The 138,566-nt window shown below is 33.0% G+C and overlaps 2 protein-coding genes and 1 long non-coding RNA gene across 10 annotated transcripts; 1 reads left to right on the top strand and 2 right to left on the bottom strand.

Annotated features, from left to right (window-relative positions):
* Positions 1 to 10,396: 10,396 nt before the first annotated feature.
* Positions 10,397 to 18,861, bottom strand: LOC132748128 (uncharacterized). 2 transcript variants are annotated; one of them, XM_060737676.1, is made up of 2 exons: positions 18,669 to 18,861; positions 10,397 to 14,630 (listed from the first exon to the last, which is right to left on the bottom strand). In XM_060737676.1, exon 2 carries the CDS (start codon positions 14,528 to 14,530, stop codon positions 12,893 to 12,895), a length of 1,638 nt encoding a protein of 545 aa, XP_060593659.1. In that variant the 5' UTR covers positions 14,531 to 14,630; positions 18,669 to 18,861; the 3' UTR covers positions 10,397 to 12,892. The 2 variants fall into 2 exon arrangements, with proteins under 2 accessions (XP_060593659.1, XP_060593660.1); XM_060737677.1 differs by having other exon boundaries at positions 10,407 to 14,630; positions 18,669 to 18,832.
* Positions 18,862 to 22,222: 3,361 nt separating this feature from the next.
* On the bottom strand, positions 22,223 to 23,272 carry LOC132748126 (uncharacterized). The gene is made up of 3 exons (XR_009628222.1): positions 23,064 to 23,272; positions 22,783 to 22,851; positions 22,223 to 22,481 (listed from the first exon to the last, which is right to left on the bottom strand). It is a non-coding gene; the product is annotated as an uncharacterized LOC132748126 (long non-coding RNA).
* A 12,532-nt stretch (positions 23,273 to 35,804) lies between these two features.
* Positions 35,805 to 114,454, top strand: LOC132748127 (D-glucuronyl C5-epimerase-like). 7 transcript variants are annotated; one of them, XM_060737669.1, is made up of 8 exons: positions 35,805 to 36,145; positions 57,091 to 57,241; positions 91,200 to 91,274; positions 103,187 to 103,339; positions 105,953 to 106,172; positions 110,686 to 110,857; positions 111,791 to 112,027; positions 112,985 to 114,454. In XM_060737669.1, the coding sequence occupies exons 4-8, from the start codon at positions 103,200 to 103,202 to the stop codon at positions 114,004 to 114,006; spliced, it is 1,791 nt and encodes a 596-aa protein (XP_060593652.1). In that variant the 5' UTR covers positions 35,805 to 36,145; positions 57,091 to 57,241; positions 91,200 to 91,274; positions 103,187 to 103,199; the 3' UTR covers positions 114,007 to 114,454. The 7 variants fall into 7 exon arrangements, with proteins under 7 accessions (XP_060593652.1, XP_060593653.1, XP_060593654.1 ...); XM_060737670.1 differs by lacking the exons at positions 35,805 to 36,145; positions 57,091 to 57,241 and adding an exon at positions 57,290 to 57,663; XM_060737671.1 differs by lacking the exons at positions 35,805 to 36,145; positions 57,091 to 57,241 and adding an exon at positions 67,672 to 67,920.
* Positions 114,455 to 138,566: the final 24,112 nt, after the last annotated feature.

Below are 138,566 nucleotides of genomic sequence, written 5' to 3'. Positions count from 1 at the left end.
GTGCTGTCACTTATCTAAATTTCCCCGAGAACTTCTTAAAGCCATCCAAGCTTATATGTGTCTCCAAGTACTCCCTTGTGTCTGAAAAAACAGCAACAAACAACAACAAACTATCAAGGATAATTTAATGAAATAGACCAAGTGATACATATTTATCTAGAAAATTAACATTTAAATTCTCATTTCTTCAATTCAACAAGGATGCATCCGTTATTCATTGAAGAGGGGAAAAAGCACGTGTCACTAAATTGATATATCATAATTTACCTTATTATGTATGACAAAAATCTTGAAACAAAGTTAAAATTTTGTACTTGTACAACTAGTCAAAATAATTTATTTTGTCCTAATTACAAAACATTACTTCTTTAAAAATAATAATTTCCAAACATCTTTAAATTGTACTTGTATTAACAAATAAAACCATTAAAAACTTGTTAAAATTGTGCTATTGTATAGTCAAATAATAGTGGTGTGTTACAATTTAATGAGCAATCTTATCATACGAGTGTCCTGGTGGGCAAATAAGTACATAAACTTTTCATGTTTTGACATTGTAGTAAATAAGTCACAAGTACAGTTGGCATAATCTAACAATGGTTTCCTAATATTGTCATACATAGAACATTCCATTATTACATGCATTTCATTTTCAATACCATTTAGACAAAGTGGACATATCCTTTCATGTTCAGGTAAATATTCATATCGACCAGTTTCAAGACGGATACGTGCAACTCCGCAACGGAATTTAGCCAAAGCTGACCTGTTAGAAACAGGAATTAATAAACAACAATATTTCTCTGAAACATACTCTTTTTTGAAATGCCTGTATGTACGAAGTTTATTTCTCCCGGCACCATTGCTACTGTTTTCCCTGGAAATATCCGCTGTCCACTGAGCAATATGAACATCAAACAAGGCTTTAGTTAAATCATCAGCCATAGTTTTGCGATTAAACGGGAAATGAACATATTGATAAACATCAAGTCCTAATGACAATAAAGTGTTTTTAACAATATAGCACCAGTTTTTACAATTTTTTCCCTTTTTGTTAAAAGCCCAGTTGAAAATTTTCTTATTCATTCTACTTTCTCTAAGACAAAGTGTTCTGTGCCAGTGGTTACCCACTGCATTCCATTGTTCAACAATAATTGGATTCCAACCCGTTTCACCATATACAGCAGCATTTGGTGTGTATTTACCCGTGCCTAGAAAATACCCCATAGCTCTGTTATGAATACTATTTATACAAATATAAGATTTGGTACCCCAAAAAGAAGCTCCATGTGATATAACAGGTACAACACACGTATAATACAATTTCGTATAAACATGCAAACCCCCTGAATTTTTAAATTTTGCTATAAGGAGACCAAGAGCACGACTTGCCCTTTGAGCTACATGTTTAGCCGTGATATTGTAATCCAAATATTCGTTCAACAATAGACCCAAATACATGTATTGGTTGACAGTTTCTAACGCAGACTCACCACATGTAAATTTGAAATTGGTGTAGAAGGGTTTTTAAAATGACTAACATTACTTTTTTCAACATTTATAGTCATACTATTTACAGTACACCAATTAGACAATAAATTCAGCATACATTGAAGGTTTTCTTCGTTTTCAGCTATCAATACAATGTCATCGGCATAGTGAAGAATTGCAACAATATCTTCATTAATGGCAATGCCTTTGTTACTATTTTTAGTAACAAAGCTAAGTCATTAATATAGATATTAAACAATACAGATGACAGTGAACATCCTTGTCTTACTCCGGAATTTACTGAAAACCAGTCAGTTGTTAAATTGTTTACCCTGACACAAGATGACAGCATTTAACATTTTTGTTGAAATACCTTTATTTTCTAACCTTTTCCATAGCACGTTTCTATTAACTGAATCAAATGCTTTTCGAAAATCAATGAAAGCACAAAAGGTGGATAATTTACATTTCTTGCGTGTGTTACACTAGACACATGGTCAATAGTACTACGATTTCTTCGAAATCCATTTTGCTCTTCTATTAAAGTATCAACATTACTGGTCCATTTTACAATTCGTTCATTAAGAATGCTGGTATATAACTTATACATAGTACAAGCAAGGGAAATACCTCTATAAGACAAAGGTTGGCGCTTGTCTTTAGTCCCAGATTTTGGAATTGGGATAATAATATTTTTCGACCAAGTTGAAGGTACTTTTCATGTTTCAAAACAGACATTAAAAAAACTATGCAGAATCAATGAGGCTGTGTCATTTTTTAAAACCTCCACAGGAATAAGATCAATACCTGAAGCTTTGTTTAACTTAGCTTTTTCAATAACTTTAACAATTTCGTTTATGCTTATATAATTATCAAGCTCCTGGACATATACATGTTTCGTTGGTACATGAATTGTTTCATCATCAACAGAATTATAAATGTTCAAAAGATTGCAAACATCATCTTTCCATTTTAATAAAACAGTTTTGACATCAAATGAAGTACTTGTTATTTCCTTTGTAAAGAGAGTAACAGGTAGAAGATGACAGACAGAATGTCTAAAATGTTTACCATCGACGGATTTTCCATAAGTTTATATTTTCTTCTTTTTTTTCTGTTGTTTATTCTTTTGACCTGCTATGCCTAAATACATTTACTTCTCAAATTTGCTTAAACGAGAAATAAGGAAAAAATAATTTATATTTTATACAGAATGTTGTAAGAATAAAGATTCACAAAAGTTTTAAAATGTGTCAGTCTTGCAAATATTTAAATACTCAAAACTTTAACAGCTAACACGATTGTTTGGCCCTGTGACCTACTTTTTAATCTAAGATGACACGTATTCTAACTCGCCCGAGGAACTACTAGGACAAACATCCTGAGGAAGTTAAAGTTGAGGCTCAGATGTGATAACTAGAGAATTAAGTAACTTAATGTGGATGGACGCTAAACATTGAACGATGTGACATTATGTGTCAGGTGTGCTAGTAAAAAGAAAACACACACGCAGGCCCACGCACACACACACGCACGTGCACGCACATACACACACATTTATGAAATAAATCCAAAGTTCATCTACAGGCTTCTTGGTTGGAGGTGTAGGAAAAACAACTAATACCACAGACTGTGCATTATCCCTGACAACATTCAAACCACATGACAAAAGTGACGACATTAAAACCAATTCTACTTCATAATGATTGCAAAAATTCAAACCAATATATATATATATTATTTCAGGATATTTTTTCTTTTAGTATTTATTTTCTTAACTGTTTCAACTCATGTGTGTTTTACGATCGTACTATTTGACTCCTAAGTGCCTAACGTCCGCTTCGAAATACTTGAATCCGTAACTATCTATATTTTTCTTCTTTAACTATATTTTTTGTTGCACAGACCATTTGAAACTTTTGTCAAACTTATATTATTTAGTAATATTTACGGGATCTATTTTGATTTTAGCCGAGACAAATTAGCCTTAATAATCAAGCTGTTTTACCCATTTAACTGTTTGTTTTTTTGTTGTTGTTTTTTCGTTCTGTCAAACTGGAAAAAGACATCGCCCGTCCAAAACTATCTTTCAAGATGTCTCTTTGAGAAGTCTAATAAGTTGGACTAGGCAAATATCAATCTTAGCTATTATTCATTATAACCTGGGACTTATTTGGATTTGAAAGTAGTTCTAAACAAAAGCAGAATGTGTAAGCTGATGATATGTAACGAGTGTATTTTTTACATCAAAAAGAAAAATGATGTCTATTTCGGTAAACTTTTTAATTTATAATAAACACATGTCTGACAATCATTATTGATCTAAAGTGCACACTGTGTCAACCGGGAGACGTTTTGTTCTTCTGGTTTCTACAGCAATAATAATTTATAAGTATTATAGATATGTGTTCGCTACAAATGGAAAAGTAACCTTGTAAGGGAAATGATACATTACTGTCAAACTGTTTATATTTCAACACTTTCCAAAGCTTCTTCTGTCTGTTTCACTACCAGATTTACCTCCAACGTCAGCCATGATGGATGTACTTGATGAAAACTAATACATAAGACAGAAAATATCATAATACATAAGTCATTAGTCATAAGACAAAAGTCTTACGACGAAATGGCACATATGGGCTTCCGTACTAAACTGATGTAAATTTCTCTCATCATATCATATACATGTTCGCACAGCAACAGGTTTAAAAATAACTGTTCATTGAAACATGATATTTACACTTCCTCTTAGGCCGCGCCTGCACCTTTCCAAGTCTTGAATGCAAGTATCATATTATCTTGTCTTGCATAATGAGACACCCTACCTGAATGATTCTTGTTTGTTTTTTGTTTCATTTTACGCCTTTCCCCAAAAGTATTTCCGTCATATAGGCGGTTAGTTTCCTAACCATCGTTCCTGGGAGTTACACCAGTAATAGACTACCTTCCTCCGTGCAAAGCTACCAAAGCATCGCCCGGCGATCGAACCAAAGACAGAGAGGTAACTGGATTAGAAGTAATCGACTCTAACCCCTCGACCGCGGAGGCGGTTTTGAATGTTTTTTTAAGTATAGGTTAGTGCCTGCCTGCCTATTATTAAACATTAACCTATTTAATGATCAACATTATTTTTTTTCAACCAAAAACAAGGCATTGTCTACACCTTGTCAAGTTTCTAACATGTCACATTTATATAAGCTAAATAAATGGCACTTTCAACATATAATCAGGCACATTTTTTACTGAAATGTTACAGAATTTATACCCTTATCTACAGTAAGACTATCGTGTTTCTATAAAATATAGTAAAACGATGCAACATGAAATATTAGCATAAAAAATATTATATGGTAGTAGATATCTTTTGATACGACGGACATCGGTTTCTATGATTACCTACTTCTAATAATTTAAAATGACATCCCGCCCGTGATTTGCACCAGTGCCCTGTGATGTTTGGTTTCCTGTTGGGCTCCTTGTCGGTGGTCTGTGTTGCAGGGTTTTGTTGTTGGGATGCGTTCATTGAATGCCGCCCTTCCTTGATGATCTTGTTTAATTATATTTCGTGCCGGTTGGAGGCCGTATAAAGTCGCCCGTGCATATATAATCAAGGATGTTATTGTTTCGATCCCTGAAGATCATTTAGCACGACATTATTGTTGTGTGTACAAGTCATGTGGTATTTTAGTTACTTCTAAATGATCTTGACCTTTTTCAACTTGGGTGGTTCCGTCATTCGTACTTTAATACTGTATAACAACCCTTAGCATATTATGTTGCTTGTTTTATTTATTTTTCTTTTGACGTCTCGCCTATGATATGCAGGCTTCATGCCTTTAGATCCCCTTTCAGAAGTCTATTTTTTTAGTTCCGTCCATTGTTTTTTTGGTTAAGAGCACACGCATTTATTAATTGGGAGACATACGCTGCTTATCATGACATGGAATGGCGCTAACGTATCACATTGAAAGTTACATGATAATCGCCGATTACTGTACATGAACACATCTGCGTATATTTCTTAATTTAAAGATGTCAGATTATTTAAAGACTAATTAACAACTTAAAGTAAAATAAGTTAGGCATGCATGTATTTGTCATGTCATTTGTTACGTCTTATGAAAGATTGTCATTTGTTACGTCTTATGACAGATTGTCATTTGTTACGTCTTATGATAGATTGCCATTTGTTACGTCTTATGATAGATTGTCATTTGTTACGTCTTATGACAGATTGCCATTTGTTACGTCTTATGACAGATTGTCATTTGTTACATCTTATGAAAGATTGCCATTTGTTACATCTTATGATAGATTGCCATTTGTTACGTCTTATGATAGATTGCCATTTGTTACGTCTTATGATAGATTGCCATTTGTTACGTCTAATGATAGATTGCCATTTGTTACGTCTTATGATAGATTGCCATTTGTTATGTCTTATGATAGATTGCCATTTGTTACGTCTTATGACAGATTGTCATGTGTTACATCTTATGAAAGATTGCCATTTGTTACATCTTATGATAGATTGTCATGTGTTACGTCTTGTGATAGATTGCCATTTGTTACGTCTTATGGCAGATTGTCATTTGTTACATCTTATGAAAGATTGCCATTTGTAACATCTTATGAAAGATTGCCATTTGTTACATCTTATGATAGATTGTCATGTGTGACGTCTTATGATAGATTGTCATGTGATACGTCTTATGATAGATTGTCATTTGTTACGTCTTATGACAGATTGCCATTTGTTACGTCTTATGATAGATTGCCATTTGTTACATCTTATGATAGATTGCCATTTGTTACGTCTAATGATAGATTGCCATTTGTTACGTCTTATGATAGATTGCCATTTGTTATGTCTTATGATAGATTGCCATTTGTTACTTCTTATGAAAGATTGCCATTTGTTACGTCTCATGACAGATGTTAAAAATGATAATTTTCCATTTTGTAAAATAGAATAAGTTTATGCTATTGACTATGTTTTAAGCTTCCTTTTAGATTAGTTCGAACTACTTTCTCTATTTTGGTACAATTGTCAAATAAGACATCACCATATTCGATGATAAGTCTGATGAAGGACAGGTAGATGATCTCAAGGGCTTTTGCTCACTAGTTATGTTACAGTTATGTAATGCAGTTTCTCTTCCATAATTATTGGTGAAAATACGTTGTATTAAATATGGTGGAAACTATGATGAAAGTTATGTCAACCAATTTCATCAATATATAAATATATTAATAATTCAAATTCTCATCGTCCAAAATCAAAGCCACGACTCTTCTTTAAAACACATATAAACAACATACTTTTATATTTTTATCCGAGCAAAGAAAAACCAGTACTTATAAGAATAAGACCATAATGAAGACCGACATGATGATGGTATTCGCTCATCAATGACCTTGACCTTGAAGGTCAAATTAATGAATTTTACTTCATTGCTTGAAATTTGCTCTTTTTGGCTAAAATGTTGATATTTTTAAACGGATTGACTTTATACTTGAGCACAACTTCCTTCAGGACGATGTCTTGAAAAATGATCCAACTCAAATTGACCTTGACCTTGAAATACCTTGTCCTTGATAGTCAAATTATTGTAATAGAGCATGCAATAACAACATCGTTTCTTAAAAATCATTACCTGTGTGCATATGTGACCAAATCTAGAGGCCTACATTATTTTTTGCTCTTGCTTTGATTACAAATATCAAATATAAATGATAATTTTAGTTGGGTTTTATGTTGATGTTGTTGTTGTTGTTGTTATAGTTACTTCATTCCAATGTTAAGATAACCACTTTACAATAAACTAGGCAAGGACATATTAAATTGATAAACACAGATAACATTTTCCAAATCAATTTATTACACAATTATATATAAATACATTATATATAGATATATAAACACGACAATTAATGGTTAAAGAATGACCTGATAACCGCCTTTAAAGTAGCAGGCTCGGTTTGATTTAGACCACGTTCATGGATGTCAGTGGTAAGTGTAACTTATGTCCTCTAGTACCGAATTAAGTAGAACTCAAACATAATACATGAACGATCAAGAAACATTGGCTAATTCATCCATACGGCGGAGATTATCAACCTTTAATGGAACAGCGGCGGAATGCTCCCGAGCTGTAAGAGATTATGAAGTCTGCATACTACAGGCAGTTGAAAAAAATATCTAATGAAAAATCAGGCAACATGTATAGCAGGAAAATGTTTGCAGGCAGCAGTTACATTACCATAGCTAGCCACATAGCTGCAACAGATTTTATCCATTCGACCGGTGTGAACCAAGTTTCAGCATGGACGTCGTCATGGTATGGTTTGCATTGTTCATCCATAAAATTTAGTCAAATTGTTTATTGGCATAAATATATTACATGACCATCGTCAAGTTTTATGATTTGCGGTTTATATTTAACATAAACATTGTATATACATATACATTCATTAATTTTGTAAATAAACACATGTAAAAAATATACATAATTTTTACAGAAAATTATGATGATAGATTTAACATAGTCACATAATTACAAGGAATAAGTTCAAATAACAGAAAAAAATGTTTAAATTATTAGAATCAATCAGTACATTTTTTGTAATTTTCCCTAAAATGATACATATGTCGTCAAGAATGAAAGATAGAAAAGCCCATTTGAAGACCCATAAAATTGAAAAATGCTATCATTTTAATTTCCAACACAATACTCATTTGTCATATGCTTAAACTATCTTTTGCTGATTTTATTATGTTGGCATTTGGTATAATCACAGTGAATTGGTATTTTGTATGGAAGTCAAAATACTACTTTGTTTACATTTTGTTTCATTTACGACACAGTATTGCATGTTCAGCCCTACTTCGTCAATTGATTAACATCTAAAATGCTCTTAAGCCATTATTAAAACTTTATAAAACACATGTAGGACATTTCTAAAAAATAAAGAAATATGGATTTGGGAGAAATAATGTGCCTACAAGAAAAGTCTATGGATACTACACGTGTACACAGTTTGATGACGAGATAACATATTTATTGCAAAATGCTTTAAGTTGCTCTTTCCTTTTTCGATTTTAACTTTAATTAATCATCGCACTATATTGAATACAATATGTAGCATTTCATCACATTGATTTAGAAAACAATTTGGACCAAAAAAAAATGATAAATGCAATTTGATTATTGAGCTAAAGTTAAGTTGCTCTTCCCTTTTCGATTTCAACTTTTTAAGATAATTATTACACTAAATTGAATACAATATGTAGCATTTCATAAGTTTGATTCAGAAAAGAATTTGAACAGAAAATGATAATTTTCAATTTGATAATTAAGCATAATATGAAGGCTAAATACAAGGCATATTTGCTGCAACACAGATTAGCTATTGCTATAATTTTATATGTAATTATTTCTGAACAGCATTAATTTACTTAAAATATGATAGATGACTTTAATGATGTCAACTGTACTTACAAGTTACAAAAAAACTACAAATAAAATGTTTAGCAAATACAAAAATGTTGAAAACAAGACCGCTATGTTCACACAAATATCGACAAGTATCATTTACATTGGCACAAATATATGAGGCCGTGGGTACAATCATCCTTTGCTTTTGGCAGCAACATTTATTTTGTTCTCCATAAAAGTTTAGTTATGTAAACTCTTATAGCAATTATAATTTTTTCATGAAACTAAGATTTGTCATTAGATCGATAATTTCACCGAAATGACTGCTTTTTTAAATTGTATGATATAAACATAGATTTTATATTTGCTTGTCTTTTCTGCAGACATTTGTCTATGTATTGCAAGCTTTTTATGCTCTCACTTTTAACATAATTTTTTTTACACACGCAAACATTATATCACATTAATAAAGCACTCAACGATTGACTTTTGTATCATATCTATGGCTTTTCTTGTTTCAATTAATAGTTTCTATTACAGTCCGATTAATTAGGTATTGTAAAGCTATTTATTTTATGCTTTTCAGTGGATTACTGATTTATCCGTGAAAATTATATTTGATAATTTCACAGTGAAAATTATCAAAATATAATTTCACTTTTTTCAATGACGAAACTACTTTTTTAAGATTATCCCCATGTGGTACCTCAATTTTATTTTTACTGACAATTCTGACAATGTCAGGCTGTTAAAAGAAATAGCAAAGCTGAAATAGATAAATAACTTAAAAGTCAAAAGTAATAAAGAGAGAAAGCTTACTTTTATTCATTTATATTCCAATCACCAAATTTCGTCTCTAAATTTTTTGTTTCGTTTTTACAGTCTGAAAAATACATTTCTTCCCCATGCAAAACTGCTCTTGATGACATTTGGGCATATTAAAGTATCCTACGAGCAATAACTGCCGTATGCTTTATGAAAAATTGAAAAGCATTGACAACCATCACTCGTAGAATAAGTAAAACAACCCAGCGGCAGCGTTCCTTAGCAAGCTTCCGAGTTTTCCATTTTCCAAGCTCCTTTTCTGAATGTTTTCACATCTGTCAACACTTATTTTTTGTCTGTTACAATCCTCAAATAAGTTTTCTTTCTTTTAAAAAGGTGTATGACTAACAAATCCAAATTATATCCCTCTGAATCTTACACAATTATTTTCCTCCCATGAAATACACAAATTTAAAAAATGGCTGCCGCTTACAATTTACAAAGCCATGTCTAATATAAATTCGCAGTAAGTAACAGAAATATGGATGGATGGTTGGACTTTTTCTCCTACAAGAATTGTTTATTTTTATTATTAAAACAAGCGATCATTCATATTTTTTAATAAAATGAATAAATATCACCGTCATTTAACCTTGATTGGCGGACTTATTTTTCAGCTCAAGACTTTTTGTTTTTAATGTGAAATTCCGTCTAAATGGGGCTCTCAATGGGGGAAACAAATTTTAATATTAACGTTAAAATTATGGAAATTTCGTTTTAACTTGTTTTTAAGCATAAAATAAAAAGAAAATTTGTCTGTTTGTTATGTAAGATGTAATTTTATTTCATCTCGTGAACTTTAAAAACAGTATTCTCACTCGTGGCTACGCCACTCGTGAGAATACTGTTTTTAAAGCCAACTCGATGAAATAAAATTTCATCTTACACACAAACAAACAAATATCCTCTATATCTTCTAAGAATTAAAGCTGTCTTTAATGCTTAAGAAATATGTACAGGTACATCGCTCTCTTTTCTGATCTCCTATTTGTAACACACGAAAATGATAAACTGTTATCTTCAGCAATATTGTATTAAGCTCTCGACTAGATATGAAGAGTTTGAGATCGTATTTTCAACGTGTGTTGTTGTATTTCGAAGGTTTTTCTTTCAAGCAGTAATGGCCACAGGACAACTTCTCTATATTTCACTACTGTGCTCTGTATAGCTATAATATTTCTATTGCCTCCATTTTATTTATTCATCTTATGATAATTAGCTTATTAATTACTTTATTTTATTTTGTATTACGTTGCTGGGCCTGAATTCAGTCACATTTATAATAACGCATGTCAACAAGAAATGAAAATCTTTTTTATTTTCTCCCCCTAGTCCTCATTTTCTATGATTGTGTGCCAGCTACATAGTTATAGTTATATTTGGATATTATAAAACATTGCAAAGCGTAAGTTACCATGATAAATGTATGTTTTTGTGTGGAATTATCGTTTCACGTCTTAAATCGAGAGCTATTGTTTTTCTTCTCTGTGTCCTTATTTTTTATATTTTTTGCCAACCATATAATAACAGTCTCCTTCTCTTCCAACGCCATATCCTCCATAGTGCGTAACTAATGTATATCCGAGACAACAAATTTACAAATATATCTAAAGAAAATAATTATGATAATTGAATACATGTATATCAATTCTAAATACTTTCACATGTCAATGTTTAAGACAGTTTGCCTGTATAACTATAAATAATTGTTTATCATATTATGACCCTGTATAAAAATTAATCATATAGGGACTTTACAAGTTCGACCAAAAGGGGAAACTAAAACATAGGGTCATGATGGACCTGGATCACTCACCTTACATTGCTAGAAAAGAACACAATTAAAAAAAAGATTCGTAAAGGGCCAAAGGGGGGTGCTGCATACAAAATATCTAAACTCTGGGTATTGTACTTTCTGAATGCTGCAAGCCACGGGATGAACTAAAATATTTAAAGAAAACTTTACTTGAGAAAATTGTGCATGTACTAAAATTTCAAGAAAAGTAAAACTATTAAATACTCAAGCAATAAATTACATATTATGCGCAGTTAATGACTTATTTTGCAGTATTTATCATCTTATTTCTCCTAGGTTGTAAGTTCCGTTTGCAATGTGTTAATTACTTTCTGAGTTGCTAAGAAAACCACTGATGTGTTCGGATCATTTAAGGAAAATCCTTTTTGATACTAAGCAATTTTAGCTGTAGCTTGCGATCATCAACGTTGTAACGCTCGAAGTCTTTTAGAAGTCTAATGATATCCATTTTAGCGATAGTGGATTTTGATTTTGAAAGCCCGGACATAAGAACTTTAGACACATTTCTTGCCGTTTTCTTATTCTTAATACATTTCCATTGTTTTATTTTTTCTATAAATGCTTCTTTGGTGTTCTTTCCTTTTAAAATAAACTTGTTTGTTAAATGTCCATCTTCAGTAAGAAACTTTTCTTTTGTTAATTTAGAGATGACTTCAGATGTATTCTCTTTAATCTTTTTCTGGATCTCTTCTGCTAAAGGAACTTTTAATAATCCAGAATTATCACCAAATTCAATAAATTCTGCATTCTTCCTGGTGTCTCGACACGCGAGGACAAATATGATATCCCGCCCCTCTTTGAAATATTCCTTGAATGTTTTCTTTGTCATATTTTCCAAAACACTTTTCACTTCATTTCCGTGTGTTGTTGGTTTAGCAGCAGCTTTGGTGAGCTCCTTCCAGTACTGATCGAAAATACCAGTACTTCTTCCTAGAGTTATCTCTCTATAAATGTAATCAGCAGCATTTCTTATCTGAGAGCAAACCGCTCGAATAGATTCTCCATTGAATTTTGCTTTTACGTGAACAAGGTATATAGCACTCTTGTCGAAAATCATTATGTCGCATAGCTCGATACCATTCACCAGTTTTTTATCACATGTTATTATTTTCGTGTCAGATGAATCAGGTAAGATCATGTTCAGTAATGTATGGGCTGAATTGTAGCTGTCTTCTTCAAGTCTACACTCCAAAAGCTTGTACAGGCTCGCAGCTTTCTTGCATGAACTCATCGTTTGAAACCGTTCAAAGTCATAAACTGGGTCGGTTTTGTCTTCCATAAGCTTTGTGAGTTCTTGTAAATTTTCACCTTTGCAGACTTTTTAATAATGACTTTTCCACTTTGGTACCATTGTTTCGGTCTTGAATTGTTGTAATTGGAACTTTTGTTCATCTTTCTTTTTATCTTTTTTCTTCTCCCCTTTTTTGCAAAGATGTTTCCATGGAAGAAGCAAAGGTAGATCACTTTGGCAGTGATGCTTCAATATTTCAACAAAGTCCCTTTCAATGCAATAAAGGTATTCAGCTTTCATCTCAATCCACTCTCCATGATTATATATATACGTTCCGATGCCTCCTACAATAAAACGTCTGAAGATGCATTCCTTCAGGGCTGCCTTTATATTTCTAAATTCAATTATGACATTGTCTAACCATTCGGGTTGAAACTTTGGTGTATACTCTTTTTTTAACGCGCGCATGACATCATCAAGTTTTGGAAAGACATTCCATTTCTTTATTGTTTTGTAGTGTTTCTTTTTCGATCCCGAAGCTGATTTATCCAAACATCGAAGACTGAACTCATCTGCCTTTGACCATACGCTTTTCTTCTTATGCATTAAATATATTGTTGAATTTTTGCCATCCATACTGTCTTGAAGAGTTTTGTTCAGTTTTTTATTTAAATTTTCGCGAACCCCTTTTTTAGTGACTTGTGAAACAAAATCATACATTTGAAACAATGGGTTATCTTTTTCTTCTTCTTTCTTATCATTAATCAAGTACGTCGGCTTTTCGTTTGAGATTATTTTGGAAAAATGCTCAAGCAAACGTCCGAGTTGAGATAACTTTAGCTTACGCTGAATTTTCAACTTGTTTTTACCAACTTGAAATTTGGTCGGTATATGTTTTCCTGTTTTAGTCACGAATGCATCTATTTTAGACGAGTATAAAGATGAGTTGTCACGGATTTGTCTGGTTCGATTCTTTACCAATATCCCAAGAAAATCCCATGTTGTAAATGTTATTTCACGTCCAGGTCTTGCCAACTTTGAAATCGAGGATATATGCCCATCTATTAGATCATAATGAAACTTCGTACACGGAAAACTAAGAACCCGCCTCTCAACATGTTTGGCAAAATTCATCTCTGCAAACGGTTTTACAACTCGCCATGCGAAACCGGTAGATAATGCGTATATTTCAGGTGTAAAAAACTTTCCCTTTTTTACATTTCTGTAGAAAAAAAGCATGTAACTTTTAGTAACCTCTTTATCTTGACGAAGCTTTTGTTTACATTCCTTGGTAACAATTTCTGAAAAGGCTTTAGAAAATTTAGAACTTATATGGTTTTCAACTAAATATAGATGAACTTCGAAATTGACCCGTTTCTGCTTCAGCATATCCATTACTTGCGATTGAAGGAAAAGCTGTTTAAACTTGTATCCATGTCCTTGTGTAGCTTTGACAGTTTCTGACGGTATTGATAAGTTTGGATCGGTTCTAGCAATTTTTGAATTTGGAGCATTTGTTTTGAATGAAGACTTTCGTTTTCTTCCGTTAGTGATCTCATCTATAATACCCTCAGCATTTTCTAAATCATCCTGATTTTGAATATGTTCATTTTTCTTAAAACCGCTGGTATTGATTTTAATGATGTTTATGTAATCCAAGGTTTTGTCGAGATAATCAAGTTGCTTCATATTGCTCGTCATCGGTGCTAATCTCGTCTGTCGATCCATGTAGTTGCGACAGATTTACCATGGATGTTTGCCTTTGACTGATGCTTATGTGTTTAATAATTAATACCAAGGTCAACGTTTACATCTTTGATATAACAAGCTGTAAATATAATATAATATACTAAGTGAACATGCAAATTTACATAGTTGGTCGAAATAAAATGCTTAATAAACAAAGACTACTGAGTAGTTCCTTTCTTATTATCGCCAAAGTAATGTGATTTCCCCTTAGATCAGTCATAAAAAATAGCATGAATTTAATTGGAAAAGTGTAAAATATAAAACTTCAGAAGATGAGGATCGTGCTTGTCCCAGGTAGCTCAACAAAGAGTCATTTCAGGAGAAACTTGTAATCGCACAGTGACTGGAAGTGTAGAAATGAACCAAATGGCAATTACTAAAAGCCATGGTTTATCATTGTTTTGAAGAATCCTTCTTTTTCTGAATGCTATATATGTCTATATAAATAAAACGAACATAGAACTGGGGTCACATTTATGGTCCTGTCCGTTTTATTATGCAACGCTTGACAAGGACCACAAGGTGATGCTGCAGGACAATTCTTAACCTTACACAAACTTAAGACAATGCAGCATTTCAACGTACATGTTATCGATCGGAACATCCTTGGCTATTTTCATTAATAACCTCCAAGTTAATACTGATTGAAAGTAGTTATACCAGAATAAAAAAACAGAGAGTTAAATCTTCGATAATGTAAAACGAATATTTGGCATCCAAACGAAAATAAAGTCTGTACAAATATGATTGAAAATGTGTCGGACAACCATTTGTGATTTGAATATACCCACTGATGTCAAATTTTTCACAAATCCAACTAAATGTCAGCAGGTTGGCATTTTGTACTTTCGCTTTCTACAACCATAATAATAAATATATAAATAATGTATTGTCTGCTTTGTTTCTATGAATTAACTTATTTTAGGTGGACTTTTACATGATATATTGGAAAAAAACTTGTCGGCAACTCCCAGCATGTTTACATGCGTAAGTTAGACCGAAATACCGTATCCGATCTGTGTATTGCGATTGATATGTTAAATTACAGAGAATCATCAACTTTTGATTGGCATTTTATTATTTTATCATCAAACAAAACAAGTTTAACGTTTTAAATGTGTGTTTCTATATAAGTTTATATAAAGTTAGGGTTACACAAAGTAAAGGTTACACCAGGACGGGCTTGTGTTGAACTCAGGGCCATAATTTGTATAACTTTGGTAAATGAACACACGGTAGTGGTGCATTTCAAATATATAAGCGCTGTGCATGGCAGTTTTTGTGAACATTAATAAAATTGAAACGGTTCAGAGCTGTTGGAAAGAAGTGTTAGCGACCGGATAGCTCAGTCGGTAGAGCCGCAGAACAGTATTCCGAGGGTCCCGGGTTCAAACCCCGGTCAGGCTGCACATATTTCTTACCCTGTGACATTTGCCGCCCGACGGAGGACAGTGACTGCATATAGCTAGAGTTTAATTAGCATTGATCTATAACCTAAGAAATTCGAGGCAGAATTTCAATATAGCGCGGTAGTATGTCAGGGTTCAGAACTGTTCACTTTTTTTTTTGGGGGGGGGGGGGGGGGAGAGAGATGTGTAAGCGACCGGATAGCTCAGTCTGTAGAGCCGCGAAACGGTTATTCCAAAGGTCCCAGGTTCGATTCAACAAAAAATCAGGATGAATATTTTATATCATCCCTGTGACAAAGTTTTTATAAAATATTTTATCTTAAAAAAGTTTATTTGATTCTCATGTGTCATTCTTGTGGATTACACCCGATTTATTTAACACTCTGTGCAGAGGGTCACCTGAAAGTTAAACATTTCTTGAAAGTCTGATTAAAATGTACCATGTAAATTAGGCGATGTTTTTCAAAACTTAAGGATAATGACACACAAGACACGATGACCAGACATCATGTCGTCAAAAATGCTCATCTCTATGCACTGATCTCTATGAGACCTTGTAAACGCGATTGTCAGAAATGTTGTTAATAAATTTTGCCCAACGTATTATATTATACGTTGGATTCGAATTTTCTTTCATTTCAATGCAGAAATAAATCACTCGGTCACATTTATGGCAGAGCGGAGCCATTTTAACTTAGGGCCAAAAATCATATGTCTTTTTAAAATGTTCACTAGGCAATGCTAAAGTCTCAAAGCCATGTACACTGATCTCTATGAGACCTTGTAAAACGCGATGTCAGGAAACGATCAGGGTTGGGTCTGGATGATGTGTTCCAACACTTCCTGATCTACCAATAATCTGCTGGATTTGAAGTATTGGAGAATCCACCATATTCTCCATATCCTGCTCCTATTCCCGAAAATCAAAGCGGAAGAAATTCGATAGCATTCAGGAGTTTCGCCGCGCCACCAGGACACCATTAGATCATAGGCCCCCGATAATGTTTGTTGTATGTATGTATGTATATATATACAATAAATATGTTTAAAACTAAAGAATCATATTCACGTTGAGGGGTACATGGCCACATTGTGTATATACTATGGTGGCCGATAGCGCCCATTTTAAAGCCGCTAGAAATTTTACCGTCAGTTATATTAAATGTCGCGGGGCAACTTTTAAATCCGCGATAGTTTGTGTATAAAATGTCGCCCCTTATAGAATTCCCGAGTTTTCCTATCACACTTCTGTCGTAAAAAGTCGAGATTTAAGAAGGAAACTGCGACAAGTTCTGTGTTAATAGCAGAATAAAGCTAGCCGATTACGGCCATTATAATCCGTGATATTTTGTTTTGATGCATACCTAGTAAAAAGTCGAGTTTGAGCATTCAGCATTGTGATGCGCAAAAAGTCGCGACTAAAAAAGTCGCGGATTCTTTACAAAAGCCGTGACTTTTTTAGCCGCAACTTTTATAAAATGTGGTTGTTAAAGAACAAAAATTCGGGGGCCTATAATTTTTCCCCTCGACATTTTGTAGAATTTCTTAACAACAATTGCAAAAAATGTCGCGGATTTCTTTCCGTTTCTCGACTTGTTATAGACAAAATGAGGGATAAAAAAGTAGAGTCAAACCCATGGACGCTACCGGCCACTCAAGTCAAAAATGTTCCTTGCTGTTTCCAACAACTGTTATAAGATATCGAGGTTATTACGTTCCCCGCGACATTTTGTACGATTTCGACAAAAAAAAATAATCGCGGATTTGTAAGATGCCCGCGACATTTTATGATCAAACGATAAAATATTTCGCTGGTTTGAAAATAAACCGCAACCGCCACAATAATATACAGCAGAATTAGTGGAAAGTGTGACTTGACTTCTGGGTGCCTTCTGGGTGCCCTACTTTGTGTGTGTCGGGGCTGCGTCCTGTGAATGTTGTCTTTTGCTTTGTTGATCTTTATTCTTGTCTGTTATTAATGCTCATGCGTTGACTCACATTTGAAGCCGGCCAATGTATGATTCATGGTGTTATATAAATCGATGTAACTATTTTTTTTTCATAGTTATATTTGAATGAAAACTGTATGGTCGGATGCAAAAGTGTTGTTTCATGTCTATGAAAAAAAAATATTTTACATCTGTCTATTACTAACATATCTACGATAAAATTCCACGAATATGTGGAACAGCCCTCGTACGTTTGAAGTCTCTGGTGGCAGACAATATGCATGCATACACCAGCAGGAATAGGACTCGCTCGCTCACTCACTCACTCACTCACAAAGCCACTCAGTCACTAAATCACTAATTCTTTCAGTCAATCAATCAAACAATCAATTATTATCAATCAATCACTTACTTATTAATTAACTACATGTGTATATTGTAAAGATAAATCTACTTCAACAGTTGACGATTCTACTGGTCGTTGATTTCGTAAATTCTATCTTTGCGATCGGTAGAAAAAATGCGTAATAAATCTAGTAACAAACATAGCAAAATTTTACAATCATGCGACATTCCCTGTTCATCCAAACACATATTTAAACGCTCCTGATTTTCATTTTCGATTTCTATTTCATTTTTGATCAATAATTACTCATTCAATATTTAATGTCTGTTTAAGATTTAAAATGTCTGTTAAATTTTACAAAATTTGTTTTTACTTAATCAAAAATAAAACTAAAACATAATGTTTCAACTTACTGCTATAAACAAGTTATTTCATTTCCAATTTCGTCAAATACTAAGAAGATTGTCGCTGATATTTATATAATTGATTGCGTTAGAATATGTCCGGAACTATTGCCCATCTTTATATTAATGGCAGCTTCGAATATATCACACCCTAAATATCTAGTGTTCGACATTCATTTTCAGAAAACAGTTTTGGATCACATGATCAGACAATTTTTTTTTTAATCTTAGTTATCAACACGGACTTTAATTGACAACCAATTAAGTCCGCTATAGCATGCAACTAATCAGATATTTATTTTAGGTCATATTTATTTAAGATAAACATCGAGTCATAAGAGGGATTAAAATATGCATTCATATGACAGGCAAAAAGTAGTTTAAAATCTGTAAAAAATATATCGTGTCCGATTATACGTTAGATTCGAATTTTCTTTCATTTCAATGCAGAAATAAATCACTGGGTCACATCACGGCAGAGCAGAGCCATTTTAACTAAGGGCCAAAAATCATGTCTTTTTAAAATGTTCACTAGGCAATGCTACAGTCTCAATGCCATGTACACGTACGTAGTTCACATCAACAACTTTTAACTGTGTTGTCCTAGATACGAGTATAACAAGTGACGACAAGGGTAATACCAGTTTTGACCTAAGTTGTGTGCTGTAGATAATTATTGTAGAGTACCAAAAGGTGATGCTACACTGGGTACTGTTGGTTCTGAGGTGACGACGTTTAAATTATGTTTCCTTAACACTTAGTAAAAGGTCAATGTATCAAAAGTGAACCTTTGCAGGCCTATTTTGACTCATTGGACATGTTTAACAAAAACTTTTTTGAGGTTTATTTGTCTATATGTTTTAAAGTATTTAGGCTGAAGGAATGTAGCTTCAGTTAATGAGATCCACATAGGGTTATGCATATGTCTATTTATACTAAATAACCATCAATTTTGATCTTGTGGACACTATTAATGAGAATAAGAAAGTGATTCAACATGCCAAATATCTTAGGTATAGGCATTGTAGTATTTGAGAAAATTTAAAATTAGTTTTTTTTACAAAATTAAATGAAAGAGTGGCCCCATGGTAGGTGGTAGGACATTTTAATAGTCAAGTGACATGATTTATTCCCTGCGGTCTGGAGACCGCAGGGTATTGGTACGCGTTTAACTTTTGAGGCATGGAGGAGCACGTGACCTGTTTTCGGTACATGGAGGAGCATGTGATATGTAAACCGTATATGATTGGTTAATTGACCTTTTCGAAAACCCAGCTAAATACCGTTAGCCGGTACGTTACGGATTCACCTGTAGGGAATTAGTCCGAATTATACCTAATTGAGAACAAAAAACTATTACGTGATATTTCTAATTTTCTATGATTATTTTACCGTTTAAGGTGGAAAAACTTGAATGATGTGTTTGAAAATTATCAATGTTTCTTTAATATCTATCTCAATTTTACAAACAATAAATTGTTTAAACTGAAAATCTACAAAATTAAAATATTCGTAGTGGCATCTGCCATAATAAATAGAGATATTTTCTGCGTAAACTTGTGTGTTTACTTAATTTATTTTTTGCTCGGAATAATTCATAAAATGGTAGGCCTATTTAATCATTTTCTTAAAAAGAAATAATTGTTTTATGTTCTTCAACGGTCACCAGTTTCCAAATACCTTCTTCTATATTGATCGATTATTGTCAACTATATTCCTGATACAAACGTTAATTTATCCCCCCCCCCCCAAATAATGTTGAAACTAGTTAAATGAAATATCTTTATATCATTAAAATGTTCACCGCAGGAAACCATTTTACTTGTATATTTTGTGGATAGTAACTACGCACTATTGCATACAAGATGTCTAAAACATATTTTAAAGTTCCGTCATAGATCTTTTCTGATGACAGACGTTTACATAATACCCCACACACGAATTGAAAATAAGTGTAGTAATCTAAATGCCGACAGTTCAAACTGTGAATGCGGTTTTTATTCTTAAGACGCAGACAATCAAACTAAGTTTCATTTGTAAACGGACCAGAGACTGCCATTTATCTTTTTCATCGTGTTTATCGTTCTCTTCGTGGTATAAACTATCTAGTACCAGTGACCATACTGATGACGACAAAAATACGAATTCCACTATGTTTAAATTCTTATCAAATTTTCAAGAAGGCTAGACAACGTCTAGATCTTATAGTCTCCTACTTTCAAAATGTTATTGTTATTTACGATATCGATAACGATGATGGAAGAACTGGAGAGGAATATTCAGCTTAGTGATTTTGCCTTTCTTTCATCGTTTTTCTTTATTTCTTCTTCTTTATTCTTTCTTTCAAAAATTATTTTTAGTCGGGCCATTTGCCATCTTAAAGATGTATTTTATTTTCCAAGTATTATCATATTGATGCTAATTATACATGTGTGTAATGTATATTGAACAATATCTATTGACTGCAACAAAATTTATGGGCAAACCCTCTAATGTTGTTAAATCTTATATTGCAACTTTATTATTATTATTATTAATATTATATTATTATTATTATTATTATTATATTTTTCTTGATCAATTGCTTGTGTTATGTATGTATGGGAAATTGTATTTGTTTTGTATTGAAAGAAAAACAATAAAATGCGATTTGACTAGATCTCTTAACTCTAGCACTCTATTTTCAGAGGAGATCTAAATACGCTTTCCTATTCAGACTAAAGACCTCGGAATGGGCCGGTTTTGATCCAGGTGGAAGGCATGATTAACATAAATATTACAATAGACAGCAAGGTGATGCCAGATACCAAATACCATAAGCTAAGGGCAAACATATAGTTGTTTCTGTGGTGAATGTGAATATTTATTGAGAGTTCATTTTTAGGACAATCTTGATGCTTGTGATTTACTGGAAACCATTGAACTGAATTTTACAAAGATTCACCTACAATTTAACAATATTACGACCTACTGTATAAAACTTAAAAAGGTAAGTTAATGCTCATCGTCGGATACCCACGAGGCCAAAAATCATATACCGACGATTGTTAATGCTTAGATTAAAAAAATAAGGTTTAACATTATTAATTTTATCCAATCGAAATATGTTCGACCAACTGTACGTTGTTTTGTTGTTGTTGTTGTTTGTTTGAACTGCAAAATATTTTTAATTAATTTGCCCATCTCAATATACAAGGTCAATCGTTTCGTTTCAATCGTGCAAACACATTTAAAGTGCGAGGGAATTTTTTCTTAAAGTTTACTGGACATGATTTCCAACCCTATCTTTAAAACTTCAAGGTGAATGACCTACTTCAATATTTTCAGAATGATAACGAGTGTTTACCTCCGATAATACAGAGACATAAAAAACTGTTATCTTTGTCTATGGATAATAGAAATAAATATGTAAATTTATTTCATACTATAAACACGTGATATACTTGATTTTAGGTTATACTAACCTGTGAGACACTGGGTTTCTTTATCAGATAAAAAAACATAACACCCACAGTATCCACATACTGCCAGTTTTCAATCACAACCACTTTTCAATCTGTTACCTTTGTTAAAATTATGCCCTTAAAGATGTAAAGGAATAAATATCAACGAGGCTGAGTTCGTTCAATACTTTTAATTGAAATGTCCATTCATTGTATGATCTCAGTATATTACTATATAATATAAAGCTTCCAGTAGATTTAACCCAAGAGGTTAAAGTCACATCACAACTTCACATCAAGCACTTGTTAAAGCACCAATCAATATATAATCAGTATGAAATGTAGATATCAATATGAAGATCAATATGAAGATCAAGCCCTGAAACAAACAAATATAGCAATACTAAATACATGTACATACTGAGATCATTAACACAACACAATATATACAATTTAAGTCATAGCATGATTATAACAAACATCTCACATCAAATAGCCAATATAACAGTCATTAAACCATTACATCAATTAATTACTTCTAAATTAATGACTGAACATTCCAAGTACTGTTTTCTGTATTATATTAAATATTAAATAATTCAATCCAGTGGTCTATTAAATGAATATAGTAAACTTATAAAATAGTAAAACAATAATATGACTTGTACAATTATACATACCAATTGTGGATTGGACTCAATGACACTCATACAAAAATCCTCTCAATCTTGTGATGTTACTGCAACATACTGTAATTAAACATGTGCACAATAGAGAATGACAGTGATTTATATTAATTACTGCAAATAGATATTACTTTAAATATGCTGCCATTATCAGATGCATTGTAAACAAATCATGTACAATATACATGAATATCTTATTTTAATAAACTTTAGACACACAGCTCATTTGTAACTCACTTAAACAAAGTAAGCAACCAATATTAAACTTCACCAACCTCAATCCAAAATCCAAAATCCTATTTAAGAATTAATAACCAATTTATTATTTTAAACAACTGAAAAACATGTCTGCCTTCTACCAAAAACTGATGACAACTCAGAAAACGGCGGGAACAATTACACGCATGATTAACTAATAAAACAGCCAAGGGAAATCACTCCTACAGATTTCAATCAATAAACTACAACTGATTATTTCCCTTTGGTTACAAATCATCACTAGAATTTTTTTATTTTTGACCTTATTTGTCATGTAACCAAACTGTAAGAACATCTTGTATTCACCTTGACTAAATTTATCAGCAGCAATGTCAATTATGGCGATAAAAAAAGAAAATGCTAGCATTTTAGTTCAAAATATGTAAAATGTGTGTTTTCCACTAATCCTTTATTTTCCAAGTTACAAATCGCAATAATTTTCTAAAAATAATTGATTTACAGACTCAGTTTTTTGTCAGTCTGCAGAAATGGATACTAAGTTGGACAACTGTTTCAATATCATGAATTCATAATATATACTGCACTTCAAAAGCTGTAATTTTAATATGTACATATTTTACCATACAGTTTTTAATTGGGAGGTAATACATCAGTAAAGTAACAGTCACTTAACCAAGGAAAAACATTGTCTATGATAACTTTTCAGTAAGCAGTCACTAGAATGGGGTCATATAGACCCTAAGATCCTAAAAATTTCACAAGAACATGCTTTATCTGTTATGCAAATTGAAATGTACATCCATACCCCAATTGTGACAGCTTTACCACTGCAAATAGATATCTAGATTGAAAAATGGCATTATAATTAGGTTAAAATTGTTTATTACCATTTATCTGAAGTTGAGTTTGTCAAAATTTCTCCAAAATACAGAACTAATTATATTTTAACATAGTATGACAATTTTTATGTGGTACAGTTTATATTTTGTTAACTGATTGAAAAGTGGTTGTGAAATTTTGAAGAACTGGAAAATGGGTCAGTAATGATTTGTCCTCGATTCATAGTAATAATTGAAGTGAAATTTTAAAAAGTTGGTGCATTTATTAGCTGAAATGATAATATTCGCAGAATTGAAAGAGAATTTATTTTATATATAATTTCACTGTCAGTTATTGTTGAAAAATCTGTTAGCTGATCGGAAAGAGGCAGTACGGGGATATGTTATCTATAGTATAGGTCGAACTATCATAAACATACTCGTGTTTTACCTTTTTACGAAAGAAAACTCTATTTCTTTCTGAGGCTGAATGTGACTAAATATTATATGAAGATGCATGTACGGAATCGTACGTGCTGTATATACGGAACATATCAGGTACTTGTAAAACTCACACATAAGTACTTTTCACGGTGTAACAAAATTTGGAAATCTTGTAAAAAGAAAAATCCATGACTCCTGTAAATTTTTGGTAAGGCATTCAAATGGGACAGGTTGTTTTTTTAACATCTTAAGTGTTTTTAACAGTATATTTCATCTTTTCATTAGCACTGTCACCGGTATTGACCTTTTCGAAAACCTAGCTAAACACCGTTTTCCGGTACGTTACCGTTTTAGCTCTGGGGAATTACACCAAATGAAGTACATAACACAGTGACGTGATATTTCTATTTTTCTATCATTATTTAACCGTTTAAGGTGAAAAAATTGATGTTTTTGAAAATTATCAATATTCCTTTCATATCCATTGCAAAGTATTCAAAAAAATAGATGATTTATAATGAAAATCAATAAAATTCAAACAGACATAGTGGAATCTTCCATAATAAATAAGGTTATTTTCATAAACTTGTGTATTTACTTTATTTTTTGTATGGAATTATTCATACAATGATATTTAATGTTTTTCTTATAAAGAAATAACTGTTTTATTTCAATTTAAATTGAAAAAAGGTCGAAAACAACGAGTTCGCTATTACACTCCATTAGGTGAATTCCCCAGAGCTATGTACAGAAAGTACCGGAAAACGGCGTTTAGCTAGGTTTGCGAATTCGTGAATCTTTGTTTCATTTTATGACGGATACAACACGGTGAACACCTGAACACTTCATGCATAATTTTCTTCAGCTGTTTAGTCTGTATAATGCAGCATGCCCACTCGATTTCAAATGTAAGGGTGCTTTACCCCCTGTCATTGAAAATTGGGGGTACATTTCAAACCTAGGGGTACACAGAAGTTTAAATGATTTTTTGTTTGTAAGAACAATTTTGTCAAAAAGCTCATGAATGATGTTAATAGCGAGCTCAAAGAGCTGGTACAAAAGGCCTGCTGGCAAAGCGAGGTTTACGGTAACACGAGTACCTGCTAGATAGTGATGGTTTTGAAAACTTTTGTTCGCAGAATTGACACATGACAACTTTTCAAATTACAAGATAATGATAAAAGCGAGGTATACTGATTGAAAAGGGATGTGTAGTCTGGTGTCCTGCGCAGTTTTATAGGAACCATAATAGGACAGGACCCAAAATAAACGGAAGCAGTGTATAAAATACTGAATTACAGTTTTAAAACGGAAAATGTAAAATAAAAATGAATGATTAATTTATACTATTTCTTGGTTAAAGTAAATCAAGCTCGCTTTGAGGCTTTGATTGATTACAATCTTTGTTTAAGTATGTTAAGCAAGCAACACATCTATATATGGAAAATAAGACATTCTCTCAACAAAAAAAAAAAAAAAAAAAAAAAAAAAAAAAAAAAAAAAAAAAATCCCTACCCTCCTAATTTTTTGGACCAATGTTTCCTGAACCAGACATATTTTTTATTTGGCCTTAAAGTAAATCAAGCTCACCTTAAGGCTTTGCCTTTTAAATAGCTGTTGCACTTTAATAGTACACTATCACAGGCACTTAATTTGGCAGACATTACAATCACTGATCTTCTGTTCAGCCCTTAATACTTACTAACCATAACCAAAATTTTGTATATCCGAAATTATGCACATCCATTTCTAAAGGTTTATTATTTATATTACCTTTTCATATGACATTTGTAATGTTCACAATTAAAGATTAATTGTCTAAAAATCAAGTGATTTTCTATCTACCTTAGTCCTACCTACTCAGACCCCTAAGGGACGTACACATGATTAGACTTCAGAGACAGCTATGAGAAACAAGGGAATCCAGTAACCTGTCCCTAGCTCTTATTGAATAAAAACCCCTTTGTTCTTTTACATGCCAAGTTAATTGCACTGATACATGCGAGGATTACCTTGATTTCTTACCAGTACACCTCTAGGTAGGTGGGTTATTACAATACAATCATGTGACATCAAGATTCGGCTAAAATATTTATGAATCAGAATGTAATGACTTTTTAAAATCAGTCATATAATTGAAACTCATTTTAGACTTTTCCTAACAATTGGTAAATTATTATGACACTTAGCAGATATGCAGATTAGAGTAACTATCCCAAACATTCATTCTGACAAGTTTAATTTTCGTGCATGTACTTCCTAACTTCCTACAATTTTTATGCGTACATATATAATTTTGTACGTGAATTACGCACTGTAGTGTGTGAATGGGCATGCTGCTCATTTCTTCAGCATTTTTTCTTAGAATATAGTTCCAGAATGGAATAGATAACCAGATACTATGATATGTTCACCAATGCTGAATTCGTTAAAAAACTGACTTGATAAAGTTATGAGATCAGAAACAAATTATATACTGGAAAATAATTATCAGGTGTTAGACCTTGAGGGGTTACCAGAGATTTCTGATCTCAGGACCCTTATAATGCTGGATGAAGTTAAGTATGTCATGCAAGTGTGTAGTTCTGGCTTCCAAAACTTTATAAGCTGTGAAGGTCAATCTTGTAATCATGTGGTCTAATATTTTGGCATCATGGCAACCAAGTGCTGAATTTTTTTACCTATCAAAACTAATATGAAATTAGGTATTACATATGGTAGAAAGCTCTTATGATTTAATATTAATCATAACATGTGAATTACTGAAGTTTGTCCATCATTGAGGAAAGTTTTCGTGTTCTGTGAAACGCATTCTAAAGTTCTATTGTCAGTCCCTGTATAGGCTTTAATTTAGGCTAATTGATTGTGGTTTTATGTTCGATATTTATCTATTTAAAAAAACAATTATACTATTCTATAATTTGTTCATATTGTTTTTGCTTTTCACCGTTTTATTTATTTAGATCATGCTGTTGTGAAACAAATTTTTGTGGTTTCAGTCCAAATATCCTGGAAATTGGTGAGAAAGGTTGATTTGATTATTTTTAGAGCAGTTTTTAATATGGGTCGCCTGGGGTCGAAAACTAGGTTACACAGCCAAAATATGGAAAAACCTTGTTAAAACTTTAGAGGCTACTGTTTTGGTCCAAATATTCTGAAAATTGGTTAGAAAGGTTGTTTGTACATGTATGATGTCTAACTCAAGTTCAACTATAGTTCATATGTGTTCAAAAACTAGGTAACACAGCCGAAATATGGGAGAACCTTGCTAACACTGTAGAGGATACTGTTTAGGTCCAAATATCCTGGAAATAAGTCAGATGGTTTCTAGGTCATGTTTGAACCTGGGGTCAAAAACTAGGTCACATAACCCAAATTAGGGAAAATATTGTTTGCATTCTAGAGGTAAAATTTTCATCCCAAGTATCCTGAAAATTTGTCAGAAAGTTTTGTTTTGATGATTTTTAGCTTAGTTTTGAACATGCGTCATTCATGGTCACACAGACCAAAATTGGAAAAACTTTGTAATCACTCTAGAGGTTACATTTTTAGGCCTCTCGCTTCTATGGGAAAACAAGCTTGGCGTTTGGTCGTATCGAGGCAACTGACCTGCGCCTTAGTAAATAATGCGTAGCATCATAATTATATTCGTTGTTGCGTTGTGAATTGTTTTGATACAAAATGGACAAAATTTTTCATTGGGTCTGAAAAGAATCTGAAAAGCGTAAATCAAACGTGCAGAGAGACAAAAAATATGATTGAAACGCATTTGTGGTTAAAGATAGCTGGTTAACCAATTCCTACTTCGAAAATACAATAATTCAGACAAACTTTATTATCATGTTTGCAGAATCTCCCCACAAACCGCAAATATGACTTTGGTCCTTTACATAGAAAAATCATAATAAGAAAGGATACTCTTTTTTCGCATCAGATGTTGTCGAAACGTGTCATGCATGTCCAAATACGAGTTTAAGCAAATACCTAGTAAACAAGGACCCATTGCAGGGATTTTTTCCAGGATTTTGGGAACACAACCCATACCCATGGAATTGGGAATTTCAGCGGTGTTTTGTTAAAAATTGGGGAAAAATGCATAACTGAAATTTTGCAGTGATTAAATGGATGCAAACAATTACTGTTTATGATGGCATCTTCAAACATTTAAGCACTATTACAGTGAAGAAGCCCTTATTTGCAAGGATTTTAGAATTTTTATTCAATATATTTTTTTGCAACTTTCAATTTGGAATTTTTTCATGTGGATTGGGAAAATAATATACTATTTTCAATTGGGAATATGACCAAATAATGGCTATATAATAAGCAAAAAAAAAAATCTCTGCATTGGTTAAATAAAGCCATAGTGTGATAAATCTGTTTTTCACTATTTATTTGGGAAAGTGAACTCTAGCTGTTAGTTCAACTTGTCCATGGGCAAGTCGAAAAAAATCAAAAATTCCAGGTAATACTTACTTTGAAATTTTTTCTAATTAAGACAGATAATATTGAGCCGCGTCACGACAAAACCAACATTGTGCGTTTGCGACCAGCATGGATCCAGACCAGCCTGCGCATCCGGGCAGTCTGATCAGGATCCATGCTGTTCGCTTACAAACCCTATTACAAGTAGAGAAAATGATAACGAACAGCATGGATCCTGATCAGACTGCGCAGATGCGCAGGCTGGTCTGGATCCATGCTGGTCACAAACCCATTATGTTGGTTTTGTAATGAAATGGCTCATATACAGATTGAAAAGTCCATTTCAGATACCAGATGAGATAACAGTTAAATTAAGAGTGGATATTACAAATGTATATGCCTATACTCCATATAATCAGAATAGGACAAGTTTGTTTCGTATATAATGCATGATAAAGTTTTGATTACATCAATACATAATGAAACTATTTATAGTCAAGTGTTGTATTACGTTTCTTCCCATTATAGTAAACAAATGATGTAAATAAACACTAAAGTTTTAATTGAAATATTAATTTCCAGAGATTAATTTGAAAAACAAGCAAATATAATAGCAAGGGACAAGATCAATGTTAAAACAATAAGTATGTGTTTAAGTAAGTAGAATAGAATCTTTGTAAATATGATTTGGTTTCCATACAAGACTGTGCCATCCTATTGTCATGGGACGTATCCATATCAAGACCCCGACTTATGGGGGACCTCCTTCACACTAGTATGGCTGTTACAGGTGAAAGGTCATGGAAAGGTCATACCACATTTATTGATAAAGGCTAGATGTATTGTTTTGTGTTTTGTTTTGTTATGTACAGGATTGTATGCATATCAAGATGCACTTTGGAACTTTGTATATACTATATGCTATACTGATACTTAATGTAAACATATAGTACACATTGTTACTGAAATAACAGTAAGCTAGCCTAAGAATGTTTGTAACATTTGTTTTTCTTCCCAGATTTGCCTATTATGTCATAGAATATGATATAACATCAAGGTCTGGTATAGGTCTGGATATAAACTTGCAGTTTGTTTTTAAATTAAAATGATGCAAAAATTTTAACTCCTGACCTACCTGCAATAAGTGGACTTGATATTAAGCGTTTGATACTAGTATATAGCCAGGCCAGCAGTCTGATCAAGCTTATACTGTTCAGTTGAAAGCTATAGTTAATGTATTTTGATATTAAAATCCTTTGAACTTGGAAAGGACTTTTCCATATTTAAAGCCAGGCAAGTCCATTAACTGAATTCAGCAGGTTAAGTATTAAATAGTGTTTCATTTCCTTGCATTTCTTATCGAATAAATGCTATTACTGCACCTTTTTTTTTTCAAATTTTTTGATGCATGTTAGGGATTTTCTGTGAATGGTACCCGAGTACAATTTAGCTTTGATCACTGTATGTGTACACTTGACAATGTTTTTTAATGATTTTCTTTAAAGAAAGAATTTGCTGAGGCTTACTCAATTTTTTTCTCCTTATCAAAAAAATTGTAAAAAATGACTTTAATTTTACTCTTACAAGATTATATTAGAAAAGGGAGGTTATTCATTCAGGTTTTGTACTCAGAGGTAGTGAAAGTATCTACAGCATTACTTCCCCTTAAAATTGCTTAATTTAAGAGAAATATTTGCTCAAAATCTTAACCAAAAGCATTAAAAAGTTATGAAACATTTGTTTTCGTAGAGAAGTCACATTGTGTTCATTTGTTCAAAAAGCAATTAAATTCTTCATTCAGAACTTGAGAAAACAAATTTAAATTGGATAATACAGTTTCACAAGTTTATATATTAACTTAAAAGTACAGAAAATTTCAATTATTTTTGTAGAAACATCAAAAATTTTGCTTTAAGGATTAAAACTATAATAGTACTGAAAAGAAAGATCAGCCATGTCAAATATTTGCATATTTGCTATAAGAACACTGGGGTATAAACAAATAGTGACATAAGGCCACTTCTGCCTGACTCTATTTACTCTTTTAACATGTAAACATTTATGCACATGAACCTAACTTAGGTATCAACAAGTCAAACATTGAGGACTCTGTATTACTCTTTATCATAAGCCCCTAGTTTTTTGAAACGTGATTTAAATAAATCGGGGAGAAAGCAAAATTTTAATTTAAAAAAAAACTCTAAACAAATAAAACAATAATTTCACATGTATTTTTGCCCAACATAATTTGTGCTTTTTATTATATAGCCAATGGTCACCTGACATTAGTTTCTGTAATATCAGTTTGTAAAATGCAGTGGAAATATTGAGACTAATGTATTTGAGGCACAAATAAAATATATGTATATTCTATATTAGTGCCAGCAATTGCTAGATGCTAAATGAAAGATCATTGTGTCAAATTGTTCAAAGAAAAATATCGCTGTGCGCTTAATAACATAAGTTCATTGGAAGTTGTTGGTTTTGAAACTTTGTTTGACATAATATACATGTATATGTTTGTAAAAATCTGTCTGGTCCATAAAGTGGCAATTAATGTACAGTGTTCATTAATTCTTTTTTTAACCTAATTTTCTTTGCTCACAGTGAAGTTTGATATTTTGCGTGAAAGATCATGATACTATAGTGAAACAAAATAGTTTTGTACTGATGGGATTAATGATAAGTCCATTGGCTGACTTTAAAAACATTTACCTGTATATAAAATCTTGATGAACAGCAGTTAAGTGAACCAGTAACAAAAAAAACACACAAGATAATTATTTTATCATTCTTGTCATCACTCATAGTCATCATGCATCAATCGTTTATCATGATTTATCATCGTTTGATCTTACAAACGGTTTTTAGTTTAGGAATGGGAGTTTAATTCTTTATTATGATTTTGATGATGATTATAAACTGTGGCTGTCATCGCCTAAACTAGGATTTAAGATTTAAGTTCACAAATGTTATTATGCAAGTTGTTCATTGCCTGGTAGATTTGGTAATAATAACAGGTCACTCTACAGTCGAAACTGTTGGTTTGAGTTCATTCTGGGATATTGGTTGCTTTCATATGAGGTAGCTTAGTATGGCTAGCTTCAGATGTTCAGTTGTTAGCCCTTGAGATGCCAGTTTGGGTGTCTTCTTCAGTCTTATACCCATAACGTAACCCAAACAGAAAGTGATTAGCCCTCTCTTATATACATGTATGTGACACCATTAAATCAATTTAAAGATTTGGGGATATATTTGATTAAATTTTAAATTGAAAAAGAACTAGATTTAAATAAATGTAATCCTTTTATTTACGCCTTATAAGTATTCATAAGTTTGCGTGCTTGGGGGAAGAACAAGGTTGAATTTTGATTTGATACGCATGTGCTGAAATATATCGTTATCATAAACCTGCATTTAACCCTAAATGAACTGTGTAATGGTTTGGCCCTGCTTTGAATTTGAAACGGTCCTTTTGAAGTTAAAAAGGGATTTCAGTATCGAAATAAAAACAACTTCACAGTATAGAGTGTGGTCAGTATGTCTTCATGTGCAGCCAGGCAACCAGGCTAGCCTGGCTCGTTACTGGTGCAAAAGGCTTTATTCTATTTTGGGTTCTTGAACGAAATTTATGTATATTGTGTTTCTTGCAGTTTTAAGCCATTTATGTATAAGAGAGTAACATTGCAAATTTTTGTAGTTTATTTTATGAAAGAAGGCAAGAGATGAAAGGAAGAAGAAGGAATAATCTGTAGGGGTGGGTTGGGGGATGGGGGGACAGTCAGTTTTTGCATCCAAGATCAGGAATATTGTTGCAATGACTAAATAGTTTTAATCTTAACAGTGTTAGTGGTGAGTTTCAGTGACTTTAAATGCATGTTAAAATTTCTGTGACCTGAATTCCATGTTATTTGTAGGTTACAGTTCAACATGAAGCAGCTTTAGTGTCAGTCATAAACCAACTGTTTTGTCATTCGCAGTTTTATATTGACATTAAGAAAGATTAAAGAACTATTACTGAGTTAAATTGCATAGCAAACAATCTCATTGGTATGATAATTTATTCACAATTCGGATCAGAAAGTGAGCTTAATGCATTCCAAGCACGCGTGGCGACCCGCTGCCCTAGTGATGCGGGTATTGCTGTATAAATTCCTTTGATGGAGTTTGTCAAACCGTAGCCTATTGTAACTCATGCGGAAAATCTCTAATCCCCTCTCCTCTAAAACTTCCCAGTATGAGACTGTACACTGGTTTTGGAGATTACCTTGTTGCTACATATAAAATGTAATTCAGCAGATTTTTATACCCTGTCAAGAGAAGTCATTTTAATACTACTCTTATGATTTTGTAAGCTTTGAATTTTTTTTGTCAGCTATGCTATAAACAGTTATGAATTCCATACATATTAATTTCTGTAACATGGTTACAATACCTAATATAAGAATCTTTCAGCAACATGCTTTACCATCTATACCATTTCATATAGTTGGTTTGGTGATTAACTGGTTAAGTACAGTATCCTCTAAAGCAACTGACAGCCAACATGTGATAAAATTTTTGTTGAAATTGGTGTAAGCTTTTAAGAACAAGGCAAACAAATTATATTAAACATACAGGCTAAATACATTGCAATACACAAGGGTAATAAAAAGCCTTTAGATGAGATGAATAATTATGTCAAGTTAAATTGTTGTTAGCATTAACCATTGTCAAATTGTTGTCAGTGTTTAACCATTGTCAGATTGTTGTCAGTGTGTGTCAGTATTTAACTGTTGTCAGTATTTAACTGTTGTCAAATTGTTGTCGGTATTTAACAATTGTCAAATTGTTGTCACTATTTAACCGTTGTAAGATAGTTGTCAGTGTTTACCTATTGCCAGATTGTTGTTAGTGTTCAACCATTGTCAAATTGTTGTCAGTGTTTGTCAGTATTTGACCATTGTCAGATTGCTGTCAGTGTTTAACCATTGTCAAATTGTTGTCAGTGTCTAATCATGTTTATTCAAAATTTAAAAATACTTGAGTGCATCACTGGTGGCTCTTAAAACTTGCCCAGTCTAACCCCAGCACACTGGACATGCAATTTTCCCTATGAAGTCTATTGGAGAGGTAGCTTTTTGTCTGAGGGGGAAAAAATGCAGATATTTCTTTCTTAGAAAGCATGGATAACAGGAAATAAATGTAAACTGTCAAATGTTGAAAGTGCAGAGTAATTATGATTTTCTGCTTCATTTCATATAGATACATTACCCTTGAAAATGCAGAGAAAAGTGTGCCTGTATGCCTCTTCTTCAATCTGTTAATGTTGCTTGGAGAATTATTGTTTTCTTCCAACTGTATTTTTCCTGGAAGAAAATTTTGAAATTTTCTCGGTAAAGTCAATGGGAAAGATAAAATTTCCCTTTTTTTTCTGCTATGTTCAATGTCGCATCTGAATACTAAGAATTTAAGATTAAGGACTTGCTTTATAATTAATAACTGTCGGTGGGGGGGAGGAGGGGGGGGAATCATTAAAGCTGCACGCCTCCAGATGAGCCAAAATATTTCAAGAAAAATCAATATTGAGAGAATGTACTAAAATTTTAAGAGAAGATCCAAATTATATTTTACATGTAATGTGCAGTTTAAAACTGATTTTGCAAAATTTTATCACCATATTTTTTCTGTGTAATACTAATGCCGTACAGGCAGTTTTTTGCCTGTGTGGACCACTTTTTGGTAAATTTCTTGGATTGTAAGTGCTGATTGCAATATGTAAATTACTTTATTTGTTCACCTCACAATATTTCACTTTTAAATACATTTCCAAAATTTTCATGAAAATTAACATTAATCTGGAGGCGTTTTGCTTTAAAGAATCCATGCTGTTAGTATTTGGTACATTGAAATCAGTTGAAAACCACATTATTATTTTAAACTGTAATTTGTTATGATCACATTAGATTCAATTCTATAAATAAGTTATGCTTATCTTGAAGGTAGATTTTGTAAAATGATAATAATTTCATGAGAAGATTAAAGAGATGAAAAATTAGAATATTAATGAGCCGCGTCATGACAAAACCTACATAGTGCGTTTGCGACCAGCATGGATCCAGACCAGCCTGCGCATCCGCGCAGTCTGATCAGGATCCATGCTGTTCGCTTACCAAATTTATTACAAGTAGAGAAATTGATAGCGAACAGCATGGATCCTGATCAGACTACACCGATGCGCAGGCTGGTCTGAATCCATGCTGGTCGTAAACCCATTATGTTGGTTTTGTTGTGACTCGGCTCAATTATATTTCTTAATACATCAAACATGGAGATTTTAGCTTTATGTTCTGATTGGTATCAGAGTTGATCAACAGAACACTGATTAAGATAATTTTCAATCGCAGGTTGTTTCTTATAATTTTTTAGCCCTTATTATATTCTGGTGACCTAAGTGAAATGTTACCCTAGTTATATCACAGTATTTCTTTAATTTTGATTTTCTAAAATATTTTCCAGGGTGCAAATACTGTCACTGAACAAACATGAAATACCATGGTCAAAAACTGACCATGGCCAATGAAAAAACAACCATTGTTACATAAGAACATTCCATGCAACAACATGACATCTTGTTGAAAAAAAAAACATGGTCCTTATAATTTAGAGACTTTGGACAGTAGTGAAGCAGTTGTTTGTCATCATTACACATGGAAAGTTTAGTCATCGAATTTAGCACTGGCCCGGTGGCCCATGGCCAGTGAAAATTAGTTCGGGCCAGTGTAAATTTTAAGAAAATTTAGTTAAATATGTAGTAGAATAAATTCAAAACTGGAATTTGGGCCATTAAATTCAAAGTCTTAAATTCAATGACTGCGGAAAGAGAAGCTTGACAAAAAAATGAAATGACAATATTCAACAATATTTATTATAGGATTAAGTCTTCAAGCGAAATTGCCTTTAATCAAAGTACATAGTAACAGTTCACAGAATCTTTGACAATATTCCATGATAGATAAAAGAAATTCCCTATTATCTTTTCCCAAATACTTGGTATAATTATGTTTGTAGCTGTTTTTGTAAGTAATTTAAACAACTCATTAAAATTTCTCTCTTTTACAGGAAGGTATTAGAGAGATTTATCTGAACACTTGGGCAAGGATGACATATGAGTTCAAGTGAGTTTAAATGAGGGGAAAACGTACATACGTCATGTTCTGTAATGTTCGGAGGAACTTAAGGAAGGCATCATAGAAACAACCAGATTGCATGATTGGTCCTTTGATAAAACAGATCATGCATATTTTATTGTAATTGAATGCAACTTGACTGTGATGTAAATATATCATCGCATTCTGTGAAAAACCAGTTATCTCGGATCTCACTGTGAATTATCTTCCTTCCTGGACCATATAATTTTCTATGTTGTGTTTGTGTTATATAACAAGAGCGAGACTTCATGAAAAGTTAAGGTATGTTGTTTTATTATAAACTGATATTCAAGTTTGTTTTTTCCAGATGAAAATATAAGAAATTTCAATGGAAGTATTCAACAACTTTATAATTAATGTCACTTGTTATTAAGTGACTTACAGTGTTAGCTATTAGGATAGTTAACTGTCTGTGGTTATTGTCCACCATTTGAATTTAAATGGTATCTCTGAAACCACAAAATCTAAATTTGATGAAACTTGGCAGAAAAAATTCCTAGAATTGAAATTTGAAACCCGTGATCTTTAAGTATCTTATTTTCCTAAAGTGCAAGCCTTTAAGCTTTGTTATTTCTTGTGAAGCATTGTCTAGTGGCCAACTACAAACTTTGTTTCAAATCATGACAGGGGGTACCTTACCTCTCACCGCCATGGGTCCATCAGCAACTTTCATGTGGTCTTCCTGTACCAGTAAATCTGGAAAGTCGCTGTATAACCTATACTGTCGAACAAATCAAATCTTGACCTTCTGATTAAAATTGGCTTCTTTTCATGGGTCTCTAAATGATTTACATTTATAGATTCATATATGAAACTGACTTTATGTCTAGTTTTCAAACTTGTATTTATTTGAGAAAGCCAATTGATGGATTTCAGGTATTCTGGGTCCATCATGAAGATCTTGTTGAATCACAGTAATTCTTCAATACTTCAAGCAGTTTTAGCTCCATTATTGAAAGTGTGAGTGGGTTCTCAAATGGCATGGCTCGTTTTTCATTTTTGTCCCCCGGTAATTGATCTGAAATTGCAAAAAAATATGTGAAACACACTTGTTCTTTGTTATACTCTAACATAATGGGCACAGGTTCCATAACTCTGAGTTTCCTTTTTACAAAGCTATCCCCCTTATTCCTCTGACAAGCACTGATATTACTGGAGTGTACTGACTTACAGACAGCTCTTGTTTAAATTGTTAAAAACAGCTTGTATTATATAAATTGTTAAAACAGGAATGTTGTTTGGGGTTTTCTTTGTCATTTTCAAGGCATACGTAAACATTAGCTGCTGAAACTACCGATTTTGATTGACTTGATTTGGTGGAGGTCTTTAAATGTTCTTATTTATTTAACCTTAATTTTGGGGGAAAGGTGCTTTTATCTAGTCTAATTTACCCCTCTGGTTTTATTACCATACTGTTAAAGAAAAAAATGTGTCCATTATCGTTCTAAAATGCTAATATTTGTTCGATACGTTTTCTATTCAAGAAATTGTTGGCGTTTGTAGTCACTTGGGATTTATAAAGTCTTTAAGAGCCTGTTTTAAATTTACTTAAGGAGAGAATTCATTAGTATTCTATTGTGTGTGGGGTGTTATTGGCTATCGAATTTGCCCTTTGAAGCTTTAGAAAGCGTATGAAATTATAGGATCCAGTAATTTTCCTCTTTCTACAATGTCTTTGGTACTTTATTAGTTTTAAATGGGCAGACAAAATGGTTTTTTAAGTCTCACGAAATATTCTACAAGGTGTTAAAAGCAAACATATCATTAAGTACAATATAATAGCGTGATTTTTAGGTATAAGGAATTATAGGGTAGGGGAATGTTAATGTTTTGACCAATACACTGTGAACAACTAAGCTGCATGCTGCCCAGACATGCTTCATTTGCATACAAGTGTCAGTCAATCCACTTTTTGTCAAACAGAACAAGATGTGAAGATTTTCACAATAATGGGAAAAAAAAACAGTCACTGTCAGCATGCATGAACCTTTGCACATATTGTATAGTAGGAATGGTGCACTATGTTCTTTCTTAGAGTCCTGGTTGTCCGAGAGAGCACTCATACTGACTGTTGACTTCAAACCACTTACCCGTACAGCTGTGAGTTCAAATCCCTTTAGGGACTTAAATGGATTCATTCATGTGAGGAAGCTATCCAGCTTATTTATGGAACATTATTGGGACTATATTACTTAGACATCTTTTTGTGCGTGAAATAATGCACAGAGGGGCCTCTGCGGTCTTTCTCCTTCAGTCTTCAGTAACGCTGGAAGCTCCCAATAATGACCTTAACAGTATTGACTTGACTTAAAACATGACCCAACCAACCAAACGTCCAACTGATACTGTATCGAGATATCTTGTTAGTATTTTATAAATTGTATCTTTGTTTCTTGTCTTATAATATGGCAAGAATAGTGGATATATTCAGTATATATTAAAACTATTATTTGTTTCTGTGTGTTGTAAATATATGTAATGTCACATACATGTAGGTTTAAAACTTAAAACATTTATCAAGTATATGTTTTTGTTTACATTTATATCAAATGAATTACTTACTATGCATATAAATGTAAGTTAAACACAACATTAATGTATTTATACTTGAAGAGTTTGTTCTTATGACCTTCTCCGATATTGTCATCAATTGGTCTGTTATTAGTAATCCATATTTGAGCCACGTCATGACAAAACCAACATAATAGGTTTGCCACCAGCATGGATCCAGACCAGCCTGCGCATCCGCGCAGTCTGATCAGGATCCATGCTGTTCACTATCAATTTCTCTACTTCTCTACTTGTAATGGAGTTGGTAAGCGAACAGCATGGATCCTGATCAGACTGCGCGGATGCTCATTTATGTTTAGTATATGTCGACATGTCTTGTATTATGCTAATATCATGTCATCATGGGCTTATATATATATGGCTTTTATGATTGAAATAAAACTAGTCATGTATGCTCAATACTGCATGGAGATAAAGATGGATTTTATTTGAATACAAAAATGTATGATTTTGTTTACACATTGAATTTCAAAAAGCTCATAGGATCCATTTTTCTTGGGAATCATTTTGGATTTGGTATTATAAATAATTAAGACTGGTTTCTTTTATGTGATAAAGCTTTGTGTTTTTAGCCTATATTTTAGAGGATTTGAGTAAATTAAAACATATTATCAGTCCCAAGGCAGACATAAGGAATATGAGTTTTGTAATTAGTTTGAGCAGATGTAAATTGATTAGTGAACCCAACCCTTCCTCATTGCCTTTAAATTATGTATCAGTTGTGTTTTCAAATGATTGTTCCTTGTTGATATATAAGATATAACAGAATTAAAACAAATGTCCCAGAAATTTTCCCATTCCCAATAGTCAGAACACTGTGCTAATCTTAGCCTCAATCTTTATATGGAAATGAGACGGCTTATTGAGGCTTTTCTATTTATAATTAACTCCCGCAGAAAATATCTTTGTATGATCCTGGTAATCACAAGTGTACAGAAATTCTTCAGTATCTAAAATTATGGTTATCTTTTTTCTTCTTCTTTTTTTGGTGGAGAGAGCTTATTTAAAGCAGCACGCCTCCAGATTCATGTTAATTTTCATGAATATTTTGAAAATGTATTTAAAAGTTTAATATTGTGAAGTATATAACCATTATAAAGGAACCGATTAACACATTATTAATGGCACTTGTATTCCATGTAAACTGCCAGAAAGAGGTCAAAATATCTTGGCATCTTCGTTTATTAAATGAAATTTTTTATTGATATTTAACTTTGTTTAATTTATTGTCACTATCCATGGACACCAATTCTGCGCGCCGCTTTTCAGGCAAATTAGTCAGCGAAGTTAAGAGAAAAAATTGTTTCTTCTTTTCCTAATTAAGGCATTGCTTTGAGAATTGTCCGAGTGATATAGAAGGTCATCAATCAGTGTTATGTACACATTTCTAGTCAATTTTTTTGCTTTCATTGCTGCAATAATGTTTCTGTAAGATAATACACCTTATAAGTTATAATGATTCAGCAAAATATTGTTGATTTTGTGACATTTTATATAATGTCTGCATGAGTCTCTATATTTACATTCTGTCATACAAAATTAAATTAACTAAGATCCTTCTAGTGCATGGCAGATACCAGTGACAAAATTATTGAATTTGAAATATCTTTCTGGTCATGTCCTTTGCAGATGCAAATGCAATACATTTAGAAAACCTAAATTTGCAGGTAGTAGTCAATAATTGCCATAAGGTCAGGGGAAGTTTGTTTTTTGAGGAATTGAAATTTTTATTTAAAAAATAAAATGGGACTATAAGCAGCATCAAGGCAGCTTCCAGCTTTAATTGTCTGCAGCCTATCTTCTACTTGCATTTAGGGATTTAAGTTTAATGTGACATGAATGCTTTCCATCATGAGATGTTGTGTTGCAGGCATGAAGCGGGTCTCTAGGTAATTGGGCACTCTTACAGGTCAAAGGGAAATGCTTGTCCACAGTAAAACTTCTACAATGTATGTGCATTGATAGATTTTAAAATAAGTTGGCAAAAATGTTCAACATTCATTGAGCTCCCAAAATTCTATCATTTTTATACCTTCTTAAAAAACATAATATTTTTGGTACCTTCAAGTGTTACAATCTCCAAAACAATTACTCATTGGCCATATAGATGAACTATCTTTTGCTTTTGCTCATTGCCAGTTGGTATATAGCTCTAGTGATTTAGTTTATTCTGTAACAAAGTCAAAATACTTCTTTGTTTACATTGTGCTTCCTTTGTGACGATATTTCTGCATGTTCTGTGGTTCCTTTTTCAGTTGTTTAAGTTTAACCTAATATGCTCTAAATCGGATCCTTTAGTTAAACATTATTAAACACAGGTGTTTTAACATTCTAAAGAAATACCAAATTATTGTTTTTTGAGACTTAATGTGCCTTTAGAAACTAGGGGTGTGGATCGTCGGATAAGTGACGATCCGATCCGAACCACGATTCAGCACTTACGATTCACAAATCGAACCACAAATCTTTTGTTATCAAGACACCCATAAAAACATATACATTAGTTATAAAAACATGTTTATTTAAAAAAAAAAAAAAACAACAACAATACTCAACATTAACATATAAAATATAAACTAGGTTTATGTTTTTATTCTTTGGATGAGTATTTTTGTTTTGTTTTTTGAAACCAATTACTTCCTAGCTCAGCATCATGGTACATGGTCTTTAACCGGCAAATTGTAATTAGGTTAACTTCATATAATTTATACTCAAATCGTATTTTCTCAATTTTAAAAGTGTGAGAAACAGTGAATGTATATAAAAAAATATTAGATCGCGATCCACGATCTCTGGGCTTACGAATATTCAAACTCGATTTTTCACTTTGATTTGTGATTATCCGAGCACTCAGATACTCGCCCCAGCCCTATTAGAAACTATGAGTTTTGAAAGTTTTTAAGACAGTGATGGCCTGATGATCATTATCAGACTTTAAGACAAATTTGAAAAAAAAGTAAGATTATTTCAACTTCCAACAGTTCTTGATTCCAGGGGGTATTGAATACCTGAATGCCAAGTATGATAAATTACAATATTGTGCTGATGGAAGACGGGAAAAAATCATTTAGCCAAGTTGTAAATTGACAGGAATGAGTGACAACACCTTAGTGAGAATAAATACAGAAAAGAATACCTCTCCGATGTGACAATTGACAATTCCCATCATATCAAAATTCCCATGTTGTCGGAGATTAAGGCAATCAAAATTGTTTACCCAAATTTTGCTACCTGACTACCGACATGCACAATATTCTGTTTAAAGGATCAACGGGGCAAAAAAAGAACGTAAAAGGACATTTATTGATAAGAACGCAAACTAGCTATAATGATCGTAAAAGAAATCTGTAGGATTAGTTGCCAGGCGAGGGAGCGATTATCACTCTACGTACAAAATAGAATGAATGAATTGATTTATAAGGAATGCTTTAAACGTATATGGTTAATAGATAATATTGTTGTAGGAGAGCTCTTAAATTGTCTTTATTTAAGTGCATATATCTTCTCTTAAAGTCTCCGTAGACAGACAGAATCGTGTATAAGCCACGATGAACTTATAAGATTTGTTTGTTATTGATTCCTCCGTTTTAATATAGAAAAGCAACAAAAAAGGAAAGCCAATTAAGAACAGATCTAAGTATGGTACGGATATTACCCCATTAAGTTATCTCACAGTTTCAAAATGGTTAATAATTTAAATAGAAGTTAGCAGTATTACTTGCAAGAAATTGGTAATGTAACTCTGGTTTAGTTATAATCCACGAAAACTGGTAATGTAACTGGTTAGTTATCCAGGGAAACATGTAATGTAACTGGTTAGTTATCCAGCAAAACTGGTAATGTAACTGGTTAGTTATCCAGGAAAACTGGTAATGTAACTGGTTAGTTATCCAGGGAAACCGGTAATGTAACTGGTTAGTTATCCAGGGAAACCGGTAATGTAACTGGTTAGTTATCCAGGGAAACCGGTAATGTAACTGGTTAGTTATCCAGCAAATTCGGACTGGAAAGACCTGACCGAGATAAGACTTACAAATTTATGTGATAAGAAACAAAAGAAAAAACAAACATACAAACTTAATTTAAATGTTCAAAACCTGATAGATTTATGCAGGGAATAATTAAAAAGATATTGGTGTCTTTTAAAAATGTGTCTCAATTATCTAATTTACACCAGGTTTTGATTTGGTTCCAGTAAAGAGGTGGACAGGTGGTTTGAAGTCCTCTGAACAATGAACTTCACACTGTTTACATTTCCTTTGTCTGAAGGGCTTTCTTCCTACTTAAGGAAATATACCCAAGATAAAGTATTCAAACATGATCAGTGAGATGTTGTACTTTTGAAATGATGGTATGGGACTTCATGCCTTTATAATAAAATGGGTGGGGACGGTGGGGATGGGGTGGGGATGAGGGGATATATAGTGTAACTCCTGTCTGTCCACAGTGAATAGCCATATAATAATATTAAGATATTATACTATTTGTAGGCGTTTGAAAATGTATATATACTTTGTGTCCGGTTCATAATATTGCATGTGTGATGGTATTCTCAAAATAAATTCACACAACCTGAACCACGATAAGAACACCATGTGTCTTGTCTTAGAGGTTGCTATAAACTTTAAAGCTCATTAACTTATCACAATTAGGGAATGGACAAGGTGTATTTGTCATGTATTCTGTATGCATGATAGGATTTCAAAATGAAAATTGGTTGACATGACCATTATAAGTAGATGATATGTTATATGCAAGATCAAGCCAGGGCTCTAGCTCAAAGGTCAAGGTCACTGAAGGTGCTAAAAACCTATTATATTTTATTATTTATCATATTTTCTTGATAGTTTAGTTTATGTCCAGTTATTAATTCTTCATGCATGATGGGATTGCAACACAAACCAGGTCATACAGCCACAAAAATAGATGCTGTGTCATGTTTGCAACACCCAGGCCCTCAATGTCAAAGGTGAAGGTCACAGCAGGTCATTGATTGAAATTACTGATTTGCATACTTAAATGTGATTTTTAAGCGCTGTTTGTGGTCCATAACTTTGGCACATATTATAGTATTATTATAACCACTTGCCTCCCACTGTAGGTTCGAGCTGCGCAAGTGCCCTCAGATTCTTTCATGAGAGAAAGCTATTCAGCTAGCGTTTAGTATGTCACTGGTTTTACTTGGGTGCCTTTTTGTGCCTGAAATAAGACACAGAGGGGCGTCTTACATTTTTCTTCACCAGTAAAGCTAGAAAATTGTCTTATCACCTATACTGCATTGCTGTGAAATGAAATCTAATAAAAAACAAAACAATAAAAACTTCAACCCAAGTAGCACATACAATATCTACAGATGTTGGACCTGCAGATATTTTCAATTAATATGCTATTATATATATTTAAAATCAGGTATCTAGATTTTTCAATGCTCTTGACATGTTAGTCTGATATTGGACTTTTCCAATTGAACAAATTTCATTGTTGAGATAATGTCCTATTTATAATGGCTTATAATCTGAGTGAGAGTTTTTCTTAAAATGTTGTTAGTTTTTTCCTTCATCTTTGTGTTGTAGAGCTGATGGCATTTTGATAGGCTGTCTGAAGATCAAAGTTTGTCTTACTTTTCTCACCATGTTGACAGAAATATTTGAGAAATATTTATAAGCACTTTGATTCAATGGACAGGAGATATTAAAGATGAAAAGGCATTGGATTTATCATAATATTTAACTTAGATTATACTTTTCATACTTATCAAAAAGATTGACAAGTTTATAGCTAACTGTTACTTTCTCGATTTCTCTCCTCTTTAAATTTTAATCTTTATAACCCATTGACTGATAATCTCACGTTTCTTCTTCATGCTTTTAGCACGTTTCACTTTTTTTTTAGATTTTAAACAATTTTGTATTTCGGCAGTTTTTCAGCCGTTGCTTGGGTATTTAAGTCACAGTGGGTGAACAATTTTTTCCAGTTGGGCTGTTTTGTTGGGTAGGACGACTTAAGTTAAAATGTATGTGGGGTTTATAATGTTAATTTAGAAATTTGACATGAAATTACACAAAAAGGTGTTGGCAACAACAAAAAAATGTTTCAACTTTTGCAAAAGATTAAAACTTTGTGGTTTGAGAGATGACGTTTGGTGTTACTTGTAAACAAATAACTTGAAGATTTTGTATATAACAGCATTTAATTGTGATTATCATCATGCAATTTAGTCAATTAAGACACAATTTATACATTCTTTTTATATAATTATAATATTAACAAATATTTTTTATTTCATGTGACCTACCTTAATGGTGATATATAAAACTCAAATCATAGGCTAATAAAAAGTGAATTATATTTGAAGATCGTAACCTCTTTCATGTTTTAAAATTGGTGAAAGAAGTGTTTTATAACTTGTGAGAAAGGGCATTAACACTGACTGAGAGACAGCCCAGGGCCCCCTCCCCCCCCAACTTTACATATTTATACCATACCTGAGCAGGCGCTAAATGGTTAAAGACTACATTAACTTGTAGTAATAATACTTAAATTTTCTAAAGGTAACCTCGGTGGTTTAAGGTGTTTTCTTTTTAAGGCCATTATGTCCAACAAGCTTTTTTTTTCATGTTTAAGAAGCTTTTAAATTTTTGATATCACATTTTGATTCCTCATTGGTTCACTTTAGCTTTAAACCTAAACTGTCTTAATGGGCTTCTGTGCTTAAGTTATGGTTTTCGTTTTTATACTTATGGAAGTCAAAATACTTCTTTGTTGATTTCACAATCATTGCTACTTTCTTTAAATGATAATAGCTTCTTACATGCTCTTAAACCATTATTTACCTCATGTTTGCCTTTTCTAAAGATTCACCCTTTCTAAAGAAGCAAAAGGTTATTTGTTTCTGAGGTATTCTGTGCATTTAAACAACATGTCCAGGTGATTGTGACCTTTTCAGGTCATTTCTTTGACTCTGTCATCAAGCTTAAATAGGCACATGTTCAGCGTATTTTATCGGAGGTTATTTTTGCCCAAATCTATGTCAAGCAGCAGCTTGTTTAGTCAGTTTGAGATGAAAGCTTGCAGGTTATCAGAAAGTCAACATGATGTAGATAAATGTGGCAGTAAATAAAGATATGGAGGACAGAGGCATTGGGCTACTGTAACAACTTGTAATATTATCAGCCCATTTAGCTTAAGCCCTGTTTTTTTATGACTTTAATGTTTGTTTGATGAGAAGGAAATGTTTTTAACTATGTGTATTTCAATTGTCTGTTTCTAGATAGTGTTCAAGGAATAGAAAATTATAATTTTTCCTTTACCCTGGTTTTGGTTTAAGCCTTTTTTTATGCAATTTGTTTTCTTATTCCATAAAATGTAGGTCAGTTGAATGAAGACAGAGAAATATTAACTTGATTTATTCCCCTTGTTGAAATTTGGAAATTATTTCATGGCAGATCATAATGTTTTACACATAAAAGAAATGACTTTAACTGTTAAGGATACAATAATGTTTTACAATTTGACTGTCAATTTGAAGATCATTTTTTGCTTAATTAAGCCTCAGTTACTAAATGGATGAAATTAGCTTTGCAACGATTTTCATCTTTTTGTCATTTTGCATAATATTTTTGGGTATATGAACTGTGTTTTTTCACACAAGTTGTTAGTCTAGACATACATCAAATAGGGTATCCGGACAATCCCCCTCCCGGACGATTCCCCTCCCAGTAAATTTGAATGTTTTTTCACAACCCGGACATTTCCCCTCCCGTTATTTTTTTACGGCAGACAATTCCCCTCCCGTTCTTTTATCAACCCGGACAATTCCCCTTCCGTTCTTTTAACAACCCGGACAATTCCCCTCCCGCTGTTGTCAGAGCGGGCAATTTCCCTCTCGTGGCTATTGAATATATATGTTATATAATACTGTTTATTTGAAAGGTATATACATTTTTGCAGCGGCAAAAACAATAAAAGAACAAAAAAATTAAGCTGTAGTTTCTTGCAAAGAATATATTATGCACATGTTATAGTAAGTTGAACTGTCATCATCGTCATTAAATGAATTAGAAAATCATATTCACCATATTGAATCAGTACATGAAGTCCTAACACAAAATAATCAGTGGATCATTTTTGATTTTAATATATGATTGGAACACATTTGTAGGAATATTCTCCTTCATTTTTAATTGGGTTTTGCAATCAAAGGACACATTTAACTAAGGGCGGCAATGATTAAAGATTTTTATTGACAGTTTTTTTTATCTTAAGCAGCGGCGGCAAATGATAAAAAGGCGGAATAAATGTCACTTTTGTGAAATAATGATTGTTAAAAGTTCCGATCTTTAACAGTTTATTGTTAAGAGTAAAAACTGTCATCTTTAATAAGAATTGTTTTAACATTTACTTATACGCAATGTGAAAAAACGGGAGGGGAATTGTCCGCTCTGCTAAAAAATGGGAGGGGAATTGTCCGCTCTGCTAAATTAACGGAAGGGGAAAAGTCCGCCCTATTAAAATAATGGGAGGGGAAATGTCCGAGTTGTGAAAATAATATGGAAGGGGAATCGTCCGGGAGGGGGATTGTCCGGGATTCATCAAATAGCAGGCATTTTTTTTAAAAATCTTCAAGTTAATAAACCTCAGTTCAATATTTGAGCCGTGTCATGACAAAACCAACATAATGGGTTTGCGACCAGCATGGATCCAGACCAGCCTGCGCATCCGCGCAGTCTGATCAGGATCCATGCTGTTCGCTTACAAACCCTATAACAAGTAGAGAAACTCAGATAGCGAACAGCATGGATCCTGATCAGACTGCGGGGATGCGCAGGCTGGTCTGGATCCATGCTGGTTGCAAACGCATTATGTTGGTTTTGTCATGACACAGCTCATTTGTTTCTATTCAAAAGTTGTTCAATTTTAACAATTATGTAACAATGTAATATAACCATGTATGTTTTGTTACTTTTAAGTTTTACCCCATCAACTACCATACACCATCAACTGCCCTATTTTTTGCTTAATTTTTTAAGCTGATTCAGAATTGAATTCGAAGACCAATATTTTTACTTTGGTGGTTTTAAGATTAGGTGTCATTCTTGTGGTGAATGATGAAAGAATTATACTTTTCATTGAGGTAGTTTATACTTTAAGAACAGCAACTGCTCTTACCTTGCAGACAAGGATGTTACATTTTAGCTGGCTGTTACATTTAGCTATTGTCATTTGTAAAATGGTAGAATTATTATAATAAAGTTTCTAATTTTAGGGGCAGGCATTTCTTTATTTGTTCATAATGATATTTATATAAATTAAATTCTTGAAAATTTCCATTTGTTTGTACAAGCTGTGGGTATTAAGGACAATTGATTCCGCCGCCCCTGAAGGGGTAATTTGATCTTCATCCCCATTATGTTTTATGTTTCTCTGTTTACAGGAGCTGCATTTTGTTCTTTTGTATCTGCAGTATTATATTAGCCCAATGTCTGGCATGATGTACTAATGTTCTAGGTCTCTGTCCGTACATAAAGACATCTGTTACAGTGTCTTGTACACTGACTAGACCACCTGTCTGATAATTTGAGATGGATTTTAGGGATACACTTTGGTTGTAAACCATTGCAATTATTTTACGAGGGTTTTTAAAGCCTTTAAGAATGTAATGAAGTTTCTTGAGGTGTCCAAGAAAAATATTTTAATGCTTGTCATTCAAAACCTATTTTAAAGCTGCATGCCTCAATTGTAAGATTTTAAGAACAAAAGTAAAAATATTTGCAACAACAGTACTCAAGTTATAATATACATGTTACATAAACTGAATGAATGTTAGTTATTAAATAGTCCAGTGCTGCATACTTTTAAATGTATTTGGGCTGTGCAATTATAATTGATAAATTTATTAGCATAAACATGGTCCATAAAATAATCACAAAAAAAAAAACCAAAAAAATGATGGGAGGATTTTTAATTAATTTTTTCACTAAAGATTCTAAGTATTCTGTGAAAATAATTTGCCAAACAAAAATACACTCTGTAGTACTATACAATCACGGTCTTCCAATGAGCCCCAAAAAATTTGCAGCCTAAATGGGACTCGAACCTGGGACCTGTGATACCGACTGAGCTATCCAGCTGCTTACATCTTCTCCATTAATAACGTGAACAGGCGTGATCCATAACATTAACACAGAATTTGCAGTTTCCAAAAATTGAATAATATAACCCATTAAAAGATTATGAACAAGTGCAAGGACTGCAGAAAAAAATAGATGATCACTGTATTGGGAAATTATGCACTGACTTTTAATTATTTATTTATTATCATTGATTTTGGCACAGTCGATCCATTCAAAGTTTAACACATTTCCTTAATATTAAAAAAACAAAATTTCAGCTATCGGCAATTTATATAGATATATAGACTAGTAAGACTGCACAGATATGTTAGATGGCCTAGTTCTTTTCTAGGGGCAAAGTCTAATTTGAACTTTGGCTAAATCGACTTTGGTTTTATACAGGAGAATCTAAAACCAGAGCTAAAGGAAACAATTATGTCTTAATTAAGTTTTCTGAGCTTGTTGACTTTATCTTTTTAGATTAATAAATGCACAGATTTTTTAATGTTCTAATTTTGATTCAGTAGAGAGTTATATCTTGAAATAAAAATGAATAATATTAAAGCTATAGTATCATTAGTAAGCCTCTAAGTAAATGTTAAGTTATCTCTGTGGCATGTGTAAATTAAATTCTTATAAAACCAATGAAAATCTTTAACCTTAGGCCCGCTGCTATAAATGTGACTCGTGTTGAGTACAGACCAAGATCACAGCCGGCACATCCATGGTCTTAAAAAGTTCTAAAAAAAAGAATATTATCATGGGGGCCTATCACTGTCTGTATACATGCTTATTAGTGAAGTAATAAAATTAGTGGACAAACTCACGGCTTTCTAACAGGGTAATCAAACTATTCAACCATACAGTACATCTGTCCCCTGCCCCATGTTTAGAAATCGGCAACAATGACGTCCACGAGGGGAAGCAATAAGATGACATTCTTTGCTCATTTTATTAAAGCCGGAGTGTCAAAATGTCTCGACAATAATTGCATGGTTGTAACCAGTCACATTTTTGACACAGACAAAATAAAATATACAATAATTTAAGCAGTTAAAATGGTACAAAACTGTATCTTAACGAAATATTTTCATAAAATTCATCAACAGTAAAATTCTATTAATTCCATTATCTTATGGTTGATTCTTGAATATGTTAATTGTAACATAGAATGTCTGTAAATATTTATAAATACACTTGATTATTAAATGAATACATTTAAATAATCTGAAATAAAGTTATATTACTGAGACTTTTCCATAGATGAATTATATACATGTAATACTTTAATATTTTTGCCCTGCTTGGATTTTTTTAAGTTTTACAGTATTCCAAGTTTAAAGCTACATGCCTCGAGATGTGTCAAAATTGTTCAATAAAATCAAACTTAAGAAATGTTTACTAAAATTTTAGGAAAGTAAAAAGTTTCAAGATTCAAGTAATATTTTACGTGTTCTGTGCGATTAATGACTCAGTTACTTAACAACTATATTTCTACTGCGTTACTAATGCAGTAAGGGCAATTTATGTATATTTTGACCACTTTTTGGGCAATTTACGGGGGTTGGAAGTGCCATTGAAAATTTGTAAATAGCTTCCTTTTGGTTACTTCACAATATTAAACATTCAGATACCTTTTCAAATTTTCATGAAATTAGAATAAATCTGGAGGCGTACTGCTTTAAGGTTACATAACTTAAATTTATCAAATATTTAATTGTTACATCGTTTTAAACAGTATATATTCAAATTCAATGACAAATGGACAGTTCGTTAAAAGATGCTATGACATGGTTGTGTTTATCTGCATATAGATACCTTTGCAGTCATTAATAGGCCAGTTTAGGCCAGTTCAAATGGAGGTGTAGTCATGAATAAGATTGTTGACTTCAAACCACTTGACGCCTTTGCCCCTCCTTGCTGTGGGTTCAAATCCCATCAGGTACCTTTAGGATACTCTCTTGTGAGGAAGCTCATAGTCCAGCTAGCTTTAAGAACATCCTTGGATCCACTCTGGTGGGTGTTCATGCCTTAAATAATGCATGGAGTCAGGCACCTGAGGTTTTCCTCCCCAAGTAAGACTGGAAAGTAACCGTATAGGATCTTAACCATGTTGGCGTGGCATACAGGTTTGAACCAGTCAAGCGTTGAAACAGATTTTAAGGACTAAAGGTGCGACAGCAAAGAGATGACAGTCTTTTGGATATTACAGGGGGTATTGTGAAGCGTTTGGTGTGAAATATTTCTTTCTCCTTTACTTGTATGAGAGACAAGTTGGGTTGAATAAAACAGTGTTAATATGACAGTTAGCTGGGCAGTATGGCCACAGGTTATAATCAACACTCGCCAGCCGAGCTGAATAGTTTCACAAAGCCTGTTGTCATAGATGGTGAACATATTCTTCTTTTGTACTGGTTTCTCGCCCCTTTTATTCTGTCTCGGATTAGAATCAAGTGTCACGGGGATGGTATCACGGGGGATGACACTATAATACTGATGCTGGGACACATTCTGAATTGATCATTTTCGAAAGGTAACCAGTCTGGCCGAGCATAGTAAATCACTGATTGACACCTGAAATGTTAAAGGAGCCTTAATTTAATGGACACTCCAAATGTATTTTCCTGTTTATGTTTTTCTGATATAGAGCAGTGTCTTAATTAGAACTCGTAACGCTTTGTCTTTGACATAAGTGTTTGTCATATACAGAGTAAAAAATATAGCTGATAAAGAGCAGTGTCTTAATTAGAACTACGCTTTGTCTTTGACATAAGTCTTTGTCATATACAGAGTAAAAAATATAGCTGATAAAGAGCAGTGTCTTAATTAGAACTACGCTTTGTCTTTGACATAAGTCTTTGTCATATACAGAGTAAAAAATATAGCTGATAAAGAGCAGTGTCTTAATTAGAACTACGCTTTGTCTTTGACATAAGTCTTTGTCATATACAGAGTAAAAAATATAGATATAAGATTTTTTTTTTTTAGGGCAGTCTTATAATTTAAGCCTCATAATGATGACTTGTTAACTTAAGACTAAACCAAGGTGTGTATTATGTGAAGAAAATTCAAAGCTTGTTTCTTGTTGATCATCTGATAAAGTTATGAATAATTTCTTGTTAAAACTTTTCATTGTCTTTAAATGTAACATTCTCAATCATTAAACGTGTCAGCTTTCAAAGTTTTTGTGAAATCCTGAACAAAAATAAAGGAATTTTCTTTTATTTTTACTTCTATTGACTCAAGTTGACAGATAACCAAATAATCTCAGGTTCAATCATGACTGCCAAAGGTATCCAAATAGATTCTAATGACCACTAGAATTCTTTCCAATTTTTTCAATTGATCTGTAATCATCCTTACTTCTTTAATTGTGAGATTTTGAAGGATTGAAAGACTGACTTTTGTTACTGTTTCCATTTTCCGAGTGGTTTCAAATTACATCGTAAACAAAAGATCATTTTAAATGATCGCAATGACCTCCCATCTGATACTCTTCAATCCTGGAAGGTTAAAAAGGCACCCATTTGAGATACTCTTCGTGGCTAGAAGGTTGAAAAGGTCTCATTTCTTTAATGTAACTGTTGCAAGTTGGAAGTAATGAAGCTTGAGATTTCAATGTTGTTGCTGTTAAAAGAAAAACTTGATGTGAGGGGAGATACTGAACTTTTCTGTAATTTATTTCAAATGAGCATTTTGCTTACAGACAACGGCCTGTTCAATTTACACAACTGCCATTTAGTCAGAATTTTTCATAAGCTATTGGGCTAAAAATTCTCATCATTTTAACTTCAATTATAATACCACATACACCATGAGTATTCAGAGTTAAAGACAATGTATCGAAAAAAAAAAAAAATTTGAGAGAATCATAATGCGCTCATATAAAAATACAGTATACATCACAATATTTCTGAATTAGGAATTATGTAGATGTAAAAATGTTTTGCAAATAGTTTCTAAACGATAGACTATCTACATTTTTTTCATGGAAAATTGTGTTCCAATTACCCACAATTAGTAAGCCAGAAATGGCATTGCTAATGAGTAGTTAGTATATAGATTAGGAAATATAGTAATTTGGGAAATGAATGTGTTGCATAAGGATTTCTAAGAAAATCATCATCTATTACTTTTCTGGAACAATAGATATAATATTAAATAAAAATTATGTATCAATGTTATCATTTTCGCAAGTTTTCAATCCACCAGGACTCCGCCTGGATCGTCCTGGGCTCTGCCGGGGCTGTGCCTGGATCGACCGGGGCTGTGCCTGGGTCAACCGGGGCTCTTCCGGCGTCATCCGGGAACGACCGGGAAAGCACCGGCATGAATCGTAGCTTCACCTGGGCTCTGTCTGGATGGTCTGAAGCGCATCCTGGGTGGTTAGTTAGGAATTACCATGGTGCTGCCGGGTTAAGTGTGACCGCAACAATAATTTCACCCCGGAGTAAGTGAGACCGCAGCTTAAATGAAAGCAATTAAAAAGATCCGCCAATCGCTTATTAAAGGAAAGAATGCTTACAGGTAATTTAAAATAGACCTGTTTTACTTGAATAAATACTTAAGATATTGATAATGCCGTTTCCCTCTATTGTTGATGTCTTATATATATAGATAACACGTCTGATTTAATGGTGGCATTGCTCCCACTTTCACCAGATTGTCATCTGTCTAATTGGTTTGAAAAGTTTTATAATGGAAAATGAATAAAAAGTATGAAGGAATTTAAAGATTAAAGAAGCTGTCTCACACGTTGTTGTGATAGAATTATGTTCTCTTACAGTAACTCCTACCCTCCTTAATGTCTGAAATGGACTTGTCCAATCTCTTTCAATCTGGACAAAACCATTCATTTTTTAGGGAAGATTTAAAAAGTACCGAGTGCTCTTCAACCATGATCAGACAGCACTGAAAAGAAGTACTGATTGATTATAGCATAAAGTGCATTATGGGTGCAATCTTTTGCCACCAGCTGGTGAAAGAGCTTTTGTGATTTAAGAGAGGTGTTACTAATGTTTCAAGTTTAAAATCATACAGAATTTAAAATGGTGGAGGAAGACTTCTAGTGGCATTCCCCTGGTTAACTGAATTGGGAGAGCATGGGAGTTGTAATAGTCCAGAGATTTTTACATAGGATGTGTATGGCTCACAGCAATTAAGGTCATTAAAATTACTTCAAACCACTTGCCTCTCATCATTGGATTGATCTGCATAAGTATCTTTGAATTGTTCATGTGAGAAAACTATCAAGCTAGCTTACAGAACATCAGCAAGAGTAATGTTTGTGCCTAATATAATGCACAAAGGGGCACCAGTCCTGAGGTCTTCCTCCACCAGGAAAGCTAGATGGTTGCAATATGACCTATAATGACTTGGTACCATGTAAAAACCAACAAACAAACAAAGAAATAAATACATGTAAAAACTTTTTCCATTTGTATATCTGTGGCTGTGTTGCTTTAAGTAAAGGGTTGTTTAAAGAACCTGAGACCATTATATCTGCTGACTATAATATTATATAGAATACAAGTGACTCTGTTGTGTATTCTTTCTTGTATCATTGTGCGTATTTACAAAAGGGTTTCTAGATAAATCGTGAAATATAGAACTTGATTAGCAATAAATGGAGACTATCCAATATTTATTAACATAAGTGGTTTGGTTAGATAAATTACAGAATCAAATTGGACAAATTTTCCTTTTTTGCCTATTGTAAGGGTGACGGAATGGGAATTGAATGGCCATGAAATTTTTGTGTAAGAATGAAAGCTGTATTGCTTCAATCAAGGAGATATGTTGAAGATTGATTGAAATAAAATTGGCCGCAATTTGAATGGGATGGTACTTGAAAGGAAATTGAATGTAAATATGAGCTTGTCCTTACTCCTCCCAGTTGAGGTATCGTCTAAGATAACTAAGACGGAATCCATGGTGATGTGCCGACTGTTGGAGGTAAATTGACGAACTTGATGGTACTTGTGATGAACTCTATATCACTAGATATGTTGATTTTACATAATGTTATTTGACAGCTTAGGATTTTAAACATGTATTATAATTAGGCGATATTTTGTGATCAGGTATAAAGACGCATTTATATATATCTATGTATAATATAATCTTTTTTTTCTCTTCTTTTTAATCTTTTCATTTAATATGAAAATATATAAATTTTAGGTAATGTCAGGACGGCTGAATGGTTGAAGGGTTCATCAACTATAAAAATTATATACAAGTATGGTTGACAGTATAATAGGCTGTTTTAATTATTTCAGACTCTAAAAAGGTTTAAAAGGCGAGTTAATAGAAAAGTCAGTGTCAAATTGAATGTTGGACAAATGCATTTTATAAAATTGTTGTGGAAATTTTCTAGAATAAAATTTTAATATATTCTAATTATATAACACAAAAAAAAGAAAAATGCCAGTTTTTAAACTTGTTTGGCTCATTCTTATTGAAAATCACATTCTAGTGACAAGTGCCCCAATTTGAATAAATTCAATTGATATTAAACCGATCTTGCAATGTTCACAAGCAACATATAAATTAAATAAATTGTGGTATAAACATATAATTATGAAAATTTATAGCCCCATTATATCAATGTAACAATGGTAAGTGTCTTAATTCGGTTTTTTACCCCTACATGGTAAGACCACCAGAATAGACAGGTTTACATAGAATGAAAAGTTTATGCGAAAGTTTCACGGTTTATGTAAATAAAGAAAACAATAAAAAAATATCTTTTGTACTCAACTAAAGATTTCAAGTTTGGAGTTTCTCCTTAAACTTCAAATCACTTCTTTCATTCTTAGCTCACCTGAGCACAATATGAGATTGCCCTGTGCCTGGCATAATGGCTGCCTATGGGCACGAAAAGCAGCTTGTGTTGTCCAGTACTAGACCATGATCCCTGTCATCAGTCATGCCCTATTTAATTAAAGGGTTTATTTTAAAGTGGTGATAATGAACCTCCATGCAATTTTCACAGAGTATTAGGCAAAGATATGAATTTTGAACTGAAAGTATGTCAGCTGCCAATAAGCACTTAACATAATAGTAAACCAAGACAAAACGAAAAAGTTAGGTTGCACCAATGAGGTTTTTAGTCTGCAAAGGTGGCCACAGTTCAAACTGTATCTTCGAATTAGTAGCTCATACATACTTGTACCCATGCTTATCACTGCCTCTTTTAAATGTCAGGCCACTTCCCTAGTCTTCAGGCAGGACATTGGCTGTGTTGAGGTGCAAGTTCAGCTCGACAGGTCCACAGGTGCAAGTCCTGGTCTTTCATCCCCAGTTCTTCATATCTTCTGCTCTGTGCCCCTCCACCATGTACACATAACTGAGGAGGAGAGGCTACCTTGGATGGTCCTCTAATGTTGGGATGAAGTTTCAGGGGTAACTGGGTTCGAGGTCAAGGTCATAAAATTGTGTTTTTATGTATTGAATAAATCAAAATAGGTCATTCTGTTAATGTTAAGGCTGTTGTTTACTTAGGGCAATAATGAATGCTGTGATTGTTGTCTATGAGACTTGTTGTTTTGATAGAAACATTGACTGCTGTTGTTGTTATTAATCTGCTTAGTTTACTACACAGTCCTGTACTCGTTGTGGTAGCTGCTGACTTCTTTTGTTTGATCATCCATAATCATGTACGCTTTTGTTTGATTACTGTATCACATTGAATAGTTTTTACATGTATTACATACATGTATAATACTCTATGGCTTTTAATTGCCATTGCCAGCCTCTGTGTCCAATATGAAGCACTGGTAGACTGTGTCTGGCCTTTGGCTCAAAATATTTAAATGATTTTTATGGTATCAAACATATTTTGATGAAACATTTTATGAATTAAGAACTTATCAACTGGTCAATAATCTTAACTTTATGACCTCACTACAAAATAATTCCTACTGTCTTCATTACAGTAATTGGCCAGCACAGTGACTGTGAAATAAATAGTCATAATGTGCCAACTGTTAAATCCTGGGAGCTCAACAGCTGACAAGTGTGGTATTTATACGTGTTGCCTGGCAACCCTAGAATTAACCATATTGGATTGAAGGGGCATATGATTGTCATTAATTTCGCCTTTAAGTTCTTGACCCTCCATCAATACCACAGCAGGAGGATTAACATCCCATACAAATATAATACCTAATAAGAGTATGTTACCATGTGACAGTGACAGAGTTTTAATGTTTTTAGCCTGATCTCTTGGGTCATTCAGGGGTCAACCCAGGAGATTTTATAGATTAGATTTGTTACAATAATCTAAATAGTGTTTGTTTTTCATTATTTTGATACTACTGTTTCTGTTTTCTTGTTATGATAGAATTTACATTGAAGAGGGGAAAAGAAAACAACACACACTTGATAATAGAAGAAAACACAATCAGTATGAAATGTGTAAATTAATCTTTGTCCCAAGTTGTGATTTTCATAAATTTAATTGCAAATAACCCGCATTTCATCCATTTCTGCAGTGATCAAAGTGTATTACTCTATTTTCAGTGTTTACAGCTGAGTTTGTGACCTCCGACCAATCACGTTACTCTAAATGTTACCATGAATGGAAAAAAGGTGGTCCTTGTGAGACTAGGCAGCCAATCAAAATGAGTGTTACATGAATAAGTGAGAAGTGTGGGCTGTTTTAAGTAAAGAGGTATGTAAAGTTTATTGTAAATAGTAATAGATATAATACAGTCAGATGTGTGTCATCCATTCAAGTGTTTATCGTTTTATGGTGAATAAAAAGCTACGTAGGATATTGTAGTAACATTTCCGATTTGTGACAATTTGTGACCACATAAAAAAACCAACCAATAATAGATTTTCTATTTTAAAAAAACAACATTGTTCACTACAGGAGTGAGAAACTATTTCCTGTTTAGGATTAATCTTCACAGATATATAGATATAATAGACTTAATAACTATAATATTACTAACTTGATAAAGATTAGGATTTTATAAAGGTGACTAGGTTTTTAAATTTTGAACTCAAAATTTGTGTCGAGGGATCAAAGTGTTTAGTGTGTGGTATACCGTTTACAGTATACAGTGGAGAGATCGTAGATAAAAACAGGTAACCGTTTCCCACGTGTCTTTAATTTGTACACTAAATATAATGAGAACAAATAAAGTAATTGTTGCAATGTTTGATATGGAAAGGAAAGAACGGTGACATTTTTGGTCGGGTTTTAAATGAATTGTACAAATTGCTACAAGGGAAATGTTTTTCTTGTTCTTTGTAATATAGGTGATGTGTCAGTCTGGGTTTTAATTAATGGCATTTCTGTTGATATTTTACATAAAGGTTGATTTGGTGACATTTACTGTAGCTTTGGTGGTATAACCTTTTAAACTTGACATTGTTGGGAGAATAATAAAACTGCAGTTTTGTTTATACTATTAGTATGGTATTAAGTTTTGACAGCCTTGAATCGCATGTGTAATAAATTCACTGCTGAAAAAAAAATGGAGGTTTTTGAATGACCTCAGGTTTGAAAAGAGAGAACTCACCTTTTTGTACTTAATGATATACAGTATGTATATAATTGAGATAAAAGAATAATTACTTATAGAGTCTGCTTAATTTCTTTAATGGACTTGTCCAGCTTCCATTTTTACCTGTCCATAATCATTTTTCGGGATACTAAGGTGACAATTTAGAAAGTTTGGTCGATAATAAAAGGTTAAAGGTTATTTAAGGTTGGAAGTAGGGTCATGATATTTAAGGTTATAATCAAAGCATCCAGATATTAACTTAAGACTTTGTTTAATCAACAATCAGTTTCAGTATCATTACTTCATGCCAGCCTGTATCAGGATTTTTATTATACAATGTACTTTTATACAAAGTCTATTATATAACCAATAAAAGTCGAAGTTAAAAAAAAAGTCTGTTATAATCAGATTATGAGAAAATAAAGATATAAACATTGGTGGCAATTTTCAGATCCGAGTTTGAATCTCAGCATGTTAGCACGGAGTTGTGGCCTTTTATCAGGAACATTTACAACGTAATGAGCTGTGAGAAATATGTAATTTAGAATTCCATGGTAGGGTATCTTGTTAATATATCATATAATATTGTACCAGACTTTACAGGTCTGGTAATAAATTGGCGAGTGTCTGTCACGGAATGTACTGGTATTACTACTGTACATCATTAATAACATGTAGAGCAAATGTTGTGATACTGTAGTGTTTTGTTAATTTGTAAATTATTTTTGTATTACGAAACATTCAGGAGCGTCTCTCGATCATTGCAAACAATGGGTCATTGATATTGTATATCGGGATAATTATTTTAGTTTCTTGGGGCTAAGTTAATATAATGTGGGAGTTTAAGTTACATTATTACAATAATGCAATAGATTTCAGAGTATGTTCTTGCAAATTTCTGGTAATTATTTATGTACCTATATCTGATAAGGGTGTAATGTTTGAGGTGGTGGGTGGGGGGGACTTAAGTCACATCAAAGTTTAAAGTTATTTTGGTCATATGGCAACTGTTTTACTTTGAGATAGATATATAATTTAATTGTATATATAGCACATGTTTCAATCTCTGTAGGTGTTAAAATACACTAGCAAAAGTATCTGCCTTCTATGTCAAAATCTATAATGTCAATGTTGATGTTTAACCCAAACAAACAAACAATTATTTAAAATGAAGTTTGGGGTTAGGGGAGGTGTAGGGTCGGAGGGAAGGTTAAAAGTCAGTTTGTAAATGGGATAACATGTAAGTGTATATTGATTAACAGTCATGATATTATTAACAGTCAGTAAAATTATATGCGCAAATTATGATTCATGTTTCCTGTTAAACTACAAAAAAAGATTTTAATTACAGCACAGACAGTGGGGCTCCCGCTGTTTATTAAATGATGTTCATCAGGTAGAGGATTTTTTTTCCCCGATTTATTTTTCCGAGAAAATGAAAAAAAAAAATTTGTTCGCCATGTTCACTCGTTTTGTAATTACTTAATAACTTGGCTGAGATTACATGGAAAACATGAGTGAAAAGGCTTTTTATATGGTAACTAGAAACATTTTTGCTATTGATGATCTTAATTAAACTTTAAAGCTAACGCTGGCTGCAAGTAACAGAATTTACCAACGGATGTCTTTCTGTGATATCTGTCCAATGGAATGTCACGAAATTGAGGTAAATTTTGTTAAAAATTGAAATTTAGTTAAATTTTGTTAAAAATTTTAAGTATGAGTCATTTTAATAGAGTGACATTTAAGATACAAAGCATTTGTTTGACTTAATTAATGTTGAAACATATATAAAATATCTGGTCATGTATATGTATTTACCTGGGTCGTGCATGTTGTATTGTAACATTTAAGTATTATTGTTAAACCGTACTGAAACTTGAGCAGTCATTTTTAGCTCGACTATTCGAAGAATATGAGAGCTATTGTAGTCGCCCCGGCGTCGGCGTCGGCGTCCGCGTCGGCGTCTGCGTTGGTTAAAGTTTTTTGTAAAGTCAAATATCTCAATAATTACTTGAGATATTCAATTGAAACTTACAATACTTATTTATAGTAACAAGGTACATCAGATTGACAAGTTGGATAACTCTGCCTACAATATTGACAGAATTATGCCCCTTTTTAACTTAGAAATTTTGGTTAAAGTTTTTTGTAAAGTCAAATATCTCAATAATTACTTGAGATATTGAATAGAAACTTACGATACTTATTTATAGTAACAAGGTACATCAGATTGACAAGTGAGATAACTCTGTCTACAATATTGACAGAATTATGCCCCTTTTTAACTTAGAAATTTTGGTTAAAGTTTTTTGTAAAGTCAAATATCTCAACTATTGCTTGAGATATTCAATTGAAACTTACAATACTTATTTATAGTAACAAGGTACATCAGATTGACAAGTTGGATAACTCTGCCTACAATATTGACAGAATTATGCCCCTTTGGAACTTAGAAATTTTGGTTTAAAGTTCTTTTGTAAAGTCAAATATCTCAATTATTGCTTGAGATATTCAATTGAAATTTAAAATACTTTTTTATAGTAACAATGTACATCAGTTTGCAAAATTGCATAACTCTGCCTGCAAAATTTGAAGAATTATTTGCCCTTTGAAACTTAGAAATTTTGGTTAAAGGTTAAAGGTCTTCAAAGATATTTACTTGAAACTTTACACATGCACTTAGGGTCATAATTGGAGGGTCATAATTGTATGTCACTGACCAAGTTTCATAACTCTATCTTGCATTAAGGCTGATTCATATCCCCTTTTCTACTTAGTCTCTTGGTTAATGTTAACATGCAAGTTTTACATATCTCAATAACTATTAAAGATATTTATTTAAAACTTCAACATATGCATTTAGGGTCATAATTGTAGGTCACTGACAAAGATCCATAATTCTATCTTGCATTTAGGCTGATTTTTCTCCCCTTTTTCAACTTAGAAATTCATGGTAAAGTTTTGCTTGTAAGCTGTTATCTCAATTACTACTGAAGGGTTTGTGCCTTTTTTGGGACAATTTTATGCATTCATAATAATAAAGCAGTGATTTACTTGATAAAACATCTTAATTAGAATCCCTTTGTACCTTTTCTGTCAAATTTTTGTATTCATAGGTAATTAGTATTATTATACTCAATAAAACAACCTTGTGACATTACCTTCCGAATAGTCAAGCCAATACTGTATAATTAGACTCTCTCTAAGGCCTATAACATGAATTTATTAAAAAAAAATTAGACCTTTTGTGATCTTAAAAAATTTAACATTATCAAGGCTCTTTTACTATCAAGCACTTAGAATAGTCGAGCGTGCTGTCCTTCCGACAGCTCTTGTTATTCAATAAAAAAGCAATTGAAGACGGTTTTCAACATCGGAGATATGGGTATTTAATTAAGAAGTAATTTGATAAAAATGTGTATATATGCTATACTATAAGCACTCCGGTTATATGATGAATGCTTGATGTTTATTTATGATAGGACATGGAGAGACCCTTGTGATGTTTGCATTTTTAGTGTTAGTTTAATTTAAAGTGATATTTGATCAGTCAGAGTTGGTACACATTTAAAGGTCGCTGTATCATGAATATAATGGTTTTGACCATACATTAACATAAACAGAAAAAAATGCTCATGAATGTTATAATATAGTATGGCATTTTCTTGTTCTGAGCCAAGTTTCTTAGGTTTTCGCCCCTTGGAACAATTTCTTAGGTTTTCGCCCCTTGGAACCATTTCTTAGGTTTTCGCCCCTTGGAACCATCATCGATGCTCTTAGCATCTATTTTTGGCTTTTGTGTTCTGTTGACGCAGCACTGCTGTCAGTTAAATGTTAGCTCTCCTTTTTCTGTCATGTTCTCAGCATAATTATTTAATAGTATTTCTCCACATTAGCATTTTGTTTCTGAGCCTTTTTCTCGTAATATACCTGTAGACTCTGTTTTCCTCGAGCTGTCATTTTCTCAGCATACATCTGTAAGCTGCTGTCAGTTTTTTAGCTGATTAATGTATTATTTTGTAAGTTTTCAAGTTTTATTTTTTCACCTATCAATTACTTAGAAACAGCAGGTGTGCAACATTCACAAGAAAGTTAAAGTCTTAGACTTCCTGAATAACTAATTTCTCTATATGATTACTATTAGTAAGTATAAGCAGTTTGCTGCAAATTTTTCCCAAATATGTCAATGTTAAATTTGAATGATACAATTTTTTTCTAAGAATATCTGAATAATTTGCAGCAATTTTCCCAAGGATCTTAATGTGAATTTTTCCCAAGTATGTTACTGTCTGTGCAATTTTTCCCATTGATCTCAAAACAGTGAATCATTACAAAATTTCCCAAGTATATTAATGTATAATTAGTAAAATGTTCCCCAAGGATCTTGATGTGCAACATAATGTTATATTCCCTAGTAATTGTAAATGACTTAATGTTGCAATTTTTCCCAAAGCTGTTAAACAGTATGTCATTGATATGCAGTTTTCCTAAGTATGTTAATGTCTAAACAGTGCAACTTTTATAGTAATCCAATGTCACCTTAATAATTGAAATGTAATGCAATTTTCCCCAGTCTGTTTATGTCTTTAATCATCAGCACAACTTTTCCCAAGTTAATGTTGATGTCTAAATAGTGCAATATGAACCACGGACCTTAATGTGTATCGTAAAGCAGTTTTCCCAAGTATGTTAATGTCTAAATAATGCAATTTTTCCCAAGGATGTTAATGTGTATCATAATGTTATATTCCCAAGTAATTGTTAATATCTAAATAGTGCAACTTCAGTGACATTTAGTATGGTGGCTGATTTGTACCACTTTTGCTTGTCACGTTGTCGCTGGTGTCGCTTTGTCGTCATGACGCTAGCGAAATATGCTAAAAGGTGCCTTGAGGCTTGTTGTCACGATGAGACATTCTCCCTTGGCTCAAAAGCAAGACGTGGCTCATTGGCGCTTTGAAGCCATGCGACAACATGATAGGAAGTCAATCATTTGATGTAAGCCAAGCGACATGGCGACAACACGCTGCACAATAATGCGCAGTTTGGTGCGTTTAGCAGCCACAAAACCAAAAGACGAAAACAATATTTCTTGTGTTGTAACAAGCGATGACACAACGCGCAAAGGTGTAACATAAATCAGTCATCATTATAAATTTAGAGTATTAAAGCCTCTGTATGTAAAAGCTAGTTTAATTAAAATAATTTTAACCTATAAAACACTTGACAAATGATAATCATGTATACAATTAAAACACTAAGTTGAACATAAGGTATATTTTATAATCTTTATTACATTGAAAATAGATACCTGGTTAATTTTTTATAAATTATTATACTATTTAAGTTTTTTATGTAACAATGAGATTTGGCTGTTACTCTGACTTCCTGCTGACTTCCTGCTGTTTATAAACTCTTCAGCTACTGAAGTCTCAATTCAACCGGTTAATAATTTTGAACCTCTACCTGTAGCTTACTTATTTACCTGCTTAATTATAAAACAATTAAGAGTTTCTGTTTTCAAGCACATGTGAAAAGCTCATCAATAATATTTACAGACAGTATTTATCAAATACAGCATGCAACAGTGCTGTTGTAAGGCTTTCATAAGTAATTAGCAATGAAGTTGGCTTTCTGTCTGGGTGGGTTTATATAGGGTACTGGGATGTTTTATGGACATTTTAGTTTCTTTAGTGTGTGCTATTGTATCAGAAAAGAATTAAAAGAGCAGTGAGAAACATTATTTTAAGCTATGACTCTCTGACACATTGTTGTTTGTGATTTCAATTGGGAACAGTGTGAATGTTTATGAGTAAGTAACTCCAGAAGAGAAAGTAACTCACAGATTATTGTACAAAAGTAAAGGTTTTGCCGTTTCCTTGAGACATTAATCCGGCCTGGCTGTGGTCTAGTTCAGGAGTTCCATGTAAAATGCTTCATGAATGACACTTTGGGAGAGTAGGCTTATAACACTAAGTCTTGATCATTATAATTATAGAATCATTCAAATATATAAGTCACATACCATAAATTATTTATACGAGGGTTGTCCCAAAAGTCCGTGACAAATTTTATAGCCGGTTCATTTTTAACGCCAATAGTAAATAATTCACACATATAACCGTTCAGTTTATTTTTTAACATTACAACAAATCATTTACAAAAAAATTACCCTAGTTACTTAGAAATTTTCAGTATTAACGACATTGGTTTTAGTAGCCGGCGCACGTCAAATAATTTACATTTTGTTATGAATAGGCTGAAATTAATTACGTATATTTCAAATATCTGATGTTGTGTCTGCACAATGTCACGTTGACTTCCTCTGCTGCTATGTTTAAATCATCTCTGAAAATATTAGTTAAATAACTTAAAAAACGAAAAAGATACGAATAAATTAAAATATCTCATATAAAATAGGAAAGTTAAAATGGCGACGTTCGAAGAATTTGCGGCGCAATGAACATGTCACTCAGGTTTCATGACTATTTTGAGATGACACATGTAATGATTTTCAACAAATATACCAAATATTACAGTTTAGCAACATATTCTGAGCATTTGTGTACAAAAGGCATGAACGGAACCAGAGTTTTGCGCAAGAAAAAGCGAAAATAAGGAAAACACGGATAGGAAGACCGATCTTCGTCGCCTATTTCCTACAGCTAAAAACAGGAGTAACGAGACCGGAAGTTTGCGTATAGCAAAAATTAATGTATGCCATCCAAACACTCAACAGACATTAACAAGCACATGATTTAAGTCAGAAATTGACGATTTATGGGTACCATTATTGCGTTGAAAGCCATTGAGAGTATTTGAAAAAGGCGCCTTATATAGATTGAACGCCGTCTTTGACGTTGGACATGCGCCGCGATATAGTTAGTTGCCATGGTGTTTATGACATATTTTTGTTGTTTGTTGATATCTATCTATGAAAATTTGTGAAAATGTTTAAATTATATGGGTTTATAACATATTAAAATATCAAATTCGTACTTGTTTTATTTAGCTTTTAATTAATCTTGTCACAGAATATTGGGACAACCCTCGTATGTCAAGTGTAATCAGAAGGCTTACATAAGTTCAGCTTAATTAACAGCATGACTTTCGTATAATAGAGAAAAAATGGAAGCCTTCAAGAACGCGCACAACAGCAAAATTAAAAATGTTCCATTAATATATTATAATATAAGTATTAACTTGAAGATGCTATTAGCTGACAACATCATTTAAAACCCAGAATGATTGTTTCAAAATGTATGGACCTTTGTTAAAAAATAATGTTTCAGTATTAATTGAACAATTTATCAATTTTGGCCTGTTTGATTACCAAAGCAAGCAGACTGATAGGTCACTTCCTGTGTTAATTATAGAATGACACTTATAATAGGTCTATTATTACTTGGCTATAATGAAAGTAATGTCATGATAATTCTGGCAATCCCTAAGAAAAATCACAATCATCATCAGTACATAGAGTTCAACTAACTGTTTCCAAGGAGTTTGTTTGATAAAGTTTGGCTCTTATTATTATTTTAATCAAATTTTAATACTGAAAAGAAATTATGATACAACGTTAAAACACCATGTGTGCACATTATGTCAGGTTAATGCGGAGTTGTTGTCTGTTTATAATATTCAGATACAGTAAAAATACCAAGAAAATTTGAATTATATGAATAGGGAATGAAAGGCAAAACAAATAAGTTCTTTTTTTCTTAACTTTTGTATAGTTTTCATTCTTTGAATGGAGGCTCTACTCCGGTGCCCAATTACCTGTCTGAAATAAATGCACAAAAATGCACCTGAGGCTTCCACTACCATTATGCTGAAAGGTCACCATATGTCCTATACTGTGCAATGGTGCGATGTAAAACTGAACCAAGAAAAGGGTGCACTTAAAGTGGTAATCTTTTTAATTAGAAGTACTCTAACTGGAGGTGGGCAATTTTTTTGTTTGTTTTTTGGAAGTATGAATATTTAAAGATCCTGTATGCTTTGTGATTGATATTATTACTGTGTGAATACCACACTTGCAAAAATTATATATGCAAATAATTATGCAAATGAAACAATTTTCAAACATCAAAGGATATGTAAAATGTGTACTGCAAATATTTGTGCACATTATATTTAATCAATCAATTACATGCATTCATTTCTTATTGGAAAATTTGACCTAGAATTTATGGAAAATAAATTTCTAATTACCTCCCTTTATTTACATGAAATGTTATATTGGGTAACATCTTTATAAATAATGCTTATTTGAACTTACAGCATTGACAAATCTTAATTTGAGCATCATATTTATGAAATAAAACCATGAAAAAAATGTGTTACAGGATCTTTAACTGGAGTTAATAATGGTTCTTTAAAGGAACTCCACTGAGGTCTTACAGCCTAAAATAATAAAATTTGAAATTCTTTCTTAAATCCACTGGTACACTTAAATTTGAAACCAAGCAATAAATGTAATAAATATACACAGCATTAAATTGATAATCAATTTCTGTGCAATTTTTGGCCAATTTGAGTGAAAAGCGTTGCAACAGTTTTCATTTTTTGGGCCAATTTGCACAATAGAATTGATTATTTCTGGGAAACGGAGTTAGCGAATGATCTGAAATTTTGTACATGTCAGTTATTGGTCTAAACATACATCTAGTTATACAAAATTCTTGAAAAAATATTTTTGGTCCCTTCACGTCAAAAAACCTCAGTTGAGTCCCTTTAACTGAAGGTTGTATTCAGCTATAGTAAAAGATTTAACCAGAAGCTGTAAATATTGTATAACGAAGACGCATGCCTCTCTGTTCTTACTCAGATCTTGCTTCTGTTCTGCATCCTTCAAATAAACAAAGATTATACTATTTTAATTGCTGATATTCCTTGTAAGTATGGCTTTAATAATATCACTGGTCCAGAAAATGGCTAATATCCTATTGACTGCCAGGGTAAGATATTTTGTTATCATAATAATTATAGAGATATATCATAATAGCTTACTGTATAATCAGAAATTGTTGTGAGGGATTAAATTTTTGCTGATTTTTACAAATTGAAAAATTGGTAATTATCAAAACTGAAAGTTTTACTTAACATAGAAATTGGTGAAGATTTGAATTAAAAACTTGCCAATGTAAGTGCAAAATGTTGATTTATAGGAATTTTGACCCCGTGAATATATAGGGCTTTACAGTATACCTTAAAGTTTTTCATGATAGCTCATTGGTCAATTTTCTTCTGGTTTGTATATAAGCGTAAAAAAGCAGTTCCTCAAACTAAGAAATTTTGAAATTGCCTAAAGAATCAATATTAATTAAATTGTTAGATACTGCATGACCAATTAAAATTATAGATCTAATAACATGTTAATATTTGCAGTAATTTGCTTAGAATTGAAACCTACAGGATTCTTTTCTCTGTATACTAAAATATCTGAAATACACACACTATAAAGCTAGAGAAACTTTTGTATATCCTTTGCAATTAATAAGGTGTTGAAGGCGAACTCCACTTTTCATTTTTTTGTCTTGCTATAATTACTCTGTTACTGTATATTTATTACAGTCAGAGTTATAATCTAGGTTATAGTTGTTTGACTTGTTTATGTGTTTGTTACTGGATTGTTGTTCTTTCCTGTAAAGAAAATACTAAATGATTCATTTCAAGCCTAGTTTCTGAATCTTATGTGCTGAAATACCTCCAGAGAAAAATGTATGAAATAGGAATTGTATTCTGTTGGATTAATGTTAGTGATTTAAGTGTTTTAAATGAAGATATTGGATCAGTTTTGTTTGTCAGCAGATTGATGCATTAAATCAAGGTAATATGATCTTTTATGTCAATATTTGAGCCGCGTCATGACAAAACCAACGTAATGCGTTTGCGACCAGCATAGATCCATACCAGCCTGCGCATCTGCACAGTCTGATCAGGATCCATGCTGTTAGCTATCTGAGTTTCCCTACTTGTAATAGGGTTGGTAAGCGAACAGCATGGATCCTGCTCAGACTGCGCAGATGCGCAGGCTGGTCTGGATCCATGCTGGTCGCAAACGCACTATGTAGGTTTTGTCGTGACGCAGCTCATATGATATTTTATGTCAATATTTATTCATTCTTTTTTTTCTGTAGAATATTGAATATTTGAGTGCTAGAATGTAATATTATACTTTAAGGTCAAGGCCACCAGAGTAGAGAGATATTCCAGACAACACGTCCATTGTCACATAAAGAGACTGCTGAATTACTATTAAAGCTGCATGTTTCCTGATGAGCCAAAATATTTCCTGAGGAAAATGTACTAAGATTTTTTAGAAAGTAAAAAGATTTAAGATTCAAATAGTAATTTACATGTTATATTGTGATAAAGGTCTGCATTTGCTGTATTTATCACCATATTGTTTACTTTAACTAAAAACACTTAAGGCTATTTTTGTTGTTTGGTAATTTTAACTATTCTATTGAATTCAGTCAGTATGCTTTGCAATGTTCCTTAAAAATGATTTTATGGTTTTGTCCATGCAGATTGAAAGATGGATGAGTCCAGTTTATATATTCAGCATTGCATTATCCATCATACTCAAAGCAAGACAATTTCATTATTCAAATGCCAACTTAGGGTTAGGGTTTAGAAAATTTTTCAACTTTCCTCTTCAATTTTAAATGAGATATTTCAATTTTGTTACAAACTAGTCTTGCTTATTTTGCTTATAATTATGCATTTTTAAGGTTTTTACTGATATCTCATGATAAATTACTTCATGCCTGAAATTACCCAAGAGGACAGACATGAAATATGTATTTAAAACAGGTTTTTTTATCTTCAAAGTTGAAGAGTGGGATTTTTTTACCTTCATGTTTGAAGAGTATAGATTTTCCATCAAGTTGATATGTGTCACACTTTTTAGTGTTGGGTATATTTAATCGTGGATAAAACTGATTGATTTATTATTAATGTCTTTAATTTTAGAGACAGAAATATTTTGATAGATATATCCATATAAAGTCCACATATTTCATAATCTTGCAAACACTGTCCTTTGATCACATTGTATGAAGCTTTTAAAGTGACATTTTAATTGTTTGCTATAAAATTAGTCTGACTTATAGACGATATATTTGTAATGTAGCCCTAATAATGCCTTAAGATGACTCAAGATAACGTTTGAAATGTCATTTCATACATTTAATGATTCTCGATATCGGTAATTCCAGTTTTTGATCACTATTCGAGATCTCCTAAAATTCATTTGTATTCGCGTCATGTAACAATAATTTATAGTATTTGGTATTATCAAATTGGATTGCACCTTTCCTTCACATGAATTTAGGATGACTTTAAGATGAACTTGATCATCTTTGGCCTTCAATTTTAGAATTAACTGCTTAGTATAAGCAATACGAATGATTTTTATAATCAATCTATTAACCTGATGTATATTTTAAATGGACTCGTCCTTTTGGACCTGAGTTTTTGAAGTCCCATTTTCAATGTTTGGGATATCATGATCAAAATTTAAATTTAGTCAGCCAACACTGTTATAAATAGTCTCAGGTCAGACTGCATGGACAGTTCTTAATATGTGAAACTTGACCAGTCTTATGTTTAAGAAATTCAGGAGGCTAAAGATTTATACAAGTTGTGATCAGTTTTATTGAGATAGTCAACAACAAACTCGTATGTTATAGTACGGTGTCATTTTATGGCAGAAAAGTGAAAAAAATCAAAAGAAACAGCCATTTTGCAAATTTTAATAGATTTGACATTGAGGCGAGATCGCTTTAAGTTTAACTGCGTGCTTATATTCAGTGTCTCTACTTTTGAATAAGGTCTTCAAATACACTGTTTACTATAAGATTATGTTAATTGTAGTAAAATATTGTCCTAGAAGTTTGTATATATCATTCTTAAAGGCCATTATCTATTATTTATGTTGTATTAATTGACATCGTCAAATAATATTTAGTCGAAGAGCTCCATCTTTATTGTTTGGATATCGCAATTTTGCATATTAATGACATGTCTATGTTGAATATAAACAAAGAATATTTGATATTTGATTCACGTGATGGCCCTTATGATGCCCATCAAGTAGGTGTCACTTCTTCTTCAGTGTTTATGGCTTTATTGTTGTGAATATTATATGGGGTACTTTAATATACTCCGATTATTCAAATTATTCATTGATGTTCCGCAGAATATTTACATGCATCTTGATTTCATGGTCAGATTTTCCAGGGTGTACAGTCATGACCGACTTTATTTATTTTTGTTGTACTATTACTGTATTTAAAAGATTACAACATTCAGAATCGTGTTAAATCTCTGATTCTCTGGTGGCATATATTATTGAATGATTATAACAAGAGTAAAGCTGGCATCAACCATCAACCCAACAGTTTTTTATGGCTGCATGCTTGATTTTAGCATTTTGATATGAAAGTATCATATTTGTTGGCAGTCAATGAATTATGACTACAAAGCTTAGCAAAAAACAAATAAACTGCTAATGATTAGGAAAAAATATATATAAAAGCAGTTCTATATTCCTATAGGTGTACTAATTACAAAATTTGGTGGCACTAATAGAGAAAAGGGAGGTAACTAATCTATATAGTTTACAGGCATATTTTTGAAGAAAAAAAGGGAGATCACTCATAAAGATAACCATCCATTTCCTGAAAGATACAGAAGCGTGTCTCGACAGCCTTTGCATTCCAGATTTCGTTTTGATCTAGACTATTAAAGATAAACTGGTTCCGTTTTTTTAAAATTGGGAATCTTTTTTTTGCGTGTGTTTGATTCAAAGCAGTGAACATTAAAATTATTTATCATTGTTTATCTACATAGATGATCATAAGATACCTGTGTCATAGGCGGCCTACTGTTTATTCTTAAATTTTTAGAAGTTTACAGTGATCTGGCAATTTATCATAATATTTATGCTAATTTATTCATTGTCAAGTCTTGCCTGACACATCTGGTATTTTAAAAAATCTTTTTTACATACAATGATAGCTGTTTGAAGTGAGATATTATGATATATCAGTGTTATATTTTATACTCTTGACTTATACATCGTTTCACATACAAATATGTTTATGAAAAATGAATATTTATATTTAAAATAAACCATACAATTATTGTTTAAATCAGGGCATGTTAAATGCTCATCTTTTTTATCACTTTACATGTTTGCTTCATTATAAGTTACATTTTTCACCTTTTGGTAATTTTTTCCATATTTGGGTTAATATTAGGCTTTTTCCAAATATGGGTTCTTTATCAATTTTGCAAAGTTCTATTTTATGATAATTTATAAACTTGCTAGTATGCTTAGTATTATAGGTTACTGTAAATTGCTTTACATTGAAAATACATGTATAATAAAAATAAAATTATCATAAACCTGACATCTTAGGGTCTGTGACCTTAAAAATAAAAGAGGGTTTAAATACTAACTTAAATCAAACTTGCTTTCAGGGCTTATATTTTATTCATTCTTGCTGGTGATAAATTTCAAGTATGTCAAAAGCTAAATTGTATAATTCTTCTAAGTATTTATTGTTTATGAAATATATACATATAATGCAACAAATTGTAAAGCTATCCATTGCAAAATCAAAGAATTCTATGTAGAAAAAAAATGTGATAATGTAATATTATGAAATAGCTCAGTTTATATTATACTGGCTTACTGATAATAATTACATCAAGTTATCTTAGATTATAGGGAATATGACATGAAAATAGTTTTTAGTGCAAATTTTACAAAAAGCAGGTACTCTCGTTTACCTATTTCATATGTTTGTTAAGAAAAGATTCCTTTGGCACCAAATTTACTGTAATAAATGCTCCTACTTGCATGAGATTGTCAACTTTTAAATAGTAAATATAAAGGTTTCTAACTTAGTGGTACCTGCTGTCTTCCTTATTTCATGTGGTTATGTGACCTATATGTGGCTTTATTTAAACCCTTATCCCCCTAGAAACGAAAAAAGAAAGAGAGTTACACCTGCCTTGGTGTATTTACAATGGGAACTACAGTATCATTATAATTTACATTGAGATTATCCCATGCTGGTTGTATTTACCTGGATTATCTATCTTATTAAGGATAATTCAGTGTGATGGTCACTGACCTTATATTTTGATCAGTTTTGCTTTTCTTTACCAAGTGTTTATGTAATGGATCTATACCTTGGTTTGGGATTTTGGAAATAACCTTTAAGTCAATCCTTATTCACTCTGCTGGAGCTGAAAGTGAGTTAAGCCTTTGCCATCAGTATACAGCCAGGCTAGCCTGCGCAGCCATGTAGTCTGATCTCCATGCAGTCTGCTGAGACTAATAATGCATGGTAATTGTTCCAAATATTCATTATATAACTTCAGCAAGTTAAGGATTAATTTTACAAAGTAAAAGGGGCATCTGTGGCCCAGTGTTTAAAATAGTCGACCCCAAACCACTTACCACTCAAACCTGTTGGTTCAAATCCTATCAGGGACTTTGGATTCTTTTATGTGAGGAAGCTATGTGAGGAAGCTATTTGGCTATCTTATGGAACTTAACTCTGTAACTGTTGTTAAAGTCATTGATTTAAGTATTCATTGCAGACTTGCCTTAGTATTCAAAACTTGCTAGGATTTTTAATAATCTTTATCATTTATAGCCATACAGCAAGTCTTCCTCAGAGATGAAATGGACCTGCATGTACATAGAGTTTCACTGATTAAATAGTGTCCAGTTTTATAACATAATTCTGGACAGTAAATGAAAATCTCTAGAATGTTGGAATGACCTGAACAGCAGTGTTTACAAAGGTTAAAATTGATAACAGTATTTTCACAAGCTCCTGTATTGTACAAAAAGTACCTGTAAAATTTGAAGGCCAGTTTAACAAAGTATTACAAGATAACAATGAGGTTTAAACATTATTGTTTTATCAATTAATGATAACATATCTACAAATTGGCACAGATGAAAGCACCTTGCATTCTATAACGATGTCAGTTTAACATTGTGTAAATATACTAGAATATCAAAGTATCAGTTTTGATTGTTACATAACTGGTGTCATTTACACCTGTTCTAATCTGTACAACTACCAGTTTAATGTTGGAAGGATGAGATACTGTTCAAAGTTTTGTGAAATAGTCAGATACCTATATAAAATGTTTCTAGTTGCAGAGTAATTACAAATTAAGTGAGTGATCATGATATGTCTAATGGAATTAGTGGAAATTTTTAGTGTTATGGCCATTATGTAAAAAACCTTGGTATATTTCATGAACAGTCTCAGTTATATCTTTATAATTTTCATTATACAAGTAAATCAAATATTGGTTGGGTTTTACATTACACCGGCACAGTATACTAAGATTATAATGGTGACTGTCGGCAGCTTAACTCAGTTGGACTGGAAGCCCTCAGTTGCTCTTTTGTGAATTATTTCAGGCACGAACGGGCAACTGAGAGTGAGAAGAACCACCAACATAATCAGTAAGCTTATAGCTTTATATAATAAGCTTTCTCACATGATAGAATATCAAAAACGCTGACCTGATTCAAACCTATAAGGATGAGAGGCAAGTGTTTTGAAGTTACCCACTCGGCCACCAGGGCGCCCCAAATTATAAGTTATCTATATGAGATTATGATACAAGTGACATATACACAATGATTATTTATAGTAAGATAGTGAGATAATTACAATTTATTTGAAGAGTTACTATCAAGATAACAGTATAAAATTTAAACCATACTAAGTAGCTTCACTGATAATGGGAACGAGACAGTTTAATGTTATATAGTGCAGTGTGACTAAAATATTTTAAGACTGCATGCAATGTGTATATTGTACAGTGGGGCAGTTTAGTTGGATATTAAAAATGAACGGTTAGGTTAAGAATATGTACATTTTGTACATGTGAATAGGGAAATTATTATAGTGTTTTGAGTTTCTGTTAATAATGAAGAGAAAAACAACTTATTATGAAATGTAAGTATGAATGGTATATAATTTCTCTTACGGATGTTTAATCCAAGCATACAAGATGCACTTTTTGTGGATAATTGTTCAATTATTCATATATTTATACTTATTTCATTTTATTATCATACGGAATTTAACTGACAATTTGAAAATACATGTACAATTGTTTTAAAATCTATTGGATAATAACCTTCTAAACATCAAGGATAAACTACATGTAAAACACTACAGAATTTAAGTGCATTGTTGTTTTAGAAAACACACATTGTCAAGCAACATCATAGCAAAAACAACAGTAATGGCATATTTGTATAATATCAATCAGCTCTCACAACACAGAGAGAGAAAACACCAATTGCTAGCAATAACAACAATACACTTTACTCCAACAATATGCAACAACAATATATGATTAACAGAAACAGTAAATTTATTAGGCAACAATAAAGACACTGTAGCCAGAAAATAACAACAACAACACACAGTCCCTGAACAACATCAATGACATTATTTCACATAGTTAAAAATCACGATTTTCTGTATTCAGTACAGCTGTTTTTAATCATTTTGTTGATAGAGTATATGTTGGAAAACGCTTAGTACCAGATGGTATGTACAAGAAAACCCAGCAATAATTGTGTTATTTATAGCTTTCCATTTAAATTACAAAAGTCATGTATAAAATACATACCTAAGCTGTGATCCCTATGGTCTTTTAACAGTTTGTAAAGTTTGCCGGTTTTAATTTGTAATATATAGAGGATATTTGTTTGTTTTGCATGTAAGATTGAAATATAATTTCACTGAGTGAACACCAGATGCAATATTTTCACGAGTGGCGTAGCCACGAGTGAAAATATAATAGCTGGTGTTCACGAATGAAATATATTTAAATCTTATATGTAAAACAAATAAATTTTCTTTTTATTTCATGCTTTTTCGGTGATTTTAAGTAACGTCGCGCATTCTCCCTTGTGACGTCATCATATCATGACGTCACATTATCAATTTTGAAATATAGGTCTGTTACATTTCTCTAGTTTTGTTACATTTTTTAACATTATGTATGATGACATCGACTTTCTTTTCCTAAAGAAGCAAAATTTACGCATGATGGCATTTATTTCTGCCTGTTATTCCATTTATTTATGATTTTCTTTTCATCCGCATTCAGATATAGTCCGGCTACAGTGAAAATTATATTTTATAAATTTCACTAGTGGTTTATCAGAATATAATCATCTGATATATTACAATAAAACACCGGAAAGCATGAAATAAAAGTTCAACACGTTTTGTTATAAAAAACAAATTCAAGCCTTTTTAAAGAGCATTTTTCCACTGGTTTTGTAAATAGTGAGGAATTTTTGAAACATATTATGTATGACTATTATTTAATTTTATTAAGTTTTTTGAGGGATTACTTTTTGATAATCTTTTTTTAAAACGGTTACAGTTGTTCTGTTAATTATTATCATGTTATGGCCCGGAAGACAAAATTAGGCTTTGCTGTAGTGTATTCTGTGTATATCTTGTTTTAAGAGCGGAAATTAAATATATCCAAATTATGAAATGATAAATCATGATTATGGAATTTTATTTTGACATTCAGAAAGGAAGGAAAATAATTCCAAGTGAAAATCAAGTGATGAAATATCATTTGTTTTCAAAAGGTATGTGTTGTTTGATATTATTTTGTTTTGTTTTGTTCTTGCTTGTATTTAATTTCCAAGTAAAAGTTAAAAGTAAAAGTTTTTCTTGAAAAAATAAATTATGTTTATCATACAATGTCATGTATTGAAGAAGTGTTCAATTCTATTCAAAGAGAAGAAAATTGACCTAATTGTTGACAATTACTTGTCCTGTAATCATGCAGACCCTGTGCTTGACCAGTAATCATGCAGACCCTATACCTGTCCTGTAATCATGCAGATCCTATACTCGTCCTGTAATCATGCAGATCCTATACTTGTCCTGTAATCATGCAGACCCTATGCTTGTCCTGTAATCATGCAGATCCTATGCGTGTCCTGTAATCATGCAGGCCCTATGTTTGTTCTGTAATTATGCACACCTTATACTTGTCCTGTAATTATGCAGACCCTATACTTGTCCTGTAATCATGCAGACCCTATGCTTGTCATGTATTCATGCAGACCCTATACTTGTCCTGTAATCATGCAGACCCTATACCTGTCCTGTAATCATGCAGACCCTATACTTGTCCTGTAATCATGCAGACCCTATGCTTGTCCTGTAATTCATGCAGACCCTATACTTGTCCTGTAATCATGCAGACCCTATACTTGTCCTGTAATCGTGCAGGCCCTATGCTTTCCTGTAATTATGCACACCTTGTGCTATGCTTGTCCAGTAATCATGCAGACCCTATGCTTGTCCTGTAATCATGCAGACCCTATGCTTGTCCTGTAATCATGCAGACCCTATGCTTGTCCTGTAATCATGCAGACCCTATGCTTGTCATGTAATCATGCAGACCCTATACTTGTCCTGTAATCATGCAGACCCTATACTTGTCATGTAATCATGCAGACCCTATGCTTGTCATATAATCATGCAGACCCTATGTTTGTCCTGTAATCATGCAGACCCTATACTTGTCCTGTTATCATGTAGACCCTATACTTGTCCTGTGATCATGCAGACCCTATACTTGTCCTGTGATCATGCAGACCCTATGCTTGTCCTGTGATCATGCAGACCCTATGCTTGTCCTGTTATCATGCAGACCCTATACTTGTCCTGTTATCATGCAGACCCTATTCTTGTCCTGTTATCATGCAGACCCTATACTTGTCCTGTAATCATGCAGACCCTATGCTTGCCATGTTATCATGCAGACCCTATGCTTGCCCTGTAATCATGCAGACTCTATGCTTGCCCTGTAATCATACAGACCCTGTGCCTGTCCTGTAATCATGCAGACCCTATGCTTGTCCTGTGATCATGCAGACCCTATGCCTGTCCTGTTATCATGTAGCACTTTACCTGTCCTGTTATCATGCAGACCCTATGTTTGCCCTGTTATCATACAGACCCTATACTTGTCCTGTGATCATGCAGACCCTATGTTTGTCCTGTTATCATGCAGACCCTATGTTTGTCCTGTAATCATGCAGACCCTATGCTTGTCCTGTTATCATGCAGACCCTATACTTGTCCTGTAATCATGCAGACCCTATGCTTGCCATGTAATCATGCAGACCCTATGCCTGTCCTGTAATCATGCAGACCTTATACCTGTCCTGTAATCATGCAGACCCTATGCTTGTCCTGTAATCACGCAGACCCTATGCCTGTCCTGTAATCATGCAGACCCTATACTTGTCCTGTAATCATGCAGACCCTATGCTTGTCCTGTAATCATGCAGACCCTATACTTGTCCTGTAATCATGCAGACCCTATGCTTGTCCTGTTATCATGCAGACCATATGTTTGTCCTGTAATTATGCACACCTTATACTTGTCATGTAATTATGCAGACCCTATGCTTGTCCTGTGATCATGCAGACCCTATTCTTGCCCTGTAATCAAGCAGACCCTATGCTTGTCCTGTAATCATGCAGACCCTATACTTGTCCTGTGATCATGCAGACCCTATGCTTGTCCTGTAATCATGCAGACCCTATGCTTGCCCTGTAATCATGCAGACCCTATGCTTGTCCTGTAATCATGCAGACCATATGCTTGTCCTGTAATCATGCAGACCCTATGCTTGCCCTGTAATCATGCAGACCCTATGCTTGTCCTGTAATCATGCAGACCATATGCTTGTCCTGTAATCATGCAAACCCTATGCTTGTCCTGTAATCATGCAAACCCTATGCTTGCCCTGTTATCATGCAGACCCTATGTTTGTCCTGTTATCATGCAGACCCTATACTTGTCCTGTAATCATGCAGACCCTATGTTTTGTCCTGTTATCATGTAGCACTATACTTGTCCTGTTATCATGCAGACCCTATGTTTGTCCTGTTATCATATAGACCCTATACTTGTCCTGTGATCATGCAGACCATGTGTTTGTCCTGTGATCATGTAGACCCTATGTTTGTCCTGTAATCATGCAGACCCTATGCTTGTCCTGTTATCATGCAGACCCTATACTTGTCCTGTAATCATGCAGACCTATGCTTGCCATGTAATCATGCAGACCCTATGCCTGTCCTGTAATCATGCAGACCCTATACTTGTCCTGTGATCATGCAGACCCTATGCTTGTCCTGTTATCATGCAGACCCTATACTTGTCCTGTAATCATGCAGACCCTATGCTTGCCATGTAATCATGCAGACCCTATGCTTGTCCTGTAATCATGCAGACCCTATGCTTGTCCTGTAATCATGCAGACCCTATGCTTGCCCTGTAATCATGCAGACCCTATGCTTACCCTGTAATCATGCAGACCCTATGCTTGTCCTGTAATCATGCAGACCCTATGCTTGTCCTGTAATCATGCAAACCCTATGCTTGTCCTGTAATCATGCAAACCCTATGCTTGCCCTGTTATCATGCAGACCCTATGCTTGTCCTGTAATCATGCAGACCCTATGACTGTCCTGTAATCATGCAGGCCCTATGCTTGACCAGTAATCATGCAGACCCTATACTTGTCCTGTAATCATGCAGACCCTATGTTTGTCCTGTTATCATGCAGACCCTATACTTGTCCTGTAATCATGCAGACCCTATGTTTGTCCTGTTATCATGCAGACCCTATACTTGTCCTGTAATCATGCAGACCCTATGTTTGTCCTGTTATCATGTAGCACTATACTTGTCCTGTTATCATGCAGACCCTATGTTTGTCCTGTTATCATATAGACCCTATACTTGTCCTGTGATCATGCAGACCCTATGTTTGTCCTGTGATCATGCAGACCCTATGTTTGTCCTGTAATCATGCAGACCCTATGCTTGTCCTGTTATCATGCAGACCCTATACTTGTCCTGTAATCATGCAGACCCTATGCTTGCCATGTAATCATGCAGACCCTATGCCTGTCCTGTAATCATGCAGACCCTATACTTGTCCTGTAATCATGCAGACCCTATGCTTGTCCTGTAATCATGCAGACCCTATGCTTGTCCTGTTATCATGCAGACCATATGTTTGTCCTGTAGTTTTGCACACCTTATACTTGTCATGTAATCATGCAGACCCTATGCTTGTCCTGTAATCATGCAGACCCTATGCCTGTCCTGTAATCATGCAGACCCTATACTTGTCCTGTAATCATGCAGACCCTATGCTTGTCCTGTAATCATGCAGACCCTATACTTGTCCTGTAATCATGCAGACCCTATGCTTGTCCTGTTATCATGCAGACCATATGTTTGTCCTGTAGTTATGCACACCTTATACTTGTCATGTAATTATGCAGACCCTATGTTTGTCCTGTTATCATGCAGACACATTACGTGTCATGTAATCATGCAGAAAAGGGAGCGATTGTCTTTAAAAGCAACCATAATCAATACCAGCATTTGTATTTGAGCTAGGCGAGTCTGCCTGTAGACTACGTTATTGTTCAAGTCTCACAGTTTTATTATTTTGATAAATTTATGAAATCTCTAAAATCACCAATGAACAGTTCGTTAAAATTTAAAACAGCACACATTAGACAATAATGCACATGATTTAATAGGGAATTGTAAAAGCAATATGAGTAACTGTAGTATTATAATGGCTGAAACGTCTGAAAGCTATAGAGACATTAAGTATCAAATTTATGAAAAGTGCATGAAGAGGAAAATTAATCGATATGTTAATGATAACTTAGCCTGCTGGCGGCAACGGATTCAGCCCAAATACAGTGCAGACCCAAGATGGTGACGACTGGTCATGGTCCACACTGAACACTTGTCCGAGATCAGTGTGCATTTTAAAAATTCCCTAAAAATGATAAATGGTTTTGCCTATAATAAAAGAATGGACAAGTCCATTTAAGTTATTTAGCAGGGAAAAAGGGCTTACGGATCAAATTTATGAGAAGTGCTTGAAGAGGAAGGAGAAAAATCGATATCATGATATCCTACTGCTTGTAAATCAAACTGCAGCAAATATTGTAGTTTTGATGTTATTCAATATGTCCCTCATTGTCCCAATAACATGATGTTGCTTGCAAATAACTGGTTACTATGTTTTAACTGCAATTTACCATGCAAGCATATAAACGCTATCTAATTACAGTAAATGGTATTTATGACGGAAATTTACACCAAATTACAGCTTGCATGCATACATACTATTTTACACTGTGTATATTATATAACAACAGGGAAGATAGAGTTATAATTGATATAAAAGCTGAAAAGCACTGTTATTTATGTTGCCACAGCTGATCCATTTATAAATTTATATATAATTCTGCAGACATTTTTTCAGTGATTTTTATTTTCTCTTGAAAGATTCAGGAGCTAATTTGAATCCCCCATGAGAAAGATTTACAAATGTCATTGACTGAAACCTCAAACATGTTTCTAAATTGTAAGATCGTATTTGGTAAATGTATGTTATTACTGAAATAGTCTAATTTGAGCCGCGTCACGACAAAACCAACGTAATGCGTTTGCGACCAGCATCCGCGCAGTCTGATCAGGATCCATGCTGTTCGCTTACCAACCCTATTACAAGTACAGAAACTGATAACGAACATAATAGATCCTGATCAGACTGCGCGGATGCTCATTTTGTTTAATGTTTCAAATGATTGGTCTTATTCTGTGCTGACAGTGTCTGAATCAAATCTCAATTGTTGTCAGTAAAAAACTTTCAGTGAATAATAATGAAATGCCATGTCATGTCTTTTACCTTAATTGATAATCCTTGAAATTCTAAGTTACTTAGACGTGATATTACTTAGATAAAGTTTCTTTAATTACGCTTAAGATGAAAAATTATGATAAATGGGATTTTATTAGAATTATGATAATTGGGATTTAATAGAATTATGATAATTGTAATTTAATTAAAGTTATGATAATTGGGTTTATATTAGTTGACTTGACCATTTTATATGCCACTGGTTGGGGACACTGCCACTGGTAGGGGACAAGTTTCATGAGACTAATGTAAGAGCATGTAAACATTAAGAGGTTGACTGATACACATTGGTGAAACACTGAGGTGAAAGTTTAATTATTTGTCATGAAAATGCACAGCTATATTTGTGTGCAACCATGCTAATTTTTTACCTGTCAACTTCAAACAAAACTGGCTTCTTTGTTCTTTGTAAATAGTTGGTGAGCATAATCCCCTGCTTGTGTGAAATATACTACTGTTTCAATGTTAAGTAGCAAAAACAGAACAAAAAAGATTTGGTTTTGAAGAAATTACTAAAAATATCTGATGACAATTATATGTTAGCCTTTTGAAAATTTCTGATGGCTAATTTTTTAGTAGGATTTTGGCTTTGTTTCCATTTCCTAAAAGTTAATATATTTTATCCTGTCTTCAAAGAAGATTTCTTTTCTTTTTTTCTAGTTATGCAAAATTTCAATGAAATAATGTGCCTAATATTTCCATATTTCTGTTCACTTTTTTTCTGGCCATTTAATCTTCTTTATTGTAGAGATGGTCTATTATTTTCGTCACATCAATGAATAGTGGGATAGTCATGTTTAACAAGCTTTAACCCATAACCTGTTGACTAGCCTTAGAGCCACAGACCGGTCACCTGAGCATGCACATCTGTGCAGTCTGACCTAAGGCTCTATACTGTTGACTGACAAACTTTATGCAAAAATAAAAGCTGGGAAAGGAAAGGGTTGGTTATTCATCTTTGTCTTTTTGTTATCTAATTTACAACATAATGAGATTTCTCTATGGCCAAGTAGTTGTTGATTGCTGACTTGCCCAGGGTCACTGAAATTCATGTTTATATTACAACTATCGGTATAGCCATTATGTACATTATTAAATGTGTTGCATACTTGTGCCAAAAAAAAAGGGGACAAGTTAACTTTTTCATGTTCAAAGAAAGATAAAAGCATGCCAAAAACAAAGTGTATAAATAACAAATTATGCAGCATTTTCTTTACATCTTTATATAAGTAATCAAGCCAGTATAAATATGTAAATACAAATGTATCAACATTATGATGTTTTTTATACTAAATTATTTATGCATATAAATATGCATTATATCAGTAACTAATAACGTTCTGAATGCAACATCAAAAGTAAATTACACTGTATCATTTTACTATACAGTATGTACAGTTATTTTGTTCCCATTTTATTTCTCTTTAATGTGCATAAGTGAAGTTGTAATGAATTATTTATATAGTGTTTAAAATAACTAAATTATCCTCCCTTGATATTATGAAGCTTTGGCTTAGAAATTGCTGCTCATTTCATTCCAGTAGTATAACATACTTGCCAATAATTTTTTAAAACTTATTTTTTTTCCAGTTACAAACAATTACAAACAAATTTTTATAGTTACTGCTTCAAAAATAAGGGCAACAGGTTGACTTATCTGTTAAGAATGATTGTGTATCTTGAAGCTTTAATGGTAAATGTTTGTACCAGATAGGTAGATAGATTAATTCTTTTATTTCCTCTGAATTGAAGAGCATGGCAAAATTATTAGCTTTGAAATATCCACATTTGCCGAGTTTGATATAATACTGAAGCTCTAATTGTCAACAATAGTGCATGGGGTATTGGATTTTTTGATAGCAGTATTTGATTTTTAAAGCCCCATTTAGTATATATCTGAAGCAATAATTGCAAGGAAGACTTATTCCTACACAAATTCTTCTCTATTTGAGTGAATTATAGAAATGCTGAGAATTGAATTCATATCAGAAATGAAATCTTGGGAAATTACTACTTGTAATTGATTCTGTTATTATGTATTTGTTTTGATATTATTATTGCTGGAAGAATATTATTGCCCACTTTAAAGTCTTCATATATTGAAAGCTTCATGTAATCCCTCACAATGGAAAGGTTAAGCTAATTTTATTCTTCTTCCAGGCATTAAGTTAATTAATCAATAATATTATTACTCTGACTTAAGGTTGAATCTTGTCCTTTTTCACTCCTACAGCCATAATATTTTCCTAGTAAGCCAATTTCAGACTGACCTTACCAGAACAAACAGGACATATTAATGATCTCTAGCTAAGTATAATGAACTAATGGTCAGAAAAGTAATTGTGGCAGCTTTGTCAGGACAAAATCAATGTGGTTATTTCACCCTAATATAGCATTGCTGGAGGCCTTTGGGAGATTGAGTGTGTTGTTTGAAATGTTACAGCACATTTACTATATAATAGCCTCTAATTGGGCAACTGTCTGGGGATATAGATTGTCATTGTCTACGTCCCTAAGCAGTCCACTTATAGGTAAGCAAATTGTCTGTAAATACTGGAGATTTAATGGAAAGTTTATTGAATCTACATAAGAGTAGGGTACTTATATAGAGATAGTTTTGAGGTTGGAAAAGAACAATTCTAAGGGAATGGTTGTTTTTTTTCTGCTTGTGTTAAATTATGCTTTAATTATCTTTTCTAATGTTTTGACACTAGCTTCTTGCAATTTATTAGTACTGTAGGGACTGTCTGAGGACCCATGATCCCTGGGTGAAGAGGCAGATATCTTAACCACTAGGCCACCACTGCTGCTGTTTAACCTTAATTGTTGGATAAAATAAAAGGCTAAAATGTTATGTTCTGTACTTACTCAAAGACCATCTGGTTAGCATAATGGATTGAAAGGGGCAACCGAGGTTTGATTCCCGGACAGTGCCGGTCACTTTCATTGTGATTGATCATGAAATCATTTTTATGGTCATTGGCTCTCGTAACCTCTGCACTGAAATGTATAGAAGTTACAGTTCCTTGCGAAAGAGAAGGCAACTTCAAAGTTCTGGTACTCTGTTCTGACAGCCTGCCCAGGAACAATGAGGTGGCTGAACTGTGCTCTGGTAAATTCAATGTGGCTTACTGCTGTGTTCCTGATTGAAAACTACCAACACCACCAACCCCTGTACTTACTCTTTTACACTCACTTGTTAATGACACAATTGTTTAGTCACCTGAATATTAATAACAAGACTTCCCTGATATATTATCTGATTAACAGCAAAAGCTTCATTTGATATTAATAAATACATGAATCAGGAATGGCTACAATAGACAAATCAATAAAGGTCATTGTAGAAAAAATTGTACAGCTAAACACTTCTAGTGTGGGCAGTTAACAGGATGGTCAGAATCCTAAATAAACTCTTCGACAGCTATTCGGTATTTAGATTCAATTCTTAAATTTTTATATACAAGGAATTTTTAACACAGTTGTGTAATTCTTTAATTCATTGATATATCTGCATGCTCATTTGAGGTGAAAGGTTAGTGTGAAAAAAAAAAAATATTTTTAGATGTGATTTTTCTTGTATGATATAGTTGATATTTCACGGATGTTTATAAATTGAGGATCGACCACCAAGGTTTTTTAATAATTTTTCTCTCTTTTTGCACTTCTTTAATTGCTGGCATGCTTAATTATTTTTGCTTTTTAAATTTCATTTAATACAAATATAGTTGAGAAATGAATGGTACCTTTGCAATAAATCACAAGTTTTGGATAATGTTTTGTCCATCTGCTTATGTCATAAGGGATAGTATCTGATATTTAATCCAGGAGATACTCCAGGTTCAATCACATTCGGAGAGTATGTGGTGACTTGTAGAGAAAGGGTCAATTGTGGAGAAATAGGTAAATTGCCTGTTATTTAGTTATACAGGAGAGCTTGTTTGATGCTTGCAGATATTTGACCAAAAATATGTAAAAATTGGCATAAAAAACCAGAAGAACAATCAAACCAACTAGAGATGATGGGCAGGGAAAAATCCAGGTTGTCTAAAAGAAATGACAAGGTAATTAAGCCTTGATTCCAATCTTACTTGTCTAATTGGGTGTGAATTGAAACTTAAAAAGAAAAAACACCAAATATGGAATATTGCTATAGATATTGTGAATTATAATTGTGGTTGGGTATTTGGAACAGTCTCAGTGGGGAGGTTTCCAATCTGCCTGTACTATACATGATCACACCTGTTTGAATGTTGGCTTGATTATAAAAGATCAAAGTGACAGTTCTACTTGAGATCAATTCTCTGTATTAGATAATTGTAAGAGGAACTATAAAACATCATAAAACTGAGAGTGGCAATATGCACAGGAATTGTAGCCACTTCTATCTCTTATCATATAAACACTTCACTTACAAGTGTAGTCTTACAATCAGTTATAGTAGAAATCTGGCCATTTATTTAAAGCACTGTGCCTTTCTGTTTAACCTAAATATCTCATTTAGATTAGGCTTAGATTAGGCAAAGCATTTGCTTTATATGATTTAGAATTATTGATATGAATAAGTGAGCCAAGTGGCTAAGGTCGTTGACTTCAAATCACTTGCCCCTTCCTGCTGTGGGTTCAAATCCCAACAGGGACTTTGGATTCTTTCATGTGAGGAAGCTATCCAGCTAGCTTATGGAATGTCGGTGGTTTCTACTCGGGCGCCCATTTGTGCCTGAAATAATGCACATAAGGGCATCTGAGGTCTTCCTCCACCAGTAAAGTTGGAACATTGCTGTATGACCTATAAATTGTGTCAGTGTGACGTAAAACCCAATTAAAAGAAAATAGTGAGCTGAAGGGAAACATTTGTTTTTGTGACAAATTATCGAGAGGCCTTTTGTTTTTGTGACAAATTCTTGAAAAAAGGCTTAATTTTGTTTCTGTGACACATTTGCAAGAAAACTTGTGTTTCTTTTGTGACAAATTTCATTTTCTGCCCTACCACATTCACAAGATGTTTTTATCTTTCACCCATGTGACTAATTCTTAAGAAGGGTTTCATTTTGTGACAATTTTATTAGAATAATTGTGTTTTTGTGACAAATTAAATGAAAGACTTTTGTTTTTGTGACAGCTGATTCAGTAAAGTACTTGCTCCTAATAAAATATTTGTTTTTGTGTTCAATTTAAGTTTCAAAATCAGTGTTAGGGATATGAGAAGTTTCACCCCAAACTTCCTTGTGATGTAATTATAGTGTATGCATTTAAGAATGCATTTATGCTTTTCAAAACCTCTTCTGTTCGAAATGTGACTGAATACCTTATTCATATGAATACCATATTCTTATAAAGCTTACTTTCTTATTAGATTTATAGAATTTTGGCAGGTACAAGTGTGTTATATCTATAGCCGATATCTTTATATACAAATTGTTCAAATTTATTAATTATCTTTCAAATAGATCAAATTTTTTTACTTTTCTTCACATGTGGTGAGAATGTTTTGAAAGTGTGTAATAGTTTGAAAACTAAAGAATTGTTTAGAATATGAAATAAAAGATAAAGAAATATTATTTAATGTGTAAAGATTATCTCAAGACTGTGGATGTTGTTTTGATTGTGTTCTCTCTGGTTATTGACAGCTTCTAATATGGGAGTACAAAACCTGGTCAGATTCTTAGGAATGCTGTGACATACTAAATGTAAATGACTGTAATTCAAACCACTTGCCTCTCACCGCTGTGGATTCGAATCCCTACAAGGACTTGAGATTCTTTCATGTGAGGAAGCTATCCAGCTAGCTTACAGAACTTCGGTGGTTCTACTCAGGTGCCCGTTTGTGTCTGAAATAATGCACAGAAGAGCACGTGAGGTCTTCCTCTACCAGTAAAGCTGGAGCGTTGCCATATGACCTATACTGTGTCTGTGTGACGTAAAACCCAATCATTGAACAAACAAAAAAATAAATGACTGTAATATGTTATGTATTCTGTTATATGTGTATGGGCTGGTGGGCTAATTATACAATAAACTTTTGAATTTTAATTTGAATTTTACTAAAGACTATGATTCAAGAACCTAATACCTTGTATCTTTTTTTGTTTTATGCTCAACATTGAATTGGCATTGCCCTTCTCTCATACTGTCTAGTTACAATGTAGATCTATTCTATCATGTGTATAATATTATAGTTAAGATCAAACAGGCTTCACTTTTAACTTAACTAAACTGTTGCACTTGAATAGCTTAGTTTATTATTTAAGTCCTGTAACGTTTGCACATAATTGATTTCTTAATTGAATGTAGAATGATGTGTGATCTACTAGCATAGATTGCCACAGGAAATTCCTATCTTACTAACTCTGTTGACAGTAATGTAATCTTTATATTATCAGCCATGTTATCGGCCATGTTATCAGCTAATTATCAGCACTGCATCAAGATTTCATGATAGCCTCCTACCTCATAGCATTGTTTATCTAGATTTTCAGGCTACCTTCATTTGCCACTGTGCATTGTTCCTATCTGTTACACTGACATGTATCTCCTGATAAACAACACAAGGAATTGTATATTCTATTCAATAATAATGGAAGATAATTTATTTTTTTGTAAGATTTTTTTATGATATAAATTGAATAGGTGTCAACATAATTATCACAGAAATCAATCAGAAATGTACCTAAGTTAAAATATTTGTGGTTTATGAGTTCAAAATGGACCAGGATTTTGGAAGGCTGACAGATTTTGATTGGAGGGTTAATATGACTAGATGGATAGGAATTTTGGTTAAGTATTTAATTTTGCTATGTTGTAGCAAGGTTAGATTTAATATGTTTGATTTTCCAGATATGTTTTTGTTAATTGTATAGATAAACAGTATTTACATGCATTTTGTCAAGATAGTAAAATCCTTTCAGGCATTGAAACTGAATTTGAAAGTAACAAATTTTTGTTTTAAGTGCGGAATTTAGAAACTAAAAGTGAGTGTTCAGTAGTAATAGAGCCTGGTCAGACTGCAGGGATAGGCTAGCTGGTGTGATTGTATACCCAGATGACAAAGGCCACAGCAGGTTACGAGTCAGACTTGTTTTTTTGTTAGGTTTAAGGGTTCTAGACTGGGGTATAATTACATGTACATATGAAACTGGCTGCAGTATGAAAATTTTGGCCCTCTAGATTAACAAAAGCTGTTGTGACTTGGCCATGAACAATAACATGATTGTGACATTTGACCAAAGTTTCAACTTACATTTTCCCATCTTTATTCTCTTGTATGACACTTCATCTTATATATACACAGCCTGTCTTCAATTTGTAAAATGTTTATTGTGATTCAAATATGTGAACCCATTAAATACCTGTGAAATCTACACTTGACAAAAAAAGTTATCTTGTCTTTTGGGTATTTTTGTTCCTTTGCTGCTCAGCAGGCAGTGTCTTAGATGCATGAGACTCAATTTCATATTTCTTAGACAGTGTCCGTTAAACACTCCAGTTGGTACAGTTTACTAAGCCTTTCACAACTGTGTGTTTGAATCCCGTTCAGGACTATGGATTCTTTCATGTGAGGGACTGCTTATAATGAAGCTTGCATAAAGAGTGTCATTTGTTGAAGACTGTATATATAGGCCAACACATGCCTGAATTCCACCAGGAAAGCTGAGAGGTGTAAACGTAATCAGCTGGTTTGACCAGACAAACTCAAAAAAACTTGCTTGTTCAGTAATTCAGAACTGCCTGTAAAACAGTTAACAAAATTAAAATAGATTAGTAATAAAGCTTAAAGATTATCATATTAATTTAATGTGTTGTAATGATCACTATCAGAAGATACTTTAATTAATCCAAGATAGCCTACATGAGCCAATGGTAATTAGCCCTAATGCCACTATTATTGAAACAGTCCAGCGGCCTGAACATCAGTGCAGTCTGTGACCAGGCTCTTAACACTGTTGGTAGCTCAGTTTTGTTCTTGATTTTTTTCAAAATGGACTTGTTTCAAATTCAAAGGGAGGTAAGTCCAATACACGAATTTAGCAGGTCAAGTGTTATAACTTGTAGTCTGTAACTTAAACAATCAGGACTGTTAAAAACTTAAAAGGAAGAGAAAATTTAGACTCTTCTTTTAAATAATATAGATTTCCTTAAAGAGGTACAATAATGCTCTGCATAATTAAACATCAAAGAAAAGGGGGAGAAATATGAGAAACAAGATGATTCTTTTTATTTTCTTTATTTTATGCATTATGATATCAAATGAATAAAAAAAAACACACATTTCTGAGCCTCTCAATTGAATTTGAAGCCTCTCAATTGAATTTGAATTGTTTTCTCAGTGTATCATAAATGGGAGAGATTATAGACGAGTGTTACGGATTTTGCAGTTTTCTTGTAGAAAGCACCTATTTTGAAACAGTTACCTTAATGTTTTTGGGGGTGTTTTTTTGCATGTTGATCTATAACTTTCATAATGGTTTATTTTGAAATGTGTGTACTTAAAGTTGTTAGACTGCATTGATGTTGTAACTTGTGAGATATTTATACAAGGAAATGTTTCAAGAATAAAGTTGCTACTGTAACAGTATTTTAGTTGAGCAGTATATTGACTGTCTAGCTTTAATAACATCACTGTCCTGTACGGCTAAGGCCAGTGTCACCCTGGGTGATGTTCATTTTAACAACTGTCCTCCTTTAATGGTGGTAATAATCACACTTTAAAGTTCATCTCTGGTCATTGTGGTGTATTAAACAATTGGAACAAATTTTAGTCTGTGTCGTGAGAATTGTGTATAATCATGCATGAAGTCATTGAAAGTTACTTAAAGATTTTATAGGTAGATTTACAATAGTTATAATAGGTTTGTACACCAATATTTTCTTCATATTGTTGTAACAGAAAAAATTTAATTTACCCAGCAGATACTTTTATTATTTATTGTAATGATGGATTATGGGTCAGAATTTTAGAAAGTCATGTGGTTAAAGTTGTCCAGTGAACGCATTCTTTAGAAAAGTCAACAAATTCTGCAAAGCAAAGCATGATAGTGATAGATGTATTTACGATACAATTTTAAACAGTAAATACATGAAGTTGATGTTAAGTTTTTAAATGAAACAAATTTGAGAATGTTTTAATAAGCTTACAGCTTTTCATCATAATCAAACTGAAATAAATAAGATATGAACTTAACAGATTTTGAATTTCTCAGTCTCCTGTTTGAACTAGCTAGCTGTTTGTAAAATGGAATTTTTAAATTTATATTTTAATTAAAGAATAAGAAAAATGATAAATGTTGTAATAATTAATTTTGTTTATGTGTAATGTTTAGATGTTAATATTGTACAATTCATTATCAAATGTGTAATACTTTATACATAATGTATAATTATTATATATTATTATTATTAAAAGTATTATTATTGTATAATGTTTTATGTAGTTATATTGTGTCAACCTTGAAATGATTTTGTCTTGCTAAAGTTATTTTGTACATACATTTAAAGATTATAATGAAGATTAAGAACAAATTCCTAATAATAAGGCAATGATAATAAATTGTATATACAAACAGCTGTAAGATTTTCTATTTCTTACATTGCTTTCTGACATACGAGTTGAATTGAAGTCACATGTATGAAATCAACTCTTCATTGATGAAATTGAAATAAACTATGAGACAAGAAGTCTGTCCATCATTGCCATGCCTTTTCACACCTTTTAATTAAATCATAATTTTTGTAAAGAAAATCTATTATAACATATAGATTTCTCACCTGATTGGTTAACAATATGGCACAAGTAAATGAGTAAAGCCTATCTTAATTGGTGTCTATTACATGTAATTATATTGGAATGTCAGGTGTAAATTGACAGATGATTGGCATTTTAAACTAACCAATCAAGTGTGATAAATATTTATTTTTGTCACATGGTATTTTAATAGTTTATAAATAGATTACCCACTGTTATTTTATGCCATTGTTGGTTAAAGTCCTTTGAAGTGTTTTGTGGGTTTAAGAATTCAGTGGTGGCTTTGAAGTGGATCTTTGTGATTTAAGAACACTTTGCAGATAAATTAAAAGCCATTTAGTATTGCTGTTACCAAACATTCAATATCTGGATATTTTTTGCTTCTCTATAAATAGGTAAAAGATAAATTTAATGATTTGAATAAAATATTAATGCAATTATTTAATTTTTTTGTGAAAAGAATTATATTAAGTATAATATAAGCATACTCTAATGGTGTTTTATTTCTCTTTTGTAGATATAACTAAAGATTATTTGGAGTTAACAACACACTTTGTGACAATCTGGACATAGCTAAATACTATAACTAAAGGTAAATTAAAATCTACATTATTTTTATCTTCAAATTGTATTCTTTTAAAAATATTTACAATGTATACAAATTTCTCTTTACCTTGTGTCAATTATCTACAACCATTAAAAAGTAATGACTTTTTTTATGTTAAAGAAAGGCTATTAAATAGCTTTTGAGAACTGAAGTATCTTGCCAAATAATTTTTGGATGTGATTTATATAAAAATATAAAAAAAAATCTTTTGAAAGTGAAAGACAATGGTTGTATATTTTGATTAACAACCATGTCCCATAAATGTTACTTTTATAGTCTTTTTATGCATACTTTAAACACCATAAAGCATGCAATTGTCTGCTTGTAACATTTTTATTGCCTGCACTTTAAGTCCTAGAGCTTTATTTTAATGCTAATTTATCAGCATAGTTTAGAAAACAAGCATTTTGTAAGTATAATTTTATGTAAAATAGAATAGAAAAAAAACCAACCCAAAAAACATTGGCTGTACAGGCATCAATAAAGGAAGTGGTCTCAGGTGCTTCTCTTTAAAATGAATGAGTGTTGCATTATTAAAACCCTCATAGATACATATTCATCAGTGTATCATGAATTAACAAAAAGGTACATGTTCCGGAATATCTAAAGAAATATATGTAAATTCTCTGTGAAAAAAAGGAAGGAATTTTAATGAAAGTAATGTGATATAAAGTAAACAAATTACATCTGAAATGCATTTTGTCACTTAAAATTTCAACTATAAACAATATTTTTCTTACACGCTCTTTCGGCAAATCAATACGCTCCATGGAATGAAATTAAAATATACAGAATATTCTCAGAAATTCTCTTCAATAAAAAGAAAAAGAAATTAAGACTTTTGTCATTCAATACTCAGAACTTAAATGGTGTATATAAATAAGCAAGTATTTACTTCTTAAGTGCATTTTGTCAATTATATTAAGTTTTATTTACAATTAGAAATTAAGTTATTAGCTATACAGTAGTAATGATATTTATATCCTTTGCACACACTTAATGTACAAGAAACCATGTCACATTTTAACTGTGAATGTATGATTCATGATTTAAAGAGTTCACACATTGACAATATTACACTGTTGTTGTTTTTTTCCTCCTCACAATTGCAACTCGCTTGTATATTGGCAATTCTCAGAGTTCACCATTAACAATATTGTATGAACAAATTAAGTAAAAGCAGTAGCTGAATCTTCACCGGCTCACAACTTATCGATCAATATAGAAATATGGTGATGTGAACATGTCTGTATAAGTTGTAGCTACTCACACATGTAAAACCATGTATATATATATATGATAATATCGTTTGTGTAAAATGCTTCTTTAAAAGTGATCATTTCTTGTGCTGATTTGGAATATTGTAATTTTAATTGTAAGGTGTGGCTTACCTGACAAATGTGCTTTGAATGAGTTTGGCTATACGTTAGGGATAGATTAGACAAAAAACTGTAATGTCACGATTTACTTCGAATTGCAGTGTTTCAATTATAACATCGATGCAGTGTTTTAATTATAACATCGATGCAGTGTTTTAATTATAACTTTGATGCAGTGTTTTGATTATAACCACGTAAACCAAATCACTTGCAGCCATTGAATCTGGATTTGTATGTCAGTCAGGATTTAAAAGGTTGGTTAATGATTATTTTGCGCTTATAATATCACCTTTTCTAGCTCAGAAGTCACAATTATTGTTATAGAAGAATAAATGACTGCTTGGTAACAGGAAATAGGTAAACAGCTGGTCAGGCCATTAAAGTGTGGTATTTGTAATTCTTTAGTTTGCTGTATTTCCATGACAATTTTATATTGGTTTAGCAAGCTAGCTGGTATAGTATAGAAACTATCATTGTTTTATTTTGAGACTGTGAGATTTATTACTGTTATAAACTAGAAATCGAGTTTTGTAAAATAATTGTAATCATCACAAACCTAAAATCGTTTCCCTTCTCTGGGGCCAAAATATTGCAACCAGTGCAGACCTAGACTTAGTCGGCACATCTGTGCAGTCTGACCAAATGTCTTCAGTGTTTGCTATTCTGAGTCTGTAGAAAAATTTACAGAAATTTCCTTCAGAATGCTAAATGGTTTTGTCCAGGTCGAAAGATAGACAAATCAAAATTAAAATATTTAGCATGCTATGGGTTAATATAGTCACAATTCAATTTTAATGTCCCCTAGACTACTAAAGTGGGGTCTGGGGTATACACATTTGTCCTTGTCATTCTCACTGTTCTACTGTCACACTTTATATGGTTTATATGGCAATTTAAGTTTCTGTAATGATCCTGTCGTATAATGCTAAATTAACTACTATGGAGTTTGTCAGTGAAGTTGTTTTTTTTTGCGAAAAGTTTAGTTTAGGTGTCAGTCACTTTATATAATGCACAGATAATGCTGTCAAGCCTTGGTCAGTATATTGGACAAGACAATATTACTGCCAATTTGCCCACATCAAGGCTATAAATAGTTGTCCATGAAATCATAACAGATCCCATTAATTTTGGGACACAGTAATTGAATTTTCCTCCTTTCTTTGTAAAGTGTCTTCTTAGATTATCATGTCTGTTGTCAGAGTGCTTAAATATAAGACAATATGAGCTGTGTCACGACAAAACCAACGTAATGCGTTTGCGACCAGCATGGATCCAGACAGGCCTGCGCATCTGCTTCGATCAGGATCCATGCTGTTCGCTATCAGTTTCTCTACTTTTAATAGGGTTTGTAAGCGAACAGCATGGATCCTGATCAGATGGTCTGGATCCATGCTGGTCGCAAACGCACTTTGTTGGTTTTGTCGTGACACGGCTCAATTATGTAGTCTCAACAGACATAAGGTTTACTGTTACATTCATTGAGATATGACAGTATTTCATCAAGCTATAAATATGCAGATCTCTTCCATTGTTGGCTCCTTTGCATGATAATACTTGGCGTTATATAAGTTGTAATTCAGTTATTGTAGCTTGTCAGGAGAAGTTAGGGTGTGTGAAACACTTCTAGATGAATATTTCATGACTCTTGTCTGTGTAACAGAGTCAATCTACATAAATAAAACGTGGAGAAAAAAGTGTCATTATCTCAATAATTCAACAGAATTATAAGTGAAGTTTTCCTTGATCTCTTACCAAGTAAATGTTGCTGTAATTATGAAATTATCTCAGTAATTATACCACCTTTTAATGCTGCCTTTAGCTTGTACCAGACTTAATCATTTATATCTCCTATATTATCACAAATGAAAAGGTCAAATTTTAAATCTGCTAATGTTTTGATAATAGTTTGCCCTTATTGTCAAAGAGGCAAAGGCAGACTGGCCCGATTTTATACAATAATACTATAGCAATAGATGTTGTCATGATCTCAGCAAATGTTTCTTCCATGTGATCTTTGGGTACAAAGTTACAGCTTCATCTGGTGCATGACTGTACAACTTAAGATAGGATAGTAGTGGGTACCATTTTCAGTTCAAACTTATACAAAGGTAAAAGTCTCTGGTTACAGTCTGTCCAGAAATGATGTGGTTGTCAACTTTGCTCTGGTGAATCCAAAGTGGCTAACTGCCGTGGTCATGGTGAAAACTATCAATGCCACCACCACCACAACTTGGCCATCCTTTTTAACTACCAATTTATTTACTTAGTTTTATTTATCACAGTAGATTTGGGAGGGGGGGGGGGTGGGGGCTGGGCTCAACATTTGCCAAGTTCAGGAATATGTCTACAAGCATTAACTTTATATCTACTTGCTTTACTTAATGGGAGCTTTTAGTTGAAGAAATATTTAGATCAGAATTTTAATTATTATGCACATCAGTGCTCACTGCACCACATTTTAAAATCGGTGAATGTATTAATTATATTTACAATACGGTCCATTGAATTCTGGTTTGACACCGGAACCATTATGCATTTATTTTATGCAAAGTATATTGAATTAAATACTAACCTGCTTTTAAGTAAAATATATATATAATGTCATATAAAAGAGTACATTTTCTGTTCTTGAATGTTAATTTTTTTTTTCTTTTCACTACATTTTTGGATTTAAATTTAAATTGAACGAGAACAAAAACCTGTATATATGTTTGCAATTGAGAAGAATTTGGACATGACCCAAGTTTGTATTTTATTGAATGTATTTGAATGGTTTAAGTAAAAATACAGTATATATAGAGACTGGTCTATATGCATATGACATTACGAAGCAGTGACATCTTGGGAAATAATGTTAGGTGTTTATGTACAACATGCTATTGGTTCAAGGTAAGGAGTTCTATAAATTTATATTCTGAAAAAAAATGAACTTCAGTCATACTTGTAGATCATTATTATGACATCAGTTTTGAATTCAATGGTGACTTAGTTGGGTCTATTTGATTAACTCTATTTGCCCCTTGCTATTAGTTTATATTAGTCTTTGGTTGAAAATTGACATGGGTTATGGCAATTTTGACATTGACTATGGTGATATTTTAGGAATATTCTAATTAATTGAATGTCTGATGAAGGGAAAAGTGCTCTTCTTGGTTTGTTCTCCAATAATTGGATTTCATCACATGACTGTATGTAGACAGCATAATAATAATAATAATAGTGTTCAAAGGTGTAAGTCTGTTGTTCAAGACATAAAGTGGTGAATTAATTTCGTATTTGCAGACTCTTACATTATGCACAATTTGTCACCTTAGTGCAGTAACATTGGTCAAGTCCTTCTAAATTTAATAATTTAATAAGAGTTTAAACCAGTTATTGCACTAAGGTGACAAATGATATTCAGTGTTATTAATTATATGATACAAAATAACAAACAGGAGTTTACCAGTTATTAAACTAAACCAAGAAGAATTATTATATTCAATGTTAATTAATTATATAATCTAATTGAGCCACGTCATGACAAAACCAACAAAATGCGTTTGCATGCATGCATCTGCGCAGTCTTATCAGGATCCATGCTGTTCGCTTACAAACCCTATTACAAGTAGAGAAACTAATAGCGAACAGCATGGATCCTGATCAGGCTCTTGATAAATTGAGCCTTGTCACGGTCTGGATCCATGCTGGTCGCAAACACACTATGTTGGTTTTGTCGTGATGCGGCTCAATTTATCAAGAGCCTAATGGTTAAGGTATCAGCCTCTCAGTCAAGGTATTGTGGGTTTGAGACCTGCTGGTGTGTGATGACCAATTGTTTCCTTGTATGACACCAGTAGCTGCGGTTTGTCCAGCAAATGTTACTAGTTGGTCAAATATAAGCTCCAAATTTTAATCACTGACATTGATGCAAAAAAAGGCCTTTGCCACCGGTATAGAGTAATATCAGATAGTTTTCTAGGAAAGTAATAAAATGTTGTGGTGGACTTAAAGCATGGGTTTAAATGGATGTTAAAATCAACCCAACAAACAAATCTTAATAGAAAAAAAGATGCAATTTTATAATATTGAGGGAAAATAATATAACCAACGTGTTTTTATCATATTTCTTTTTCAAGAATTTTTTGGTTTTGTTTGCTTCAGATTAACAATGTTTATAAAACTTGCCTTTTCATTGATAAAGAATACATTTATTTTGTATCTGTATTTTGCAGTAATTTCGGTATTATACATCAAAGGATGGTTTGTTTCCACAATGGCCTAACTTTTTCTTTTATTGTCATTTAGTTATAACACTGTTGTACTGAACTCTGCAATCTAATAATTATGTGTTTTCCGCTCTTTATTCCACAAATATAATAAAAGTCTGTATTGAAGTAATGTCATTTTTTCAATTTATAAATGCAAAATTATAGGGGCATAGCCATTACTTTTCCATTTTTTGAGACGGTTAAATGTCTCTTGGAAATCAATTTTAACGATCACTAATATGCGTCAAATCATACAGAATATTTTCTTAAATGTTTCGAATCACGATAGCGATTTTAAAACCATCGGAAGAATAGGAAGGGTCTAATTGTATGTTTTGTAAATGTGTTTAGTTAGGAATGTTTTTATTACGGAGTCTAAGCCGCTGGATGTATACAACCAAATGCGGATAATTTCTATTGAGAATTGGATTTACGTTTCATAGATGGTTGATCATTTTGATATGTTTTCATTTATGTAGTCTTAATTCTACACCTTCGCTTAATGCGTAAAAGAATCTAATACACAAGGTTGCGTTGAAAATCGTAACAGTGCGTGTCCCAAATATTCAAAAGATTGGACTTTTATTTGTTAACCTCTACGAAAGACGGCCACCGATTAGTTTCTTTAATAAGCAGTAAAGATAATAGAGCCAGCGATACGGATTAATAAAAACTCAACAGACAATCGGGAATAAATATTGATCTTGTTTTTATTACGGAAAACCGGAGAACGGGAAATATTACAATATAACGTCTGAAATTGTTACTGAGGGAGTGTATGCTTGGATGTTACACGTCCGTGCTATAGAAATACAAGTTTAGAAAGGGAATTAATAAATATTTACTAAACTAAATGTATATTTAAATAGGAAAAGAGACAAACGGTTTGATACACATGTATGATTATGTTACAGGAAAAGAGTGCGGATCCTGTGTAAGAATCTTAAGTTGAATGTGTCTTGATATAGTGGATGTTGTACACATGTTGTACACATGCAGAGATTAAATTTTATTGTAACAGTAACAATTGTACACTCAGGATCAAAATGGATTTAAAGCAGGTATATTGAATGTCTTGTTGAGAATTTTTTTATACAGATGCATATGTGTTTATATTTACGATTTTTTTTTTTTTTTTTGCCAGAGTTTTATTAATAACAAGTATATCAAAGAGTATCAAAGTTTGATTAGTTATAATGCCATGAATTATAATCGTTAATTACAATGGCTGACTCTTAACCCAGTAACTTTGCATGTCCAAGTTTTTTCTTTCTCATAGGACGTAAGTGTTGGTGAATTATTTTGGTCTCTGAAGTGATGTACAGTGGGAAAAAAAAATATTGAAGCGCTTTTTTTTGAGGGATTAAAATTAAGGTTTATATAATTATTAGTACAATTATTATGTACATGTATATAAAAATGGTGGTCAAAAGTGGATAATGGATATAATTGTGTAAGATATAATACAATAAAGGGAGCATTGATAAAGTGTGACTTTACAAGCTGTAATTCCTACCATTATGCAATATACACACTTTACTGGGAAACTCTAAACTTGAATGGATATTTATGGACATTTGATGTGAAAGGAAATAATTCTCGTTCATTTGTTGTATGTAAATTGTAGATTTTGTCGCTACAGCATTTGCATAAGCTCTTATATTTTTTCATGTGATTAAAACTTACATAAAGTATGTACAAACAATGTTTTACATTCAAAATGGCCTAAAAAACTACATATACAAGTACAAGAATGTATAAACAAATTGTTTTACATCTAAAATGTCAGCACTGTACTAAGGCCCCTGGGCTCTCTTGATGTATACAAATCAAATTAACCTGCATATAATTTATTTTTTAGTGTTAATGTAAAACTGCACCAAAAATATTTGTTTTGAGAAATTTTAGAGGATTAAATGAAGCAAGTTTCTGTTTAGTATGTTTTTTTTTTTCTATGAGTCTTGATGTCCATGTGACAATGTGCAAGAGTGTAAGAGGGAGATTTGGGTATATTGTATATTTTGAGTTAATTTTAAGGGCGTCTAATGATTAAAGATCCTGTAACACAAATTTTTTATGGTTTTATATCATAAATATGATGCTCAAATTAAGATTTATCAATTTTGTAAATTCCAAAAAGCATTATTTATAAAGATAATACTGAATTTAACATTTAATTTTTATGTTAATAAAGGGAGGTAATAAAAAAATTATTTTCTGTAGTAAAGTCTAAGTCAAAATTTTCAATAATAAATGAATGCATATATTTTAATGATTACATATAATATGTACAAATATCTGCAGTACATATTTTACATGTTCTTGGATGTTTGAAAATTGTTTTATAAGCATGTTTTATAAGCATAATTTTACACATGTATATAATTTCACTTAAGTGTGGTATGCAACCTCAATTACAACATACAGGAGCTTTAAGGACATGAATATACCTACCACCGCACTGAGATTTTGCATAATAATGTTGAAAATTATAATTTAACATGTAGGTCCTATTTTTTTAACATATGTTTTCTTTAAGTGAAAATACAAGTAAAACTTTTGACTTTTGACCTACCCCATCCCCGACCTCATTCCCTGCCCCAACCCCCCCCCCCCCCCCTCATCCATTTAGTGTCTTCCTGTTTAATACACCTGCTTAACATGACCTTAAAGAGGTAACCTTTACCTTGATAATTAGATTATTGTAGATAAAATAAATGTACAGTTTTATCTGTTAGAAATTGTTCATCTGTAAAAATCACTTAGACAATAGCAAGACAGTAATTATTTATGACTTTTGCTCCATAAATCAGAGAGAACAATTAACGCAAAACTAACTGTTAAAGTTTTATGTCAAAGGATCGTTCTTTGTGTCATACATGAAATATTATACGAGTTGCCTTTAGGGTGAAAGTAACAAAATTGTTAAAAGAATTTATGTTTCTATAAAGATACAAAATATGAATTAACAGTATGGTGCATATTCATTTGTTATAGATCTGGAATTTGTTTGTGCAGGTTTTTCTTAATTTGATATGATTTATTCAATTTGTTTGTTCTATGTAATAAACTGGAGTATTTGTATGACTCGTTTTATTAGCTCGACTATTCGTAGAATAATCGAGCTAATGCAGTCACCCATTTGTCGGCGTCGGCGTCCCTGTGGTTAAGTTTTTGTATGTAAGCTCAGGTATCTCCATAACTACTAAAGGGAATGGATTGAAACTTCACACACTTGTTCTCTGTGATTATCTAAGATGATTGGCACAAGTCCCATAACTCTGATTTGCTTTTTTACATAATTATGCCCCTTTTTCAACTTAGAAATTTGTGGTTAAGTTTTTGTATGTAAGCTGGTATCTCCATAAATACAGAAGGGAATGGATTGAAACTTAACACACTTGTTCTCTGTGATTATCTTAGATGATTGGCACAAGTCCCATAACTCTGATTTGCTTTTTTACATAATTATGCCCCTTTTTCGACTTAGAAATTCTTGGTTAAGTTTTTGCGTGTAAGCTGGTATCTCCATAACTACTGAAGGGAATGGATTGAAACTTCACACACTTGTTCTCTGCGATTATCTTAGATGATTGGCACAAGTCCCATAATTCTGATTTGCTTTTTTACATAAAAATGCCCCTTTTTCGACTTAGAAATTCTTGGTTAAGTTTTTGTATGTAAGCTGGTATCTCCATAACTACTGAAGGGAATGGATTGAAACTTCACACACTTGTTCTCTGTGATTATCTAAGATGATTGGCACAAGTCCCATAACTCTTATTTGCTTTTTTACATAATTATGCCCCTTGTTCGACTTAGAAATTCTTGGTTAAGTTTTTGCGTGTAAGCTGGTATCTCCATAACTACTGAAGGGAATGGATTGAAACTTCAGACACTTGGTCTCTGTGATTATCTAAGATGATTGGCACAAGTCCCATAACTCTGATTTGCTTTTTTGCATAATTATGCCCCTTTTTTATCTTAAAAATTCTTGGTTAAGTTTTTGCGTGTAAGCTCAGGTATCTCCATAACTACTGAAGGGAATAGATTGAAACTTCACACACTTGGTCTCTGAGATTATTTAAGATGATTGGCACAAGTCCCATAACTCTGATTTACTTTTTCGCATAATTATTCCCCTTTTTCGATTCATAAATTAGTGGTTAAGTTTTTGTGAGTAAGCTGGTATCTCCATAACTACTGAAGAGAATGGATTGAAACTTCACACACTTTTTCTCTGTGATTGTATTGAAACTTGAAGGGTTTGTACCTTTTCGTACAATTTTATGTATTCATATAGGTAAGCATTATTATACTCAATGAAACACCCTTGTGACAAATTTTCGAATAGTCGAGCGTTACTGTCCTCCGACAGTTCTTGTTCTGTTTATATTAACATTTATCAGGAAAAAAAGAATTGTGCTATCTCAAGTTATTAGAATATATAGACATTGGCTGGTACCCACATGTCAGGGGCTCAGGGATCAAAAACCCAACCCTGGATACAAAAAGGGTTCTGCTAATTAAGTAACGCTCTTTCAAGATTGAATTGTTGACAGAATTTAAGCAACGATACCCCACCCACATACATGTACATGAGCATTTAGAACAGTATTGTTTTGTAAGAGTTCAGTCAATTCTTATCAAAATTGAAATAAGAAAATTTATTACTAAATTATTTAGATAATTTAAAGGGGTATCATTTTAAAAGATATTAATTTTAACACCATGATTATGACCTAATGCTGTGTTGGTGTGCCGTAAAAACCAAACAAACTCATGCAGGTTATGACGTCTTGAAAATGATAAACAGTTTTTTCAGGAGCCAAGACCCATCACTGCTATTTTATAAGGTTAGGATTATAACTGGATGCTCACTAGAGCAAGGCAACAATGTGTGCCTCTACTCAATTAAAGAAAAGTACATCAAAACGTATAGATGTATTATTTCTTTTATTTGTATGCTATATAATTCTTTAAACATGTATTAAAATGTACCTGAAATACCATAATTAAAGTTCTATATTTAATTAAAAAATATACTTTCAAATGCTTTATGTAATTATAGCAGTGTGTGCTTATAATGTAAGTTAAAGATATGTTAGATTTATTGATCTAATTACTTATTAAATTTGTTTGCTTTATTTGGATACTGCTGAATGCTGCATGCATTCTTTTATCCAATTTAAACAGAGTAGATTTGTTATTTATTGAATTTGTCTATTATATATTAGTCTATTGTATATGCATGCAGTTCTTTCCTTTATCTGAAGTTTTATTATTTATTGATTTTGTGCACATATTTTGTTTAACTAGGATATATTGGGGTGTATTTCTTCCCTTTTATTAAATTGAAAGAAAGTTGATTTATCTGTTATAAATAATTTGTTCATCTATTTTGGTAAAGTGAAATATACTAGGCTGGTTATCTAATATAAAGACAGAATATGTGCAGTGGGACTTAAATCATAGCTTTACAAAATCTTTAGAAAGAATGCATCAAAGAATTCACAATATGTTATGTTTATTCTATTGGATATTTTTTTTTCTTTCATTTGATTATATTTTTTTTGTGTGGAAATTCCAGTACATATTCATCTGTTAACAGAGAGGTAGTTATTCATTTAAATCTTGCAAATTTTGAAATTTTTATGTACATCTGAATTTCTGACACATGAAGGAATTATACCTACTTGATGACAAATCTGTCTTTGGGATCTGTTTATGTGAAATATATAACTTTGTTTATGCATATATTGGGTAGACTTAGGATAAATTTAGCTATAATAATATATTTGTTGAAATGTAAACATTATAGTTCAAGGATGAAGCTGTAATGCAAGTATAATTTTATCTTTTACTTTGTGACAAGAAAAGATGATCAAGGTAATGCATTATGGGGCATCTGTAACTTTCTCCACCAGTAAAACTGTAAAGTCATCCTTAGACACTGTATGTGTATCAAAAAACAAAATAAAACAAACAAGAAAAAAATGAATTATATATGGGCAATATGTGGAATCTTGGTCAGTATTGACTCCTCCACCAATAAATTGCTTCAAAGTCCATCGTATGACACTCACTGTACAGTGTTGTGGGTATGACTTGAATGCCAACAAAAAAAAACCCCAAAGCAACCCAAAAAGGAAAGATGAATTATAGATAGTCGCCTAAACATTGATGGTGTATCAAAAAATAAAAATTTTAAAAAAAGACGTAACCAGTGAAAAATGCTCATATTTGCCATGTTTTTTGTATATTTCAGAAGATGAATTGATATGGTCAAGATTGATTCAGATATTAGCAACATGAGATTTAATCGTCGTGTCCTCTTCCTGGTCGTCCTGTGTACATGTCTCGTCTGCTTCTCCTTCTGGTCAAGATGTATTCTTACGCCAGAGTCTTCCGACCTTAACAGGTACGGTATTTTGGAACTATTTTTTCTTCATGTCTAATGAATCATAAAGTGTTTTTCTTTCGCCCCTTGGAAGGTATTACTTCACTTTCTAGGTAAATTTCATCAGTTTTCACACTATAATTTTGTCCGATACAAAGAAAACAAGAGATTGGAAGATGACAACAGAGATGTGATTATTAATCAACTGGTGCATATATAATCCCTCTGTCTGTTGAACAAGATATTTGGATAACAGATCTCGCAGAAAGGTTTTATGAATTTTGCCGCACATTTCGTGCTCATCCAGAAAACTGTTTTTAGATTTTATCTCGGAGTTACTGCATTCAACATATCATTCATAAGTGTTATTACTTTTCTGAATGCAATAAAACTGAAGGACACAGAAACAGGAAGATTATTTGGCGTGGGTTTTTTTTGTAATTTTTTTTCCGGCGTATTTTATTCTTATTTTCATTATGCAAGCCTACAGTGCTTTCAATATCTGTTACTCCATCAGTTTATTTCAAAAGTTTTATGTTAAAATGTTTCAAAAATTATTGAATTTATTTGTTTAATTGCCAATTGTAATAATGCTTATAAACTAGCATATATCATTATTAGTCCCCTACCGGTTTACCGGAGGGGACTTTAGGTTTACCCTCCGTCCGTCTGTCCGTCCGTCTGTCCGTCCGTCTGTCTGTCAGTCCGTCAGTCCGTCCGTCTGCAAAACTGGATCCCGCGATAACTTGAAAAGTACTGAAAATATTTTTATGAAACTTGGTATATGGATAGATGGCAGTATGGAGATTATGCACGTCTTTTTCTTTTCTTCCTATGTTGAAAATTCTGGTTGCTATGGCAACAAATAGGCTGAAAATATGGCAAATTTTACACATAAACTGGATCCAGTGATAACGCAAAAAGTACTGGAAATATTTTTATGAAACTTTACATATGGGTAGATGGCAGTCTTGAGATTATGCACATCTTTTTCTTTTCTTCCTATGTTGAAAATTCTGGTTGCTATGGCAACAAATAGGCTGAAAATATGGCAAATTTTACACATAAACTGGATCCAGTGATAACGCAAAAAGTACTGGAAATATTTTTATGAAACTTGACATATGGGTAGATGGCAGTCTTGAAATTATGCACGTTTTTTTCTTTTCTTCCTATGTTGAAAATTCTGGTTGCTATGGCAACACATAGACTGAAAATATGGCAAATTTTACACATAAACGGAATCCAGTGATAACTCAAAAAGTACTGGAAATATTTTTATGAAACTTGTTTTATTATGTTTTGTGGTCGATATTTTCAAATACAGACTTCATCCTCACATTCATTATAAATGGCAATACACAGGAGTGTATGACAATTAAAGAACTTTTTGAGGGACCGGTAGGGGACTACTGTATTGCCCGCAATACTATCAAATGCTTGTTATAACAAAAATACAAGTGAGTGTCAGACATAATTGAAAAGATGGAGTTTTTTTTAAACAAATTAATCATACAACAAGCATAACCTCAAAAATTTTCAGAAAGGAACATTAAGATTTGAAATGCATGTTGGAAGATTCAATGAAATTCGCTTAAAGTGTTTTTACTACAAACTTTAAATGCATTTAATTAAATTGTTTATCCTCTGAAATGATTAGGTGATGCTTTAAACTTCCTTGTGTATTTGTAGTAGTATTCTTGTGAAGTTTTAATATCTTGAAACACAATGTTCCTAATCACTTAAGATCAGTATTCTACCAGAATGTTGAATTCTTTGTGTATCAGCTATCTATGTAGCTTACGGGAAGAAAGCGGTCCTGCCTAAGGGTGCCCACATTTAAAAGTGCTAAGAATTATGTATAAATTTTGTGTAAAAGTGTCATCTTTAATTCCCTTCCACTTATATAGTTTAGCAGTCGCTCATGCACTGGCTATATCACCATTTCTATGTGGACATGACTTTAAAAGGTATTATTATGTCTCCCAAAATCTTTGGTGTACAAAATGGCTACCAGAGCGATAAATAGAAAAATTTTGTCCGACTTTCACAGTTCAAACTGCAGGCCGGATTTCTTTCACAGGTCAAACTGCAGGCTGGATTTCTTTCACAGGTCAAACTGCAGGCTGGCTTTCTTTCACAGGTCAAACTGCAGGCAGGATTTCTTTCACAGGTGTAACTGCAGGCTGGATTTCTTTCACAGGTCAAACTGCAGGCTTGATTTCTTTCAGAGGTCAAACTGCAGGCTGGATTTCTTTCACAGGTCAAACTGCAGGCGGGATTTCTTTCACAGGTCAAACTGCAGGCGGGATTTCTTTCACAGGTCAAACTGCAGGCTGGATTTCTAATAAATTCACGGGAATGAACATTACCATCATTATATTAAAGTTGTGCATATTGCCGGTACTTTCTGCTTTGCTGCATAAAATGCCCGTCAAAACTATAAATAGAAAATCTTGTCAGGCTTTCACAGGTCAAACTGCTGGCAGGATTTCGACAAAACTTCACAGGAGTGATCAGTACCATACACGTTTGGGAGACATAATTATGTTTTTGTGACAAAAAAACCCATTTAGTTCTATTTAGTTTTAGTGTGTTACGCTGTAACAGATTTTATGACAATTTTAATTACAGGAAACAGATTGTGGATATAGGAGCAGAAGATGGATTTGGTGACGTACATTTCGTACAACGAGGTGCCAAGAATTATAACGCGCCCGTCAATGAAATGGAGGTACCATTATCAAACCTGCAGGAGATCGAGTGCGAGATTAATAAAGAGTACTCGGTACAGTGTCGTAAAGACAATAATGAAGTTTATCTACCCTTTAGCTTCATACAGAAGTATTTTGAGGTAATTTAAGTGTATTATTAACATTTATATATATAATTATATATTTCACCAATGGTTAAGGCAGACCTACTATAATGCTTTCCCGCCAAAAAAATTCAAACATTGACCAATATCAATGCAAATCAGTTATTTCAGGAACGTTATTTTTCAAAATCTTAGGTATTAAATTATTGACAATCACTAATCCTTTAAATTATCGCTGTGTACCAAATTCCTGTTATGAATGTTTAAAAATTATTGAACATCGATGATCATAAATAATATCTTGGAAATGACCAAATTATTACGATGTGTGTTGGCCGATGTAAGATCATTTTTGACGGGAAAATATTACAGAAAGACTACCTTAAAGGCAAGGGAGTGTCCATGGCTGAGTAGTTAAGGTGGTTAACATCAAACCACTTGTCTTTCACCACAGTGGGTTTGAATCCTGATAGGGACTTTGAATTCCTTCATGTAAGGGAGCTAACCAGCTATGTAGGTGCCTGAAATAATGCACAGAGGCGCCATGTGTTGGTGCAATGTAAAACCCAACGGAAAAAAAACAAAATTAATATATGAGCTAAATCAAATATACACTAAGATTTGGATGTTTCTTTGAGGTAGACAATGCTTTCTGATATTATAAGCATAGATAAAAGCAATATTTTCATGATTGGCAACAGAAAGTCAAATACCAACTGTCTTATTTAATTTTGGCCTGGATCTTAAATGAGCCACGTCACGACAAAACCAACATAATGGGTTTGCGACCAGCATGGATCCAGACCAGCCTGCGCATCCGCGCAGTCTGATCAGGATCCATGCTGTTCGCTTACCAACCCTATTACAAGTAGAGAAACTGATAGCGAACAGCATGGATCCTGATCAGACTGCGCGGATGCGCAGGCTGGTCTGGATCCATGCTGGTCGCAATTGCACTATGTTGGTTTTGTCGTGACGCGGCTCAAAAGGTCCTATCTTATTTTGAGGATTGTTTAAACAATCAGATATCCACAAAATTTATAGCGTAATAAAAAAAGACAATACAAATTAACTGAGAAACAAGATCAGAAATTGAATGATAAATGGAGACCCCTGAGGCTACAAGCAACATTAATATTCAACAAATGTGTTCATGTTTTATGTATAGTACATTAAACAGTGTGTCTAGCGATTGTGTAATGAAGAATTTTGAATAAAAATTAACATCCCCTCTGCTTTACATTAAATTGTATAATCTTCTTATATTGTAAATTTGACTTTAGAAGAGAAAAAAAATTTAACACATTGTTTAACCGATTTTTCCCCACTGAGTATCTTAAATGCACTTGATCCATCTGTCTTTCTTGACACAATTATACATTATATTCAGTTTACGTAAAAAAATATCAAAGTATAGTATATATAGACTGAATAGGGAACAGTGCAGACCTGGATCAGACAAGATCAGGTCACATGGGTAGATTCTATTCAAAATATATATAAATTACAGAGCATGAAATTTTCTGGTCACTACTCTTTTGTTTAAATACAGCTCTTTAGCTTCTTAAAGTTTCTTTAGTCTCAAAACCTCTCTTTGGCTTAATTCCATAAAAATGATAATTTAAAGTTTTAGTCTCTAACTCAAGAGAGATCAGTTCAATTATTATTCCTTTTCTTTTAAATTCAGCTTCTTAGCTTCTTTATATTTTCTTTTGTCTCAATACCACTCTTTGGCATCAAAAAATGATTCAGTTTCTGTTGTCTTCCAAACACGTGACATACTAGAGAGTTTGCTTGTCCTAATGCATCTGTTGTAATTGTAAAACAGTGTCATACATAGTACTTAATTGTCTTGTATTTTCTCTGTAATTTGACAGTAAGGGAAATGGGGAATCTGTAGAACAGAGTTGAGCTGATACCAAGTGACATTACTAGGCATTTTCCCTTGAATTAACTTCAGTGTTTGACAATCACATGATATGGTTTTTAGAGACTTGAGTTATTTTTGCAATTTATTGCATTCTGTTCCAGTTTTTTAAATTTCTTCATTGACAGTAGAGAAGACGATTGTTTTGCTGTTCAGAATAATCTTATTTCATATAGGTACTGCAGGGGAAATGATAATCACTATTATATTTTTTGTTCCTTTTCATTTCCATACTTTTCATTCTATACTGGTTTTATAACATTGTAGGAATATTTCCATTATGTTACCTGTCTTCATAATAAGTTTTTTCTGAGCAATTAAATGATTTATGATGTAATACTAGTAGAGCATGATGTTTTGCTAAAATTGCTATTGTGTGAGCTGAAAACAAACATGCAGATTCTTTGTAAAACTGGTAAAGCTACAGATTTTAAAATTTTCCCTTAACCCTTTACCACATATATACGCGAAACAACGCATTTTCGACCCCCCCCCCCCTTTTTTTAGGCCTCAAATAGTGAAAAAATGTCCTATTTGGGCCCCAAACACATGTTTTTGTTTGAGAAATGTTGGTCAAAAAATTGAGCACTTTTTCGGCGCCGCCCCCCGTCCAAAAGATACATCCGGGGGTTGTCAGAAGGGGGATGTGCCCCCTTCTGTTAGGGGGGTTTGAAGGGGGGCGGAGTCCCCCTCATCGCCAAGAAAATTTTGGACTTGTGAGAGGCTAAAAATGACCCCAGGTCGATCATAATATAACGTGTAACCAACGCTGAAAAGCCTTTGACTCTATATCAATCCCTTGAGAAGTTGCAGCACTTTGAAATAAATTTTGATGGAAAAAATCGAGGCAAAATAGTGATTTTTGGCAATTTTGAGATGTCCCCTCGTTGCCATGGTAACAGGAAATTTAAGACTGAGCATGTCGTCACAAAGGCAATGGTCCAGTCAACATTTGTGCCAAGTTTGATTAGTATTGAAGCATTTTTCATAGTTTCATAGCAGTTTGAACTTGTAAGAGGAGGCTTTTCAGTAAAAATGGCCATTTTTCACAATATGCTCATGGGGGAAAGGGTTAACTAAAAAAGTTATAAATGTTACAAAACAACAATATTTCACCAAAATTAGGTGAAAGACCACATTTTAACATGGAAAAACTAGTTTTTAGGTGATTCCAAAGTTTTTCATCATTTTTTGTTAACCCTTTACCACATATATACGCGAAACAACGCATTTTCGACCCCCCCCCCCCCCTTTTTTTAGGCCTCAAATAGTGAAAAAAATGTCCTATTTGGGCCCCAAACACATGTTTTTGTTTGAGAAATGTTGGTCAAAAAATTGAGCACTTTTTCGGCGCCGCCCCCCGTCCAAAAGATACATCAGGGGGTTGCCAGAAGGGGGATGTGCCCCCTTCTGTTACGGGGGTTTGAAGGGGGGCGGAGTCCCCCTCATCGCCAAGAAAATTTTGGACTTGTGAGAGGCTAAAAATGACCCCAGGTCGATCATAATATAACGTGTAACCAACGCTGAAAAGCCTTTGACTCTATATCAATCCCTTTTTTGCAGCACTTTGAAATAAATTTTGATGGAAAAAATCGAGGCAAAATAGTGATTTTTGGCAATTTTGAGATGTCCCCTCGTTGCCATGGTAACAGGAAATTTAAGACTGAGCATGTCGTCACAAAGGCAATGGTCCAGTCAACATTTGTGCCAAGTTTGATTAGTATTGAAGCATTTTTCATAGTTTCATAGCAGTTTGAACTTGTAAGAGGAGGCTTTTCAGTAAAAATGGCCATTTTTCACAATATGCTCATGGGGGAAAGGGTTAAATACCCCATTTAACCTGCTAGATGCTAGATTTTAGCACTGGGTGCATCCCTGGGTTAAATCCATCAAGCTAAAATAAAAAAATAGTTGACAGGCATAACTTGAAGCTAGTCATTCTGGAAGAAAATTTTTTCTCTCCAAGAAATGCTTATAAACTTTGGTGTAGTGTAAGACCAGTGTAAGATGGGTTTATCTCATTCTGCATTGTAGTTTTGAGATACAGTCTTTTACCACCAAGTCTTCATTATTGTTGGTAAACACTTCTCTGCTTTCACCATTATTATTGTACCCTGAATAATAAATTGAGAACTTGTGCAAAGAATTAAATCCTGACAAGAAAACAAATTTTTTTTATTGTAACAATGCAAATATTTTTTTGCCCCCATTTTATTATGCAAACTTAATTAGAAAATTTCTCTAACGACGTCCTTTTTTTTGGAAATAAAAAGTGGTTTTATGATCAAGGCTTATAACAATTACAAATTGCAGGGTAACTTTATACCCTACAAGCAGGAAAATATATAATTGAGCCGCATCACGACAAAACAAACATAGTGGGTTTGCGACCACCATGGTCTGTCAGTACAGGTGTCTATACATATTCAAGTTTTCAAAAAAAAATTACCATTTCCTGATAACATGAAAAATTATATGCGAATTTGATAAAAACAATTTATATCAATTTGTCCATGTGATTAGGCTTTGTAAGATGGATATTTAGAGTGGTAATTATACTCTGAAATTTTTTTAAAAAACATTAAACAATTATGTATATAAAACATATGACTATACTTTCAGGTATATGGAGAGTTTGAGAATGTTGACGGACTTGACAAGTTTGAATTCTCTCACAGTTACTCTGAAGTGCATCAGCCGCCGGAGGAAATCAGACCTGACGGGGCATTTATGTCATTCGAGCATTATAATGTAGAAATTAGGAAAAGGGTTAAGTGCATAACTGCTATAGAAGGTAAGTCATATAAACAACTGTTAATTTACCTTCTGAATACAGTTATACCTGTATAAAATGGCCAGTATATTCAAACAGAGATGAGAGAGAGAAAATTGTGATTGTAGATAGATAGGCTAAAAGATTGATCAAATTTGCATTATAAGTCTTCAAAAAATGGAGAGAAATATGATGGCCTGCCTTTTACTGATGGGGCTATAAAATTGGTCAAATGGTCAAATTTTGCATTGAAAGTTCTCAAAAAGAAGAAAAAAATGCTGGGTCATGTTTTACTGATGGTTTTTACTTTAGTACAATGTGGTCCCTAGCTGAAAGTGATAACTTACCAGGTTTTCCTATGAAAGATAGGTATCTCCAACACTTATTTGGATAAATATACATTAAGGATGGTTTGAAGTACACTGTTATACCAAGAATATACTATGCCATTTATATTTGTAGAAAAATTACAATACCGTGATAGTTTCTGTAAATAAATAGACTCCCCCCCCCCCCCCCCCCAAACTCCTGTTTCTGCAATCAGTTATTTGACAATGTAAATTTTAAAAAAGAAATGATGGTGATGGCATAGACATTTAGTACAGATATTGATAACTTTTATATACATTTCATTACTTACCAAATTACTTGACCCTCATAACTGAAGTTTTAAATCCCATCATAAACTTATGATTCTTTTATGAGCTGAAGCTTAGAAATAAGATGTGTTTATTGAGTTGGTTGATGTGCGAGTCTGTGCTTTAAATAAAGAGGCATCTTGAGCAGGGTTTTTTCCTTCTTTGACAGTTAATAGAAAGTTGCCGTATGACATTTTGTGTTTTTGTTATCGACTGATAATTCAATTAGAAATAGTATTCAGGTGATCATTTTCACTGTGGAATATTTAATGTAACTATATATCAAGATTATTATACTGTTGCCTTATTTGAACAGGGGTACCAATATCGACACAATGGGAACCAGCCGGGCATTACTATCCTATACAGATTGCTCAGTTTGCGCTGTCTCACTATAGTAAATATTTGAAGGAAGGGGAACCAGATGTGATCTTGTTGCTGAGCGGTGAAGAGAGAGACATAGAGAAAACATGGCAAAAGGGAGGCAATGTCAATGTTAAAAGTGTGTGGAGTAAAACACGTTCCTCTCAGGTTGTGGAATTCCAGTCGTCAGGTAAGATATATAGGCAAATATTTGACCACATTCTGGGCCTCCATGGCCATTTAATAAAGGTTAATTTCAAGGTAGGGGTTTCATAGAAAGTCTTAAGTCTGAAATTAGTCCTAAAACAAAACTGAGACAAAGAAACTCCTATATTAACTCCTTTAAATTCTATATAGCAGTCCAGATGGTCCAGTCCAGATAGACATTTAGCTCATTGCAGATCAAAGCACTTGCTATTGTATTTCTTCATTTTTCTCAGGTGAAAGTATTAAGCTAAAGTCTTTGACTAAAGATAAACATGTCAATTGAAATGGTTTTATGTCCTAGGAAAAAATTGGTATTTTAAAAGAATAAGTTTTTCCTTTAAGTGATTTTAAATGTTTGGGGTTTTCATTGGGGAAATTTGAGTGAATTAAACTATATTTTAAAAAGTTTGACTTTTTCTAAGGGGTGTTTTGGCCCAAAAATTGAAATTTAAAAAATTTTTTAAGGATAAAATATAAAACGGCTTAAAATATAAAAAGACTGCCCCACGGTTTTTATAAATTAAACGGTACAGGTAATTCGGATAGAAATTTCCTTCTGTCATGTGAGTTATTTTATTGTTTATGTGAAGTAAATCATAAACTTGAAAAGAGTTACAAGAAAATGTAAACTTAATTTGACTTTCACCTGTTCACTCACTATATACCATTTGATTGGCATAATGTCACTTTTACAAAATAAATCACTGCTTTTTTTCAGTAGGGTTTTAAAAATTTTAGCAATAAAATTAATATATAACTTTAAAGGATAAACCTTTCTTGTGATATTAACAAGCTGGTTTGGATGGATCTTATTTGATAGAGAACGTTTTCCACAAAGTAACTTAAAGGATAAACCTTTCTTGTGATATTAACAAGCTGGTATGGACGGATCTTATTTGATAGAAAACGTTGTCTCACTAAGTGTTTATATATTTTTCAGATTCATTATCAAATGTAGGATTTTACACAATGATGAAGGAGTCGTCTAATTATGCTGTGAACTTTGACTTCCGTGTCCTATCAAATGGAAGCATTAGTATAACATTAAAAAATGATGGCACAACATTCCATATACATTATGTGTTCTCAGATACGCTTATTACTTGTGATGGCAAAAACATTTATTATGGACTTGGCGAGAGCCGCCACGGGGATTGGATTCACTTCTCCCGTGATACAGACATGGATCTATTGAAAGGCCTAGCTTTAAAGTGTACGAAACATAGAAAATTAGGTCGAGTGACGTTGCAAGGTATCACGTTTCGAGGTCACGGTTGGGTTGATAATGTAACTGTGTCTTCTGCGACACATATGGACCATTTTTTTAATGCGGCTAACTGGTTTGTATCACATCAGGATCGCCGAGGCGGTTGGCCGATCATGGTTACTCGCAAGCTCATAGCTGGAGTCATGGAACTACAGCCAGGATGGTATTCAGCCATGGCTCAAGGTCATGGTATATCAACTTTAGTGCGTGCATATTTAAAATCTAGAAACTCAATTTATTTAAAAACTGCTATAAATGCAGTAAAGCTATTTGAAATCAGCAGTGCTCAAGGTGGTGTTAAAGCGCGTTTTGCGAACACATATGACTGGTATGAGGAATATCCTACGACACCGAGTAGTTTTGTTTTAAATGGGTTTATTTTCTCATTATTTGGTCTTTATGACCTTAAAGAAATAGCAACTGGAGAACCATTGAAGACAGTAACTCGTTTATACGAAGAGGGGTTAAAATCGTTAAAAGCCATGTTGCTTATGTATGACTCTGGGTTCGGAACATTTTATGATCTCAGACATATTAGTGCGGGTCTTGCACCCAACCGAGCCCGCTGGGATTATCATACAGTCCATATTAGTCAACTTCTCCAGCTATCAAAGATGGAAGACGAACCGTTGTTTGTACGGACAGTGAAACGATGGCAGGATTATATGAAAGGAGTTCGGTCACCTCATAACTGAAATATTCTTACACCAAACATCTGTGTTATTAAATCTGTATCCCTAACAGGATGAAAAAGTAAACCCTGCCTTGTCAGTATATAGAGGGATTTTAAAAAAAAAGACAGCACCCGTCTGGTATGTTTACCTTGACCCCAAGAAAGTTGTCTAATGGTAGAGTTTAAAGTATGGAAGTGTTGACCATGGAAAGTGTTCAATGAAAAATCCAAATGAATGTGTTTAACACAAAGATAATTATGTTGAGATATCTGGACAAAACAAAGCAACACGTTACTTTTAATGTGTTAAAAATCCAATAAAATTATTATATGTCTTAAAACCTTGAAATGGATATTGTTATTAATGTTATGTTTTTTTATTCAGTAGATGTTATTACTGTATCATTATGCCATAGTGACTATGGTTCCTGGCTGGATAAGAAATTATATATATTACATATATATGTGTGCTTTTTTTTTGTCACACACCACCTTGTTGTTCATTAACTGGCTATTCCATTAATTGAGCAATCTTTAAAGGTGTAAAAACAAGAGATGAATACCTTAAGTGTGAGTTTAATAGTGATTACATGTTGATCATTTTTGTTGTGAATTTACAGATTTGGAAAAAAAGAGTTTTTAAAAAATAAACAAATTAATAAAAATACAGTAAAGGTAGCTATTATATCATGACATCGGTGTCTTATTAGTAATGCTTTTTTATGCAAGAAAAACAAGCTATTATGGGGTCAACACAGGTACATATGCTTAAAGATATATACTATGCTCAAATTTGATATTAGAAAATATTGATAATTGCTACACAGTGTTTTTGTTTATATAAAAATAAACATGTTTTGGCTTCAAACAAAGTAGATATGTTCTGTTTTAAATCCTACACAGTACAGGTAGTCACAATATGAATATATAGTGTCATTAAAAAAAACCAGGCAGTTTTGTTTTTTTAAAGAAAGGTCCAACTTTACTTGTCCCGAAATAGGGAACGCAGCTTCCCGTACATAGTTTAATTATTCTTTTATTCAGATTAGACATATTCAGTAAGAATTTCAGATTTCAATAAATGTCTGTGATAAAAATATTTTACTTAAGGATGAGCATAGTATATCTTTAAAATAATGCATGAATGGACAAAGTAATGTTGACAGCATGGGAAGAGATACTCAACAATGCTGCTATCGGTTTCTAAATCTATTTACTAATGATACTACAGTGAGGTTATGCATGGTAAATTTAGGCAGGGCTTATCAGTCAGTGGCTTATACTAGCTGACCAATAGCAAGTCAATATATTACAGGCAATCTAGGTTTTCCAGCAGTAATCAGAGCTTGAATGACACCTTATGTTAACTACAGCCTTACTGAGACTTAAATCCCAAGCAAAAAATTGTTAATTAATTTGAAGATGGTATTAATGTTCTAATACAAAGCCCTCAAAATCCTACGCAGTAAAGTAATTAGTAAGTCTGTTATTTTCAAGCAACTTACTTCATTACAAATATAAGTTTTTATGTAAAAATCATTTTTTTATAAAACACCAAAAGAGAGATTCTTCCCCATTGTTTATTTCCTGATTATGCTGACAATGAATTTTATTGTTATTTTGCACTGGTACACTGTAATTGAAAAGATTAACAACAATCTTTCAGTCCTCTTGTTGTTTGAAATGCCAAATGTCAGAATTAAGTTGTACTAATGTTTAACACCATTGACATTTTAAAATGTATTTTTTGTTGTTGAAAATTTCAACTTTGAAAATGTCAACCAAGCAATTTATTTCCCTTGTAAAGTAGGGAAAATGTATTGTCACGAACGTGCATTTTGATGTATTAGTATTGAAGCATTATCAATTTTTGTGAAATTAAAGGGACTCCACTAAGGTTTTTCTGGTTTGAAGGGACTGAAAATATTTTTTTAAAGATTTTTGTACCAATGGATGTAGGTCTTGGTCAATAACCTGCGTGTTAAATTTCAGATCATTCGCTCAATATGTTTAAAGGAACTTGACTGAGGTCCAAAAACTTAAAACAATAAAGTTTGAAGTTCTCACATTGGTCAGCTGGGGCACTTAAACAGAAAGATATGAAAAAGATAATTAACGAAATTTAGAAATAAACTCAGATAAATTATTCTAAACCCAATGTTAGTACAACGCTTTTCAATTTTGGGTCATTGTTCACGAATAATATAATTGTTCATATATTTGTTCTGAAGAAACAGTGAGCGAGTGATCTGAAATTTTGCTTGCAAGTTATTGGTCTATACCTATATCAAATGGAACATTGATCACAAAAAAACGTATTCCAGTCCCATTGTTTTAAAAGAACTACAGTGGGGTCCCTTTAATGATAAAGTTTAAGTACAGGAAAATTTTGTTTCATTTCATTAAGTTCAAAGTTCTTTTGTTAAATCAAGCATATGCCAGAATTATAACATTTTTATTGTAATTTACCCTAAAACATTGTATTTCAATGTGATATTGTAAAATGTAATTTTAGTGTCATTCAGCCTGAAATATTGTGTTTTAATAATGTTATTTTGCCTTAAATGGATGTAAATTGTTATCTAGCCTGAACTGTGTTATTTTGCCCTGAACTTTGATATTTTAGAGTAGTTTTTGCCTAAAATTTATTGTAAATTGATGTTACATAGTCTGAAATTATCAAATATTATATTTTAGTGGGGATTTTTGTTTTTAACAAAGTATAATGAATTTTAGTGGGTTTCTTAACCTGAAATACTGTGATTTAATATTTGCTTCTTGCCTGAACAGTTCATCTATGATTAAAAGTATAAAACAAAGTCATATAAAGGTAAAGTTCTGTAGACATATATACATACAGAATACATGTAATACATGTTATTATACTATATAGGTATACATTTTAACACATATATCTAGAACTGTCAGAGCACTTGAGAATTAAGCATACAAAATTTGTTTCCCTGTTGAAAATTGGATGGAAATTGCTTGGCAATTGGGGGGGGGGGGGGGGGGGGGGTTAAATTGAATCTGTATTAAATGCAGGTGCTAAAACCTATGTCACAGATTTAAGGAAAAATGGGCCTTAACTGAATGCATCTTCTTAAAAGGCCAGATTCAGACTGATAGCGTTTAACAGTGTTGCTTATTTTTTATTTTGGTCATACATAAATCCTTAGAATAATTTCTTTCTTTGCACACACCAAATGTTTTCTTATACAAAAGATTTTTTTTTTATTCAAAAAATTATTTTCGAGTGAAATTATAAATTAATGATAAAAAGTTAAGGTACATGCCTACCATTTGGATCAATGAATGGCCTGTTGTAACCATGGTAACATATTAGATATAAAGAGTAAGGCTGGGAAAGTTAATAAAATATTTCATCATTTTATGTACAAAAAACATAAAAAAATGTAATGATTTCTTCATATATTTTTTTTTACATTTTTTTATCATAATTTAGTGCCCATAACAAAGAAATGTTCATATTACCATCTTATATTCATAATTGTGTCAGAATGCTTATTTTGGTGATAAAAAAGTATCTTTTTGAATTATACATTCAAATTTCCACTGGCATAATGAATATTTATATGTTTCTCAAACTCTAAATATATGTTTCTTTAACCCTTTCCCCCATGAGCATATTGTGAAAAATGGCCATTTTCACTGAAAAGCCTCCTCTTACAAGTTCAAACTGCTATGAAACTATGAAAAATGCTTCAATACTAATCAAACTTGGCACAAATGTTGAGTGGACCATTGCCTTTGTAACGACATCCTCAGTCTTAAATTTCCTGTTACCATGGCAACGAGGGGACATCTCAAAATTGCCAAAAATCACTATTTTGCCTCAATTTTTTCCATCAAAATTTATTTCAAAGTGCTGCAACTTCTCAATGGATTGAGATAGAGTCAAAGGCTTTTCAGCGTTGGTTTCACGTTACTTTATGATCAACCTGGGGTCATTTTAAGCCTCTCACAAGTCCAAAATTTTCTTGGCGATGAGGGGGACTCCGCCCCCCTTCAAACCCCCCAAACAGAAGGGGGCACATCCCCCTTCTGGCAACCCCCTGATGTATTATTTGGATGGGGGACGGCGCCGAAAAAAAGGTCACTTTTTTTAACAACATTTCTCAAACGAAAAACAGTGTTTGAGATCTAAATAGGACATTTTTTCACTGTTTGAGGCCTCAAACAGGGGGGGGGGGGGCAAAAAGCCGTCGAAACACGCTTATATAAGGGAAAAGGTTAAGTATGAAATATTAATTTTTTTTATTCATATGCGGGCATGCCACTTTAAAATCATAAAATATTCACCCCCCTAAAAGGATTCACAGTAATATGTTATTGTTTTATTTTGTTTAATTTCCTGATGATTCAACATAAAATTTTTCTCCCATTTATTCACAAAGTCCCACACATTCAGCAAAACCATAATAAATATTATACGCAATAAATCTTTTGCCTTTCTAAGAGAAGGTAAAGTGTTGAATTTTTTTTTAAATATGGCCTTGTGAAATGTATGCATTTTTGAATTGCTTTATTTTGTCAACTCAGCATTTTTTATGTCGGCATATGGTTTTATTTTTTGTATGTAAATAAAGAAACTAGGTCAAGTGATAAAAATTATTCAAGGATCAAAAGATGTATGTATATATATGGGTAGATATATAATTCATTTTTGATTGGAAATTTTTTTTATCACTGCAGTCAGCCAAGTTTTGTGATATGTAAATACACGTTTATTTTCTGTCCCCACTTATCAGTAAAACATGTTGATGTAATATATGGAGGGTACTGTTTTACCTAGATAGTAGGCTTTACTTCTAAGTGGGTACTTAAGAAAGTCAACAGCTTTGTTTATAGAAATTTCCATTTTTTTGTTTTTATATTGATATTTATATATGATTTTAGAGTGATTGGAGCTTTTAGGATTTTTTTTTTTGGGGGGGGGGGCAGTGGGTGTATTTCCTTCTTCTCTAGGTTAAAATTTGAATTAATTTTGGTCGACGAGTTTAATTTGAGATGCAAAATAATTAAAATAACAAAACAAAAACAATCATCAAGTATTTATCAAAATATCTTAATAATGCTTTGGCAATGCTTTTCAAGTTTAATTAAAAAAATTATTCTGGAATAACTGAGTGAGCAAATGATCTGAAATTTTCTACACAAGATACTGGTCTAGATCTACATCAAATGAAACATTTATGTCTAAAACTTATTTCCAGTCTTGTCATGTCAAAAAACCTCAATGGAGTCCCTTTAACAGGTTTCCTGTAAGTGCACAAAAATAATGTCTATTTCATTCATGGTATTTTAAATTCTTCAGCCTATTTAGTTCAATGTAAACAGGTTGAAATTAGTTATACATTGTTAAATTGAATTATGTGAGAACAGAAAAGTTTAACCCAGATTTCCCCAGATCTTTGGTTAAGATTCTTCTATGCTGTGTTCTATCCAAGTAATTAGAAATCTGGTCTTAATTGAAATTTCCGCTGTTGTTTTTCTCTTTTTAATTCGTTTACAGACATTTTGAATAAAATTACTTTGTAATTATAATCCACATAGAGTTGCTGATGTTTTCCGGCTTTTTTTCTGTTCATTGAATAACAAGAGTTGTATTTTCTTAGTACGCAAGTTGCAAGTATTTAATTTGTGTTTTAAAGTTTGATTTTTTTTTTGTTAATCAGATTTTATTATGTTGTACAAAATATCAATAATTATCTTTATGTTCTTGGTTGTGTTAAAAAAGACAAGTTGTGTTCTTTATAGTAGCAGCTTTTATTATCTTTATAGATTATCATTATGATTTTTTTTTTTTTTTGGGGGGGGGGGGGGGTTACAACATTTAATGTTGGAAATGGGCAATGTCTCCATTATGTTGTATTTTGCTGTTCTGACTTTTTGTTGTAAAGTTGCTAAGTACATAACAAGTTGATTGTTGACTTATATATGCCAGTAAATGAATTTCAGCATTTGTTGTGATCTAAAGAGGCAACTATTGTTTGAAGTATGGACTTTTAAATATAATGTTTAGTTTTACTTTACGTGGTTGTCTTATTCCATGATGTCAGAATGTATGTAATTATACGTTGAAATATAATTATAACAATGTAACAGTATCTGGATGAAATATCTAAAGGAACACTTTACAGTGTCCGAAATGATTTTACTTAAATTTTAGAGAAAACATAAAAAGACACACCTGTCACATTTATAAGTTGTACAAAGGGATGTACCTATGTTTATTTTGGCAAATGTTTTTGTCCAGAAATTTCATCTGTACTAAAAATAGGTAAACCTAATAATTTTCTTTATATGTCCATCCTTTTGCTGTAAATTTAAATGGAATCATCAATTTTGCAGTACAGTACAGAAAATTCAAATAAGACATGGCTACAATGTATATAAACAAATATGATCAGTTTGAATATTCGTTCTGAGTTTCAAATGTTAATACATGTATTTGATAAAGTCATATGGTTTCAACATGTGTAACTTCTTTACTTTTTAGCTCACCTGTCACAAAGTGACAGGGTGAGCTTTTGTGATCGCTTTTCGTCCGGCGTCCGTCCGTCGGTCGTCCGTCCGTCGTCCGTCCGTCCGTAAACTTTTACTTTAAATGACATCTCCTCATAAACCACTGAGCCAATTTCATCCAAACTTCACAGGAATGTTCCTTTGGTGGTCACCTTTAAAAATTGTTCAAAGAATTTAATTCCATGCAAAACTCTGGTTGCCATGGCAACCGAAAGAAAAAACTTTAAATATCTTCTATTAAAAAACCATAAGAGCTAGAGCTTAGATATTTGGCATGAAACATCTTCTAGTGAGTGTCTACCAAGTTTGTTCAAATAAAAGCCCTGGGGTCAAAATTGGCCCCGCCCCGGGGGGTCATTGATTTTCCCTATATGCATATAGTAAAAACTTAAAAAATCTTCTTTTAAAGAACCCAAAGAGCTAGAGCTAAGATATTTAGCATGAAACATGTTCTAATGGGTGTCTACCAAGTTTGTTCAAATAAAAGCCCTGGGTGAAAATTGGCCCCGCCCCGGGGGTCATTGATTTTCCCTATATGCATATAGTAAAAACTTAAAAAATCTTCTTTTAAAGAACTCAAAGAGCTAGAGCTTAGATATTTGGCATGAAACATCTTCTAGTGAGTGTCTACCAAGTTTGTTCAAATAAAAGCCCTGGGGTCAAAATTGGCCCCGCCCCGGGGGGTCATTGATTTTCCCTATATGCATATAGTAAAAACTTAAAAAATCTTCTTTTAAAGAACCCAAAGAGCTAGAGCTAAGATATTTAGCATGAAACATGTTCTAATGGGTGTCTACCAAGTTTGTTCAAATAAAAGCCCTAGGGTGAAAATTGGCCCCGCCCCGGGGGTCATTGATTTTCCCTATATGCATATAGTAAAAACTTAAAAATCTTCTTTTAAAGAACTCAAAGAGCTAGAGCTTAGATATTTGGCATGAAACATCTTCTAGTGTGTGTCTACCAAGTTTGTTCAAATAAAAGCCCTGGGGTCAAAATTGGCCCCGCCCCTGGGGGTCATTGATTTTCCCTATATGCATATAGTAAAAACTTAAAAATCTTCTTTTAAAGAACCCAAAGAGCTAGAGCTAAGATATTTAGCATGAAACATGTTCTAATGTGTGTCTACCAAGTTTGTTCAAATAAAAGCCCTGGGGTGAAAATTGGCCCCGCCCCGGGGGGTCATTGATTTTCCCTATATGCATATAGTAAAAACTTATAAAATCTTCTTTTAAAAAACTCAAAGAGCTATGGCCAAGATATTGAGCATCAAACATGTTCTAATAGGTGTCTACCAAGTTTGTTCAAATACAAGCCCAGGGGTCAAAATTGGCCCCGCCCCGGGGTCATTGATTTTCTTTATATGTGTTTAGCAAAAACTTTAAATCTTCTTTGAAAAAACCCAAATAGCTAGAGTTGAAATAAAATAAAAGCCCTGGGGTCAAAACTTGCCCGGCCCGGCAGGGGTGTCATTGTTTTTAACTATATGTGTATAGTAAAAACTTTAAAAAAATCTTCTTTTAAAAAGCCCAATGAGCTAGAGCTTAAATGTTTAGCATGAAACATCTTCTTATGGGTGTCTACCAAGTTTGTGCAAATAAAAGCCCTTGGGTTAAATTGGCTCTGCAACGTTGGGGGGGGGGGGGGTTGGGGGGCCTATATACAGGTGAGCGACCTCAGGGCCATCATGGCCCTCTTGTTAGTGTTATCTTTTCTTAACACAAATTTACCTATATCATACCTTTCTCTTTCTTGTTATTGTTTTTTTTTGAAAAGGGAAAAATCATTTACTCATCTTAGATACCAATATTTCACTCCCATTCAAAAATTCAGGTCAGTATAACTGAACTGTGCTATAAATTTGTTATTGTATGTTTGTCTGTTATATAAGTGTGAATGTTAAATGGACGACTGTATACTATATTTGTTAATGATGATGTTTTCGTATTGTCACCTCCATATTTTGTTATCAAATATTTTTCAATGCAAAACTATTGAAAATAAAAAATATATAAAAATATGAACATGTTTACTTTTTGCTGTCTTTAAATCCATATTTGTTGCTTTAGATACATTTAACATGTGATTAAATAACTCATGGAACTGTGCTTTACTGTGTTTATGAGCAATATATTAACTTAGAACGGCTGTATAATCATAAATATCATGAAAATCCGTAGCTGAGTTTTAGAACATTCCTTATAATGCTTGGTAAGGAAGTAATATTCATGGCGCGAGAAACCTTAGAGCTTCGCTCAAGTAACTTAAGTCAGCCCCTTACTGAAGACCAGTATATACACATGTACACGTTTTCTTTGGCTATATAGCTCTTAAAGGAAAGCAGTGGCCGAGAGGTTTTTGTCTTTGATTGTAATCCCGCCAGGAACTTGGGATTCTTTTATGTGAGGAATCCATTGTGTTTGTGTATTTCGAGTTTATTTATCGGTTGTTCATTTGGGCCAGTCCTTTTCTATTTGGAGGATAGCGCAAGATACAGAAAGATGCCCCAATTCCAGAAGCTTCTCCTGGTTCTTCAACGTGCAAAGTGTTTAAGCACTCATACACATGACCTCAATTTAAAGTTTCACGCGAAAGACTGATTAGTAATTTTAGTTGGCTAGCCCGGGAATCGAACCCACGATGTCAAGATGGCAAGTTCCGCGCTCTAACCGATTGAGCTTTGCAGATTGGTTCCGAGAAATCTGTCCCGCTAACTGATTCTTGCCAGGTGCCCGCTCGTGCCTAAATATTTTTGTTTCCATTTAAAAATTGTTGTTACTTAATGACTGAACACGTCTCTTCCTTTGAGGTCTTCCTTCACCATTAAAGCTGAAAGATCGCCATATGACAAGGGAAAAAAACGAGAGGTAAGGAGTTCTGCGCAACACGCGTTCAAATAATGCGCAGTCTTAGTTTACATGTACCAGTAAAGCTTGAATGAAAGATGAATTAATGTAAAGTTTTGGATGTACACAATGTACCAATCTCCGATCATGCATTTGAGTAAATGTGATTATGTATTTCAGTGTAATTTGTGCCGTGTGGCGGCCACGAAAACTCTCCCCTTACATTTAATCTAAGATATTACATTTTCGATCCTTGAAAATCGTTCAGCACGACATTATCGTTGTGTGTGCATGTCTGTGGTACTTTTTGTTAGGTCTATTTGGACTTTTCTTGTTGGGCGATTCTAGTATTCCTACTTGAATACTGTATAATCACCCTAAGGATACACTGCCTGATTTTTAAATTGTCTGACAAGTTATCTGCGATATGCAGGCTTCATAATCTCTTACCCCTTTCAAAATTCTATTTTATTTAGTTCCGCCCATTGTTTTTTCGTTTCTCGGCACACACATTCTCCTTCTTGGGGACCATACGCCGCTTGTCATGAATTGGCACGGAAGTGTGATATTCATTGAAGGTTCCATTATAACCGCCGTATGAAAACATTTGCCGATGTTTATAAATTCAAAATTTCACCATTTCCTTTTAAATGTTGGATTCTGCTTAAGCCGGTGCTAGGGGGCGTGGACGGTAGATTGCAATTAGCAGTTTAGCACTACCGTCTATAAACAGGCTCAATCAAACCGAGCCTGCAACGATTTCAGTTTTGCCGTTTCAGGCATTCTTTAGGGATTCTGTTCTTTCTATGTTGTAATCGTAATAGTGACCAAGGTATTTACACATCTCAACGAATCTTATTTTTAAGAAACTAGAAATAAGAACAACAGAATTGTTTACACGTATAAATGATATCTCCTTAACAGGAGAAAGATTTGGCTGATTGTTACGAGCATTGTTACTAAGTTTCTTCAATCGAATTTATTCTGTTCACTTACGATGTTACAACAGATGAAGCTAAATTACAACATGACTTCTTGCTCATATACCAATTTAACCAAAATGGAGGCAAAAACAGTGTTTGTCAATCATATAAACGTTAACAGCTTTTAAATAATAATAATAATAATAATAATAATAATAATAATAATAATAATAATAATAATAATAATAATAATAATGATGATAATAATAATAAATAGCAATAATAATGATAATAATAATAATGATGATAATAATAATAGTAATAATAATGATGATGAGGATGATGATGATGATGATAATAATAAATTAATTAATAATAATAAAATCAACATTTTATGTTTACTTGCAATATTTTCTATAAAATACAGGATGTTCATATACAACTCAAAGGCTTTGATATGAAAAACAATCTGGATCGTCATGTTACATATTGATGCCTTTTTTTTATCAGATTCCAAAACAACCGTCGTCACAAAAAATAGAGAGCCAAGCTCTGGGTAATGTTCACAAATGATACAAGCTACTCACATTTTGGTCATGATATCTAGTACAAAAAACAGTCTAGAAAACAGAGCCAATTTTCGACTATTCGAAATATCTATAAGAATTTTACTGCAACACATGGACAAAACTCTAAGGCATTTGCCGAAAGCACTATTTTTGTATATAAAAACAATACAAATAATGCTAAATTCAGGATTTTCAGGTTTCCTGATATTAAAGGGACTCCACTGAGGTTTTTTGACATGATGGGACTGGAATTCTTTTTTTGAGATTATTACTCCATTTGATGTAGATCTAAACTAATAACTTATGTGACCATTAGCTCGCTCCGCTTTTCCAGAAGAATTATTATAATAGTGAAAAATGACCCAAATTTGAAAAGCATTTAAACGCTTTTCACTCCAATCGGACTGAGAATAGCACAAACATATGATTTTTAATGTATTTCTTGTATATTTCTTGGTTATATTTTATCTATATTTCTGTTTTCAGTGCTCATGTTTATCTATGTGAAACATTCAAATTTTATGTTACTCGGCTTATAAACCTCAGTTGAGTTCCTTTTATAACTTGTTCCCATGTCAACAGAATATGCATGATATGATTTACATAATTTGCGAATTTTATCTTGTAAATTGAAAATAGGGAAACAACAGCTGTGAGTACTGTTTGATTCGGAAAACTTGGAAAGATATATTCAATTATGATAATGCATTTCAGAAAATTGAGCAACTTAAAACGATTTCATATTAATAAACTTAAGTCTATTATAACCGACAAGAATGAAATCGATGGTTATTAGTTAATTTAGAAAATGGAAAACTGTCAATTTTACATATCATATTACTACTGCACCAAGTAGCGCGTTCAAATGTGTAATTACAACTCGTTAGATTCACTTTGCTGGAGACACATAACAGTAATTTTCTGCTTATGTCAGCTATAAATTATTTGTAATACTAGTAACAACAAATATACTAAGATTTTTAGATTCAGATTAAGATGTGAAATTGACATGATTTTTCAATTTTCAAATTTAAAATAGGTAGAGGTGATTGGCAACAATAAAGTAATTTTGTGCATGAAATTAGATGATAAAACGCTGTTATTGAAAAACTAATAATTAGTAATAACATAATAATGGTAACGGTGTTGTAAATGGTTTTGTTAAACAGAGAGAAATAGAATCCCTGAAGAAAGTCCAAAACGGGCAAAATTGAAAATGTTGCAGGCTCGGTTTGATTGAGCCTGGTCGTGGACAGTACTGGTAAGTGTAAATTACTGTCCACATCCTCTAGCACCGGTTCAAGCAGTGTTCAACATTTAAATATTTAAAATTTTGAATTTAGACGCTCCGTGTGCCATCATTTCAAAATTTGTATATCAATACGTGCAAAAGGTTTTTAAGCAATATTTCCAGAAACATGGCAGCTTGGCTTCTAAAGCACTGATAAGCAATTTAAAAAGCGACGTTGTCAATTAACTCGTATGGAACCGTCTGGTTAGCTCAATAGGTGGAGCGTTAGATTGTGAATATGGCGACCTGGGTTCGATGCCCGGACGGTGCAGTACACTTTCGTTGAGATGAATCATGAAATAGAGAAAATAAGAATTAATCCATAAAAAAGCCCAACAAAACAAAATTAACTAGAAATGTGTCCATAGGACACGGGTGCCCCCACCGCGCCACTGTTCTGTCAATCTTTTTACTAAGTCAAGGGAAATAACTCTACAAATACTGGATAAATCCACAAGCAAAACCCCAGCTACAAATCTAAATATGCTGAGCAACCTGCCCATAAGGTTTAATGACTATGTCAAATCCTTTTTCAGTAACTTGAGACACACGTTGAAAATTGCAAAAATTTTCTAAGTGAAGGGCAATAACTCTAAAAATACTAAATAAATCCAGACGAAAATACCTGGTGCACAACTGCACATGCTGATCAATATTCCTGTAAAGTTACATGACTCTAGTCAAATACTTTTTGAGTTACGTGCGACACATGTTGAAAATTGCAAAATTTTACTAAGTCAAGGGCAATAACTCTGAAAATACTAAAAATATCCAGACGAAAATACCCAGGTGCACAACTACACATGCTGATCAACATTCCTGTAAAGTTTCATGACTCTCGGTCAAATTCTTTTTGAGTTACGTGCCACACATGTTGAAAATTGCAAAATTTTACTAAGTCAAGGGCAATAACTCTGAAAATACTATAAATATCCAGACGAAAATACCCAGGTGCACAACAACACATGCTGATCAACATTCCTGTAAAGTTTCATGACTCTAGGTCAAATACTTTTATGCAACACAAGTTGAAAATTGCAAAATTTTACTAAGTCAAGGGCAATAACTCTGAAAATACTAAAAATATCCACACAAAAATACCCAGGTGCACAACTACACATGCTGATCAACATTCCTGTAAAGTTTCATGACTCTAGGTCAAATACTTTTTGAGTTACATGCGACACAAGTTGAAAATTGCAAAATTTTACTAAGTCAAGAGCAATAACTCTGCAAATACTAAAAATATCCACACGAAAATACCCAGGTGCACAACTACACATGCTGATCAACATTCCTGTAAAGTTTCATGACTCTAGGTCAAATACTTTTTGAGTTACGTGCGACACAAAAGTGAACGGACGGACGGAAGGACGGACGGAAGGACGGACGGACAGACAGACGGACGGACGGACGGACGGACGGACGGACAAGGGTAAATCTAAATGCCCGCCACTAACGTGGGGGCACAAAAATGTTGCAGGCTCGGTGTGATTGAGCCTATTCAGGGACGGTACAGTCAAATTCAAACTACCGTACACGCCCCTGAGCACCGGCTGAAGCAGAATTCAAAATTTAACATGAACTGGTAGAATTTGGAATTTGAAACATCCGCAGATGTGTTTCTTTCCTACAGGCATTTGCATCTGACATGTACAGAAGTGTCACTTCCTTGAGAAAGTGAAGGCAAGTAGTATTGGTAAACCACTTAACAGCCTGACCAGGAACGATGTGGCGGCTGAACTGTGCTCTGGTAAATACATCGTGGCTTACTGCCGTGATCCGGAGTGAAAACTCCCACCACCACCACCACCTTACTCGTATGGTTAACAATGATGTTAAAGCTGCCTGGTTACATCGAAAATAAATCTTGTGATATTCACCATCAAACTGCACACAAATATCAAAATAGAATTGAGAGCCGGCGCCTATCTGTCTCATGAAGTCGATATAACTTGTAACTGTATACATGAAACTGTATAGCATTAAAATGAAACTGTAACATAAATATCATTTTATAGCCATAAAGGCACAAAAAAGTCCACATAAAATTTTAAGATCGGAATACTTTCTTGTGTCGTAATCTTATCCATCGATTAGTGGACTGTTTTTAGATAACATAAATGAGCCGCATCACGACAAAACCAACGTAATGCGTTTGCGACCAGCATGGATCCAGACCAGCCTGCGCATCCGCGCAGTCTGATCAGGATCCATATGCTGTTCGCTTATAAACCCTATTTAACAAGTAGAGAAACTGATAGCGCACAGCATGGAACCTGATCAGACTGCGCGGATGCGCAGGCTGTTCTGGATCCATGCTGGTCACAAACGCTCTATGTTGGTTTTGTCTTGACGCGGCTCAAATATATTTTCATACATTTAGGATCAACATAATGTTGTTATAAGGTCATAGAAGCTTGCTATTTGTCGAGTACTAGTATTTTGTTTATGCACTAAGCTATAATGTGGCTAGCTTAAAAAATCTTAAGATAGAACCGAAAAATTAGAAAAAAACAACAACATCAAAACAGGAAAATCTAAAGAGATACCAAACAGGCAAACTTAAAAATATTGCAGGCTCAGTTTCTTAAGCATGTGAACGGCATTGACACGTCCACACCCCCCTCCCCCAGGCACCGGCTTATGCAAAATTCAACAATTAAATATAACATGAAATTACATCATCTATTGCATTGATAGATGCGTTTTGTTATAATTTATAGGTATGATATCGCCTTGAAAAAATTACCTTGAATACATGATTTTGATAGATACAATAATTACTAATGATACTAATAAATGTCTACTACATAATCTAAGTGATTAATCTTACATCAAATAGATAAAATTTCTTCATTTTTATTTTTCCTCTTACGAAAAATTTATAATTTTTGTCCAGCACGCTTGCAGATAGCTCGACATTGTTGTTTGTGCGTGCGTGCGTCCGTCCGTCCGGATTATGCTTGACATAAATTCAAATTTATTTTATATAACTTATTTTGTTATTTGCACACATGTTCAAAATAATGAGACGGCGTGTACATACTAAACTACCCAGACATGTTGTACACTGATTAAAGTTACACTTTAAAGCAGCACGCCTCCAGATTAATGCTTATTTTCATGAAAGTTTTGAAAATGAGATTAAATGTATATTATTGTATAGTAACCAATAGAAATCATATTACACATTATCAATGGCACTTACAACCCACGTTTATCTCAAAAGAGGTGAAAATATGCAAAAAAATGCCCATTCTGAGTTAGTAACGCAGTAGAATAATGAAAAATTCACCATTAATCGCTCATTACATGTGTAATTATTACTTAAATCTTGAATCTTTCTGCTTTGCCTAAATCTTAGTTACATTGTTTTGATTTTCACAAGTTTGATTTATTGAAACATTTTCGCTCATCTGGAGGCATGCTGCTTTTAAGAAAATACAGATATTTTCTAAAGAACCACCTGTGCTCCTCACAGTACTTTACTGATTTGTGAACGTCCAATCTAAGATTTGCAAAAAATGAAATATATGTTTTTAAAAAAAGTATAAGGTTATAACATGAAAAGAATCAAAATCCAAGGTATAATTATTTTGTACAAATATTCTTAACATATCATAATTTAATGACACAATTATGACATTTAATTAGCAATGCTGTAGATGGTGTCTTTTTTATGACAGATTTTTTGTCAGAAAAAAAATGCATTTGAAAATGCAGCAACCTTGAAAATAACTTGAATAGAAAATATTAAAATATGTAAATGATATATCGCGTTTATCTTATTATAATTGAGCCGCGTCACGACAAAACCAACATAATGGCTTTGCGACCAGCATGGATCCAGACCAGCCTGCGCATCCGCGCAGTCTGATCAGGATCCATGCTGTTCGCTATCAGTTTCTCTACTTGTAATAGAGTTGGTAAGCGAACAGCATGGATTCTGATCAGACTGCGCGGATGCGCAGGCTGGTCTGGATCCATGCTGGTCGCAAACACACTATGTTGGTTTTGTCGTAACGTGGCTCATATAATTTTGTGTTTACTGTTGCACCAAGCTGACGCCATATAGTTATAAATATAATCACATCAAATTTACACTCTTTTGTATCGTTTCATATCAAGCCTTCATTCATGATGACATAATGATATCATATTGATATTTATTATATACTTATAAATGAAATATTGAAAAGTATTGATTAAGTAAAATGCTTATTTTCATTTTCCGTATTTTCGCTGTAAAAAATGATTTATCACCGCATATTTTCCGTATTTTCACTGGTGTCCTATCTTTCATCTATATTCAGCCAATACAAGAAATTAACGGGGAAGTATTTCAAATTTTAAGGTCAAAAAGGAGTAAAAAAATAAGCAGAAAAAGTTTTTTCTATAACTATTCATATGTATCAACAAAAATGTAGAAACATATATCGTCAAATATTGTCTCTTGTGTCAAAATACTGCAACGTTATTTAAAGAAATAATTGAGCCGCGCCATGACAAAACCTTGACATCTTTAAAATTGTCATGCATCAGCATTATTGGTTATTTGTCCAAGGATTCAAAGTTCTATGAAATGCACTTGTTTAGTGTTGAGAAATTAAATCGTTCGTTTGCATAGTCCCCTACCGCTAGAAAAAAATAAACAAAATGCACAATAAATCGTTTGTGTGTCTAAGATAAGAACGAGTTAGGTCTTGAATCATGGCCTTGCTATGTGTCGTATATATTCTTTATTTGCTGTTATTTTCCTTGTTATATGTCAACAGTGTTACATATACTGCATGATTTAAGACCCAGAAATGAATAAGGACATGTTGTTTCACGATATTAACCAGGTTTTGTAAAATAGAAGTATGCACTTAACAAACCTATAAACCCCACTTCAAAGTCTGAGTACTTTGGTTATATATTTAAGGAAAAATTAAATTAACGAACGATTACATTCGAGGTTTTTCTTAATAACCATGGGAAATTTCAGGAAACTTCCTCAAGATACAACTGCAATGTAACATGTACAAATTTCGAAATTTCCCATCTTTGCATATAGTTGACCTCGTGTAAAACCAAGACAACATTGGCTCGAAAATAAGTGCATATCGTTGTCCTGGTAAAACAATTGTATATCGTGAATTTTTGACTAATTCAGACCATGATATTCCACCATATACTAATAGATTTAAGGGCTTATACAATATCTAATTTTAATGGTGTCATGTTCACCTCAGTTGTTTGTTTGTTTTTTATTGTTGGGAATAAATAAATTAATATATTAACGTATGGTTGTTTGCTATAAAATGAAAAATCTCATATTAAAAATTTTGTTAGTGTTTTTTATTTAAACAGCAAACTCATCAACATTTGGGTTAGGGATTTATAGATTACGAACCTGAACGTTATAGGACTAAAACTAGGTCCCATTTTTGTTCGTTTATACAGTGATTGGGTCTTCTAGAAAAGTTCGGCTTTTTGATTCACGTAAAAAATAATGTTGCTTTTTCTCTCCGGGATTCAACTGAGTTGTAAGACTTTACAAAAAAAACTTTCTCTAATTATGGGCCTTTTACCAAGAACCACTTGTTGCGAAGAAGTAGACAATTCATTTAAAACCTTTTGCCTAATGATGTAACGGAAATTCAGTGATTGAATAAAAATGTGTACTTTCATTTATATTGTAGAGAGTCTTGCAATTTTTCAATTTACTACCGGAGAGGGTCCTTAGGTTCCTTTTGTATGAGTTTAAGCACAAATGGGTAATTGGTCCTCATTTTGTATTATTTCTAGTGCAAATGGGTGTTTGGTCCTAATTTTGTATTATTTCTAGCGCAAATGGGTGTTTGGTCCTCATTTTGTTTTATTTCTAGCGCAAATGGGTGTTTGGTCCTCATTTTGTATTATTTCTAGCACAAATGTGTGTTTGGTTCTCATTTTGTATTATTTCCAGCACAAATGGGTGTTTGGTCCTCATTTTGTATTACTTCTAGCAAAAAGGGTGTTTGGTCCTCATTTTGTATTATTTCAAGCGCAAATGGGTGTTTGGTCCTCATTTTGTATTATTTCCAGCACAAGTGGGTAATTGGTCCTCATTTTGTATTATTTCTAGCACAAATGGGTAATTGATCCTCATTTTGTATTATTTCTAGCACAAATGGGTGTTTGGTCCTCATTTTGTATTATTTCAAGCGCAAATGGGTAATTGATCCTCATTTTGTATTACTTCTAGCACAAAAGGGTGTTTGGTCCTCATTTTGTATTATTTCTAGCACAAATGGGTGTTTGGTCCTCATTTTGTATTATTTCCAGCACAAGTGGGTAATTGGTCCTCATTTTGTATTATTTCTAGCACAAATGGGTAATTGATCCTCATTTTGTATTATTTCTAGCACAAATGGGTGTTCGGTCCTCATTTTGTATTATTTCAAGCGCAAATGGGTAATTGATCCTCATTTTGTATTACTTCTAGCACAAATGGGTGTTTGGTCCTCATTTTGTATTATTTCTAGCACAAGTGGGTAATTTGTCCTCATTTTGTATTATTTCTAGCACAAATGGGTAATTGATCCTCATTTTGTATTACTTCTAGCACAAAAGGGTGTTTGGTCCTCATTTTGTATTATTTCAAGCGCAAATGGGTGTTTGGTCCTCATTTTGTATTATTTCTAGCGCAAATGGGTGTTTGGTCCTCATTTTGTATTATTTCAAGCGCAAATGGGTGTTTGGTCTGATTTACTTGTTATATAACATCACCCTGATGTCTCAAAACGACTAAAATTGGACACGACTCTAGATAAACGACACTAAATATCTTCTTGTTCAACTAAAGCCCAGTATGTAACCCAATTTCATAGTGCTCTCTCAATGTACCATTGGAACTGGCAAACGTTTGACTGGAACATGGTATATGTTTAGTATTCAAATACAGTTATAACGATATATTAGCAAATGCCCTTTAAGTTATGGGCATGGCCATTGCCCTTTAAGTTATGGGCATGGCCATTAGCAATGACCTAATGTTACCGTAAGAGTATTTCACGTGATCATCCTCCCTGTCAATTGGCTTGTAAAAAAAGACGCTTACATTTCAAATTTTGCTCATATCTTGTAGCCCTGTTTTTGATCATGCACGTAGAAAAATTAATCGTATTTTCAACAACAAAAAATCCACACTAAAGACCACAACAGTTGACGACTGTCTTATAGTCAATCGTACCTGTAAAAATCGTTTCCTTAGAAAAAGGGGGGACACTATTAACACGTCCTTTGTAAACAATACAATGGAAACCCTCCTCTCAAAATTCGCGGAAATTTACTGTTTTCTTTAATGTGTTAATGTGTCACCACCGCTATTGTTTATCAAAATCTTTACGCATCACGTGAACTGTGCTGTTTTTGTGATGTACATCGTCTTTTGTACAATTTTATGCGTTCCTTTTCACAATTAACGAAATGGATGGAACGGTGGTGTTGTGGAAAAGGCGTATGTCTCTCAACTCAGGGATCATGGGTTTGAACCCTACTCGGGTCAAGACCATGTTTCTTCATATGTCACCAGTACTAGATATTTCCAGGAAGCGGACTTAAAAGTGATCAATACAAGTTTCAAAATCGAGCTTAAATTGATCAATTAAATGTTTGTTCACATGGGAACTGAATTTCATTTGAATAACGTCACAGGAAGAAAATCACTTAATGTTAACGGAAAGTGTAAACCATTTAGAAGAATTGAGGGTAAAAGATAAAAAAAAAAATAGATACACGATATTCATATAATAGAAAAGTTGTCTTCATACAATTATCGAATCAGAATTTAGAGAAGAGAAATTTTAAAGGAATATGATTTGATCCATGTTACGATTTCGTGCTTCATGTTTCATATAACAACATTTCAGTTACTGCTTCAAGTTAAAATGATAGATTCAATAATCCATTCTCGCTTCGCAATATTTGCTTGAAACTTTAGCAAGCTCTAACTGAAAAAACATACAAACAAGAGCCACCACCGGACGGGGCAACGCTTGACTTTTTACTTTTTTTAAAAAGCAAACAAATAAATTACGATTTAAACAAATTCTAAAAAGGGGAAAATTGCAGAAAAAAATAAGGTATTCCTTTTTTGTTTTAATGGCTCTGTATAGTAACACTTATCCACGTTTGAATCATCCTCACATAAGGAAATGACAAAATTAATAAAATATAAACAAAATCCAAACATCTGACCTTGACGGACAAGGTCATATCTAAATTATTCACCGTGTCAGTTTAGACACAAGTGTTGTTTTGTCCACGTATGAATCAAATATGTACATAAATAACACAAGTGTGACAGCTAAACCAAAATTAAATAACATGACCTTGACTGTCAATGTGATTTAAAGGTCAATGTTAGTTCAAGCTTTTAGAAGGTCTTGTTCAAATGGTTGTTTTCTCCAAGTATGAAGATTTATTACAAAGTTAAAGCCAATTATAGCAATAATCAGTAAAAATTCAAAATTTGACATTCTAGTTTAAGGTAAAAAATGAGCTAAGGTCAATTTGAGTTTGATATCCATGAAGGATCTGACATAAAAGATGTGTCTTAATATGAAATTGTATCATAGTTTGGAGACCTTTCTGTTGAAAATGTGTCAGGGTTAAATCGTATACATATACGTGCACAGTGCGTTAACTGGAGTGCGGGTATTAGTTACCCGCACTCCAGAGCATGCCCATTGATTGGCTCATTTATGCTGGGGTTTACATATTGTGACGCTAGAGAAGGGAAAGCGACAGAAATGTCATATTCAGATGTTCGTTCATTGGTTCATTTTTGCCGGGGTTTCATATTGTGACAACAGGGAACGTGCTTTTATGTTTGACTATGATACAAAAGAGAAAGAACACCAAAACACTCGGCAATCTGATTAATACTCGGGGGCTACGCCCCCTCGTACAAATCAGATAGCCTCGTGTTTCGGTGCTCTTTCTATTACTTAAACCATTTGTAAAAAAAGTTTTTATAGCAAATTACGGGGAAACAAGAGAATTTCATTAATTTGACCTTGACAGTCAATGTCAATTAAAGGCAAATGTCATATCTAAACAATTCAATATGCTTGTTTGGTAACAAGTCTTGTTTGTCAAAGTATTAATCAAATCCGTACATGCATAACAAAATTACGACAATTTAATTAAATACAGTAATTTGACTTTGACGGTAAAGGTCATTTGAATATCTAGGTCAGATAAACCTTTCAGAAGGTCAAAAGTATTAAGATGATCAAGCTATTAGTTACCAAGTTAATGCCAATTATACAAAAAAGAATAGTTAAAATAAAATAATTGTAGCCTCAAGGTCAAGGTCAAGAATGAGCAAAGGTCAATTTGAGTTGAATATACATTACAGTCTTATCATAAAGAAGGTTTTATCTTAAAATAAAGACAATCCATTCATTAATAACAAAGGTATAGCCAATTACAGTTCAAAAAAAGAAGAAAAGTTCAATAAGTTTACCTTCAAGGTCAAGATCATCATGAGTGAAGGTCAAGGACTGTCTGGTTAACTTGAAGGTCCATCCTAAAAGATTGTTGCAATCAATTTTGAAGACAATCCATTTAAAAATCAAGTTATAGCCACTAGTAGCTAAAACTCAAGAAAACTTTAGATATTTGACCTTGAAGGTCAAAGTCATTCATAAATGAAGATCAAGTTAAGTTTGGTCAACTTAAAGTTCTTGTACCTAGGGTTGTTGTGACCCAGTATGCAGGCAACATTGACAACCTAAAAAGTTATGATTAAGACGGCAACGGGAACCCAACATGACCGTAACATTACATCTATTTTTTTTCTTCGAAAGAAAAAAATAAGTCGAGCTAAATGTATTAGAAAATGCAGCAAGCCTTGAAAATAACACGAAAAGAAAATCTATATAAACTTTTAAATAATACATGTTGAAAGTGCTAGTTTATTCGATCTAATTTCAATACTTTTCAATGTTATTGTACCAAGTTGGCGCCATATAGGAGTAAATTTAATAAAATAAAATATCCTTTCAAATCAAGTGTCATTCATGATGACATATATCATAGTTGTATCCTCTTGATATGTATTGTTAATATTAACGATAATGTAGAAAATATATCATCAAATGTTGTCTCTTGTGTCACATTATTGTTAACAGCTTATGTTACAACGCCAAAGTAATTTATAAGATTTATATAAAGGTATATAAACAAGAAGTATTCTTCTAAAAAAGATACTCGATCGGTTGTAGTTAACTTGGTTAAATAATCGCTATTCAAAGTGCTTTACTGTCTTATACAGACATTATCATTGTTGAGTAAATTACTCATAACGTGGACATATGTATACTTTCTCGGTTGTTATAAATTTTAATATCTAACTTATTTATTTAATATGTTTAACTTCAATATTCCGGTAGTTATGACCAGGCACTCCGGCCCAGTACCGGGAAAAGAAAAACAAATAAGCCGCGTCACGACATCCGCGCAGTCTGATCAGGATCAATGCTGTTCGCTATCAGTTTCTCTACTTGTAATAGAGTTAGTAAGCGAACAGCATGGATTCTGATCAGACTGCGCGGATGCACAGGCTGGTCTGGATCCATCCAGGTCGCAAACGCACTATGTTGGTTTTGTCGTGACACGGCTCAAATAGTCTTTAGATTTGTGAAAGCCGAGAAAGTCAAATCAAAAGCTGTATACAATATCATAATAAGAGGTATACTATCTCAAACAACCAATGAACCCAAAGGACCAGATAATGTATCAACACTGAATGAAATCTGTTTATGCCACAGTAACAAAGTATTACAGAGAAAAAAAATAGAGCTACGAATACGGAATGTTTCGGAAAATTTGAAAGATATACAATGAATTTACGGTTTAAGAAGATATAGCGATATTTTTTCATGTTAATAATTTTTCATATATGAAAATATTCTAAACTATTTCATAAGGCCTGTATAAGGTTGATGGGATACTTAAATAAATAATTATCAACTTAAAATATCATATTACCACTGCACCAAACAGTTTTTTTAAAGTGTGTAATTACAACTCGTTTGATTCACTTTGCTGGGGACACATAACAGTAATTTTCTGCTTATGTCAACTATAAATTATTTGTTATCTGTCTGTTTATATAGATCAATAACTACAAATGTACTAATTTTAAGATTGTTATCAAGCTGTGAAATTGTCATAATTTTCAATTTTCCTGATTTTAAAGTGGTACCTTCATGCAGAAACATCGGAATAATTGTATCGAGACTGTATTCCACGATAAAATGTTATTATTGGCAGATAATTGTAAAATGAATATAACATTTAAACTTAATTTTGTTATTACATGTACTACATGTATATATAATAGTTAACATACATGTATATAGTATGCTTTTCATGTAATAATATTTTCTAAAACTCTTTTTGTCGTCTTAAGAAACGCAGATAAAGAACAATGAAAGCCGATTGTACATATGAGCCGTGTCACGACAAAACCAACATAGTGGGGATGCGAACAGCATGGATCCAGACCAGCCTGCGCATCCGCGCGGTCTGATCAGGATTTTTACCAACTCTATTACAAGTAGAGAATTTGATAGCGAACAGCATGGATCCTGATCAGACTGCGCGGCTGCGCAGGCTGGTCTGGATCCATGCTGGTCGCAAACGCACTATGACGCGGCTCATATCAATGGTATAACTTATGTATGTCAACAATGCATTGTAGGTACGAAAAAGTTGCGTTGTTATCCGTCGCCGGTTAGGAGAAACGGGGATCAAACTGGCAACATATATGTTTTGGTACTGCAGTGTTACTTGTGTCTAAAATATAAAGTCGCAAACCCATTATGTTGGTTTTGTCTTGGCGCGGCTCATATCGTCATCAACATCAGTCCTCAATTATATATCAAAATCAAAATTTAGTACTACAACTACTATATTATCATTATTTTACAACCATTTTGTATTGTGGAGTATAATACCAAATTATTCCACTTCTTTTTCCTTTATTTCTTAAAAAGCATTTTAAATAATAAATAAGATTAACAAGAGTATTCTAGTTCTTATCTGTTATATATGTAAATGCGTAGTTAGATTATATGTGATAATAGTTACATGTGTCTCTTTTGTCTTACATGTATTTTAAATGTATATGAATTTTATGTACTGTATTTGTAAATGTGAGAAAGAGACTTAAATAAACGGATAAACTTCAACAAATTCATCCTGCCTAACTATTTATTTCGTTTATTTATATACAAAAATGTAGAAGGAGATAAATAGGTTATTTGTATTCCGTAATTGATGTTAGTAAACTAGAATAAAGGATAATATTTTCAGCCGAAAATTTGATTCAACAAAAGAAAATTTACAAAGCAATGCTCATTTGTAGA

This window comes from Ruditapes philippinarum, unplaced genomic scaffold, assembly GCF_026571515.1.
Source record: "Ruditapes philippinarum isolate M1 unplaced genomic scaffold, ASM2657151v2 ctg3276_1_1_1_1, whole genome shotgun sequence".
Lineage (NCBI taxonomy): Eukaryota > Metazoa > Mollusca > Bivalvia > Venerida > Veneridae > Ruditapes > Ruditapes philippinarum.
The sequence above is the reverse complement of the archived record's forward strand: the minus strand, read 5'-3'. Positions and strand labels throughout refer to the sequence as shown.

Coding starts and splice junctions, on each gene's coding strand:
- LOC132748128 (XM_060737676.1), bottom strand. CDS start 14,530: ATGGATCGACAGACGAGATTAGCACCGATGACGAGCAATATGAAGCAA.
- LOC132748127 (XM_060737669.1), top strand. CDS start 103,200: ATGGTCAAGATTGATTCAGATATTAGCAACATGAGATTTAATCGTCGT. Junction 106,173..110,685: donor TCATACAGAAGTATTTTGAG/GTAATTTAAGTG, acceptor CTATACTTTCAG/GTATATGGAGAGTTTGAGAA. Junction 112,028..112,984: donor TGTGGAATTCCAGTCGTCAG/GTAAGATATATA, acceptor TATATTTTTCAG/ATTCATTATCAAATGTAGGA.